Source organism: Perissodus microlepis, chromosome 6, assembly GCF_051167445.1.
Source record: "Perissodus microlepis isolate ML-2025 ecotype Zambia chromosome 6, ASM5116744v1, whole genome shotgun sequence".
In the NCBI taxonomy this organism is placed as follows: Eukaryota; Metazoa; Chordata; class Actinopteri; order Cichliformes; family Cichlidae; genus Perissodus; species Perissodus microlepis.
This window is the reverse complement of record NC_140466.1, coordinates 32,009,874-32,154,052: the sequence shown is the minus strand read 5'-3', so window position 1 is coordinate 32,154,052 and position 144,179 is coordinate 32,009,874. Positions and strand designations below refer to the sequence as shown.

General features: G+C 41.7%; 4 protein-coding genes across 12 annotated transcripts; 3 read left to right on the top strand and 1 right to left on the bottom strand.

Annotated features, from left to right (window-relative positions):
• Positions 1-3,862: 3,862 nt before the first annotated feature.
• ift27 (intraflagellar transport 27 homolog (Chlamydomonas)) lies at positions 3,863-14,339 on the bottom strand. 2 transcript variants are annotated; one of them, XM_084932037.1, is made up of 7 exons: positions 14,125-14,339; positions 13,622-13,701; positions 6,468-6,527; positions 5,907-5,966; positions 5,567-5,684; positions 4,359-4,468; positions 3,863-4,194 (listed from the first exon to the last, which is right to left on the bottom strand). In XM_084932037.1, exons 2-7 carry the CDS (start codon positions 13,664-13,666, stop codon positions 4,090-4,092), a joined length of 498 nt encoding a protein of 165 aa, XP_084788163.1. In that variant the 5' UTR covers positions 13,667-13,701; positions 14,125-14,339; the 3' UTR covers positions 3,863-4,089. The 2 variants fall into 2 exon arrangements, with proteins under 2 accessions (XP_084788163.1, XP_084788162.1); XM_084932036.1 differs by having other exon boundaries at positions 14,155-14,339.
• Positions 14,340-14,844: 505 nt separating this feature from the next.
• syngr1b (synaptogyrin 1b) lies at positions 14,845-44,122 on the top strand. 2 transcript variants are annotated; one of them, XM_084932035.1, is made up of 4 exons: positions 14,845-15,436; positions 36,949-37,186; positions 39,036-39,175; positions 39,379-41,281. In XM_084932035.1, exons 1-4 carry the CDS (start codon positions 15,335-15,337, stop codon positions 39,478-39,480), a joined length of 582 nt encoding a protein of 193 aa, XP_084788161.1. In that variant the 5' UTR covers positions 14,845-15,334; the 3' UTR covers positions 39,481-41,281. The 2 variants fall into 2 exon arrangements, with proteins under 2 accessions (XP_084788161.1, XP_084788160.1); XM_084932034.1 differs by lacking the exon at positions 39,379-41,281 and adding an exon at positions 41,288-44,122 and having other exon boundaries at positions 14,869-15,436.
• Positions 44,123-45,939: 1,817 nt separating this feature from the next.
• tab1 (TGF-beta activated kinase 1/MAP3K7 binding protein 1) lies at positions 45,940-75,307 on the top strand. 3 transcript variants are annotated; one of them, XM_084932032.1, is made up of 11 exons: positions 45,940-46,060; positions 48,561-48,694; positions 49,300-49,453; positions 51,740-51,835; positions 52,127-52,265; positions 58,125-58,241; positions 60,844-60,955; positions 66,889-67,033; positions 67,272-67,485; positions 68,499-68,652; positions 73,141-75,307. In XM_084932032.1, the coding sequence occupies exons 1-11, from the start codon at positions 46,028-46,030 to the stop codon at positions 73,361-73,363; spliced, it is 1,521 nt and encodes a 506-aa protein (XP_084788158.1). In that variant the 5' UTR covers positions 45,940-46,027; the 3' UTR covers positions 73,364-75,307. The 3 variants fall into 3 exon arrangements, with proteins under 3 accessions (XP_084788158.1, XP_084788157.1, XP_084788159.1); XM_084932031.1 differs by having other exon boundaries at positions 72,799-75,307; XM_084932033.1 differs by having other exon boundaries at positions 46,002-46,060; positions 73,138-75,307.
• A 10,716-nt stretch (positions 75,308-86,023) lies between these two features.
• Positions 86,024-135,691, top strand: mgat3b (beta-1,4-mannosyl-glycoprotein 4-beta-N-acetylglucosaminyltransferase b). Of its 5 annotated transcripts, XM_084932024.1 has the most exons (7): positions 86,024-86,815; positions 87,827-90,397; positions 122,605-122,821; positions 127,670-128,099; positions 131,287-131,924; positions 134,094-134,376; positions 134,557-135,691. In XM_084932024.1, the coding sequence occupies exons 3-7, from the start codon at positions 122,745-122,747 to the stop codon at positions 135,052-135,054; spliced, it is 1,926 nt and encodes a 641-aa protein (XP_084788150.1). In that variant the 5' UTR covers positions 86,024-86,815; positions 87,827-90,397; positions 122,605-122,744; the 3' UTR covers positions 135,055-135,691. The 5 variants fall into 5 exon arrangements, with proteins under 5 accessions (XP_084788150.1, XP_084788152.1, XP_084788153.1 ...); XM_084932026.1 differs by lacking the exon at positions 87,827-90,397; XM_084932029.1 differs by lacking the exon at positions 86,024-86,815 and having other exon boundaries at positions 86,921-90,397; positions 122,605-122,760.
• The last annotated feature ends 8,488 nt before the right edge of the window (positions 135,692-144,179 follow it).

Here is a 144,179-nt window from a genome sequence, read left to right as displayed (position 1 = left end):
CTCTGTTGCTCCCGTTACCTGCAGCTGGTTGTAGCAGATGGCTGCTCTGCTCTGAGGCTGGTTCTGTAGAGGTTTCTTCCTGTTACAAGGGAGTTTTTCTGTCCCACTACCATCAACTGCTGCTCACAGGCGGTGATCTCATTGTTGGGGTTTCCTTTGTATTATTGCAGGGGTCTTTATCTTACAACATAAGGCACCTTGAGGCAACTGCTGTTGTGATTTGGTGGTATATAAATAAAGTTTAATCAAATCAAAAATAATAATTGATTTTAGGAATGTGAGCTGTTTTTGCCATTCACTATTCACCGACTTGGAAAAACAGCAGCATTGCAATTTTATGCCCCATACGAGACACAATTAAAGTCAATGCTCTTGCTAAGTACTGCAAAAAACACCCAGAATTACTTACAGTATTAAATACTTCCTTATATTAGAGACTCATCAGTGCTTTAATTATGAAGGGTTAATGTAAAACTATTGCCAAACAAACTCCAGACACAGAAATGCTTGTGTTTTAAACCAGTAATAATTAAAGCCATAAAGAAATTGCATTAATGTTATAGTGACACAAAATTTGAGGACCCCCTGAAGAATTAACAGCTATAAACATCATAAAGCCGACCACTATTACCTGCTGCAAACATGTCTGCTTTGAACGGGAGTGTTAGTGCCACATTTACCTCACTTATACTTGGAAGGTGAAAAGCATCTGTCCTGCTGTGTTGCATTACAGGCCGAGCAAACCTGTTATGAATACTAATCATTGAGAGGAAATGATTGTGTTTAGTAGGGAAAGATGATTGAGCATGCTAGAGAAGCACAAAAGCAAAGAGAGCTCGACATTTCCCGTGATCTCTAAAAACCTGTTTCAATATCTGTGGAAATGAAGAAGTGTCTCCCGAAGCAATAAGAACCAGCCCACACTCCGTCTTATGATATTATTAAGTGATATTCCCGAGGCATGATGCCCCATTTAAATTGAATAGAGGACAGGAGGGATACTGTTTAAGTAATAATAATGGTTTTCTAGGATAGTCAAGAGCTTGTGTTATACTGTACCTTGGTGTGTGTGCGTGTGCATGTTTGTGTGAATAAATTCTGGCTCAAAACCACAGATTGAAAATTTGGATTGTCCTCTTGACAACTTCAAAGGGCTGTTTAGGGATTTTTTTTTTTCCGAGTGTCCTCATACAGACAGGAAGTTTTGTTATGGAAATTTTATGAGTTAAAGTTTTCTTCATGCACAAATGAAGTTTAAAATACAGATATATTTATATAAAAAAATTCACCTCAGCCCAAGACTAATTTAAACATGGGAACTGACCATAGACCATACATAAAAAATGAATCTAATGATGTCCCTTGGTTAGTCCCTTTGTGAATCCTCCAGTTTAGTGCTCTCAGAGTCGTCATCTTGGTATTTTCAAATGGGACCCGAGGAAACAGCAACTTGTTAATTATTAGGTAGGCTTGTGCTCATCAGGAAAATGTTTATTGTTGTCATAGAGCAAGAGAGCCAAGGGCCATTTTCACAGACTTCTATTGAGGTTTTGCAGACATCTGACCAATAACCACATGACATGAGCTTCTCTGCCATTTTGAATATGTGACATTTATTGCATGACAATGTATTTTCAAGTGAGTAAGGCTCCTGTCACACACGCCTGTCCATGACCATCAGGCTACCACCTGTCGTGAAGGAAAAATGGAGTATTCCCTAATCGTTTGTGAGTGGTTGCTGGAAGCTGGTACAGTGACAGGGGGGAAATGATTTGTGACGCTCCACCTGTGGCCTGTTTGTGTGGCAGGTCTCATCTGCGGCCACTGGAGAGGTGGTGGGGCTTGTTTTCAACACCTGGCTCAGTGTGCCAGCGCTGATCTGGTTTCTGTCATATTGGTCCCAGTCACACAGGCCTACAGACCAATCAGTGATCCCCTGGGAACAACCTTTCACTAGAGAAAAATGTGCATTTCTCAACCAGTTGATAAAAAAATCCTTGTGAAATTTTGCCTTCAAAGTAAAAGCTGTGACTCAGAGCTGTAGACAACAGACAACTTTTTTGTGGGCCATTTGTAGTTTTTGTTGCACTTTTTCAAGTTTCATTATCACTGGGCTACTACTTGCATAATATTTGCATGAAACATGAAAAACTCCAGCAATCACTGTGAAGCTTTTGGTGCAGCACCTTCTCTGCAACCTCCAAAAACCACTGGCAACCAGTCAGGCAATGCAAATTTTCCCTAGCAACCGGTGGTTGCATCACATCCAAATATGATGGACAGTTCTTGAGCAATATGATGCCATATGAGGAAAATAAATACAACTTCTTTTTGAAACAGAGGACCCCCCCCTCCCCCTCCCACCTGGCAGTCATCAAAAAGGATGCAGGTTTGAGGCTTTAATTTTCAGACCCTAAAGCTATGTCAATCTTTTTGGATCAAACCTCAAGTGGCCATCTGACAAATGCAGTTTTTGGCAGTCAGAACTAAGTCCAAAGATGAACACACCCGCTACTGCAGCTATGACCTACCTTCCACAGAGACTTTTTTTAGACCTCCTACTTCTACAGTATGTCTACCCTCCCCTGAATATAAAGGGAACACAGCGATTTTTCATTATCAACAATAAGCCAGGTTGTCCTTGAAGCTTCTGTAGATGAAGAACAGAAGACAGTCATGTAATTACGCTTCAAAAAGGCTCCACCGAGCCCAAGCCTTCCAGGTTTATGAGTTCACACTTCCAAAGATCCATCACACGCAAGTACTTACATTACAGGTTCCACATTGAAGAGCCAACTGCAGTTGCCAGTGCCACAATACATTTACGGAGATGCAAGCGCACATTGTTGGGCACAAAGAGAAAGAACACATGCAGACACCCTCACAAACACACATACCAATTACAGACACAAAACGATAAGGAGAGAAAGAATGAGAAGGATAGAGAGCCTAATTGCTATAATTATAATCACCCACTCAATGAGTACAAAAGCTGCAATAACAATTATAAGTTGTTTAATGCAGATTCTGGTAAGAACTTCACTACAAACCATTTTGAGGGGGATAAAGTTTCCAAATTAGTTCCTCTAGGTGTTATCCAGTTACTGCATATGTTTGGGGAATAAACACAGCTGCGATTTTCAAAAGACCACACAAAAAACAAAGTCTGCGACTGAGTTTGGACTCCAAAACAGGACAGAGTCGTCATGAGTAAATGCTGCAGTTATTATATGTGGTGCATAATGAGATAAAAACTATTGTGTCTGCCTCAAACCAGTGTGCCCTCATTTGAATGGTAGCAGCTGGTCTGAGAGGCAGAGAAAGAACAAGGACATGGCTTTGACCTGGTTTGAATGGGAGAGCGCTAATTAGAACGGTGATTACTGGTTGTTAGCGCCGCACAGGGGACATGACTGAAATGATGTGCGAGGGCTGCAGCCAGGGAGTTAACACAGCAAGGGAGAAAGCAGTAGATGAACAGCAGGAGAAAGAAACTGAACGGAAAAGAGAAGAAACAGAAAATAGCATTCAGTGAATGCAAAAAAAAAACCCAAACAAAAACAGCCAAGTGAGGCAAAGCTGACGCCAGGAAATAAAAAAAGAAAAGATAAGGAGGGCGAGCAGAAGAGGCAGAAAATAAGAAGAGGAGATCAAACATTTGCGTTGCCTAAAATCAGGAACAACCACTGCAACAGAAGAGGAGTTGTAAGAAGAAAAAAGGAGGTACAGACACCCCCCACCCCCACAATGAGCTGAAGTGCTATTGTGGTTTTGGTAATCACCCAACCATCGATGTGAAAGAAAACCTCCACTATCTGAGCACAGAGGAAACACACGGATAAGACAGAACACGGCTAATCACTTATTATCAGAGAAAAACAACTTTATTTGTGGTCATAGTAAAATATCTGTCTGAACAAGCTATTCCTTTGCTTGTGTGGTAGAAAACAGTGTTTTGCTGTGTATTATCTGAATTTGTAAGAGTTTCAAAGGCCCTCAGTCGATGAAATTCTCTCAGAAGAGATACTTTGTATCCTCCTAATGGTGAAAAATCAAGGTGTGTGGTAAGTGGGGTAGGGTGGTGGTGGTCTAGCCTGGATTAAGGTTTTGGATGGTCTCACGGTGCTCTTGGTACAGAGAGTGGAAGGCCCGAGCTAAACAGAGGAGAGGAGCATCACAGTTCTCCATCTCTTTCTGTAAAAGACAAACATGAACAGACAGAAATGCAGGCAGTAGTCACTGTATTATAAAAAGATATAAAGAATGGGATATTTTCCTGCATAGTTTATCCTTCAGATGTGGGAACTGTTAAAGTCTGCCATGAACGCTGTGTCGATGTGCGCGATAAGCTCACTCACAGCTGAGGTCTCGTAGTACTCCAGTCCCTGACTCTGGGCCCATTCCTTGGCCACAGATGCCTGTACCTCTCTTCTAGCAGACAGATCTGACTTGTTGCCCACCAGGACACCTGGAACACACGCAAACACAAAGATGCACTTAGAGATGCACATAAACACAGATTCAAGACTTATTCCAGAAGTGTTGTTGTTTGTTCAGTTAATGCTTGGTAACTTATTTTTAAAGATTTGTAGTTAAATGTGTCTTTTTTTTTTTGGTGGGTTGCAAAGTGGCAACAAAGGGGTGCAGCAACAGGAATGCTAAAGCTGCATAAATAGCTCACCTTACATGACACTAACAGGCTAGATGGGTATCAGCTGCGCTATCGTCTAATCTGAGCTGACATTGGGTCCACATACTCAGGAAATTCAAAAAGTTCAAAAAATTCAAAAATGTGAAATTTATTTGTAAAATAAGTATGAATTCTTCTTTTATAGCATCAGACTAAGTGATGCATTTGAGATGTTTGTAAAGATTTTGGGTCTTTATTTAACTATTGACAAGTTAAAGTAACGGAACAGTTTATCTGGTTCTTACCAATTCATTAATTATTGAAATAAATTCACATCAATGGCAACTGCTGACATATTCCACTGTCATTATTCCTTATTTATTCAAAAAAAATGCAGAAACAATATCTGAAAAGCTAAGTACACCTCATGATTCAATAGTAAAAACAGCAATAACTTATTCAACAAATTCAGAGTTCCATTTTTCTCCAAACACTGTGCACTATGAGCAAACACATCCCCTTTGGTTTCATCTGTCTAAAAGATTTTGTTACATAAGTCTTGTGGTTTGTGAGTTAATGTTTCAAAACTTTTTTCAGAGATGTTGGGAGATGGTGGGTTGCAAAGTGGGTTACATGTGTAAGTTGGCTCAGCTGATACCCTTCTACACATACAACTGGATATCTTATGTAACACATGCTGTTTATGCAGCTTTAGCCTTCCTGTTGCTGCACATCTGTAAGCCACTTTGGGAGCCACCTCAATTTGACATACTGATTTTATCTTGGAGCTGAGAGGGTCTCAGAGCAGAAACTTGTGACCATATTAAAATTACCGCAGCTGGTAATATCAGTCTTCTTCTGACCACAGTGGTCTTGATTGATTTCCCTCCCTTTTATTTTCCGTTTCCCAGTATTTCATGTTCTGTGAGGTGTTACCTGGAACATGGAGACCCTGGCAATGAGCACGGACTCGTTCCAGCCAGCGGCTGCAGTTAGCAAAAGACTGCTCACTAGTCAGGTCAAAAACCAGGCACAGCAACGAAGGTTCCCCCCACTACAGAAAGGAACGAGTGGTGATGAGGTGGGAAATGTTGGTTTTTATATACAAGGAATGAGGGAAGTGGGACAGACATATGATTGGTCCCACATCAGCTTACTTTTCGCTACTCGTGTAGCAAATCAAATAATACTTTACTATGACAGGAGGTGAAGCTCTAGATGATGAATTTATCTAGTATCATGCAGATTAAAAAAAAATCCAGGGAACGAGTCTCACCATCTTCTCACAGGAATCCACTAATGTCTCCTTCCCTGCAGAGTCTATGATGTAGAGCTCCTGGTGGGGAAAAGCAGAGAAAGGGGGAGACGGACGAGTGTTATTCACGGGAAGTTAATCAAATTACTTCACATTTTCTTTTATAAGGACATTAATCTTAGACCTACAATACTGCCAAATAGCATACTGAATTCAGATGAAGAAATAACAATATTATATGTCTGGGAAAGCTTCTTCCACACTGAGTGATGGATTCCAACTGTCAGCATTTTAAAAACAGACTGGCGGCTGCCAGTGCTTCCCCTCAGCCTCCTAGTCGACACAACTATCAATTTCAAAATCCTACATGGCCTTGTTCTCTAGTTACTGCATTCACAAACTTAAGTGTCCATGCAGCCCACTTGGCGGGGTGACGACAATACTCCATCAGCCTTTTACAACCATGGCTGAGAGATGAACTTTAAGCTGTGGTTGGGTGGCTAATATCTGTTGCTTCATTCAACAAAATGTAGCCTCCACCTAGAGTCCTGCAATGGATTCTAGGCACATGGTTGCACTCACCACGCTGTCATTGGTCGCTGGGATGTTGATACACTTCATCAGCAGCTCCACGCCTGTTGTCTGCCAAACAAAAAAAGGCTACAAATGTTAAATTAGTTATGTGACGTAAAGCTAAAATAAACCTCTTCATGATGGATCTGGCATGCCTTTGTCATAAACAATCACTCTTTCTGTCACATTATGGGCGTGCCTGTCAAAATGCATTTACAATCTGCAACAGCTGAAGAGAAGAGAAGAGAAGAGAAGAGAAGAGAAGAGAAGAGAAGAGAAGAGAAGAGAAGAGAAGAGAAGAGAAGAGAAGAAAAGAGAAGAGAAGAGAAGTTTGTTGTCAGGGAGTTACCACTGTCTAGTCTGCTGTATGGCAAATGTCAATACATGTTGACTGTTGTTCTGATTTGGCGCTATATTTAATTGAATTTAAAGTATTTTAAGCCTTTAAATAACCTAATGTTATGGTAGCATTTGTTTGTAGCCATACTGAGCTGATGTACATATGTGTCATGTTCAGTTTCCTTTTTTCTTATCTGACTATTTAGCTTCTGATGGTCCACTATGTCCTAAGTTCTTGCTCCCTACTTTGTGCTGTTATTTAGAGGTAAGCAAGTATTTTACAAAGGACTTTTAGAACAATTTCACTAAAAACAGCTGCCTACAGCAACCGAAACTGACATGACAGTAAACCAAAGCAAAAACAACTTGGCCATTAACTCAAAACAGGAGTCAACAGAGGCCATTAAAAAAAAAAAAAAAAAGAATAGGGATAACTGTAAATTTTTCTTTTTTAGAGTTATATCTACTGTGAAAGAGAGAAAAAATGTGTTTATGTGAAAAGAAACACAGAAACAGTCAGTGTGAGTTTTTATCTTTTGTCAAAACAAATAGATGGTATAGCTGTTTACTAAAATGAATGTTGAATGTTCGTCACACAAAAGCAGCTGCAAAAATATTTTGAAACAATAAGAATGACACAAAAAGAGCTGTAGTGGCTGTAAACCTTCGTCCTCCTTTGCAAGGTGGAGGCAGCTGTTTTTTGAATCTGCCCCAAACTACAGTTCAGGAAACATCAGCTATTTGAACTTTGGTCAAACTGTCTTAATGTTAAACAAACTGCTGAAGGTAGTTGGGATCTTTTAGTACAGAGCAAACAGAGGTAGCTGTTAAAGGAGATAATGTGCAGGCAGTAGAGAGGCAGGACGATATCACAAATTCACCTTCTTTACAGGCTACGAGATCTAAAGAAATCCTAAATGGACCAGATAGTTGCAGGCTGTCTTTCCCCCTCCAACTATTCACTGGTATGAGATCAGTGATGACCTTGAAGAAGTGAGTTGAGGTTTCTTCACATCAGCATCTAACTCTAAATTGATCTGATCACCTGAGCTCACACTTAACGAAGCATGTCAAATGCAAGAGACTAAAATCCTGCAAACACACACGCACACACAAACGCACCGTGGACACTCACTGCCTCTGTGAAATACACACACCAACATTTACCCAATTCATACACACGCAGAGTTCATAACAAGCATCCAGCAGTACACACACAGACCATGCTGCAGTCCCACTTCAGAGCAGTCTAATGAGCTGGTGTGATGCATAGGAAGCTTCTTGCTGGAATGTCAATGAGAGCCTATTAGTAGCAAATAAGCTTGGAATATTGCTAACAGGCTGTCTGACATTTTCAAAGGAGGACGTGAGCGGAATGGCTGACAGCCTCGGCTACCCTTCAAAATCAAAAGTTGAAGAACATGAGGGATGACTTGGGCGTCTGCAGAAGGATTAACCCTTCACAGCACCGGTTAAGCCCCATGAAAGAAACACATATGGTGTCCTGTTTCCATCAGCATTTAAATCTTAAACTGAAAGCTGTGGGACAGAGTTACTGGTATTAGATTAGAAAGGTCACCTGTGGAGTACCCCAGGGATTGGTGATTTACAATCATGATATCAGTTAACATTTTTAAAAATGACACTAATTTATATTGCTCTAAGGGAAAAATATTTTTTTTGCAGCAAACCTAGCTATTGGAAGAATCTGGAATAAAATAAGTAGAAGTAAAAGACCTTGTAAATACTTTGTTGTCCATTTACAGTTTTTAAAATATCCTATCCCTATCCCTGTAAAAACACGCTAATCAGCTCCAGGAATGTGCACCCCAGCAAATTCACTCCATTCATCCAAAGGTCAGATTGTGCAGACCTCAAAGAAACCACGAAAAAACCCAAGAGTTACATCTCAGATTATATATATATAATCTCATATATATGACAGAATAAAAACTGAACAAGTACGGCTTGTTTGCAAGGACTGCCAGGAGAAACCCTCTTTTCTCTAAAAACAACATGGCAATACAGCTTAGGTTTGCAAAGTTGCATCTCCACGAACCACAAGTTGTCTTGAACAATATCCTTTGGACAGTAGAGACCAAAGTGGAGATGACTGGCCATAATGTACAAACACCGAACAAAAATGAAACACAGGTCATACCCTCTGTCAAGCATGGCAGTAGAGGAGTGATGATTTGGACTTGTTTTGCATCTGGGCACCTGGCAAAGTATTGAGATGTATTCAGATCAGGACAAATTTAGGAAATCTAGAGCAGAACGACAGAAAAAATAAAGAATCAAGGGGTTGCACAATGGCCCAGTCCAAGCCCAGATCTCAACCCAATTGAAATACTGTGGCCAAAGTAAGAAAACAAGTGGTCACAAATCTCAATAAACTAAAGCAAACTCGTAAAGGAAAAATTCTTTTGAAGCTAATTCGTAAGTTCAATAAGGGAGATCTGTAGTCACACATCTGTATGCTTGCCAGGTATTGTCGGCTAATCTAAGCTTTACATCACTTCCACTTTTCCACACTGTCAAGCTGATTGTGACATCACTGGTCTAGTCCAATCATCTTTCTGCCGGCCTTCTTTAGGCCAATCAGCCTTCACTCTACATACTTTAAATCTCACTGTGTATCTGTCATTCTCCTTTGCAGACGCCTTCATCTACTCCACCTCCTCCCCATCACCGCCTCTCCTTAGTCACTCAGGCCCTATTCAAGCCTCCATCTTTATCTCCACCACCAGAGTCTAGACTCCAGGGGATCTTGTCCTAATCTAGCCGCCAAATGCCTCAAATTGAATTCTTTACATCGACAAATCATGTTCAGTTCCTTCTAATGATCTCTCCTTATTGAACTACAATGATGCAGGAAACTGATAAAGTCATACAGAGAATGATTACTTCAAGTTAGTGCTGCTAGAAGTGGTTCAACAAGCTACTGAATCAATGGGCGTACTTAGTTTTTTACAGGAGTGCAAAGAGTCCTGTTAAACAACCCAACTCAAAACACTGCTCAAAGTAACGAGAAGCAAAGAAAGGTCTATGGAGTCAGAACGAGAGGGAACATTAACGTGTTCAACAGTCCTGAGTAAGGGTTCTTCCTCTTGGGCGAAGCTCTGTAGATGTAAATATTCATACTTCTTGTGCAAATGTTGGAATTGAAGCCAAATTTGTACATTTCACTATTACTACCCTCTTGAAAATACAAAGTAACTTCTGGATGAATAATTCGTGGTTTAAGAGCTTCAATTTTTTTTTTTTCAAAAGTCAAGTTCCTTTTACATGAGGCACTTTACACCAAGTGAGTTAAGAAGTTAAAAATATTTCAACTAATATCAGGCAAGCGGTTGGCTACAAATAGGTGTTTTAACAGTTGCATAGCAACAGCAAAGACTGTGACCAGCAATTCCCCATGAGCATTTCTTTCAGAGTATTCAGCTAATAAAGTGGTGTCAACTGGACACAGAGCCTTGATTTACTGGCACAAATGCAGACCTGAATTTCTCTCCACTTACTTTCAAAGTTGCATCACTTCTTCTCTTCTTATTTTCCTGTTTGTTATGTATTTGAAGATTTTCACACAGCTCCACCTGTATCATTTCTTTAGATCTACTCATATTAGCTGCATTAGTTAAAAAGATGTCTAATAGTTTGACCTGGCATTCAGCAATCGTGCATGCTAGGCCATTACAAACTGTAAAGGCCTCCCAATTGCAGCCTCTTTCTACTTTGTCAATGACCCGCTAGTTCACTGTGAAGAGACACACACGGCATCACAAACAAGTGCCTACTGTATTAAGCCTATGCAGTATGAAGAAACTCATCCCTGTTGTTGTTTTGTGTGTATGCTGGTGTGTGTGTTTGCTAGTTAAGTACCTGTTCTGGTGGCTTTCCAGAATCCTGCTGTATTAATTATCGACGTTCCTGTCACCTCAGAAGCCCCAAAACTGCTGACACAGCAAGATCTGAGCAACCACACAGGCGCATGCATGCACACACACTCGCACACACACACTTGGCCTTTGTCCAGTAATTCATACACCAACCTGTTCTGTACCATAACCACTGCACGACTTTATGGTAAACTCACTAAATGTGAGTGGCTGTGTGTTGAGAAACCTGCATGAATATATATCCATACTCACGAGTTAATGCATGTACCGCACCTACACTTTCTTACTTTTGCAGTGCCCTAGCCCTTTAGAAAACTGAGCGAATCGCTGAACAGCCATGCCGCCATATATCACAGAGTCAGGTTAATGACATGGTTCCTTTTCTCGTGTAGATTAGCATAAATAATGCAGATTAGTCCTTCTCTGCGTCAGCATTAATTGCTACATTATGCTGTTGTGCACTTCAGTGAGTCCTGTAGTAAAGACCTCTGCAGGTCCTTGAAAAGCCTGCAAGAAGTTCCACTAAAGAAACTACATGCAATATAAACATAGTCCTCTATGACTAATATTAGACATGTTGATTTGCTATTGATGTATAATTACATCTTACTGTTTCATTAATTTGAAAATTCTACAGTTCTTGACTGATTGAGCAAATCTGAAGTAAACGACTACATGTGATTAACTGTGCACGGTTACTCACTGCTTAACTACTATGCCTATATCTATAAATACATGTAGAGTTCTAAGACCTTAATGGGTCTCAGGAAGGTTAATACTAGTTATCAGAACAAGTGTGCCTACTAAAGAAGCACATTTTGCCAATTACATGCTGATTAGCTGCTGCAGTGTCAGGCAGGACTGAACGCCTGGATTTCTGAGCACGTCACAGCACACAGATAACGCTATTCCCTACAAACTACTATCTATTCTGTGCTGGCAATGAGCCAGCATTGCACTTCATGAGTTGCTCCTTCAAACCCAATTCACCTTACTTACCCAGCCTGAATACAAAAACATAAGCCTGTGGCTAGTCACGGAGTACACCCCGATCTGTAAATCCCTGAACAACTTGTTTTACAGCTCCATTCCTCTGCTGATTGTGTGAATGGAGTACAACACATCCCTACTTACTGTTATAAGACATGTTATGCTGCCTACCCCACATACACTGCAGTATCTCTGGCATTGGGCTCGCTTTCTCTGTGTTATGTGACAGTGCTACACCAGGGGGCAGTTTCTCAGATGTGCACTGCTGCAGGTCACAGACAAGTAGTCATTCTATTATACTTTGTTCAAGTCTGCTTGAAGTCCACGTGAAGGACATATCCACAGCTGGTACATTGGTGCAAAAACTGAAAGGCATGCTGACATACGCTCTGAGCCTCACATTCATCCTTACACAACAAAATTAGTGAATCGGACCAAGTGTATACTTAAATACACAAAGTATAGCAGCTCCTCTATATGAACCAGGGATGCCAAACTCATTTTACATGGCCACATTCAACTAATTCTGATCTTCAGTGAGCCAAACCAGAAAAAAATCCTTTCTGTCTGTGTAAAGAATTCTAACTACACATTTAAGCCCGGAGAAATCTTAATATTAAAAAAAGAAGAGCAATTTCAACATTATGTCTCAGTTTTTCTATGAGATAAAGACCAAAAAAAAACAAAGTCAACAGTCAATAGTGAAAAACTGAAACTTTTCTGTAATTTAACCATTTATCTATTACTTATTCACTTATAGTAATTAAGTAAGTAATTAAATGGTATAGGTGTAGTATGAATGGCCACGGGGGAGGTCTTTACCAGCAGGAAAAGCTGTAAAACGTATTAAATTTATTCCTTATTTTAAATTTTTCAAAGCCCTCTAGTGGGCCAGTTTGGAATCTTTTCCAAGCTGATTTTGGCCCCTGAAGTCTTATGTTGACACCCCTAATATAAACTATCTAAAGATAAACCAAACTTCATATACACATGTCTATACACGTGTAAAGCACCAAGTGTTGATTGCCACTGGTCCAGACCGGTGTCACTGATTGCTACCATGGTAACATCAATAAAGCTCACCATTTGCCAGGTGACAAAAATGATGTCAAACTGACATCACATCCACTTGCCTACAATACCACCTGAGTGTCGCTCTGGCCGGTCAAGTACCTTTTGATTTTTGGAACCTGAGGCATTGCAGGCAATCCAACCAATGCAGGTTGAAGATATGAGTACCGTTTTTTTCTGCCATTTTAATGATATATCAGTACATGAGCTCGGAGATCCACAGATTATGCAGAGAAATATTGCAACAAAAAAAAGGGTGGAAAAAGGAATATGCTTTTATAACTTCTATGCTTCTGGTTTTGACTTCTCCTGTACCAGTGACAATATGGAGATTTTGTCTGAGTGGCAACATCTATCGTTCAGGAGAATACGGATACCCCCACTGTATAAACTGAATGAAATGACCAATGAGCCAAACAAAAGACTGTCCTAACCCTTACAGATTAGTCTAAAGCAATGATGTCAAACTCATATTATTACCACACGCTGATCTTACGTGGGCCTAACGAGTGAAACTTTCTGTCATTGTAAAGATGTTTAACTACAAATGATCACATAGAGAGCTGTGGTAGCTCACCAAACTGTCCTGTATTTACAAAACACATTTTTTGTTAATTCACAGTACCGTAAATGTTGATTTTGTTACATATTTCTATAGATGGTGGGGAAAAAAACAGGCACTTTTCTATCATTCAGTTGTTTATCTCCTAGTTAATTCCTTTTGTTTTGCATTAATAGGAAAAGCTGTAAAACTTATGAAAGGATGGCCTTATGTTGGACACATCTGATCTAAAGTATGAAGACTCACTTCACTTATGGGATCAAACCATGAGCCTTTCAGTGACTATGTGTTAATGCTCTCACCATGCTGTAATTCTTCTGGAAGAGAGTGCCATCGCTGTAGAACATATGAGAAAGAGCACTTTTGCCCACTGCAGCATCTCCTACAGACACACACACACACGGAAGAATACAAATATAATAACCTGTGGTTGTGTTTACGGTGTCGTTTTTGTGAATTAATAATTAATAATTTAATTTGTGTTTAAGGACTTCGTTCTCGACAGAATTCGTAATTAACCCCCCTCATTATCAGGGAGTTTTAGAGTTTAGTGTCTGGTTCACCATCATTTCTGTAAGTTGAAACATCATCACTCGGCAGTGATTGGTTTGTGTAAGCTAAATGACTGTAGCTACATGATAAAATAGACCCAACAAACATCATCTTTCACATTTAGAATAGTATCAGGCTTGTATTTTTCGTCAGTCCTATAACAAGTAGGTTGAATCTGAAACATAAGAAGGACACAACCTGTGGCTGGGGATGTTTCTGTAGTAAAAGGCTAGCTTTAGCCCCCGTTCCTTACATATCAGGTGGGCCGCTTTGAAAACCTTACCGACCAGCAGACATCTCGCCCTTAACTTGACCATTACATGGGATGACTTCCGGTCTCTATCAGGTAAAACTCTCTTGAAGCTAATCGAGCTATGTTTCTCTGTTTATCGGTCCATATGCGTTGGATTATCCTCCCTGCAGCCTGGGAACATGGACACAAAGCGTCTCTTAGCAACCAGCCACGGGGCTATTTCATTGGTCCAGCCGGCGCGGACGTAATCGCGTAATCGCGTTTTCATTGGCTTTCTGTGAGGACGTAAAGGAAGCAAAAGGCTACTTTTGCAGAGTGTGTTAGACAGAACTTACTGAAACAGTGGACAAACGTAAATACCAGTGTGCACAACCATTTATAACACCAATAAGCCGACTTGACAAAAGATTGATGGAGCGTGTTGAAGAACAGAGCAATATCACGTATAAAGCCTGAAGGAGAAAACAAGCGTGAGGTCCTTGCATATTCAGGTAATATACGGTAAGACCGCTAGAGGGCGGAATTTATTGCACCTACCAACGGCACCATCAATCATGGAGTTCAACGTTGTTGGGTGGTGGTACTGTTATACTGTCGTTTATTCGTGTAGAAGCATTCTAGTGTTTTAATAAGTGCTGTCACACAAAATAACCCTTTACCAATATTTATTTTCAGCTCACACACTTTATCATATAACGTTGATTAAGTTAATATCATGTTCTGGTTTAATGGTTTAATCACTGTTTTTCCGCCCACCATCGATAAACGAAGAGCGCGTGACTCTCTGTAGTGGTCCTGAGTACGTCGCTGTTTTTCTTTCTTTTTTCTTTTTTTTACTCGGGTGTTTTGACGAGGAGCGCTCCGTCCGAGGCGTGACAACGGAGGCGCGTTCACGGGGTCGCCACCGGCTTCTGCGCTGAACTAAAGGGAGAAAGCATCACTATCTAGCACCATCACAAAGCTTTCTTTACCCACACATAAAGGAGAAATATTAGAGGTTACATTTAAAACCAACAGCACGAGAGAACAGGTCGCCAAAGGAGACCGGGGGTGGGGGGAGACGCGCATCCCAGCCGTGCAGATTCAGCGGTAGTACAGTAGTGGTGATAGGGAGCAGTTTCGGGGATTTTCCGTTTCGGTTACCCGGTGCTCCACACACCCTGTGCCTTTGAGCCAGCAGCGGGGAGGGAGAGAGAGGAGGAGGAGGACCATGGAGGGGATGCAGGCATACGGAGCCGGGAAAGCCGGAGGAGCCTTCGACCCCGTCACCTTCCTCCAGCAGCCTCAGACCATTCTCCGCATAGTGTCTTGGGTGAGTTGGAGACGTAAAAACGAAAAATAACTTTGTTCTTGGATACACAGTTAGCTACAAAGGCCACCACTTTTTAAATCGTTCATATATGTTGTCAAATATGGGTTTGAATTAGCCGACTGAGGGCCCACACAGGCTTCATTTCAGAGAGGAGCTCCTATAGATACTGAAGGAAGCTGTAACATGCTTTGTGGTGTTTTGTTCTTTTAACTTTTGTTTTCACTTGTGTGTTTGGTGCTATTAACTGATCTCACTAATAATATTCTCCTCACGCAGTGGGTTGATGGGTTGATTGAGTCCCGATCGCTGTGTACAAAATCCACCTTCTACAGATGATACATTAGTGACCAGAGGATGTTTTCTCATGAGCACAGTGAGAACACAGTCACACAGTTGTTGGATTTCATAGCAAATAATTTAATAATAACTGTCCACCCTCCGGGCTCTGAGGAGGAGGAGGAGCACTAATGAAAGTAGCAACAGTAGGAGAACACTTTTGACAAGCATAGTAAACAGATGGCAACAGAAGTGCTCCCCAAAGTGTAGGCTCCACGTTGAGTTTTAAGGAAAATACAGCCGAAATGTATGAAACCAGAGGTTTATTTATTCATATAATTAATCATTAAGGAAAATGTGCTCGGTATAAACTGAATGTATAACAATCAAGTTCATTTCATTTGACCAGACCATTGTTTTACATTGTACTTATGTAATTACATGGAAAATGTACATGTATTTAAATTAGTTAAAGTCAGGATTTTGGGCAGACTTTCTTCTTTTTAGTGCACTGCCAGGTGGTATTTTATAGGATTTTTGTTTTGGGTGTCTAGTTTTTGCAGCTGTACCTTTTCTGTAGTTTATATTTTGAGAGGAGGAAAATGCAATTCTATGTGTTTTCATTAGAAAGCATCAAGAACGTTCTCTTAAATTGTTGTACTTTAAGAAAGACAGGAAGTAAATATACTGCATCCATTCATAAACCGCATCAAGTGATGAATATCCAACGGAGATTTATATATTACATTGTCACAGTTTATTTTTTTAGATGAACATTTGGTAATGTGCAGCAATTAGGAAGGCATTATTGCACTTTTTAAAACATTTTTTTCAACAAAATGCAGCAGTGCAAAGGTTAGGCCCAGCAGTCCTTGTTTATGTAAGTTTGTGTAAACTTTCAAAGAAGATTGCTGTATATCAGAGATGTTTCAAACTTTGCACAATGGGTATATTGTTCAGAACAACTCATATTTTTGTTATTTTTAACATATTTGGACAATAAGTTAACAGATAGTACTCCTCGACTCAGCAAGACGTTGTTGTTTTAGATTTTGAACTATACGATTGATTTTTGACAACAGTGCAAACTATTACAAAGAGCATATTATTATTTGTTTTAACAATAATTTTTTGATGTCTCCTTGTTTTATGCAAAAACAGGAAAGGATGTGGAAAGGTGTACTTCAACATTTTTTTAATAAGAAAAATGAGTTGTAGTTTTTTTAATCTAGCACTCATTCAAATGATCTTACACGTGACTAAAGGCACTTCCTGACCACAGTTGTTGGGATTACCTGAAGGTAACAACCTACTGGGAGAACATCTTACCTTTAGTTATTATTTCTCTTAGTTTACATCAGTAAGAATGTTTATGTGATGTATTAGCCAGCTAGAAGTTGTGTGCTGGCAACAGGTTGGTTACAGCCACAACAAAAGGTTGTAGGAAGACATGATTGGAGTTTTGGGATTTTGTTCGTTAATGAAAGTAACTGAATGCGTGGTGGTGGTGCTAAAATACTAGTTTATGTCTGTTAAGCTGTGTTATCCTTGGCATCATTTTTTTGTAGACTCAACTAAAGAAATGGGATCAAATTTTGTGTTTTTGCCAAAAAATACAATTTAAAATTGTTTTTTCCCTGAGTTATGTGTTATGTGTAGACACTGTGCTGATTCACAGGTCACTGATAATTGGCTTAACAAACACAAGAAACATTCCTCTGAAAATAAGTGAAAAAGCAGCCACTGTGCAATGAAAGACTCAGAAAGTCTGGAGCATCATTGTTCAAGAGCGTTTTAAAATATCGCAAGAAAGTGTAGCTGCTTGGAAACAAAATAAGAAGAAATGAGCGGTGCTTCAAGACTTTTGCACAGCAATGTAACATAAAATTACAAGGGACTAATTTCTCTAATGTGCCACTAAGCCTTGGCGCTCTGCAGCTCGGGATAGCCTCTAAAAGCCTGACTAACAGATTTTTTTGTTCCTGTATTACCTGCATACACCGGCCTCGGCTATACAGCAACACTTCAGGTCTGCATTGTTTGTTCTGATCTTTTACTTTCTTCTAACCCTTTTTCAGTGTCTTCATCTCTATATTTTCACTGTACTGATTTTGTCTGTGTTGAGGCACCAGTTGGTTAAGAGAAAACACTTGCAAAGATTTTATAGTGTTAAAAAGTTAAAATTTCATTGTGTTTCCTTTGTAGCGTAAAGTCTGAACTTTAGCGTCAGTCAGGTTCTCAAATTTTAGTTTCATCTTAAGAGCCACTGGTTGCTTTCAGAGCTAAAATGTAAGCAGTTATATAATGTCAGTTACCAGTGTTGCGTCAATACATTATGCTTATAACTATATAAACCTAAGGTAAGGTTTGTATTGTACTGTACAGTCCTGACACTAAAGTGGGAGCTAAGGTTTTCTTCTTTAAAAAATTATAAATGAAAAAGTTTCTGTGGCCTGAAAGTGCCATAAACTTTCTTTGTATAATTAGAAATACAAAGAAAATGCATAGTTTGTGGTGAAATAAACCGAGTTTATTAACCCGTTAGCCTTAAATAACAAGGCCAGTGGCTAGTGATGTGATGTGTCAGTAAATCGTGAATTTAATCATTGTAAAGCTTAGTTGTGAGGTCAGATTTTTGGCTGTATACGAGGTATACTAATATGATGACGCACTGTGTGTATCATTTATATTAGTAAACCTGGCAGTTACATTTCTTTCACTGAATTTTTCTAAACATATGACACATGTTGTGCTGTAAATTCATCTGTATGCAGGAATATTTTTTTTAGTCACGTAGGGAAAGCATATTTTAATATGGCACAATCTGATCACTGCTATTTCACCTTTTTTGAGAGTTTTAGGGTTTTATGTTGAAAGTATATGGCACAACTCAGTAGATATTTGTAGTTATAAAATCTCTATTTATTATCTAAGGTTGCAGTTTTTTCCTTTTTTATTTTCTATCTTAATTTCTTAATCTTTATATTATTATTACTATTTCAATTAACTAAATTACTGCGCTACAAAGGGGGTTAAATCGTATCTTTAAACAATACATTTTACTGTTATGTGACTGTTTATTAATGTTCAAGTTACATAGTTGAGGTTGAATGGTTGAAGTTGTTTCTTCAAGCATTCAGTACTCAAAATCTTAAAAGTAGAAACCAAAACAACACATGTTTAAATGTCTTAATAAAGAGTTTTATGGTCCTCAAAAATGTTTTCAAGATCATTTTTAGGTGACAGATCGCTTCAGCAGTGATTTTGTTACACATTTATAATTTTCTATTGATTTGACACTACCGCGACATCTTAAGTGACAACTAAGACAAGACTCTACAGGTATGGAGTGTCTTTATGACTCCTCACCACATCCCCTGTCCAGAGGTGTCATCAGAGCAGCAGCATGTCGCCATAGTAACAGGCATAGCCTAGCTTGTGATGTATCGTATCATATTGAGCCTGCAGCAGTCTGTGGGGGAGGAGACTATAACATTCACCACTTTAAAGGAGACTTCCTTAGTTCATATACTAGATGTCCCAATAGTGTAGCTGTTGTGGCTCTTATTGTGAAAAGGCAGTTGGCTTCAAGTCACACTTTCAATGGAAGTTAAAAACTGACACATGCAAACAAATAAAGGTTCAGCTTTTTCACTTCAGTGGGTCATATGCTTCCATATTTGTAAAACACACACAAACTGATGGATAATATGAAGCACGTAAGGCTTATCGGTGATAACCCTAACCAAAGGTGGGACGTAACAAACATGTAACAAACATGCATTTTTTTTTCACAAATATCTACTTTCTACTCCTGAGATTGTCAAAACAGCCTCGTTACTTTAGGTTTGACTCATTTAAGAGAAGATATTGTTTCACATCACTGCATGCCAAACATCCAGTGATGTGACAATCCTGTTAGTATATCCATCACTGTGGATTATTGCATAGAAAGATATTAAAGAACCAAAAATACATAATTTATGCATCTTATGTCTAACAGTGCAAATGTTGCACATCATGTAACAACACATTCCAATAACTCCAAAGTGCCAGGTCCTTCGCAAAAGAATAGCTGGTAGTAATGTCCTTCAAAGAGCTACTTTTTACTTTCTTGCTTTGAGTACATTTCAGAACTGTACTTTTTTATTTTACTTCAGTAAAGAAGTTGAATTGGTACTTCATCTTCTACCAGAGTATTTTTGATACTAGTATCTATATTGCTACTTAAATAAAGGATGTCTGTGCTTTTGTCACCTCTGACCCTATCCCTGTGCTACATATCATGTTCTTGTTAAACTTGTTCTCCTACGTTGTGGCAATCAGGAGACTAAGAACATCAATCAATTTAATGGACGTGTCAAAACTTTTTCTTCCAGAAAAGTGCTTTTTGCTTGCATCCGAAAGATAGAAGTTAACATCTTCAACCTCAGAGGGTTAAACAATATTTTGTTAGCAATTCATTGACAGTGTAGCAGGCTACGCTCAGCAATAATGAAACTTTGTCCCTTCCAATGTGAACATCGCTTAAAGGTCAAGCACTTCTTAGCACTTTCCTGCAAGTCCATTATAGTGATGAACAGTATTTAAGATCCCATTCTGTAAAATTTAATGTCTGTTTGTAATGTAGAAGTAAGAGCAAACCAGGTAAAATGATAATGCCAGACAGTTGATTCTGTTCATCTGGACATAGTGTTTTCAGTGGGAGAACGGTTTTGCCACTCATCCAAGAGAATTTTTCAGTCGCAGGTTTCCCCAACCTTATAAACGGTACATTTGCATAATGACTGAAACTAGCACTACTAACGAACTATGGGCTGTGAGGTCAGTTTCATGATCATTAATATGCAAATCGTCATGAAGATTGATCAACAACCACTGATCAATGGCCATGAGTACCACTCACAGAGAGTTGGGGAATGGCTGCAGTCACAGCATTGTAAGATGGCGAAAGATGTACCCTTAGGCCCCCTCCTCGATTCAGAGATGGTCTTGAGTGGCTACTGGCCTGTAGGTGTAAGTAGACTGCGGGGTCCTGGCCTGATGAGTTAGCTCTTATGTGTTGTGCCATCCGCTTCGCCAGAGGTTGTTTGTTTTTTCTGATGTATAAATCCTGGCAATCGTCCTGGCGATTAACAGCGTACACTATGTTACTCTGTTTGTGTCGAGGAACCCGATCCTTGGGGTGGACCAATTTTTGGCGCAGCGTGTTTTGGTGTTTGAAAGCCACACAGGCCGATTGTTTAGAAAAAATGTGTCTCAGTTCTTCTGATACTCCTGACATGGAAGAGATCATCACTAAGGGTTTTCAGCCGTTGTCCCTTTTCTTGTCTGGATCACCCGGAGCTTTCTTTAGGTGCCTTCCCAGCTGGGATAACCACACTTACTCAGGGCCGCTGTATCTGTGGCGATGGTGTTCGCTCTGTGTTGTAGCATACTGATGACACCCAGTTTGTGCTTCAGTGGATGATAAGAGTCAAACCTTAAATTCTGATCCGTGAACATTTGTTTATGGTACACATTAACTTTTAAATATCCTCCGTTACTGATGGAAATCTCACAGTCTAACAAGTCTAGCCTGTCATATCCTTCCAGGCAAACTTGATGTCTACTGAGTTACTGTGATCAGTCAATTGTGGTACATCCTGACATTTTTACCCAGGTGTCATCTACATACCTGAACCACTGAATTGGTGATGTTCGTTAAGCTCATGTGTACTAATTCATCCAGGTAAGGAAGTCATTATGCAAATGTACCATTTATGCCGTTGGGGAAACCTGCATTCAGCTGAGACTTAAGAAGTCACTTGGATGAGTGACGAAACATTTGTTCCAATGAAAAGTCTTCTTAGTCTTCTGGTTTATTTTGGTGAGGGGAAAAACAAAGACACAGATCTATTATTTCATGAAAGGGATTGCTCTGATTTATTCAGATACTGAGACTCTCAAAACATCAACGATATCTACTCTTTGGAGCATATTTTTTTCTTTTTAGTCAGCAACTGAGTAGTGACAACAGGAACACCCTGGATCCAGCATTACCTTTCAGGAAGGTTTTTTCAGTCTTCCTCTGTTTCTTATTTCCTTTTGTCTTTACTTTGAGGAGTCCTCAGCTGCGGATTTAAGTTCCATTACAACCAACCATTAAACTGAATTTACCTGTTATTGTCCTGGTAATGGTCTGTCATTACGTTTTACAGCTGAAAATCTTTGTTGAAACAAACTAGAATAGGTAAATTATTGTGCGATTAGGTCGCCTGAGATGGAGATATCCAATACAGTCACTAAAGTGACTTTTGCATGAAACACAAACATTAAAAACGATGAAGTTAGCATCACCCACAGAGCAAGGGTAGACACTTTACGTGATTGGATTTCTCCTTTAAACATTTGTTGATGGGCGACGTCACAGAAGAGCTTATGAGAGAGAGGAGACCAGAATGAATGAGTAAGAAAGAGAAAAGTTTATGAATGTTGGTCGAGGATTCTCTGCCCTCTCTTTTCCATCCATCTCCCACTTGTTCTGACTCATGAGGGCTGAATGTGGAGGTGATAATGACGTGTGTGTCCGCCTCAGAGAATCAGTGCCGCATTTTAGTTACGAGAGTATTGGATGGTGAAAAGAAGAACAGCGAACACAGTGACAGGTGCAGGGAGAGTAACGTGGACGTGATAATTTTCTAATTGAGGAAATGAAAATATTTGGATTTAAGTAAGCTGAACAGGGTCAACCTGACTCACAAAGTAAACATGACATTGTTTGCCTGTGGTTCTACTTTGATCTGTGCATAAAAGAGAATTACTTTCAAAACTTGGATCGATCCCTTGAGTGAAGTTCCTTGAATTCTGCTGCTGTTCAAGGATTCGGGTTATCGCAGGGGTAACATAAAGCATCAAATCACTATACACCTAAATATGCTGTTTAGTTCTGTGTTGTGCTCGACTGTGCTAAAGAAGCATTTTTATTTTCAGAAGTCAACATGCCCAAAGTAAAACTTCTGTCTGCCCTGTGGATGAAAACGCTGATTAAAGTTCACAATTTAACTCTCAAAAAAGACAAAAATACAGTAACATAGAGACATATATACTTATAGGCATGATTAATTTAAATATAAACCTGTCTTTAAAAGTCAAACTATTGGACACAGCTGGTTTGAAAACTGCTAATAATGTTACTTATCTCAGCCTGGCCTAAAGTATTTGCTTCCAAGAATCCAGTTTCTTGTCATTTTTTTAAAGGGGTCTCAAGAAATAGTTCTTAAGGCTTTCTGAAGGTTATAAAGTGTTTTTGTTTTTTGTTTTTTAACATTTTTACACATTCACAGTCCAGTCGGTTCATTTTTGTGACTGCATGTTAAACCACTTAACACTGACCTAGGAATCATTCAAGCACAAAAAAGGCCCCAAACTCAAGGGATAACCCAGCCTGCACATAACAAACATCCTAAGAACGAACCTATTTTAACCTCCTAGGACCTGGCATCCACATATGTGGACATCACATTTTGGGTTGTTTAGACCAAAATACTCAATTTTGCTGTACAAGGGCCTGATATCCACTTACGAGGACATTATACTGCTACTGTTCTATCAAAATTTTAAACAAATATCCTCATATGTGGCTCTTATTTTTCTTAAAAACAAAAATAAGGTAAAAAAAAAAATCTGGTAATTCTTTGTTTTTACATTCATCGGGCCCCAATATGTCCAGATATCAAAGAGAAATTAAAAATGCATGCCGTGGAAGAGTTCGTGTCTTAGGATGTTAAAGGGTATATTTAGACATTTTGTTACTAGCAGCCTCCCAAAGATACATATTTTCCCCTCCATGTCTTTAGTAGAATGTAAAAAAACGCTAAAGATAAGAGTCTCACTGACATAAAATAGCACGTCTGCACCAACAATGTGATTCCCAAAGAGCATTTAGCCAAAGACCTGACATTCCCAGCATGGTGAATCCTATCTAAAAGTGGACATAAATTATGAGCTGCTGTGGAAAATTCTTCTTTCCTGATATTTGCTCTGTAATTAAAACACTCTTACGTAAATAGCGTTGGATAATGTTTTAAATTTAGCCATGATGGTGATTAGCATTGCAGAGGTCAAGAGATTTTGTGCTTGATGAGTAACTATTTTATGTCACCAGCACAAACCCGTTGCAGTGCAGGGCATTCCGTCATCTCCTGGTTACTCACTCTCACACACCCACAGTGTGTCAGCACCTACATGTCAAAATTCAGATGTTGTTCGAAAGCTATTTTAAGAAGCAAGTTGCATTTTTATGTTGTTTGACTGCCTTAATGTGACTGTAGTAGAAATTGTGAACATAAAGTCTGCAGATGTTTGCATTAAATATTCATAAAACCTAAAGCCCTGTCAAATAATGTTTATTATACATCATTCAAATTACTCAGCTTTTTGGCCAGCCAAGCATCCTAAACTCCCCACTGATATAACTTCTTACTGTGGTTGATTTAGATCTTATTATTAAATTCAGTTCACTTATTTCTTATTTATATAATGCCAAATCACAACCATAGTTGCCTCAGTGTACTGTCAGGTTAAGACTCTAAAAAAACAGAACCATTAGCATGTACTTGGCAACAGTGGGAAGGAAAAACTCCAGTTTAACAGGAAGAAACCTCCAGCAGAACCAGGCTCAGGGAGGGACAGCCATCTGCTGTGACCGATTGTGGGTGATTCTTTTTCTGACTGCTATATATTTGAAATCGCAGTGTAGTGGAAAGTTTTGTCTGTTATAAATCTCTGTTTGGACCTAATTATTAGCATGCATCCAATGCTAAATCAGTTGGTGCCAAAATGTAACATCTGTAGTGTAAAATAAGAAGCTGAACGTGGGAACACATCTAATCTGAAGAAACATCTGGTCAAATACAAAGTATGTCTGAAAGCTGCAAAGTGTACCGTATTTGAAAGACCGGCAGGTAACATCAACGTGCCTGTTAAGAAGGTGAACCCAGGAATGGTAATGATGATGATGAAAAGCTGTTGTCAGAGAAACGGCTTTTTGACACTGTGCTGTTGACGTTTTAACTTTTAGCATTTGTTTCGCAGCGCTGAAATGTCATATTAGCATGGTATACTGTAAACCAGGGGTTGGCAACTCCAGGCCTCGAGTGCCAGTGTCCTGGATTTTAGATGTGTCTATGATCCATCACAGCTGATTTAAATGGCTAAATGACTCCTCAACATTTCTTGAAGTTCTCCAGAGGCCTGGTAATGAACTAATCATTTGATTCAGGTGTGTTAACCCAGGGTGGGATCTAAAACCTGCAGGACACCGACACTCGAGGCCTGGAGTTGCCTACCCCTGCTGTAAACACACACAAAACCTTAGTATGTAAACATAACCAGCAATTGTCTTACATTACCATTTAAATACTGCAGTATGCAACACTGTGACAGTGACGTCAACATCACAGACAGTGCCAGGCAGTAACCAGCAGCTGTTGTGGTGTGTAAAGTACTGAAAAGGGTACCGCTGGGTACCTGTACTGCTTGTGTTCACAGGTAAATAAAGCCTGAAAAAATGAATCATCTTCTAACTTTACCAACTGATCGTTTTCAGTTTGGTCGTTGGTTGAGATTCAATTCAGCATAAATAGCTCATGAGCAGGCTGAACCCTACTTTATTTGGGTATATCATCATAGTGCTCTACAGTACTTTGATCTAGTTAGTGTCATATAATGCAAGCTGGCTTCAAAAGCAAGTCACTTTCAATAGATTCCTGTGTTAAAATGTCCAACTTTACATCAGAAATAAATGTATTTACAGAATGGTACAAAACACTTTTGATCTCTATGGTTATTTTTCCCATTAGTGATAACCTTATAGAGGGTTGATGTATATATTGTTAATTATTCTTAAGATTTATAGTTCCTGTTGTTAAGGCGTGGCCCTTTGTAGCCACTGGGCCTCACACCCTTGCTATTTGTGTTGGTGACTTTTGGAGCATTTTGCTTCATGCAAATACCTGGTCACGGTTTCCCTTGCAACTCATATGAGAAAAGAGAGTAAACTCTCGTAACTTGAATCATTAAGATAAGACTCTCTTTGGCTACAGCCATCTTTGTTCCTTGTCTGTGGACTGGCTGAACACACTACAAAATTGCCCTTTCAGTTTCACTTGCTGTTGCCATTAAAAAAACGTAAAAAGCAGGCCTGTAACTGAATGAGCACCCGTACCAGATTGCAGTGCTACTCTCCCTTGATTCTGTTATGCTCGGCTTTACAAGATTGAGGGACCGTCTGTTTTCTTGCACTGATACATGCTTGTTTTCTGGGCTCGTCTGGTCATGTTCTCACTGACTGCCACCACATTTCGAATGGAAACGAGATAATAACGCAAAAAAAAAAAAAAAAAACGGCACAGAGGCGTATGGAGGAGAGCATTGTGTGTGTGACTGAGTGACTCGACAGAACAGACATCAGAGTGCCGTTGTGCTCTGAACTTGTGATTCTGTCTGTCTCATTGTGTACCCTTGGTACTGCAGTGGCTCTCCTTGAATTGTACTTTGACAAGGTCTCCTGTCTCTCTCACTCTCTCTCTCATTACATGAGCAGCTGCTGCCATGGTGACAGCAGCAATCAGGTATCCCCAGTCTGGGCCGACATTCTGCAGCAGACAATAAGCCCACACACACACACACACACACACACACACACACACACACACACACACACACACACACACACACACACAGGATGTAATATCCTCCAGCAGTGATCCTGTATTATGCAGCAGATAGCTCTGCTCACTTCCCCCTGTCATAACTTACTTTTACTGATCATTCACTGCATTCACTTTGGTTTGTTCTCACATAAAAAGCTCTGAAGCACATAAAAGGCAAGAATTCGCAGAAATGAACATGTTCTTTCTGGGACGATCTGATTGCATCAACAGTGCTGTCTTCTTTATCTGTAATTACATCATTATGGTGAGCAATAATGGAAATTTCCTCCGTTTTTGCAATTAGATAATATATTAATGTCACTGATAGCACAGCACACACGTCAGATACTGTTGATGTGCTGCTGAAATGTTTCTTTTTCATTAGTCCATATTTTAATTACTACTTATATGTCAAAAGAATGGCATAAATCCAAAGGCATTGATGTTAGAAAGCTTTACACTTACTGTCTCAGAATCAACATGTTCCCCACGCCTTTGCTTCTGACAGTTTCTCTAAACAACATGTAACATAAATGGCCATGAAACACAGTGATTGGTCGGGTGTGCCGAGGTTCAAAATAGGCCACATGTAAGCTTTTATCTCAAGTTCTTTTTTATTCTTTAGACAACTATTTGGACACTTGTGTCTAGTTCTGACCTCGATCTGTATCTACCTATTGATAAAATGCTGTCTCACTTCAGAGGACCTGCACATCCTAATAGTCTAGAAAGCATCATGAGAAACAAATTGTTCTACCCTTATTTCTTTTTCTATCTGTTTTGATGGGCTGGTGTTAGAGCTGGGCTATATCATACCGTTCACAGTAATACCAGTATAATGTTAGGCAACGATAAGAAAATGAAATATCGCCATAGAATATGGGTAAAACGCACATGCGCAGTGCCTTTGTTTTCATACGCACATGGTGGAAAAAGCATGGCGGCGACGGAGAATGAGAAGGGCGAAAGCGGATCGTTGAATGAAACGGATGAACCAGAATTGGTTTGTAAAAATGCTGCAACTTCAGCGGTGTGGAACTGGTTTAGCTTTTGTCCGTCAGATACACACCAAAGCACAATTTTTGGTAGAGCATGCAAGCAGGCCGTCGTTATTACCGTGTTTTTCGGTAAATTCGGCACACTTAAAATCAATCCTTTGATTTTCTGAAAAATCGACAGTGCCCCTTATAATCCGGTGCGCCTTATGTATGAATTCTGGTTGTGCTTACTGACCTTGAACCGATTTTATGTGGTACACGGCGCTCGAAAATCTGTCAAAAAATGTTTTAGTACGAAGCTACGAAGCCACTCTGCTTGATGGATTGTCGGAGCATTACAGCTATCGTAGGCAGGAGCCTCGCGGAGTGATACGTACTGTGCTTCAACATAATATTACCGTATTGTGTGTGTATAACCTCTTTTCAAGTTTTGTGGATATTATACATGGTTATGCTGAGGATATGTCGGCCAGTTTCCACTGGAAATGCCTTTTGGTTAAACTGTCAGCAAGGAATTTGCATTTTCACTGTTAAATTTTTATATAACTTTAATACACTTAAAAAACAGCTGATGGGGTTTTTGCACTAATAAAGTTGTGGAGTTGTAAAGTATTTTGTCTAGTGTCAATTATATCGTCAGTTATATCGTTATCACAAATTTTCAAATGTATATCGTGATAAATATTTTTGGTCATATCGCCCTGCCCTAGTTGGTGTGTTCTTGGATGGTGGGCTTACAGCACCAACTGTTTTGTTTGCGCAGCCTCAACCTTAAAATTGACTTTTCTCAACTTATTTTCAATGGCATTGGCCCTGTGACAGCTGGGAAAGGCTCCAGCCCATCATGCAACCCTGAACTGGATAAGTGGTTAATAAAAATCGATGGACGGATTTACTGCCTGCAGCATGCAGGGGGAAAAAATGGCTGCAGTGTGCACACGTATGCACATACTGTAGCAGAACAACAGTAACCATTAGCACCAGATTGCTCAGGCTTAGATGTTGGAGCTCCACCTGAGCTCTTAGGATTTATCTGCAGAACAACCTCTCAGACCTCCAAGACCCCAGCCAGGCCTCTCAGCCAGGTTTCTCATGGCTTCTGCATCATAACATAGCCATGTTTTTGTGCTGCCTCGCCTTCCTCTAATACAGTTTCCACAGAGAACACGTGCACATAGCCTGTGCTTATTTGCAACACAGTGTGCTCATAGCCATTCATCATTAATTAACATGAATTGTGTTCAGGCTGACTGAGAATCCCTTGTAAACAATTATCCTTAATATCCTTAATATTTTTCCTTTAAAAATGTAATTTTTACTACAGGCATAAATATTTGATCAAGGCTGGATCCTGAACAAAAGATAATATGTTCAGATATTATCATGACCTTCCCATTCACTCTTGAATTTTTCTATAAAAGTGTTATCTTTTACCAGATGGGCAACCACCACAAGGCTTCACATGGCTACTTAGCATAACCTCCACTGATACACTACATAGCTGATTAGCTTATTATTATTAGCTATTTCTGAACCTGTATTTTTAAAATATGTTTATAATCACAAAACACTTACTGAAGAAAATACATCTAATTTTTCCCCTTTAAGCCAACTTTGCTAAAATCCTCCTCTCTGTGACATCATACAGATCCAAACGTTTAAAAAAGGAGTATTTTACCCAAAACAGAACCAAGAGACTGAGATTCATGTTCTGTTGTTTTTGCTCTTACGTTTTGCTTTCATGTTTTACTCGTTTTTGGTGATTTGAAGGCATCTAAACTACTTGGTTATATTTAAAAATAGATAAAAATGTGGTAATTTACAACTTTACATGTGTGAATTGTAAAAATATTTCTAAAATAAGTTCAAATCAGCGAATGAGTGATTCAACAAAGGTGATAACTTTCACAGGATTTGTTCCTTAAATGTGGGCACGCTATTATTATGAAAAGGCTGCACGTTGCTAACTCACGGTCTGTGCATTTGTGTGTGCATGGCTACTTCTAGTACAGGATTTTGTGAGGTACAGTGAATAGCCGGGTGACATGAGGCCCGGCTCAATTGTCTGGTTCTCAACAATGGATGCAAAAGACCTTTCAGCCAGCACAACAGCAGCTTTAAATCATTCACAAGCAGACTGATTGAACCGATGTGATTTAGGCCTAGGTAGCAGCTGATATGGGTGCTGGTTTGTGTGTAAGTGTGTTTCATTGTTGCAATCACGTGCATTTCTCAAATATCAGAATTTCTACTTAAAGCTCTAAAGAAGGTCTGAATGGAGAGACACAGCAGCAATTTCAAAGGGAGATTCTCAGGAAGCACATGCTTTCACGCACAAATGCACAAAGTTTCAGAAGCACACACACACACACACACACACACATCTTGTAATCAGCATCGTTAAAGGGCAATTTGTGAGGGACCCTCTGATGGTCACAAGACCAGAGACAGCACGTGGGATTCTTCACAGTGCCTGCTTTCACCACATTCAGAAGCCTTGTGATCTCTCTACAGATTAAGCAGGGTGGGGTACCTTCACCTTACCCAGGCACACACACACACACACACACACACACACAAAGAAGTCAAGTCACATATGAAACCATGTCACACTATTCACTGGTTATGGTTTCGAAGCTCTCGGGAAATGTTTAGGTGCAGTTCACATTTTTTTGTGCATTTTTAAGGGTGTTTTTGTGGATCAAGCTCGAATCGTTACACAAGCCTCGTCGGACTTTCGCTGCAAGCAGGAGAGAAAAGCTTTGTAATTCAATCTGCCCCCTGCCATGTGATACCAAATATAATTGTGATCCTGAAGATGGTGCGTGTTTTCCTTCTTAGTGAACCGGGTCGCGCCGAGTCCAATCCGTATTTCAAGGAATAGCGTTTGTGCATTCAGTGTTTGTGTCTTTAAAGCTGTAGCTGGAAAAGAAAGAAGAAAAAAAGAGTTTGAAAGATGCAGGCGAGTCCCTGGTGATGAGTTTATTTCCCAGTGCAGATTCTCTGAGCATTTCAAATCCAAAGTGTGTCACATCACTAAAAACTTGTGGCCCTGCAGGTACTTTTGTCCCTGTTACAGATACTCAGACTCCCTTCTGTATTCAAATAAAAAAAGTTAGGGGCCACAGCTGTACATGCTTCATAGATTACTGTGGAATCCAGTCATGCTCGCAATGTGACAGAATTGAGTCAACAGAAGGTGAGGGGTGAACCAGAGACATTGTAATATTGCCTGTATGTTAATCAGAAGGAGGAGACGTGACAGTTAAAGATTCCTGAATGGGAGGCTGGAAGGCTTCTGTTATGGAAAAAATGGTGGTGGAAGTGTAAATTCCTTCATGTGGGACAAAATCATCAAATCTTATAAGCTGTTCTGGTGACTAGTGCTTTAAAAGCATCTTCAAATCAATGTATAAAAGTCAAGTAGATTGATTTAAAAGATTCAAAAGAATCGTTTCGGTTAACTTTAAAGTTTCCTTTACTATATAAAAGAAGCGATGACCCTGCAGGTAAGCGTGTTAGCGACACTGCGCTTATCTCTTTAAAAGATAAAAGAAGAAGAAGAGTGTGCACGTTTGTACTTCACAAATATCACCGAGGACCCAGAAGAGTAGAGTTTATGTGTCAGGCTGGGAGTTAGACCAGGCGGTGTGTCTGTGTATTTAGGGTGTAAATGATCCTCACCCTTCTCCAAACAGACACATTTTGAACAGTTACTGTGCTGGTTTTGGCGATGACACAAAGGTAAGAGAGAAACACAGAAGTGTTGTGAATCCTGCAGTTTTTGGCCTTTTTAGAAATCATCAGAAATCATTTTGGACACCACGCCTTGTATTTTTATTGCACGTGCAAATATGCCACTTTTTCTTTAGCTTTAAACCCAGCGCCACAAATCCATTGTGTCACATGGAGATTAAATAAATAAATAAATACATGCAGCGTGTTTTTATAAGAGGAAAGAGACTAAGTGAGCAAATAAAGTTATTATTGCTCTGACAATATCCCACATTATGGGATTGGCCTTATGCCTGTGCGTTTGTGTTGCAATGCTTGTGTGTGTGCATTTTCTGACCTGAATCGTTAAGCCAGCCCTGTGAAGCAGTGGACAAACTGTGCGTGCATTTGAGGTGTATATGCATGAGTATGTGTGTCGGAGCGTGCTCCTTTTTCCTGAAGAATGCTTGTGGGCATAGGCAGGGCCAGTAACGAGGGGAGATGGGAAAAGACGAGGGGGAGGGAGCAATGATGCAGCCGGTCTAAAAATAGCACCGCCTCCATGCCCCTTCTACCCCCGATGCTTCTCTTTGCTTATCCCCTTCACAATCCCACCATCTCCTCCTTTAGTTCTTCATCATGACAACAACAAAAACTGCAGGTAGATGAATGATGGGATTGAGGTGTTTGAGGTGCTACTGCCCTCCCCCATACATCCTTTAATCAGAAAGAGGAGTGCATGGCATGGGCCAGAATCCAGAGTGGCATAAAGTGGACCGAGGGAGGAGCGAGGAAACAGAAAGGTTGCGCATGCTTAGTAACAAACTGTTAGAGTTTGCCATCAAGACGCAGATTTAAATGCCAGCTTTCTCTCTGTGCTGGAGCTTTAAAATGGAAATAAGAGTTTGGCTTTTGTTGCTGTGTAGAACAAAATGAATGAGTGTTACTCTGTTTATCTTAACATATTCTGCTGAATCACTTTTATTAATGCTTATTAGTATAAGTAATACAGCCAGGGAAGGTCCGTTTTAAGTGCGTACTCTCCATTTATTCAGGTAGGTGATTGCTCATAAGCTCATCACCAGTCTGTCAAACTATAACACTGTAGGTAAAAGAGACGGTGGCCATTATTCTAGGGATTTGGGCTTTTTGTCAGAGGCAGGGAACATTTTTTTTGATACAAGCTGCTGTTGAACAAAAAATAGAAATATGTGATGAAACCATGACAGATATTTTTAATAAACCCAGGTCATTGTCCCAGACTCTGTGTCAGTCTGCTGTGCCGTCCACTTAAATGCTTATTAAACATCGAAATACAATCCTGCACGATCTGTGAAGGAATGAAACATTATTTAAAAACATAACTCATGAACATGTACATGGTCATATTCATGGACATGGATTCAATTGTCTTTTGTTATGACCTGAGTGAGACTGTTCACAGTGTTAACACCATCACAGTTCAGAGCCGCATCACTGACATGCAGAGGTGGCACAAGTATAGTCATTTTGTCCTTAAGTAGAAGTACAGGTATCTGTGTCAAAAAATATTCTGGTACAAGTTGAAGTACCGATTCAACTTTTTTACTCGAGTAAAAGTGAAAAATTACCAGCTCTGTACTCTGTGGCTGGGCGTGGTCTTCTGTGGTGGGGCGTGGTCTGTGGTGCCGCTGCAGGGGAGGTGGACGCACCATCCTCAATCCCGCCTCGCTGGCTTAAAGTCTGCACTGGGTCCTGCAGTATTGTTGTTGGTGATGTGTGTGGCGGCAGCTGTAGAGCTGCAACCGTGTGTTGGTGAAAGTGTGCAACCGTGAAAGTGTTAATAAAGTGATGCTGAAAAGCACAAGCCTGTGGTCGGGTCCGTCGTTAATGCCACATACTCAAAGCAAGACAGTAAAAAGTAGCTTTTTGGAGGACGTTTCTAGCAGCTATTTTTGTGCGAAGCTAACTGGACCTTGTGCTGTGTTATTGTTATAATAAAATAATATTAGTAGATAGGAATACAAGTTTAATTTCAGTCTAAATTTCATTTCTAATAAAAGGTACTCTTGAATCATAAGAAGAACATGAGCAGAGAAAAAGAAGCAAAATAAAAAAAATTGCTTTATTTTCTGTTGCCTGTCTTGTAGAGGGTGACTTTGCCTCTAAACAGGAAAACATGTAGGAATGGGTTAAAGTGGGATTCAGCAGGTGGGGGGACCCTAAAATCAGATGTAATGGCTCAACGTGAGGAAAAAAATCAAAATTTCTATTGAGAGCTCCGCTAGATTTTCTTGACGTGCACGCTGTGATCAGCTGATCTGCTGCTCTTTGCAAATTTACAAAACTGATTTCAGCGAGATGTCAGCAGATGTTTCACGAGTTGCCCTGGCAGATTTCCATCCTCTGACAGTATACTGCAGAGTCCTTTCACACAACCTTTAAATAACACAGTTATTCTGTCTCAGATTGTTTTGCAGCATGTTTCACAATATGAAGAAACATAATGCCACATTCAAAAACACGAGGACTTACATGTAAGCTTTAACTTTACAGTTTATCAAATACGACTGAGCATCCTTACCTCTAAATCTAACCTCCCTTCGTCCTCTCCTGTCCTGTCTTTGAGTGGAGTTAGCGCTCTCTCTCTTTTCTCTCGCTGTGAAATACGGCGGCTGGATCGTAAGCTAGCAACACAGTGTGTGTGTTTGCTGATGTTTGATGAGGTGATATAAATGTTACATTTGTAATTACCTGCCATTTATAAAAGTTACTCCCTTTATGCTCGCTGGGTAATGGCTCTCACTGTGGTTTGCTGGAGTCCCAAAGTCTTAGGAATGGCTTTGTAACCCTTTATAGACCGACAGATGTCACTGACTTTGTTTCACACCCTTTCCTTTAGAAAAAGCACGAGGCATGATGTGTTGCTTTTTGAGATCTTATAGCCTGCTTCTCATTGTCAGACAGATTTATCTTTGGGTTATCTTTGTCTAATATTAACATTTGTTTGATTATCTGAAACAAAGTAAGTAAAGTCTGACAAATATGCAAACGACTTAGAAGTGCAGTTCTTTTTATCAGTGGGACTCTGTGCGGTTTGTTGCTAAAACACATTTTGAAAATATATTTCATGCAATCGCTATAGGTTAAAGCTTCACCGCCCACAGATAAAAAATGAAGTCATTGTGACTTGATTTTAAACTTTTGTCCTTCACATAATCTAACTGATTGTATCTAAAGAGAAAAGAAATGCCAGACTGTCAAATTTAATAGAGTCAGATGGCACTTCAGAAAGCAAGAACTCAATGTCAAATGAAATCGGTGTTTCCCAAGCGTGGACCGGACAATAGAGAGAAGCTGAAGGGCTCAAAAGCAGATAAAGAAGGAAGGAGCTGAAGAAAAAACTGTGCTGTAATCCCACCGTGACTGGCATCCCTGTCTCCTCCTGGCCCGGTAGCTAGCCTTCATGATCAGGGCTGTCAGAGGAGGTACACTTTGCTTTGTATTCAGTCTTTGTATCGCTGTCATTTATCTCACACCCAGAGACACGACAGCTGGGTAAACTGTACACACCAACCCAAGGTTCAATTCTAGCTTTTTATCTCTCTTTTTACACTGGATCACATTTAGAGATACCCTCTGAATCCATCACTCACCACAGCAAAGACCACACACAGACAAACATAAACACACTCTGCCTCTTATCCAGACAGAAAAAGCTCCCGGGAGGTATGGTCTGAGGGTTTGTCAGCTGGATGGAGTTGTCTGATCTGCTGTTAGCAACTAAAAGTAGCATGCTACACAGTTTGTACTGCATTTGTTGCCATGAGAATATTGTTTCGTGATACTGCACTGAAGAGGAGCAAGGAGAAGAGGAGAGAGGGATTTGATGATATCTTATTAACCTGCTCCTGTTATTGACTCCATTTTGTATCCCTTTGTGTGTGCGCTCCTTGAGGCAAAGCGAGACAGACGCAGAGAGGAAAATAAGGGAAAAGACAAAGGAGAGAGGGCTCAGATGCTATCACAGTAACCTTGTCCTTTCATTGGCTCCATTTTACCACTGTCAGGGTCCCTGCCTCGACCTTAACAGACTACTGCAGGAAGGATAAATCCTCTCCAGCATGTTCAGCTTTACAGAAGATCAGTATTACAGTGCCAGTAGCAAATACCTCCAAAATGACATTGAAATGATGTTTTGTAGTAGATGCAGTGCAGGAGCAATGAATGCTATTGTTTTGGGTTAACATTATAAGCATGTGCAGGCATGCCGTACAAGATTATGTACAGGAAATAGTGGATGAAAGAAAATGGATGGATGGATCTCCCAAACTGCAGCTCTTGCGTGATGTTCCTGGTCTGCAGTGGTCAGTATTTATCAAAAATGGTGTAAGGAAGGAACAGTGGTGAACCAGCAACAAGGTCATGGGCGGCCAAGGCTCACTGATTCACGTGGAGAGCGAAGGTTGACCCGTGTGGTCCAATCCATCAATGAGCTACTATAGCTCAATAGTCTGTGTCCTCCTCTCCATTACATCTTCAAAACTGTCCAGTTTGCTGCCAATCACAAAATCCATCATTTTGCTGCACACAGTGAAGGATCTCAGCTTCCTCAGTGTTGGTCTTCCCATTTAGCCCATCACTTGTACCTCAGCATTTCTGTAGGTGACACACTCTGGTGATCTACTGAAAGTCTAAGCTCCACAGTCTCCTGTGGAGCTACTGTACTGTGCATCACCAAGCCAGACAGAACAGAGCCCATTCTCATATAATGTGCAGCCTCTCATGATTTACCGCAAGGGTTTTCTTTTATTTCCTGTCGTTTCATTCTCAATAGCAGCGGCTCAGTTGTGTTTAATGCGTTTTAGAAGTCAAAGAAGGTGATTCTCACCATGCAGCCATTATTACAAGCATAGCATCACCTGTATGTTCATTAAGTGGAACAACCAGAAAGTCTGCTTTTGTGTGTTGCTGTTGTGTTAAATTGCAGTAAAGAAATGCAGCAAAATGCCAACTTGTCAGAAAAAAGAGGCATGTGAGCAAAACTGTTTGAAGAAGACATGAGAAATGTTTAATAAATGACTACTGCAGGATTTTTGTGACAGTATGAGCTGAAAACACCAAGCTAAAGCTATTTTTTCATTACCCAGTCAGTCTAAATATATCACCCTACTGCAGCAAGTAGGAGGTTTATGGCCTGGAAATGGCTTTTATGAAACACTCAGAAGACATGCAAACATAGAAGACAGCACTGGAGCACAAATATAAACCCGAGCAGGAAAGTCAGATTGATGGTTCTCTTGCTATTTACACTCAGTCAGCAGCATGGAAATATTATAAGGATTGACACAATCTTGGTAAAGACAAATAATGACATACGAATGGTTGGTTGTCTCTGTAAAGAACTAGTGACACTACACGGGGTGTACTACACTTCTCGCCTAGTGCTATCTGGGATAGGCTCCAGCCTTTGGCAATGCTGTGTGGACAAGAGGTTAAGAAAAGCCATACATAATAGTGGCACCTGTTTGTGAAGTTCCCAGAAACGTTTGACGTGTACAAAGTGGGACAACATTTGAATACTCGACTTTCAACTTTTGAGCAACCAGGTGGAGGCAAATGTGACGACACTCATTCCAAATGCTCAAAATATGGAAAAATTGACTTCTGAATTCAGTAGCAAACCTCAAAGCTGCTTTACATATAGAAGCACTTTACAGAGCCACTACGGTACACACTCAGTTCAGATGTTCTAAAGGTGCTGACATTAAATTCTGTCTTGTAAACTCTACCACAGTCCTGAAAGTCATATCTGTTCGTGCATTTTCATCCCTTCTTCTCTCCTTTCCAGCTCTTCTCCATTGTGATCTTCGGCTGCATCGCCAATGAGGGCTACATCAACCAGGCCAAAGAAGAGGAGGAGTACTGCATCTTCAACCGCAACCAAAACGCCTGCAATTATGGGGTGTTTATGGGCTCCATGGCATTTCTTTGCTGTGTGGGCTTCCTGGCTCTGGACATCTATTTCCCTCAGATCAGCAGCGTCAAAGACCGCAAGAAAGCTGTGCTTGCTGATATCGGGTTGTCAGGTAAACACATTGTCTTTTCATACCGTATTTCTTTACAATACTTTATAGTTGTGAAGTATTTTGTTTGAGTTTGGATTTTTACCTTCAGATGTGCTAAAGCCTCAGTTACACAGACCTAGAGACCGGTTTGGGGACCGTGTGCAATCACATGCAAGTTGGTGAGTGGTTGCTGTCTGTCCCCGGGTGATACCGGCCGCAGAGACGGTGCTGCACCAAAAAACTTGATTGATTGGTCGGTAGCAGATTGCCAACTACTCATAAAAATCCCGCCTTACTTCTACGAGTCAAAAGGTGCAAGTTTTACTTTGAAGGTGAGCGTGCTACATTTCCAGTTTGCGCCACACTTTTTTCAGTTTCACAGTCTTGCTTGGGGAGTAGTTGGCAAGTGTTTGCAAACAAGACTTCATCTTCCATCTACAATACAGTGACTGTGGGAATCTGCTAGCAACCAAAGCAATCACAAGGGTATTTGCACCGTATACCTCTTTGCGACCAGTTTCGCATAGCAAGCGTCAGCAACCACTTGCTAACTGTTCATGGAGTTCACATTTCTTCCAAGCAACAGGTGATTGCCAATCAGTCTCTGGGTCTGTTTGTCTGGAGATCAACAAAGACTCCTACAAACAGCTTTCATAAATACCTAAATTCACTTCCCATGGATGCTCGAACCAAATAGGCCTTTTTCTGTGCAAATTATCCCAGCCGCTCAAAATATACTACCTAACGAAAACCTGTCAGCGATTTTTGTAATGTATAAAAATGCTGTGCAGTTAGGTTATTACAACAAAAGGAGAGATGTGTGACAGGGATAATAAGTAGACAAGTACTCATCTGACACTAACAAGTCTCTGAGATGTTGTGCGTTGGCGTCCCTGACAGTGGCTTCCACTACTTCTCCACTGCACTGCTACTGCAATGAACTCAAATATAATGACAGGACAGTGAAGTGTCGGATCGGTTAATGAGGTAGTTCCTGTCACAGACAGAATTCTCCCTCCCTGTTTTCGTCACCTACACTCTCTCTCTGATTTCTCTTGCCGTATCTCTTGTAATATGAGATGGTTTCCACACTGAAGAAATAAGGGAACCTGATAATCCCTGGGTATTTCTGATTAGGCTTTATACATTGCCTCCACACTCCAGCTCTTTTAATTTCTCTCTCCTCTTCCAGTTCCCCCCAGCCAGCAGGGAAGAATCATATCTGATTTTATGAGTAAATCCTGCTGTCTGACTGCTCATCTTGCATACCACAGGGCTCATTTTGGGGCCCATTGCTGTTCTCAGTTGATTGCCTCCACCTTTTCATTCTTATGCTGACTTAATTACCTGCTTTAGTCATCCAGCTGTGGTAACTGAACTTTGTTTTTCTGCACTATGTGTTCGACAATTTGAGAAATATCTCTTTTTTTATGAGAGTTTTCAGTAAAACTGTTCTTGTTTTGTTAAACAAATGGCAGCAGGAACTTAGCCTAGCTAAGCTAAAAGAGTTGAAACAGGTGGGAACGTTTAGTTTGGCTTAATTACAGTTATATAATATATTCATCAACCAGTACCTTATAGGTGAAGGTGGTGATTGGCTGAGTTTTTGTCACCTTTATAAGACGGCTACCTATTCTCGCCTGCTGTTAGTGCATATTGTAACTAAACAGCCATGCAGATGTAATCTAATCAAATAAGTACTGTAAAGCCAAGTCTTAAACTAGTCTTTTAACAGATGAATTCAGTTGTAAACATTGTAATTTGCTCATATTGAGTTGCAACATGAGTTCCATTCTGTTATTGTGGAGTTAAGCAAGAGGAATTTCTTAGTAATTTTACTCCGAATCTCTGTTTTTTTTTCTTATTCCAGCATTCTGGTCCTTCATGTGGTTTGTGGGTTTCTGTTTCTTGGCCAACCAGTGGCAGGTGTCTGAGGACAACCAATTTAAGGAGAGAGGGGACGCTGCCCGAGCAGCCATCACCTTCTCCTTCTTCTCCATCTTCACTTGGGTAAGGAGCTTAATGGCCTGATGCGGTGCTGTAACCAAAGACGGGACTGACAACCTCAAACTTTGAATCTTATTTGGCTTTTATCCTCAGCTTGCTTATATAGCCAGTGAGCTATATAAATGTGTCTCCCTTCATCTTTTTTTTAGTACTGCTTACTGTTTCTGACATGTGAACTCATGACTGTACAAATATTGTTCCAACAGGGGGGCCAGGCTCTCTTCTCTATGGAGAAGTTAAAGAATGTGTCATTTGAAGAGGAATACACCAAGCTGTTCCCTCCTCAGCCTCATCAGTCTTTTGTTTGACTTTATCTTCTCTCTTTGTCGCCTTAACCATCTGCAGCAGGCCCTACACGCTCCTCTTTCTTTACTGAGACTGCACTTGATTTGGGCGCCCTCTTACAGCAAATACTGCCGTTGCTGACACAGAGACATAAAAGCAGACTTACTAATCCAAACACCTCCAAACACCCACATTAACAAGCAGGCTGACCTTATCATTCATCAGTGCAAGACACTCAACAGCTAAATTTACACATGTGCAGCTCTAAATATCTCAGGTGTGAAATCAGAGCTTTTTCTGTTGGAATTTCATGAAAGACTCATTTTATTTATGAAGAAAAGCTTCACCAAAGTAATTTTTTACGTTTTTTGTTGAAACAGATGTTACAGTCAGAGTATCTGCAACACCAAACCTGGAGCCCTGAGCAATTGCTGTCTCAGTTTTTAGGACTGGATGCCGTTTTTTCACGTCCTTAATTGTAATGAGTTTTTATAAAATTATTAATTGCTTACACCCCTAACCCCTAATTTTCAGTTCCTCACTTAAATGAATAATTTGATATATACTTACTCACAATCTAGAGCACATTGCAGTGTTGAGATGGTTATTTTCAGATATATTATTACACAGATATGTTGCACTCAAAATCCTCGATTGAAATCAATGGGAGAATTCGACAGCACTCAGATGTTGGTGGAAGTGTAAATTATAGGGGATGTTTTAAGCCTTTTCTGTTGTGTAAGATCTGATTGCTGACTCTATACACACTGTTTTTATGTACTGCTGACAAGTGAAATGAAAGCTAATTTAGCTAATGCTTAGTAACACCAAACAAGTATCCAAACTTGTTTCAAGATGACCGACTTTGTTTTTGTGCTGGACAGTTTCTCCAGTAGAATGACTTCAGGCTCAATCAATCGCAGAGAAATGTTAAAGAGCTTTCTGTTGGAAGATGTTAAGTTCAGATGGAGCTAGATAACTGTTTCGCCTCGTTTACAGTGAGAACACAAGCTAAGCTGAGTCGTCTTGCTACAGACTCCAGCATATTTAACACATTTTATAGGGGTGTCAGTTGCCTCTGTGTTTGCACACACAGGCTCTCTCTTTCACTTTCATTTTATTAAATTTAGATGGTAGAGGTGTGTTAGAGCTTCAATTTTAGTCATTTAACATTTAATATTCATTGTCTTTTATGGCTACGTTTTATTATGCGAGTGCTAATAAAATGTTCTATATTCATATTTACAAAAAAGTCTGAAATATTCAGGGTTCAGTCCGTGTAACTCAGACTACAATGAGTGCAAATTTCCTCTAAGTATATGCTGTGGAATGTTTTCTTTTGGACAGTTAGCTGGCCTGATGCGCTGTCATGTATCGACTTATAAAATCAAAAAAGGTTCAAAAGTACTGCAGCTATTCAAGTGTCTGCAACATCTGAGCAGTCGATAATAAAGAAAATCTCCTCGTGTAACTTGAATCATTTTAACTTTGTCTGTGTTGCTCTGTTTTACCTCTGGCTTGTCCCATGATTTCCTTTCTGAATTATCAACACAAGGTGAACTCGTGCTCTTCTTCTAGAGCTACACAATGTACGAGCAGCGTTTTTCGTGCTGCTGCCCGAGGAAGTAACTCACTGTGACTGATTCGCTAAAGCTGTCTAATAATGTTGTCAAGCTTTCCAGCCAACTAACCACTGTGTCCTCCTGTCTTTTGTTGTCTGACCCCTCCCTTCCTCACACTAACATTGTCGCGTCTCTGTTTCATCATCTGTCTTCAATCACCTCCTATTCACCCCCTCGTCCTCTCCCACTTACGATCCTCATCGCCAAGGCGGGCCAGTCTTTCCTGGCCTTCCAGAGATACAAGCTAGGGGCCGACTCGGCCCTCTTCTCCCAGGACTACACAGACCCCAGCCAGGATGCAGCCGGAGCCCCCTACACCTCATTCGGTGGGGATGACCTGGAGAGCCCAGGAGGAGGAGGCCAGACCAACAATGACGGGGCCTTCGATGGATCCGGAGGCTACCAGCGTCAAGAATACTGAGATGTTAGGAGAGATTTATGTATGCTGATGAAGTTGTCCAAAGTTTCTACTTCAAAATAATATTTGTGCTGTTTTGTGTTACACAAGAAACACTGAATCCATTACTTAGTGTATTGGGCAGATCTTTTATCACATCCTAGATCCAACAACCTCAAGTTTTGAGTTGCAAATTTATTGCTACAATTTACTGTTTTTATTGTTATGTGCAGGGGTTAAAGTGGGATCTGGCAGGCGAGGAAACCTGAAGATCAGGTGTAGCGGTGCAGCATGGGGAGAAAAGATTTACTTTGAAATAATTCACATAAAATCCTTGTTTGGTTTTTGAGTTCCAGCAGATTTTTCTTTGTGTACATGCTGTGACTCGATATTCACTGTTATTCACAAGATGTAAGCAGCTGCATGTACGGCTGATTTCACCCAGACAGTAAAAAGTTAGTATAAAAAGATCGGATTCTATGAGTAAGTGTGTACAACACCTTAAATGTAAATTGATGTCTGCTACCCCTGATGTAAGCTAACACCACAACACCACAGCCTATAACAGTCTAACATAGTGCATCATTGTAAGCTCTATCACAGAACTGCAAACTAACTACACTAACATGCAGTCTTTGACTATCTAAAATGAGTATACTTCAATTAGTTTGACAACACGTGTAGATTTTAAAACTCTGAAACCAATTTTATTACAGCTTTAAATTTCATCTCTGAGATGAAATTCACTCTGGAAAGTTGCTCCATTTATTCTCCTCGTCTTTAGTGCGAGGAAGATGCTGAAGTACCACGACCACAACTTTACATCTGCACCAGGAACACATCACAGGGATGAGAAGGAAAAGGGGACGTGTTAATGTGTAAAAGCTCTGTGGTGTGTTGTTATTTTCTTATTACTGAGCAAGTGTCTCCAGGCCATCACTGGAAGTAACACCAGGCTGAAGCACAAGAAAAATGAACTCATTCCACAATCATTTATTATTTATTAACTCAAGGTACCAGAAAATTGTTAAGACCCACTTTAACCCCTGGTTATGTGCACAAAATAATGTGCCTGTGACAATAAATAATGTAAAGAAAACATTATTAAAGGTCAGTACAACAAAAACAGAGCGTACTTTTAAAAAGAACAGGGAGAGATTATGACATTTTACATTTAAGACTTACACCAACGATCAGCTCAGTTGACTTTGTGATCTTAATAACAGCTTCTGCATTTAGGTGGTGATTTTTATCCCATGTGACAAACACTGTAGTAATCAGAAGAAGTTAATGTCATCAATTCTGGCAAGTTTATATATCTTTTTGTCAAAAAAAAACCTTCATCCTTGGGAAGGAGCTACAGAGTGCAAACACGCCAGGTTTTACTGGAGGTGTTAATTCGGGGTATGGGGGCAGGGGGTGGATTAGAAACTATCGGCAGGTCACCCTGTAGCTGATCAATGCTTGTGACCACACTGCCTTCAACTTGTGAGGTCTTCAGTCAGTCAGCAAAATAAGTTCATAGCTAAAACGCTCCCAAACAGACACGCACGCACAGGTTCACAGCCTATCGATGCTGCGAACACAAGTTTTTGCTGACAGAACTCGTCGATGGGCCATTACAGGATATCAGCATAGATAAACAAGCAGCAGTGGCGTATCAGGCAACTAATCCCCTCCCCTGTATAATGAGACTGTGTTTGTATTGAAATTTGTCCTTTTTTTCTTATGTCCTTGAAATGTTTTTATGTTTCCCTGTGAAGCTTTTTCTTTCCTCAATTGTTGCCTTAGTGCTGACTGCCAAGCAGAATCCATCACGCAGGAACACAAGCCTCCACAACACACTGATGCTCTCTTTCAAAGTCTTAATGTACAGCAAAATGAATTTGGTCTTGTTTTGTCCTTGAGCACGTCAAACCACTTTACAAAAGCAAGCGTTTGTTATCAGTATAGAGCGTTCCTTATCAGCAGGTCTGTGGAAAACTTGTGTGTGTTTTCCGCTCGTTGTCAACAAATCTGCAGGCATCCTCAATATTTATGAACATGCATCGCTCCATTTTTTGTGCTCCATTTTTCTCCAGTGTATCTGTCTGTATAAACATATGTAAATCTATAATTGAGTATATAACAGTGTTCGAAAAAGATTCTGCTTTATTTTAGGGCATTAAGTTAGTTCTATATTTAAAAAAGACAAAAGAAAGGAAGCTCTGTGGTCTGTTGAGTGTTATTGTGATAAGATATATGGTGAGGTTATCCATGCCTCATCCTTTGTGTTGCTCTTGAGGTAAGGAGAAGTTTTTATTTTGGGGATAACAATATTAAATATTAAAATATGCATACATATATATGGCTACGGAAAATGTGACCAAATTATCAAAGTATATATACACATATATACTTTATGCTGTACATCTGTGTAGACGTAGAAATGTGTGATGTTCCTCTGTGAAATGAAGCAAATTAAGATTAAAGAAAAAACAATTGTGTACAAATGTATGTTTCTGATGTGGTTTTAACCAATAAAAATAAAGAAAATACTGAACAAAAATGCAAGATGAGATGAGAATCTCTGGTGTTGGATTTTTGGATTACAGTACTGTGCAAACTTTATGAGCCAACCCTCAGAATTAAAATACATTGGCAGTGTGTGTGTGGTTGTTTTTGTGCTGAAAAATGAATCCTTTCCCAATCAGACGCTTTCCCGATGCTATTGCATCTGGCTCAAGCACTAATAGTACTTCTCTGAGTTCCTAATTTTAGCAATTTTGACAAGATCCCCACAGCTCTGGTTGAAATGCTGCCCCCCCAAAAGGACAGAGCGTCCACTGGGTTTTACAGGTGGCTGTAGACACCCACTGTGATACTTGTTGGCACTGATTTACAGTCCAATCGTTTTTTCTTTTCTCTTCCCTTCCTTAAAAATGGCTTCTTGTCAGCCACCCGTTCACTGAAACAGTTTCTGATGAGGTTTCGTTGAACAGCAGATGGATCAACGAATTGACTTACAGATCGTATTCATCTCGTGTAGATATTTTTTAGGCCTGCCACTTCACATCTTGTCCTCCTCTTATCCAGTGTCCTCACATTTTCTAAGGACACACTAAACATATTGCTGGGATATGCCAGCAACAGGTCTTTGCAAATTATTTTACATGTTTTATTTCTATCATTCATGGGCTAAGTGGCTTAACAATGACACGAAACAAAAACATTCCTGTGAAAATAGTCGTGCACAAAGACTGGACTGAAAATGAGTTGTTGTTTTTTTTTAAAAATCACTCAATGGCAAAAGAAATACTTTGAAAGACTGTCAGAAAGCATGGAGAACTATTGCTGAAGACCACTTGATGTGGGGGTGGCTCATGATTTAACTTCTAAATGTTCTATCTCTCTTAGACCTTTATAGAGAATGCTGAAAAACATCAACTTTTCACCTGGGGTGAGCTTACTTATGCAGGAAACGTTTATCCATTTATTTTTCAAAGCTGTAAATGGTCACAAGCAGGCTGGTTAGTCCACTATTTATAAGACACAGCTCCCCCTGCTGGCAGGAGTTTTACCCGCGAGTTCAACTGCAAGACAGCTTTTAATTTAGTGCAGTTATTCAGCTTTTTTTTTTTAAACTTGCTCTTTCTTTTGTTTTAGTTCACACTGTTAACGTACTTTTAAAATAGTTTATTCGAGAAGAGTAAAGCTGCTAAGCGCATGTGTGGCTAATTTTATAATATAGAAAAATAGATAGTCTAAGCACAAAATACTAAATTAAGAATGTGTGCTACTTTTTGGAAGGGCGTTTGAATATATAGAAGTTTAGTATGGTAGTTTAAGAAATTACAATCACAATAAACATAAAAAGTGTAAAGCAAAAAGTGTAGAAGAGGTAGTTTATGGTAAACACATGGTGGCGGTGTTGTCAAAGAAATCCGGTTCAGCAACAAAGCAGAAGTCGGGAGTTTTTCTTCCTTTCTTTTTGTCGTTTTATTATTTATTTAAACAGTTTTTTTTCAGTTTATTATTATTTACTTATCTTTTCCACTTTATAAATGAGGCAAATCAAAAATGTATTATGGAAATACAAAACACGCTTAGAAAGAGATTTAAAAAAAAAAAAAAAAAAAAAAAAAAAAGCCCAAACAAACAAACAAACAAACGAGCTTGACGTTATATGCTGCCTTCAAATACCATCAGAATTGCTGAAGCAATTTAGCATACAAGTGTAAATCTTACCGTCTCCGATATCCTTCAAAGGACGCAGCCCCTGAATTTGGATCATGGCTCACAGACTTGCATGTGGAAGAATTAGGAAAGACGGGTATAAGAAAGCAAGACGTGTATGCAGTTCCTGTTGTTAAAACGCGATAACAATAATTTTAATATGTGAATACGTTTTATATCCGTATACTACCTGGTAATGGTGAATTTAGCTGTCGGTTTAGATATATATTTTTAGTTCAATTTCACTCTCGCATAGCTTGCCTTCCAACTTCAGACTTTGAAGCTGAGATTTTCTACCTCTGTGCTGAATCGTGAACGTAACGAGTTCCGTTCAACATGGCGGCCCAGCGTAGGAATTTGATGCAGAGCGTAAGTGAAAAGCCTGCTGTTTGTTACTCTCAGTAACTCAATATGTGCAAAGTTCCTCTGCTTTTGAAGACTGGCGTCTTACAGTCTTTTTCTCGGTGTTCATCGCTGGTTGTTTGGTCCAATGCTTCCTGTGTAGCTAATTTAGTTGAGCTCATGGAGTGTTTGGCTAACAGTTAGCTAGGCACCTTAATTGAAAAAAAAAAATTGGACTAATACGATTTATTAGCGTCTGTATTCAGCACCGAGAAACGCTATCACTTGAAGCAGGAGGAGACAATAACACGACCGATGCTGCTGTTGCAGTTGCAGTGCCTGAGATATGGTCCATATAACCTGTGTGAATTAGCTAAACTTGAGAGTCACAAACTGGTAATTAGCCATATTGTGAACAACACAAACGACTTTTTCCGAGCGACTAACTTTTCTCAGTCGTTTTGTGAGTATGTAGATATCTTATGACACTTTTAATTTTACATAGACTGCTTCCCATTTGCCCTACGCGGAGATGCTATCGGTCTCTCCTGGGCGTCAATGATTCACATTAAAACTTTAGGCTAGGCAAGGTAAGGCAGATACAGGTGTGGTAAAACGGAAGTACACCGTTTATCCTTCTGAGCAGGTAAATACAACCTCAGATGAACAACAACACATGAGACACACTGTTATTAGTTCTTGTTAAATAAGTTCAAATGTAGGAGCAGTCTGAAAGCGACCACGATTCAGCTTGTTGAACCACCTTAAGCAGCAGTTGTTGAAGTTTTGTGTACGACTTTATCACTACCTCACATCATTGTGATGAACTTTGGCCGATTTTTCTTTGTTTGACTTCATTGTTCGGTTTATTAGTATCTCTTTATGCACATCCCCCACCACAGCATTTCAGTCAGGTTGAAGACTGGACTATTGCAACAAATAAATGGACTGGCTCTTAGCGCATTTCTGCTGTATTTGAGCACTGAAAGTGCTTCTGTTATAAGTGTCAGCCACTCCATCTCTCTTTCTCTCACACACACACACACATTTATAAAGTTCTTTTGTCTACACCTAAGTGTTAACACACACTCATCGAAGTCGAGGATTGATCCACCAACCTTCCTATTGGCAGGCGGCCCACTAAAGCAGGGGTGGGCAACTCCAGGCCTCAAGGGCCGGTGTGCTGCAGGTTTTAGATGTGTCCTTGATCCAACACAGCTGATTTAAATGGCTAAATTATGTCCTCAGCATGTCTTGAAGTTCTCCACAGGCCTGGTAATGAACTGGTCATTTGATTCAGGTGTGTTGACCCAGGGTGAGATCTAAAACCTGCAAGACACCGGCCTTGATGCCTGGAGTTGCCCACCCCTGCACTAAACCAACTGAGCCACAGCCCCCACACCTTTTCCACCATTCTCCCGTAGACTTGTTACTTGGATCATTGTCCTCTTGAGTTGCATTTGTGCTGATATGGTGTGTTTGGTTTTGTCCAAACGTGTCACTGTGCACTGTGGCAAAACCTCAGAGTATTAACCTGCCCATGTAGATTATAATCTGCTGTATCGATATCACTATAAAGACATTGGCTTATCTGTAATAGAAAGTGTCGTTCACAGTCACAGTGAAAAGTAAACACACCCTCTTTCAGTCCTAAAGTTGCATGTATCACGGGCGTTAAATGGCATATTATACCACAGTATAATATAATATTGTACCCAGTTTCAAATTGTTTAGAAAAGAACTTCTAACCTTTCCAACCATCCCCAGACTGATTGAGACAGCACTTACTTCTCTAAGATCATCGCTAGCGTCTTTCCTTATGCGTGTAACACACATCTCAACATCCAAAATGTCTGATGTTATAGAGGTGTTCACTTGGAAGCAGTGTAAGTAACGGTGTGCTTAGTTTATTCACACACAGTTTCTCCATTTTGGCTTAATTTGTGTAAATAATAAAAACTTAACTTTATAATAATAAAACTTTAGAATTGAAAGAGGATGTGCTTTGTTTTCACCACGACTGTGTACGACACTTTCCATTACAAGTATACTGAATGTGTTTATAGTGACTGACACCAGGAACGTCATCTACAATGTTAACAGTGAAATGTGCTTAAAAGTAATTTGCACCATAATGCAAAATAAATCGTATCGTATAGTATAATAGGAGCACCTAATGATGAATGACCTATTTTTCTGGCTCAGGGAGGCTACAGTACAAACAAAAGCACCATCGGTGCTGAGTGTGTTGCTGCATCTGACAGAATTGTTTGTAATTTCCTGTTGGACCATTTAATAAATTCAAATGTCAATGAAACCTCATCTTATCAAAGCTGGTTTGATGCTGGGGTGTCTTCATTATGGCAACTTTATAGGATAAAGGTGTAGGGAAAATATCTGTGACGACCGTTTAATTAATTTCTGTGTCGGTTTAAATCTTTTATTTTAAACAAATACTGCTTTCAAACATGAGTTTAGCACGTAGGCCAAGTATTTGTTTGAGTTTTCTTTTTTTCTTTTTTTTTAGCAGCATCAAAGCTGGACAGATGACCTGCCTCTGTGTCAGATGTGTGGGGTCGGAACAGCACCCAACTGTGTGTACGGCCCTGATGGCAAAGGAACTCAGAGCCACCCCAACGAGGATGGACACCTCAGGTTCAGGTACACGATTCGTCCAGTGTGAGACAAATAAGGGTCATCGTTTTGAACTGTGACTTGTTCAGAGCTGCTTTAGTAAAGTGCAAGAATTAACATGCATAATGCATCCACTTTGAGTTTGTTTACTTGGGCCAGTCCTTGCTAATGTTGTAAGGAAACTTGCTGACTCATTCACTTAAAACTGTACTGAGATTTATGATCAAACTTTTCGGTAGCAGTGTTTCTTACCAGTAAAATCTCACAGAAAAACAAAGATCTTGGACTTAGCAGGAAAACACAGCAATGCCTGGGCAGAGCACATAAACATGTAGCTTTAAATGTGCACTGGTAATGTCTGAGTCACTGAAGCGGTAAAGAAATAGGTAGTTGGTATTTGTCCCTTTTTATAGAGGCTCAAGCTCTGCCAGAGAAATGTGTTTCATCGTTGTAGACTTTGCTCGTCTAATTATTTGTAAATGAATCATTTTTATACAAGTGTTCTTACATCTACAGTTGTTACTGCAACAAACACAGCGAGAACGTGAAAAGATAGCACGGCTCTGTGAGTCATTCATCGTTTTTTCAAACATAGGTGCCATGTTTGTTGAGCTTTTCTTTTTTTCCCACAGAGGTGACGATGGCTGTTTCCTGTACGGGGTTTTTAATGGTTACGATGGTAGCAGAGTGGCCAACTTTGCTTCCCAGTGTCTGACAGCGGAACTGCTCCTGGGGCAGCTAAACTCCGGTCACACAGACAACGACGTCCGCAGGATCCTCACACAGGTCTGTTAAGTTAACTGCTGTAACTGTTGAGGAAAGAAACTAGAAACATTTTCTTACTTTTGCAGTCTGTTAAGGCAGAGCCTGTGACAAAACACTGCACACACAAAATGAATCTTTAACCCTCTTTTGCTTCTGGTTCCAAGCTCTTACTGCGTTTAATAACCAAATATATGAGCGATCCATGAAAGAATCATTCTGAGGCTTTCAGTTGGAACATGCAGCTTAAGATCAGGAATTTTTTCACAGCGAGTCATCAAAACCATGCACAATGACTAACCTTGTGTTGGTGGCAGGTGGATCAAAGTAGAGCTGGTAGAGCAGCCACACTGATCATTTTATTGACGATGACAGAATTTGGGTCATTTTTATTTTTATTTTTGTACATTTCATCATCTCTTTGTCATCCTCCTCTTCTTCATCTGCCTCCTCCAGCTCCATGCTCACTTGAAGCCCCATGTCCTGAACTGAATACAGGGATCTTACACGCAAAAATGTTTATGAACGTGCTTATTTATTCCTAGTATTGTTGTAGTTGCTGATTTTCAGCAGATCAGACATGTGACCCCTCATGTCTCCCGACAGCAGACAAGAGCCAGCTGTGACGGCAGTAGCTAATTATAAGCTAACGTTATGCCAGAAAACATTAGGCTAGAGTGTCCTAAAAAAGCACGCTTTCCCTCTGCTAAACACTTTGATTACATTCTCAGGTTGTATGGGAGTTTATTCACTAAAAGTCCAAGTCCAGCCTTGTTACTTCCACTTTGAAGGAGGTTTCAGTAACACAGGCTAACAGCAGCTAACAGTGCCAAAAACAGCAGCACACACTTACGGAAAGGTTCTGGAAATCCTCAACAACTCAGTTCAGTATTGCTGTGTTCAGGAAGAAGTGAGGTTCACAGACTCAGCGACTTGTATCGCTTTCCTTTCACAAGCAGCCTCCTCCAGAGTAAATAGTTGTGGACGCTCCACACCTGGTATTACAAGGTAATCGGTGATCTGAGAGCCTTTAGAAGAAACACTGACCGCAGTGTTTGAGGTGCCTCAGGGGTAAAACTGTGAAAGATCACAAAATATTTCATCTTCACGTTTTTATTTTTAGTACTGATCCTTTGCTAAGTGTTGATATTATTCAAAAATGTTAAAATACAGGGTGTTTTATACAAAATCATAGAAACGCACTGGCCCACCGTGGTTGCTATGTGAGGGTTAAATATTCAAACTACCCTCAGATATGTTTAAAATAAAGCTACATTGAAGTTATTACCTTTTAGTATATAAATAATACTAATACATTATAAACAAGGCTTTATTTTCATATGGGAAAAAAAATATACTCAGACATGCTGTATAAAACTTTTCTGAAACATGTCATTAATAAGCTAATCTGGAGAAACGCCAGCCGTATCGTTTATTAAAATAATCAGCGCGGTTCCTTGAGGCAGAAACTGCGCTGATTATTTTAATAAATGAATAAAAGTGTAAAATCTCATTCTTGCCTCAAAGACATTGCTTGCATTTGCTGCCACTACATATTTTGATTTAATACTTAAGCCAGCGGTTTTATTTTCCCCCACATAACAAAAACATTTATGGATATTAATTAAACCATAGTTAATGTGAAATGCCTGTTTCACTTTTTAACGATCGTTTAATGCGACTTAAAGCTTTTTGCGTTAAACAAAAAACGAAACATAACCGTGCAGTGCATTTAAGGGCTAGTCAGATTATAGAAAGATGCTCTGTGTGGGTCATTATGCACTACTGTGGCATAAATGAACCGTATTCATACACTGTGCTTCCCTCACATAGCAGGTCTCCCAGGTGTTTTTCACTTTTCACTACTCAGTCAGTAAAAATTCTCTGTTGTAGTTTATAGATTTTCTGTGCACATATGTAATAAGTATTTTTTTGTGTGAACGCGGGCTTGCATGTGTGTTCTTATCTTATGTTTGTCATGTCTTCAGTGCCATCTGCAATTCATTCAGTAGCAGACAATCCCCTCGTTGCTGTTCTGAAACTTCATTCTCTACTTCCTCTACCTGCTGGTCTGGTGGTCCTTGTTTTCATTCATTGAATCTCCAACTGTAGCTTCTTGGCCTGCAGCTGGCAGTGATGGTCCTTGTTCTGTTCTGGTCACGAGCAAAACAAGGACCATCACTGCCAGCTGCAGTCCAGGCCCATTAAGCCTGAGTTGACATTTCAGTAGCATTAAGTGTTCAGTAGTGACGCTCGCTCTCACGCGTGTTGACACTTGACATTATACACGCTGTTGTTGCTGCGCTGCAGGCCTTTGATGTGGTGGAGAAGAGCTACTTTGAAACCATAGATGATGCTCTGGCTGAGAAGGCTAACCTGAGCAACTACCTCCTACCGCACAATGAGGTAGGAACACTTTTCTTTTCTCTTTTGGTTTCCATAACAACCACAGATTTAGGCTTTGATGTGAGCTAGTATTTAGCCACGGGAGAATGAGCTTGTTATTCTTTTATTTGGGCTCATCACTCTCTTTCATCAGATAAGATACTCAGGTCTTATTCTTTTCTTGCTTTTTTATCATTTGTCTAATTCTCTCTTTTTTCCCTTCATTTCCTATCATCTGTCCTGCTCCTACTTGCTTCATTTTCCTCTTCCTTTCCATCTTTTACTCTGTGCCTTCACCTCTCGGCCAATCAGAATGTTCCGTTCCACCAGCTTTCTCCTCAGAGTCAAAAGGTGATGGAGCGGCTGAAGGAGCTAGAGCAGGAGGTGTCAGGAGGCGCCACGGTTGCGGTGGCGCTCATTCTCAATAACAAGCTCTACATTGCAAACGTTGGTAAGTTGATTCTGGTTATGTCAGCGATGACGCTTTGATTTCCTGTTTAATGTGTGATCGCACTCGATCATTTGCAACAGAAACAGTTGGCAGCAAAACCACCAAAAGGCCAGCCAGTAACAGACAGCCATGACACAGTCTGCTTTGCACCAGCAGATGTCAGGCTTCACACAGATTTGTGTTTGGTTACTGGCCACTCTGTGAAAATGACCGAGGCCGCTTTCAGCATGAAAATCCATGTTAGCTCCACAGTGTCAAAACTGGCTCAGTGGGCAGCTGCTGCAACAAGAGACTTTAATGTTCATGACTGTTCATGTTTTATCTCATTAAATAGTAAAGTCTCTATATATACTTATGGAATGCACTTGTTCACTGATGGAGAATAATGCTTTCCTTATTAAAGGTTGGAGAAATGGCTGTATTGCATCCTGATGCAGTTGAGAGCCAATATAGTGTTACATTAGGGAATAATAGTTTGTGTCAAAGGATGAAGCAGTGCAGTGTCTACACATAACTTGATAAAGAACTCATTTTAAATTGTATCTTTAGGCACTTTGTTACTAGAAGCTTGGCACTAAAAGACAGAATTTGTTCCCATTTCCTAAACTGAACTTGCAAAGAAATGGTGAAGCCTCGTCAGAGATGGTCTCAGTGGAAGGCTGGCTGTCAAGAAGGCATTTTTGAGGAAGGGAAACAGGAAGAAAAGGCTGAGGCATGCCAAATTACACAATAACAAACCGTGGCAACACAAAATATGCAGTGATTAATCCATTTGAAATGTAATATCTTTGGTTCAAGTCATCATCAGTATGTACAGAGAAGGTCAGGGGAGAGGTACAACAGTGAGTGTCTGCAGCCATCTATAAAATAAGGTGCCGGCTCTGTTATAATGTGACACTTCAAATCAGCCAGTGGTGTTGGGGATCTGCTAGATCTGACGTTTGGAAAACTGATCACAGAGGCCTTTCCCACCTGTTGTTCAGACTTTTTTTCGAGTGAAGCTGATGAGAAGAAAGCTGTCTGAAAGGGTGGCGCTAGAAAAGAGCATAATAGTCCCACTTTAAAGTATTCTTATTTAAACAAAGCAAATGAACACAAGCAGGGAACATTTTTGTGTCATTTCATTGCCTATCAACTAGGTAAAGGAGGGGAAAAATGAGTTGTTAATCCACACGCAGAAAGGTTTAGTGAAGACAAAACATACATATAAATCTATGCCAGCTGCCATGGAACTTGATAGCTACCTGACAGCACTGAGAAAAAATCGTAACACTCATAAATAGTAGATTTAAACTTGTGTGGCAGATTCTGCAAACTCCTATGTGACTTCTCTTTCTAAAGAGTGCTGCCAGACTCTCTTTTAAAGCCATGAAACCTCCATCTCTTCATAGAGGGTACTTGGGGTTTTCTTGTTTTTAACCAACTATGTGAGCTAATGCTGAATGCTCAGCATCAGCTGTAGGTACTAGGAGTAGTCCAGCTGAAATGTTCCTAACTTGTGCAGTGCAGATGTGTTCTCTGGAGTAACGAATCACACTTCTCCGTCTAACAGTTCTGATGGACAAGCATGGGTTTGGTGGTTGTCGGGAGAACGTTACTTGTCTGACTGCTTTGTGCCAAGTGTAAAGTTTAGTGGAGGGAGTATTATGGTGTGGGGTTATTCATCAGGAGTTGGGCTTAGTTCCTGTAAAAGGATCTCTTAATGCTCCAGCGTACCAGGACATTTTGGACAATTTCATGTTCCCAACTTCATGGGAACAGTTTGGAGATGGCCCCTTCCTGTTCTAATATGACTGCAGATCAGTGCACAAAGCAAGGTCCACGAATAAGCAAATTTTAGTGGGAGAACTTGACTGGCTTCCACAGTTTCCTGACATCAACCCAACAGAACACCTTTGGGATGAATTAGAGCTTAGACTGTGAGCTCGGACTTCTCGTCCAACATCAGTGTCTGACCTCACAAATTTGCATCTGAAGAATGGTCAAAAATTCCCATAAGCACTCCGAAACCTTGAGGAAAGCCTTTGCAGAAGAGTTGAAGCTGATATAGTTGCAAAGGCGGTGTCAACATCACGTTAAACGGGAATGGGATGTTACTCGAGTTAGATGCATGTAAAAGCAGTCAAACATAGTTTTGGCAATATAATATATGCTATATATCAATGCTGAAGCCTCGTCAGAGATGGTGATTTGGTTAGTATATAACCAAATGCCATCACTGAACGTTTATTTCCACGGGAAACGAGGAATGCATTTCCACATGCTGTGTTTCCAGCAGCCCACAGACAGATGGAGTTATGGAATGATATTTACTCTTTTAATTCAAACCATACCAACAGTGTCCATCAATATTTTTAAATCCCTGCTTGCCGACTCGGCTCCTGCGGACAACAGCTGCAGTACTAGCATCATAACAGCTAGTTGTGCCTGCATGATTTATTGTGTGTGTTTATGTGTTCTTTAAGCTTCAGAGTGGAAAACGAGCATCTACTGTTAATATCTGAATACACAAACCCGCAGGCCATTTTAAATCCTTAACTGTAAGAAAGTTCAAACAAGGCAGCAGGGCGCAGTTCTTCCCACACAGACGCACCAACTTTGAAGAGCGACAGAAGGATTTCAGTTTAATAATCATCAAAGCTGCTGCCAAAGGCTGCTGCATATTGAGCTTTGTTTCAGATAAATGTGAACACTGGATATTCCTATTTTTGGTGGATTTATTCACTAATCCAGGGGATGAATCTTACCTATTGGAAATACCTCAGTTTTGCAAAACCCTTTAAAAGCACTGCTTCACGTTTCTTTCTTTTAGCTTCCTGATTTGATGCTGGGGCACACACAGGAAAAGAGCCCCTCACTCTCCCTCTCAGTTGGATTTTTCTTTTGTCCTTGAGGACGTGGAACAGGGCACAATATGGGGAGGTGGGTAGTAATTAGTAGATGGTAGAAAGGAGGGACCGTTGTCCCCTCTGGTGCTTTGTGTGTCGGGGGGGGCAAGAGTTCAAAGTTGACAGAACATGAGGCCCAGGGACGTTTAAACATAGGAGTAAGTGTGCTTGAAAATCACTCCCAGCTGTGTGTTGATGTGAAACGCAGTTTGACAGTTAAGGTCATGTGAGTCACAGTTTGAGCTGCAAGTTGGAGTGTTTGGAGAAAGGGGGAAGGGCGCCGATATGTAAACGCTCAATATCAGAAATGGTTGGCTGCTCTTTACAGATTAACAGACGTGCGTTTTCCTGACTATCACATCAGATTTAAACCCAACACTACCTGATTAACACAGAAGGTGACACGCACCCCTCACTGTGTATTGTGGCTGATCCGGATGCCCTTATGTGCGGATTATATGAATAACGCACACATACACACACAGCCGAACATAAGATTTGGCCGGAGGCGGGGGCAGCGTGGAACTGCACCGTGCTTCGGCTCAGCGGCCCCAAACTATTAATATAAAAGTGAATTAATCATTGATCTCTCCCTGCTCAGCTTTTGTGTGGCTGCAGAGGCAAATAATTAATATTTAGCTTTTTAAAAGTACCACAGCGTCTTAGCTCGTTAATTGGTGGAGAGTCGGACCTGTGAGTAACCTCAGAGCAACATCAAAGCCTCTGCATGATTAATGCGTGCAAAAATTAGAAACCCAAATGTCTCATGAATATGGATAGGGGCTGAGAAAGATGAGACAGTATTTTTTTTTTAATTAACATTTTTTGTCTTGTTTTTATTTCATAAAACTTTTTTATATAAACTTTTATATGGAAGTTGCACCTTATGGCACCTGTTTATTGACATGTATATAATATTTTAAAAGCAATCCTTTGTGTTTGATGCTAAAAGAGACATGTTAGCTCATGTTAGACATGGTCTTTTTTTTTAAAAAAGGCTACACCAAAGAGCAACCAGCAGGGCTAAAGAATAAAGAAAATACAGATGTGCCAAAAACTGTGCAGCTCCTTTGACTTGTACCGTATTTTTGGACCATAAGACGCACCGGATTATAAGTCGCATTAAGCAAAACAAAACAGTCAGATAAGTCAAACTACTCAACTCATTCTTCTCGCTTCCTTCATTTCCGTAACATTGATTCATTAATGTTGAATTCTCTTGCAGCTGCTCTATTCCCATGTTGTTGCAGTATATTAATGACTAACCTCGTATTGTGGATGGATTATCTCATTTGTTCTCCTGACTGAAGTTTGGTCCGTTTACAGCATCCTGCCATGTGATTGCATTTGTCCCTAACCATCGGGAACCCTCGTGTCAACTTTTATCGAGTGGAAAAAAGTTAGCGTTCATCCTCCAGCTTCACTGTTTATGTTATGCTAACATAGCTGTGTCGCTAGCGATCACGTAGCACATCATTATATACCAGGTAGTCCAACTTCAGTAACCCTGCAAACGCCACTGCTGTTTAGTTTTGTCTTCATTTATGTTGGAAGTGATAGCAGAGCTGTACATTTTAATTTTTTCAGAAATCTCTCAGTCAGAACATGCTATATCATGCTTAGGTGGAAACTAGCGAGCTAACTTCCTTCTGACGTCTAACTCTGTTAAATTTAATATATTCTGTTTTCATGGATGTTAAACTTAATTTTTACACCTGGTAAAGCAGCAACGCTGATCATTTTATTAAAGATGAAAGAATTTAGACAGTTTTTAACTCACAGTGATGCCGCAGTGTTCGTTTGACTTTGAGACCTGAAGCAGACAGAGTTTTGGACCCAGATTACTCCGCGAGCCTCCTGACTACAGTAGCCGTAATGCTCCGACAATCCATCAAGCGGTGCAGCTTCTTGCTTACCAAAGTCATACTAAAACATTTTTTGACAGATTTTTGAGTGCCGTGTACCACATAAAATCGGTTTGAGGTCAGTAAGTACAACCAGAATTCATACATAAGGCGCACCGGATTATAAGGCGCACTGTCGATTTTTGAGAAAATTAAAGGACTTTAAGTGCGCCTTATAGTGCAGAAAAAACAGTATGCTAAAAGGCCCAATTTTACCTCAATATGCTTACAAAGATGCTTTTGGTCATTACAGCTTATTTTACCATTTGATGACTTACCTCTACAACCTTTAAAAAAAAAAAACTAGTTTGTCGACCAGATGTTCATTAGTTTGGAGCCAACGCTGAGTAAAATTAATAAAAATTTAACAGGAATTAAGTCAGCATTAGCTTTGGTGAGTAATGAAAACACATAAGTGCTTTTTACAGATAGTAAAAAAAATAATAAAGTATTGTTCGTGTGTGTGGTGCTGTTCTCCTTGTAAAAGTAACACATACAAGCATTCAAAGTTTGGTTTGACAAGAAACACTGAAATTAGTTTTCAATATGATTCAGCCCAGTAACCACAACAACTAAAGTCTAAAAAGGCCTGGAGGTGAATCAGCTCTTAGCTGAGAGCTTCAGTGAAAACGTCGGAGGCACAATGGGGCCTTGTTAATAGCAGATATTTAGACTTGTTGAACACAGGGTAAAGTATAACAATAATGGCTGCTTTCAATTTCATGATCCAGTAGAGCCTTAATATTTGCATAACATTTAAATGTCTTTAAGCAAAACAACAACAACATAGGAGCAACTAATACTGCTAATGTTTGCTGTGTTCCAGTTCACTGTTAGCTGATCCACTGATCAAACATACTTTATACCTCGACACATCAGAGTGAAATACAGTCACTTGTATTACTAACTGCACCTGTGATTGAAAGACCTCGGAAAATTTGTCTTCTTCTGCTTGGGAAAGCAGATCATCTATACAGTTTAGTGTATCTACTTCAACCGACTCAACTAACAGTTTTACCTCTTGTTGATTTCAAGTTACCTTCAAACATGTTTTCCTTTGGTTCCAGGGACGAACCGAGTCCTGCTGTGCAAGTCCAGCAGTGACGGCCAGAACCAGGTGCTTCAGATCGGCCGACCGCACAGTACTGACAACGAGGATGAGCTGCAGAGACTGGCTGCACTGGGTGAGACACATTATCTGTGGCATAGTGGAGAAAAATCATTATTTGATCCCGAATTTGATGCTGAACATGTACGTTTACTCACTTACAAAGAAATAAACAGTCTATTTATTTTTTTAATTTGAGTTTTATTTAGAGAGACAGATTATCAGCCAAAGATCCAGAAAATTAATCATTATATTAAAGTTATAAAGCACATGTCATTAAAGTGAAACCAAGCAATACATGACTTAGTGCTTGATGGAAAAAACCTTGTTGCTAAGCACAGCAATAAAAATAAATTTGTAGTTGGTCACCAGGTTTTCACACATCTTAGGAGGGATTTTGAACCACTCGTCTTTACAGAGAATCTCTAAATCTTTTAGGTTTCTTGGCTGCTGCTTCACAACTGGAAGCTTCATTTCCCTCCACAGATTTATTATAGGACTGAGGAGACTGGCTAACCACTACATAACCTTAATGTTTTCTTTATCTACTCCTTATCTACCCTCTGGGTCATTGTCATGCTGGAAGACACATCTTCACTTTTGTTCTGGTTAAGAGAAGGAGGTTCTCGTCAAGATTTTTCTTTGTTTGACCCCTCAGTGCACTGAAGTCTTCCTGTAAATCATACCATAATGTTTCCACCTCTGTGCTTGACTGTATGGATGTTCTTTGGGTCTTCCTCTAAACACAGCACTCTGAGTTTATGCCAAATAGCATTATTTTGGTTTCATCTGACCACAGAACCTTCCCTGCACCCAAGCCTTTTGAGTCCATTAGGTGTGTAAACCTTGTAACCAGTGTGTTACTGAATTTGTTCTTGGTGACTGTGGTCCCAGCTGCCATCAGATCATTAAAAAGCTCCTCACGTGTAGTTTTGAGCTAATCAACCACCTTTCACGTGATTATCCTCCATCTTCGGGCAAGATCTTGCATAAGCTCAGACAGAGTGTGCTTGATGTTGAAAATATTTCTATTTTCAGATAATCACACCAGTAGTTTGAAGCTTCTCACTAAGCTTCTTGCTGATGGTCTTGTAGTCCATTCCAGCCTGGTGCTGGTTTACAGTTTGGTCCCTGACGTCCTTTGACAGCTCTTGGGTCTTGCACATGTTGGTGATGAGGTGGGAAGAAGCTGCATCTGTGGACAGATGTGCTTTACACACACACACAAGTTGAGACCAGGAGTATTTGTAAGTGACTGATCGTAATAGTGGCACACAGCCAGGCTGTGGGAGCCAGAAACCTGGCTGCATTGTTATACTCATCATCCATGTTATAACTTTTATGTGATATGTGTTTTTCTAGATTTTTGATTGATATTCTGTCTCTCCATTATGACACTACCATAAAAATGATAGACTGTTCATTTCTTTGTGAGTGAGCAAACTACAAATAACAACAAATTCCTCACTGTATACATACTTAGATATCCCTAAAACTAAACTGGAAATAAAAGTAAAAAAATATATTTTGTATTAAAACAAACACTAGAATTAAAAAAAAAGAAGCTACACAATAAATAAAAAGAGTGAAATGCTGATGCTCAGTATGTGAGGTTGAGGGCTTTAAACTGGACCCTGAATACAACTGGGAGCCAGTGAAGGGACGCAAGTAATGAGACCATCTGTAGGACCGAGTTAGCAATGTAGCAGCAGCATCCTGAAGAGCCCGCAAGCGACCTGGGGCTCGCTTACTAAGTGAGAAGAAAAATGCACAGCAGTAGCCAATAGGAAAAGAGAGACGAGCATCTCTAGCTGTTCTCATGAAAACTATAGCTCTCAGTTTACTGGTGTTTATTAGATGGGGGAAAATAAATCTGGAGCGCTGCTCGGTGTGGGTGTATAAACGATGAACTTATCACTCAGAGTTTAAGTACTTTTCAGATACACTCAGGGAATCTTGACATTTCTTTTTAACTCTTCTTGGTTCTGACTGATGGACAGAAATAGATTTTTGGCACATTACTATTGGAGGGTTTTGCATTGACAGTGTCAGACACACCTCGTCTTACATTCCCTGCATGTTGTGCTTGATATAACGCTCAGCACAGACACAGCCATTAGAGAAAGCACACAGTTGCTCATCCATGGTGGACAGAGCAGGCTAATGGTCCAGTAATGAGGGTTGTGTATATAACAGAAAATGCATACATCGTAATTAGCTTTGCCAATAGAGCAGTAGGTGCAGCCTGGCCTGTAATGGATGAAATGGGGAAACGGACGCATTTTTGTGTGTTTTTGTTGTGTGTGGGGGTGTTTTCGCCGTTTCACAGCACACCATTAGAGGAGACCGAGCTCTCTGCCTTGCTTTGTTCTCTTGTCTCTTGCTGGGATTCACATTATTATTCCATTGTTCAGGTCCTTCTCTTAATGATTGAAAAAAATGACAGTCGTTCCATTTACCCAGACCAAGGTGACCTCTCCCCCCTCGCATTTTCATCCAGGCTCAAACACACAGATGCACCCCTCTCCCTTCCCGTCCCCACCTCTGCTTCTGCTTATCGGTTGTGTGCTTTTGCTCCATCCTCCCCTTCACCTCTTCTGCTAAATTTTCCTCTCTCTTAAAATCATCTCCTATAAGCATTCACCGTCCATGTGTCCGTTTTCCCTCATCTCCTGCAGGACTGGATTCAGCTCGGATAAGACAAGCGGGCCAGATAGCGGGACAGAGCAGCAGCAGAAGGCTTGGAGACTACCGAGTCAAATTTAACTACAACGAGATTGACCTGCTCAGGTGAAGCCGAAAAAACACAAAATATGCGTTTTCTTTCTTTCAATTTGTCAAATGCAAAAACTTGAAAAGGATACACTAAAACACCAGGCTGTCTAGAAATATTCAACTATCTGTGTCACTTGTTTTCTTCTCTTTGTCTTCCTCCATTCTCATTCCTCACCTGCTTAGCTTGTGTTCCTGTGTTTTGAGGTTATGATGAAAGATTAGAAGAAATATCCAGTATCACAAGATAAGACGTGGTACACAATCAACAAAAACAGTGAAGTTTAACCTGTCACCATGTGACCAGTTCTAACCTTTTCAGCTGGCACTGCAGTCCTGAACAAAGTGTATAAAAAAGTAATCCCTCAGACTGCTCTAGATGCTCCGGTTTCACCAGTTTTTCAACTCTTGGCTCTGCATGAGGTCACTGAGAGACAGTAACTTGGGTTTACTAAGCGTGGTGCGTCTATTTTAACCTGCTTGCTGTCGTTTCCAAAGTCTGTGTTTTGTTCGATTGTGCCCACATGAGATTATTCAGTGACTAATGGACCATTTCCTGTTCTATGTTGCATGTGAAAAAGGGGCAACACTATACAAATTCGAACATTTAGAGGTTTTAGCATTCAGATTTTTTTTTAAGCTTTCAAGAAATGTGCGAGTCATTTCCTACTGCTGCCAGTCTTTGTGTTAAGCTTAGCTTTTGGATATAGTTTGAATTTGTGCAGCGGGACAGTAGTATCGATCTTCTCAAACCCCCTAGGCAGTGAAAAAAAAAGACTTTGTGCTTCAAAAGGAAGTCGGCCAGATACTGGAACTTTTTAATGTATCGTACCTTCTTTGTGTGCCGTGATAGCAACAGCTCCGTCTGTCTGACTGTGGAAGTTCCTGTTAAATTTGCTACATTCATTCACTGTGACTCATGATTAACTGATTTAGATTTTAGTGTTTAAAAGATCAAAGCCACAACATCCGCCCAGTTTTTGTGCACACAATATCTGAAGAACGCCTGGAGGGAATTTCATTAAATGTGTCATAAGCGTCGGCTTGGATTCACAGTTTTCCGGTAAAAGACCGAGGTCAGCATGACCTCCAAAAATCCACTTTTGGATATATTTAAGGACATATTTCCAGTGGTATAATAGTGAAGCAGTGAGGCTGATCTTGGGTGTCCGTCTTGAAATCTGTGAGCTGAGCTGTGTGTGCGCGCGTGTGTTTGCGTGTGTGTGGCATCCTGATTTTAGAGCTGTTTATTGGTGGTTCTTTTGATATTTTTTTAAAATGGGAATTTGCACTCATTGGCCACTTCATTAGTTACATCTGTTCATCTGCTCGGTAATGCAAATCTCTAATGAGCCAATCAACTTGATGTGTTTATGCATGTAGACATGGTCAAGTCTACCTGCTGAAGTCCAAACAGATCATCAGAATGGGGAAGAAAAGTGATTTAAGTGACTTTGAATGTGATTTGGTTGTTGGTCTGACTATTTCAGAAACTGTTGATCTACTGGGATTTTCCCCACATGGCCATCTGTAGGGTTTACAGAGAATGGTCTGAAAACCAGAAGATGTGCAGTGAGTGACAGTGAAAATGATTTGTTGATGCAGAGGTCAGAGAAGAAGGACCAGTCTGCTTCGAGCTAACTGAAAGGCTCAATTGTTATAGCAGAGTTAGGCTAAAGAGCGTCTCTGAACGCACAACACTCCTCTCATCTGTGAACAGAAAGAGGCTACAATTCACACAGACTCAAGAAAAATGCACAACAGAGGACTGGAAGAAAAGTATGCCTCGATTTCTGCTGTGACATTCAGATGTAGGGTCAAAGTTTGGTATACATTAAAGCATGGATCCATCCTGTAACGGTCCTCCTCTCTACCTCCTCTCTACCAGTGGAGGATTGTTTAAAAGCCACAGTCGTTGTCAAGTTCAGGTCATCTTAAACTGGTTTCTTTACATCAACGATAAGTGTCCTGTACTCGAATGGCCTCCACGGTCTCCAGATCTCAATGCTGAATAGCATCTTTGGGATGTTTAAATGAGGGATTTACATCAAGGACGCGCTGCAAAACCTGTGAGGAATGTTTACAACCATGAAGAATTAAGGCGCTTCTGAAGGAAAAAAGGGAGTTCCAGCTCAGTAATAGCAAGGTGTAACTAATGAAGGGGCTGGTATCTACGTTTGTTTGTTTTGTTTTTGTTTTTTCTTGAGTCCCTTGTTGACATCTCACATGGTGTCAGTTTCCCGTTATGTACAGCAGTGATCATTATGCTTTAGATCACCTTATTTTTGCAAACTTAACAACTTAGAGCTGTTGCTTCACCTTTCAAGGCAGACAGTCAATATTCATTACACGTCCACCAGCTTGAGAACTGAAACACCAGAGATATTTTAATAGCTTTATTCACCCCTACAAAAAATACCTGTCAGGCGCTCTGTGTCAGCACTGCTTTACAAACAGAGGCTTCGTTTGTGTCCAGAACTCAGCTCAGATACTGAGATGGTCAGAAAGCTGTGTGCAGGCTCTGCGTAGGACCAACACACCATTTCATTTTAGTTTTATAATTTTATGTGAGAAATCACATTTATCTCAGGCAGACTGCATCCTCTATCCTGTGACCTGTGGTTTGGAGGTGGACTACATTGAATAAATCTCGTGAGATTGTAGATGTAAAGCGCAGCTTCACCAGCTGGTGGAGGCATATAACTGCACGGTGGTACTTCTGTATAACTATTATCAGATCAGCCTCTTCCTTACCTTCAGTTCACCGAGACCCTCAGGAAAAGGTGGAGGCGTGGCCTCTGTTTTTAAAAACAAACTTAAAGTTTGGCAACTGCCCTCTCCTACTTATTCTAGTTTTGAGGTTCAACTATTGGAGCTTGCTGGACCCCCAACGATTTTATGTGCTGTGATTTATCGACCACCTAAATATAATAGGTCTTTTATTTGTGAATTTGCTGACTTCTTAGGTTCATTTTTATTAAGTTATGACTAAGCTCTTATTACTGGAGATTTTAACATACATATTTGTTGTGCTGATGACCCCCTAGCCAAGGATTTCCTTGCCCTAATTGACTCTTTTAACCTTACACAGTGGGTCAGGAAACCAACTCATCTTAAAGGCCATACCTTGGATTTGGTCCTTGGATATTTGTACTATGGACATTGATAATGCTGGTATTTCTGACCATTTTTTGGTCATGTTTGATGTTGAGCTATGTGCAATTGATTTAAATTCTAAAGGCTGTCATCGCCCTGTACGTATCATTAACTCTGAGACTGTGGCTAACTTCATTACGGCCTTTTTAAACTTTGCCTTTTTTGATACTGATACAAATTGTTACACGCCTCCCTTGGTTGATGATTTTGCCAACGCTATGTTATCCACCTGTTGTTCCATCTTATACTGTGGCCCCTATAAAGATGAAACGTCCCAGAACTTCTCATCAACCATGGCTAAATGACACTATACGAGCCTTACGTCATGTCTGCCGTCAATCTGAAAGGAGGTGGAAAAAAGACAGGCTTCAGATATCCTATGACATTCTTTGTAGGAGCCGCTTTCTATACCAGAACTCCGCAAAGGCAGCTAAAGCAGCTTTCCTATCAGATATTATTGAGACTAACAGCCACAACCCCCGAATGTTATTCAAAATTTTTAATTCAGTGATAAATCCCTGTCCGGACTCTTCGAGCTTGGCCTCTCAGGCTCTCTGTGAGCAATTTCTTATTCATTTTAGTGGAAAAGTTTTATTACTGAAGGCTTCACACTCTCACTCTCCTGTGTTGAACCCTGTTCCGGTTTTAGGATGCATGTCCACCTTTTCTCACTTTGAGCTGTTATCACTCCCCACTCTTAAGGGAATAATTGAACAATTGAGAAACTCAAATTCTGTGCATGATATCCTTCCATCCCGAATTATCAAGGAAGGTTTTGAGGAAACTTGCATCTTATTTTTAATGAATTTATCATTGTTAGTGGGCTGTGTCCCGACTGCTTTTAAACATGCGGTAGTGCACCCTGTTCTGAAAAAAAGTAATTTCGATCAGAAAGACCCTGCCAATTATAGGCCAATCTCGAAACTTCGGTTTTTATCAAAAGTTCTAGAGAAAGCCGTCTTTCTCCAAATGCAGGCTTACTTAGTTGCAAATAATATCACTGACAAATACCAGTCTGGCTTTAAGCCACACCATAGCACTGAAACGGCCCTGCTAAGAGTCTATAATGATCTTCTTGTATTTGCTGACTCTGGTCGCCCTGCCGTTTTAGTTTTATTGGATCTGTCTTCAGCCTTTGACATGGTTGATCATAATATTCTCTTGAGGAGGCTAGAGAGCATGTTGTAGGCATCAAGGGTTCTGCCCTTAACTGGTTTAATTCTTACCTCACAGATAGATCCTTCTCTGTTGTGATGGGAGGATACTCTTCCTCTGTTGCCCCTCTCTGTTGTGGTGTGCCCCAGGGGTCTGTATTGGGCCCTTTATTATTCTCTTTGTATATGCTATCCTTGGGCTTCATATTTGAAAAATATAATATTTCTTATCACTTTTACGCTGATGACATTCAAATCTATTGTCAACTGACTGATGATTTGTCAGCATCACTGAACTCCCTGTACGATTGCCTGAGAGAGGTCAAAGATTGGCTGTCAGATAATTCTCTCGATTTAAATGAGAAAAAAACTGAAGTTATGGTGTTCGACAGCCATATTCCTCGAGACCAGCTTGTTGCCCTGCTGGGGCCCCTTGCTAACTCTCTCACTGATTCTACACCACACAGGGACCTGGAAAAACTTATCCACGCTTTTGTGACCTCCAGGTTAGATTATTGTAATTCTCTCTACTGCGGTCTCCAAGCCTTCTCTCTTCGAAGGCTGCAACTCGTTCAGAATGCTGCGGCTCGCCTTCTTACTGGAACTAGAAAATTTGACCCTATTGCTCCGGCTCTTGTTGATCTACACTGGTTACCAATCAAATATCGCATTGAGTTTAAAATCTTGCTACTCACTTTTAAAATCCTGAATAACATTGCGCCCAGTTACCTCACTGACCTCCTCAATCTGTACACTCCTTGTCGCCCATTAAGATCATCAGGTCAATCACTCCTGGCCCAACCTAAGTTTAGACTGAAGACCAGAGGCGATCGTGCCTTTGCTTCAGCTGCACCCAACCTTTGGAATAGCCTCCCTGCTTCTATCCGAGCCTTGGACTCTATCCAATCCTTTAAATCAAGATTGAAAGCATATCTATTTGACTTGGCTTTCATGACCAGTTAATACCCTTTTAAATCTTTTAAACTTTAAACTTTTAAATTGTTTAAATTTTTTATTAAATTTTATTACATTTATTATTTTATTATTAATTTTACTGCTGTTTTTGTCTTCTTAGCGGATTTTGTATTTATCTAACTCTTCTGGTCTGTTAGTGCCTCTATCCTGTCTGTGCTAGTGCCTGATCTGTACCCTGTTATTGACTTATGTTGATTTTCCATATTACTGTGAAGCACTTTGGTGTGCCTTCAGGTTTTAAATGTGCTATATAAATAAAACTGTATTGTATTGTATTGTATGAAATTCTGTTATCCGGGGGCCCCGTGCTCTCTTCTATCTCACACCTCTCTCTTCCTATTGTTGTCGAGGCCAACTGAATAAAAAAAAAAACCCTTGAGTCATTCCAATTATGATCCTCAATAAAACACATAATAGAGTCTGTATAGAATTTCCTCCTTTGTAGCATCAAAGGGAGTGCAGGAAATGTGATATGAACAATGTAAGCGCTTCTTTGGATCTATAAGATTAGTTTATTATATGGAGGTCAGGGGCTCTTATGTCTGCTTTTCATCCTGGGTTCTCCCTCTGTCGCCTTCCCCCAGCATATCTTGCAGACTTGACCCGTACCGTCTTTCCTTTTATGTGTCTAATATTAATTTAAGTGCTGTCCGTCTCCTACGACAGCGCGGCCAAGTCAAAGCCAGTTGTTGCGGAGCCAGAGATTCACGGCGGCCAGTCTTTGGAAGGCGTCACAGGCTTCTTGTTGCTGATGTCAGAGGGACTGATAAATGCCCTCGAGTCCGCCCATGGTCCCGAACAGGCTAATCAGGTTAGCAGATTCATTCTGATAAGCTACTTTCACCTCATTTATCGTCATTCCTTCCTCTTCTTCCTTACTTTCACTAATATTTTTTTCTTTCGAGTTTTGTTTTCTTGCCTAGTTTGAGTCTATTTCTGTTTCCTTTATTCTCCTAGGCTCCTTTTCTGTCCTTAGGTCTAATCCTTTTCCTTACTTCTTCCACTCTTACATTAACCTTTTCTTTCTCTGACCCCGCTGTCTATTGTAGGAAATTGTTGCCATGGTAGCAGCAGAGCTAGCCCAGCAGACCAGTCTGGAGGCGGTGGCTCAGTCTGTGGTTGATCGGGTCAAGCGGCTTCACCACGATGTGTTCGTGTCCGGCCGTCAGAGGGCAACTTACTGCTCTCGACACGAAGACATGACCCTGCTCATCCGCACGCTCAACTACCCACTGGCTGATGCAGCGCTCACGCCCACGCAGGGTAGGATCTGGCATTTAGGCATTGATTCATATCTCAAGGAAAGCACGTCTAAGAAGCGGCCTTCTGCTGTAGCTACACCAACACAGTTTCCTCATTTAAAACTTTAGCGAGTTAGTCACATTAGAATGCATTATTCATACTGAACCGTTAAAAAAGACTCGTGACTTCAGGCACAAGTGTCAGGCGAAGGATTTTGCATGTTGTTGAGCAAACAGTTGTTTTAATTGTCGTCACAATATAGCTGAAGAAGATTCCCCATACGAGGAACAATAATGGATGCATCGTGATGTCGGTGCATGTGTTTGCAAACATTATTATTCCATTTTAATGTTTCAGTTCAAATATCTCCGGTTTACTTCCCTGGTTGTCTGCCGCTTTCCCGTGCGGGTGTCTGTCTTTGTTGCTATAAACATATTAACTTCTGTTTACTTTACCCTCATGTGTTTGAAAAGCAACATCATGGGGTGGTATGAAGTGGCTCATGCCCCCCCAGTCTCTTTGAAGCAAGACTATCTAGGGTCCTTGTTTGTGTTTGTGCACTTGGTTTGTCCTTCCTCTGCTTCTGCAGGCGTTCCTTGGTAGGATCTGGTTTCAGCCGCCGTGCAAGGTTGATGCCGGACATCTTGTTCTTGTCCTTAGGAGGTTCATTGAATGTTAAATAAAGTTTTTAACCGAAGATCAGATAAAATTTTTATATTTGACGATTGTGCATTGGCATTTGTATCAGAAGAGGGAGCAGTGTATCAGTGTGATCCCAAAGCATCGGATCACAGTTATCTGTTACCCAGTTTAAACTCAGACCGGTTTCCTGGAAAATAATCAGAAAATAACATCTGATCCTTGAGTAGAGCTGTTAAAAAGAATACCAAATAGAGCCTAAACAATCAGGCTTTTGAGAAGAATATCGGGTTTACTCCCAGAGCCAGGACCTTTGCTTTTCTAAAGTCCTTGTTGAAATTATTTAGCGGCTCACAAATATACAGGACTCAGCTTTCTTTTACTTCTTCTTTCAGGCGGCCGTATCTGTCCCGTGTCTGTGCCCTACTCAAACAGCCAGAGCACCAGTAAAACCAGTGTCACCCTCTCGCTGGTCATGCCCTCACAAAGCACCCTGACCAATGGAACCAACACGGCCTCCACCCTGGAGGAAGGCACCCCGACACCTGGGTAAGCCTGCATTGTGTTGAGTCCCTGCCTGCTCTGGGTCCTCACTCCTTCTCCCCTGCTGGGCATACTTTGAATTAGCCTCTTTTTCACTTTGACGCACCTCTGCCCCGTTTTTGTTTCATAAGCTCAATTTTAACTCCCTTGTTTGCACTGCTGTGGGGCGGATCCTCTGTGCGAGCTTTGTTCTGCCTTCACCCTTCACTCCCTGCTGTTAGGTTTATTTTTGCTGTCTTTTAAATAAGCAGAAAGTCCTCCCTCACATGCTATACTTATTTTGAGTCTTTAGGTCTTATTTTCACACACCCTTGTGTTCCTGCACTGCTATGCTTATTTATGTGTTAGCATGGCTTTCGCTCTGCTGCTCTGCTGTTGGGATGGCACGCCATGATTCATTTCACTTGAAATTCAGAAGATAACAAGTGCAGATAAAATGTATTTTAAAACTCCACTTCCTCATTCCACAGCTTGTTAGGGCCCGAGCACTGACAGTGCGAAGGCCCTATTGTATCTGCTCTGTTTATTATTATTAGGGCCCGAGCACTGAGAGTGCGAAGGCCCTATTGTATCTGCTCCGTTTCTTATTATTATTATTATTCAGGCAAAACAAGGGCCTTTTTGAGGGCCTAAACATGCTCAAAAACTCATGAAATTTTGCACACATGCCAGGTCTGGTGAAAAATTTTGTATTTTAATGGTTTTACATATGAGCACTGGGAAATGGCTCTAGAGCGCCACCTATGCCTTGTTAAATGCAGCCCTACGACTACATCGTTTGAGCTACATGTATGAAATTTTGCACACATGTGTATCATGCCAAGACGAACAAAAAAGTCAGTGGGCCCATTGACGCAAACCCAACAGGAAGTCCGCCATTTGGACGTGAAGGTGACATTTTGGCTCTAATTTTGCCATTTCCATGCCTCAAACTTTTTCGAACTCCTCCTTGGGATTTGATCATACAAGCTTCATCTTTGGTCAGTGTCAACTACACACCTGGGCCATGTTAAATTGCGGAGCTTTTGAGTTTTCACAATACCGTGAGGCCGTGGCGCCACGGCAAATTTCGATGACTCGCCATGAAAATCTTATTGCCTCTCATTCTGTCATACATTGTCTGACCTGGACCAAAGAGCACACATATGATAAGGCTTCACCCCTGAACATATTTCACCTGCCATATTTGACATCAGGGACAGCGCCACCTAGTGGGAACAGGAAATGTCATGTTTTACACTTTGGGGTACAGTATTGTGATGGGTGACATCTGCAGCCTCAAATTTCTCCAGGAAAGCCTTAAGGAGTTGGTCTTGGGTTACAGTGAAAACTGTGACTTTTCGCGAAAGGGTGTGACCCCAGCAGCATGGCGAACTTTGATGTCTCGCCATGGAGAAACAAATAAGTATAACTCAATGAAATCCAAGCTGATCAGAACCAGACTTTACAGGTATGATGTCAGACCCGCCCTGAACAGATTGATGTGCCCATTGTCGGGAATACGCAGAGCGCCACCTAGTGGCAACAGGAAATGTCATGGCTTTCACTTTGTTGTACTGATTTTCACAGGTTCATCGTGGACACCTCAAAAGCGGTGAATATTAACATGGGTCCCTCGTGATGCTTCAGTGCGAAAATTGTGACTTTAAACTGAACGGCGCACCCTGGTGGCAGCGCAGTTCACCATGAAAGATGAAGTGGCTTTTGAGGGGCTTGGAAAGTTTATATAGGCTTTAAATTTGGCCCACACCTCCAATGTGATGAACGCTTTGTTGTTATGTAACCATTTTCCTTGAATAGCGCAAAATGGCTCCACAGCGCCCCCTACAAAATTTCAAAACCACAGCCCCTGCTCTGTGTTTTATCTATGAGTCTGAAACCTGGTACGCTTACAGGAGATATCAAGATGTACAAAAAAGTCTCTTGGAGCAATATCCCAAATCCAACAGGAAGTCAGCCATTTTAAAATTAATGTGTAATTTTGGCGACATTTTACCCTCTTTTCAGGCACCATACTTTGACGAACTCCTCCAAGGGATTTCATCAGATTGATGCAATCTCCAGTGTGTGGAATCTAAAGACCTTTGTGATGTTAAATTGCGAAGCTTTTTACATTCAGGGAAACGGGGTGGTCATGGCGGCACGTAGAGTTTCAATCACTCGCCAAAAAGCAGTAATCTGCTGTCACTCAAAAACACAATGTTCAATCTCTCCCAAAGGTCATAGGCGTGATGAGACTTGAGCTCGGAAATGTTTGTTATGCTATTTGTCATTAATGGTTAGAGCGCCACCTAGTGGGATGACTAACTAATCATGATTGAACGAGATGAAATGTTAGCTGGTGGTTAAATGCATGAATTCCATCAATGTGACATCAGATCGGACGTGCTGGTTTCAGGTGTTGGGCGTGGCTCGACGCGCCGGGGGTGCGAGGGCCCTCATAACGCTGCTTGCAGCTTTAATTTCTTTTGTTTTGCTTTTCTTTCTTTTTAGATGTCAGTGTAGAGATAGAGATAAAGCGGGCGCCTGTTAATACTTTTTCCAAGAAATTGAGTGTTGCAGAACAAAAGCTGCTTAAATGTCTTCAGTCCTGCTGCCACTGCTGGCTGACGGGGACAAGCAGTCCCGCACAAGCTGTGCAGCAGAGATGAATGAGATGCAGACGGAAAAGAGTTGTGTTGCACCAGCGCAGAGGGGTTGCACTGCTGAGAGACTGAATACGGGTACAGACTATAGGAATATAGATCTGGATCATGTCAGGTGGAACAGCTGGAACTGCATACCAATTTGGGAATACTGACAGACAGAATTTATAATAATGCTTATATTTATTTTCCAGAGCAATCTATGTGGACTTGATCAGCCAACAAAATACCTGTAACCTGTACCTGCACTTCACTGTAACGTAGCGTGATGAAGCAGTTTCCTTCTTCTTCTTGGGCCTCATGCGTTAGTACATGTGCTGTACATGCAACAGAGTGCTGAACAGTCTGAATAAGAATTATAGTGTTGTCATTTCAAATTAGGTTTATTTTGTTTGGACTTTTTGCTGTTTTTGGTTTTCTTTCAGTTGTTTTCCTGAGGGAGTTTGATAATTTAATGTAGTTTTTACAACTTTTATATAGCGCTTTTTTATTCTAATTAAGCAAAAATAAAATAAAATTTTATATACATATATATATATATATATATATATATATATATATGTATGTATGTGTATGTGTGTGTGTATATGTATGTATATGTGTATATGTGTGTGTGTGTGTGTGTGTGTGTGCGTGTGTACATGTTAGTGAACTAAAATGTTTTTCCCCACATGTAGTTTTATTTTGTAGTTTAGTTAACTCCAATAACTTTGGTCTGAACGCGGCCTTTGTCAGGTTGTAAATTTAAAGGATTTGCTCAGCTTCTTTTGGTGGCTGACTTATTTTTAAAAACCTAGTTAGAACCAAAAACACTTGGGGTGGAAAAATCACTCTAGAAGAGCAGAGTTTGATGCCCAACGCTGTCTTGGATGTGCAACTTCAACAAAAACGCAGAAGAAAGCAAGCAGCTCTCCTACAGTGTGCGCCGTGAGCACAGGCAGAGACTGCTCCTCCTCCTTTTGTGGTACAACTTGACAAATCTTGGTTTCAGTTGTATTTAACTTTAATTTTAACTGCAATTATTTTCCAATTTTTGTCCAAATCTTTTTCTTTCTCTTTTTTAAAGTTGCATATTTAGATGTGCTTACACATATTTACTTGGATGTTGTGCTTTGTTAATTATATATGTGCTTACTGGAATGCACAGATGATTGACAGCCTCTCCTAGCATACCTGAAGTGTGCACTTGCCTTGTCAGACTACTTGCTCAAAACCGCCTGCTTTATAAAGTTAGTGAGCATGAAGAGCTCTCTGTGTGCGAGTGCATTTCCTAAACGTTCCCGCTGCTTTGATTGATGCAAGTGCACGTTTTGATTCTTCCCTTTGCATCGTCGTCCTCCAAGATTGTTTCTTCAGCTCTTCTTCCTCTATGATTTCCACTCTGCTCCCGTCTGTCACTCGCTGTCTGACTCACAGCCATATTTCTCTTCCTCTTGGTTCCCAACTTGCCAATATCCATCCTGCGCCCTTCACTGTGTCCTTGCCTCTCCGTTTTCCGCTCCTGCAGCACGTTTCACCCCACTACCAGCCAAGCTTCCGTCAACATCCTACAGCCCATAATTGAACTCCCTCTTTCCCCTCTTTTTCCCCTCTCGCCCCTTCCCCCCCTTCCCTCCTCCACCTCCCTCCTTTCTCTTTCCACCATGCCTCGTCCTGCTCGGCCTCTCCCTTCATCCACCTCTCTCCTTTGTCTCTCCACTCGTGACATGGACCTCTTCCCCTCCTCTTGGTGCTTCTCATCCTCTTCCTCCTCTATTCCAACCCTCATACCTGTGTCTTCCTCTTCCCTCATCCTCTCCAACCACCCACCTTTCTCCTCCTCCTTCTGCTCCTCCACGCTCCCCAGCAGTCAGAGCCCCACAGCCACTCTGCAGTCCACCAACACCCAGACGCAGAGCTCCAGCTCCAGCTCAGGAGATGGAAGCCTTTTCCGCCAGAGAGGGAGTCAAGCGGCGCAGCCTGACGAGACGGGCAGGGTCCCACCCTACGTGGACTTCAGTCAGTTTTACCGACTGTGGGGGAGCGACCATGGCGATGGCCAGAGCATGCAGGGAGGCCTGGGACCGCAGTGAGACCCACTGGAGTTTCCAGCAAAGCTGACACATGGATTTTTAAAGGGACAAAGATTTAGGGACGTGATGGGACGTCTTATAATATGCTGTTAATGTAATGTTACTACATATAAGTGACCTAAAGGTGCATGGGGATGAACTTCTCAACAGAAGTTGAAGACAATGAAATGCTGGGAAAACATTGTCACTTCACTCCAAATTGATGTTTGGTCATTTATAAAAGACAAAGGTGTGTGAGTGAATCCATGTAATCCAAATTGACAAAATTATTTTCAGATGTAAAGGCACCAAAAGGGGAATCTCATGGACTGGGGACCTTGTGGAGCTGTGAGTTATTATATACTGTAAGGCCTTAAAACTGAATAAATGAATGCTTTATAAAGTACTGTTTAAGTTGTAATGACAGTATATCTCCAGATTAATTCCCATCAGCTTTCATTTTGCCAAAGAGTTCTTCAATAATTCGTTGCTTTGACGTCCTGACCTTCGTTAAAGACCTCAACGGTCTGCTTATATGGTTGTTATGACAGCAACTAATGTAACTAGCGGTCACACTGCATCATTGTGTTGTCATTTCCACACAGCCCAGAGGTTTATTCAGGGATTGACAGTTTAGAATATAAACACAACATGTACAGCAGGGCTTATTAGGGATTTCATTAGGATATTACAACCAGCTACCAGCTGGAACTGAAGCTGGTAATAAATAACTTGCTTTAAAGTGAACCTATGATGCTTTTTATCTACCACGAGTACTTAAAGTTGTGACGCTGTGTAAGATGTAAATAAAGATGAATGAATTTGGAAATGTCATAGACCCATATTTTATCACAATAGAACACAGTAAAAAATATCAACTGTTTCAACTGAAAAAAGATAATTACCATTTTAGAAAATCTTAGCTCAATTTGGATTTGATGGCAGGGCCATGTTCACCACTGTGTAGCATCTGTTCTTTTGACAGCAGACCCTAAATTTTGGAAAACTGAGGAGAGCAGCTGGACTTCTGGCAGACGAATATTGTCCCATTCTTGTCTGATGGAGGATTCCAGCTCGGGTCTGCTTTGTTCTGTTTTGTTTGATCATGTGCCACTTGATTGCTGATGAAAGGTCAGCACCCAAACTCGTCTACTACAAAGCCATACCGTTCCAATGGCTGCAGTTTTGCATTGTCTTTCTGAACCACACAGTCCTTCCCTGAAAAAGGGGGTCTGGATGGGACCATATGGTGCTCTAGAACTGAGCACTGGTAACAAGCTAGATATTGTATCTGACCTCAGAACAGTTGTCTGCTTGGCCTGAGTCCATTTTAAATGAGCTTTGGCCCAGAGAAGACAGCAGTGTTTCTGGATCACATTCACATATGGCTTCTCTGCCTGACAGAGCTTTAACCTGCATTTGTGGATGGCACAGTGAACTGTGTCCACAGGCAGTGACTTCTGGAAGTGTTCCTGAGCTCGTGCCAGTTTTAATGCAGTGCCGTCTGATGGCCCAAAGATCAGACATTTGGTATCGTTTTTGGCCTTGTCCCTTACACACAGAGATTTCTCAAGGTGTTCTGATTCTTGTGATGATATTATGTACTATAAATCATGAGATACTAAAAATCCTCACAGGTTGACGATCATCTGAAATTATTTAACAATTTGTTTAATTTTTTTCTCAAGATGATGCAAATGCAGGTGAACCTCTGCCTCTCTAAGACTCTTTGTACCAAACCATGTTTCTGACAGATAACCAAATTAGCTGTAAAATATTCCTCCAAGCTTTTTACTCTCACTTTGACAACGTTTGTTGCCCAACCTTTTTAACCTTTTTGCTGCAATCAAATTTAAACTAAGCTAATAGAGTTTTTTTAGATATATATAAAAGGTTGTTTTTCCTCAGTTCAAACATTTAATTTGTTTTCTGTGTTCTGTGGTTAATAAAAATACTGGTTTATGAGATTTGCTAAACATTGCTTTCTGTTATTGTTTACATTACAGACAGTATCCCAACTTTTTGGGTTTGTGTGTGTATATACACACATTTTTAAAATGCAGGATACACAAGTTAATAATAATGAGGACTCTGTATGTGTAAGTTACTGACAACTGTTGCTAACTACCAAAGCTCTTTAGCATCAGCCATGAGCACATTTAGTGGTGATGTATTTTAAGACATGCTTTATGTATGAGAAATAGGTAAGCTGGACTATAATTACAGTTTTGAGTCTCGGATACGAAGTGTGGGCCGCTCCATCAACATGACAAGGAACTGGAACAGGAAGATCCCTGACTTTCCAGCAGCTTCGTGGGACATTGATAGATGGTGGGCATAGTGACTGTAGAAGCAGCACACTGTGCTCCCAGTGCATTGAAGTAAACACTGATGTGCAGCGGTGTGATAGGTAAGGCTGGGGAGGATCTAGAAGAAGAGCTTAGTGAGATTAGTGGAGTAAATGGAGCCATCCATAAAAGTCAAACTGAGCCATTGCTCTTTGCGTGTCGCCATGATGTCAGACTAAACAATGAGACGTTGCTTGCAAACCTGAAAGTTTAAAATTAAAATCTTCATCTTAATCCAACACTGTTGGAAATCTTTTTTTTCTCCATCTGCTTTGTATTTCAGGATATGCAGACACTTGGCTGACTGCAACTCTGCGTGCCTCTGATTTCCTGTTTTACAAAATTACTTTCAGAGAGCGGGAGGGGCTCTTCAAGCTGAGAAAAGCTTCACATTCTTTCACATATTCTGTCAGTGTCAGATGTACAAATATGCAAACTGTAACTGCGCGGCACTCTGGGGTACCGAGGCCGTGAACCCTTTCCCAGAGAGTCTTACCTAATAACTGAAAATTCTCCAGCTAGGAGACTTGAAATGTCTTAACGTTGTGTCGTTGTGCGAGTCTGATAGAATTAAAAACGTTAGTACATTTATCATCATGCAGCTTATTTTGCACAGCCCCCCTTCTTGGAAGTCAGGATGTTATCTCTGCCTAAATTAACTTCACACTGTTATGAAGCTCTAATTGGTTTAATCAGAGAAGTGATTAGAACACGAAGAAGCAATAAATGGAAGAAGAATCGTGTCGCATTAAACCCTCAAGTCACAAGTTCAAACTGTACCGCAGCAGAGTGCTCGGTATCAAAGCCAACGCAGGAATGTTGCTAATTGCTCGTTTAAAAGCTCATTTTCATGGAAATGTAAAAACTTCAAGCTGGCAATGAGACTTCTAAATGATCTTCACTGCACTCTGCTTGAAGCCTCTGTTTGTTCTTATGGATGCACTTTGAAAGCTTTGCTCACATAGCAGTCAACAAATATCTGCTCAGCTTTCCATTCACATCGATCAAAGCCCCAAAAGTCCTGTAGGAGGGTCCGGTTTTATGTGTATAAAGCCAAATCACATCAACAGTCGCCTCAAGGGCTCAGAGAGGGGCAGCCATGTGCCACGACTGGTTTGGGTCCTTGGTCAGAGAGGTGATTCGGACGCTAACGTTAAATGAAATCCTGACTGGAGGGGCCATATCAGTGCAAAACTAAGCAGGTGTACACGCCTTGCTAATGAAGTGCTGACTGACTTTAGGAACTCTTTAACAAATATTATTTTCTTCCATGTTAAATCTAGTTATACAGCTGCCATACCTATTGTATGAAAAGTGTTTTGGCTTTGACTAGTGAGTAGTTAAATATAAACTCACTGGCCAATGTTGGATCAGACCAAGCATCAGAAAAAAAGTGATTTTGCATCTGACATGGTTGTTGGTGCCAGAGTAGCTGGTCTGAGTATTTCAGGAACTGGGATTTCCAATCACAGCTGTATCTAGGGTTTACAGAGAATAGTAAATAATTCTGGAAATATGCAGCAAGGGGCATTTCTCTTAGTAAGAATGTTTTGTTGATGGCAGAGGTCAGAGGAGAATAGCTAGAGAGGAAGGAACAGTAACTCAAATGACCACTCTTTACAACAGCTGAAGACCACAACCCGGTGGCAATTACATAGCATCAACTCAGTGCATTTATACATGCAGAGCAGCAGAAAACTGTTGCTACGATTCACACAGCCTCACCAAAATTGTACAACAGATCAGAAAAATGTCGTCTGGTCTTATGAGTCTCCTGAGCTGCTGCAACACTCAGATATCTGGAGCAGAATTAGGTGTAAATAACATAAAGGCTTTAATCCAGCCTGTTTTGTATCAGTAATTCAGGCTGTAATGGTCTGGGAGACATTTTTGTGGTACACTATGGGCCTCTTAATGCTACATCATTTGAACACCACAGCCTATCTGAGTGTTGCTACTGACACTGTTCTGATGGCTGCTTTCAGCAGGATAACACACCGTTGTCACAAAGCTCAAATCATCTCTGAGTGGTTTCTTAAACATGACGCTGAGTTCACTGTGCTCAAATGACCTCGACAATCACCATATCCCAGTACAACAGAGCACCAATGGGATGGAACAGGAGATTCACATCTGCAGCAACTGTCTCTAAGAGATGTTTCCAGGACTGTTTCCAAGAACCGAGGCAGTTCTGAAGGCACTAGTGAGGTGCACCTAATGAAGTGGCCATTTCTTCTTCCTATCATATATCTCTGAAAAAAATGGTTTTCTAAATTTATGTATAAGGTTACAACAAAGACCCACTTCATGAATTCATATCTGACTAATGGTCAAATGTCAAATTCCTGTAACACAACCTTCTGGTCCGCAGATTTTTACACGCCGTTATAGATTAGAAAACAAGCTTAAAATTATGAATCAAACCGCAGACATATATTGATTATGTACATTGATTACTTTGCAGCCAACCTTTAAAACTCTGGCTTTGTCTTCCAGATGATTCTTACACTCCCTGTACTTGCACATTTTAATTTGTTAATGCTAATAAAGTTATTGATTTTCTTCGCCGGAGGAGTGCATGCTGATATCTTTGGTGGAAAAAAAAACTTGCATGCTTTTTCTGAATAATTTTCCTCTTCTTGGCTCTTGTTTTTCTTCCATCTTCAATCACAATTAGCTCAGCGAATGTAATCCAAACAAATTTCAGTTTCTTTGTGGCCAGGGTCTCAATAGATTCCTCGTGTGGACTTTCGGACTCTGGACGAGCTTCATTCTTCATTTCATGCCATGAGTGTTATTGGCATTTTGCTACTTTACTATACAATCAACCATTTTTATTTATTTATTTATTTTTTTTTGAATGTCAGACCCACATCACAGTGCATACTGTGTCCCTTTTGCTGCCGCTGCTTTGCTGAAGAAGCAACGTACTGTGTCGTGTAAAATATGACCGACTGTGTTGTTTGATGCGGTTGCAGGATGAGCCAGATGTAGGCATGTGTGGCCTTGGAGGATGATAGCTGTTCCTTTCTGAAATAATTCATCCACTTTTTTCTCAGCATATATAAGCAATATTTGTCTGCTTTAGTGACCCAAGGTTAGCTCCTTGTTATCGAGTTTCTAATGTCTAGGTCTTAGCCCAGCTGTACCTGTGAGTCTTGGGGTGACAGTAGCAGGGTCTCATACACCCATGTTTTATTAATTGTCAACTATAATAGAACAAATTTGCCAAATTTTTCATTTGATGGTGGGCCAAATTGTTGAAAGTTAACCCCAGGACTCTTCTACTCCAAAGCCATGCTTTTATATGAGATGCAGCATGTGGTTTTGTTATTGTCTTGCTTAAGACTTCACAAGGCCTACCCTGTAAGAGACATTATCTGGATGGGAGCAAATGTTGCTCTAAAACCTGTTTATGCCTTTCAGCAATGATGGTGCCTTTCCAGATATACAAGCTGTGAATTCTAGAAGAACTGATGGAATCGTTTCAGAAATGACCTCGGATAACAAGCCCAATTTCCATGTTCCCAGGAAATAATTTCACAATTTATTCATCTAACTAGAGTTTTCCCCTTTGCTTCAGTCCATTTTAGATGAGCTTTGGCCCAGAGGAGACAGCGGGGTTACTGGATCGTATTAACATAGGGCTTCTTCTTTGCATCACAGAGCTTTAACCTGCATTTCTGGGTGGCACCACAAACTTTGTCACAGAATAATGCCCGTTTTTACAAAGATCACAGGCAGAGATCGTATTTTGGCACTATTTGTCCCTTTCACAGCGATTTCTCCACATTCTGTGAATCTTTTGATGATATTATGTATTGCAGATGATATTCAGTGTCTTCACTTGCAGAAGAAATATGTTCCAAAAAAATTCTAGTAGAATTTAAAAAAAAATTGCTTTGAAACATAAATTTCTCTTCTCTTCACTTAAGCTTCTTCACATGCTGCTGCTGCTTCTCTGGCTTTAATTTTGCTGTTCCTATCAAAAAGTCCATCAGATGGCAATGTGGAACCAGTTTCCCCAAATCTCACAAAGCTATCGTCGAGTATCTTCAACTTTATACACAATTTCCGTTCAGCAGGATCCATAGTGTGACCTGAAGCTTCTGACAGCCAGTATTAATAGAATAGAATAGAATAATCCTTTAATTGTCCCACAAGGGGAAATTTGGTTGTAACAGCAGCAAGAAAGACACATATACAAACAAACAGGACACAAGACACAGAACAGAAACATGCACAATTTTTACATATTTACATCAAGGTTACCAAAAACAGAGTACTGTACCGTTATTAAATTAAATAAAATTAAATGAAGTTAAGAGGCAAACCCTGGTTATAGTGTGAATCGGTTGATAACCATTAACCATTGTGCAGTAGATCAAATATGTTTTCAACCTTCTTCTTTCTGTAATTTAGCATTTAAAAAAAAAAAATAGAGCAGTAACTGTCATCACAGCTCATTATACTGTGTCCTCAGGTTTTGTTAACATTCTCAGGCATGGTGTTAAACAGTGACTTGATAGACCATCACCACGTGGGTGTGTTTAGGGCGTAAGCAAAACCACTGGAGTGTAATATTTGCTGTACTTTGTGACCAAGGAGATTGCAGAATGCGGTGTTTGTTCAGCCCACGCTCACCTGATACTTCTCACCTTTAATGGAAGAGCTCATTACCTGCCTGGAAAAAAAAAAAAAAAAAAAAAAAAGAGCACAACAGACAGGACGCTGTCTACCTGATCCTGGACCGCTGACTGTGGCTGCGAGAGGCAGGAGAAAACTGGGAAAGGTAAACATGCACCACTTTAATATTTAAAAACGCCGCAAACTGAAATGCCTATGTGGAGGAAAAGCGGAGAGCTGTTAGCCCGTGTGTGTAAAAAAAATGCAGCCGTGACAGCACGTCTGCCACTATTTTGATAGCGTGAGAAAGTCCTGTGGTTTTTATTCTGTCAAACGTTTTGAAATGCTTCCTGTGTGCTGTAATGAAGTCTGACACTTTTGTCTCTCAGAGTAAATGACACAGCAAAACCTGCTCGTTCAAAGCAGAGTGTGCTGATGAACACAAAGGGGGAAAAAGTCACTGGAAGTATGGAAGAGCAGAAATTAGTCCTCAGTTTCTCTTTACGCCCTTTTGTCTCCCCACTCGTAATGTTTCCCTCGTAATCAAACACCCCTGAGCAATAGTGATAAGCAAGCGCAGGAAGCGTTTCCCAGTCAGCAGTAATCTCCTACACATTGAACACATTACAAATCCACCTACAGATGACTGACTTCCAGGTTTTACAGGACCCTAACCACACCCCGGCTCCATGAAAAAAACAGAAGCAATTAAATGCTTCTCTTCCTGTCTCATAAAGCATTGATCTTTCCCTAGTATTTGGTTTACACACTATATCCGTCTGGAAAGTCCAGTGCTCGCACTCTGTCTCCATATCCAGATTCCTGTCGCCCTAAAATTGTATCCAAGGAAAACTTGGAACAAAGGTGTCATCTGAGAAGACTCTTTTGCTGAATATTTTATCCTGCGTGTGTTGCCTTGGGTGCAGACATTCTAGGAAACTTCTATGAAAATGAGATGCGTGTTGAGAACTCGATCTTTGTTTGTCCCGTTTCTTTTAAACTGAGGCTTTTCTATATTTACAGAGACTGTTTTGTTCCAGTTTCATGAACCGTTTAAATCTGCTGGTATAAAGGTGTGATTGTGTTCTGGATGTGAGATGGAGATTAAATGACTATCTGGTTCACCCGGTAGATTTTCCTCTGGAAAGGCACGCTGGTGTTTCTCCTGTTCTGTGCTCATGTTAGAGCCCTGAACGCGTTCCGCTACATGCAGAACTTCCTAACATCGACCAGGATAGCAGTGACCTGGTTTGGTTCACACTTCTCACTTATTTTCGGAAAGCTGAAAGGAATTATTAACAACTATAAGGCCAAAAGATAACATCTCATAGTTCCTGAAAACACTTGTTTCATTCATGGCTTAAAACAGAACCTAACCCTAACCATACCAGCTTTTCCAGCGACTTGCAGAAAGTAACCAGGTTAACACAGTTTTGCTGATGTTACAAGATAAGGCACAAGGGTCAAGACATATATATGTTTTTCCAGAGACAGTTTTAGTGCAGTGAGCATAAAATAATCGCTGAAACCAGCCAACGTACCCATGATTGACCCAGATGAATCAGAGGGTGTAACTTTGGGTTCTTTAACAGAAGCTATGAGCCCGACACCAGAGTGACAGTATGTGTCAGGTCTGATTTGGCTCTAGCTATCATTAAAAGCATCTTCATAATCCTGCTTCGTGAGACAGGACAGACTTCTGGTGTCAGCCATTAAAAAAAATAAAAAATAAAAAAAAACCGTGTCGCACTCAGACTGCTGACAGGCTGATATCAATATTTAAAGTGCAGACACAGGCTGTATCCCAATTCAGGGTCTGCAGCCTTAAAGTACGCGGCCTCAACGATCCTCAAGGGCCGCGTACTTAAAGACCGCTAAGGCCGGAAGTGCGAGGCTTGTGAAATGGGACGGTCTAGCCTCCGTTGCGCTGCCCAGGTTGCCTAGCAACCGTGATACTAACAGCTGGAAACGTTTCATACAGCTTTGTTTGACAGAAATGAAGGAGAAAATCTTTTGTTCATTTGTTTGTTTGTTTCTACATGAGCTTTAATCATTCTCTGTAAGATTAAGCTCAGCTATTGAACGGCGTATATTTTAAAGTAAAGGCTTTAAAACCAAGTTAGTACAAACGTCACTAATGTCACATAACTTTGCCGACATGTGGCCAACAGTAATGTTCTAATGTTCTTCGTTATTAAACATTTGCACATAAATAAGTGACATAATATTCAGTACTTACTTAAAGTTTACTCTTCGGGCGCCCCTCATCATTTTTTCGGCAAAATTATCCACACCCACCGCCGCGCTATGCATTCTGGGATATGTTGGGCCACGAAGTCTACACCGCCACGTCCTTGAAATTCAGGGAAATGACGGACGCATTTGAGGGCCGCATTTCGAGCAGCCTTCGAATTGGGACAGCCTTCGTCGCGTCGCTGTGACGTAATCGGCCTTAAAATGCGGCCTTTAAGGCTGCAGACCCTGAATTGGGATACAGCCACAGTGTAGGTCTCTAACCCCCCTCCCCCCACCCCACCGTGGCTGCTGATTGCTCAGAGGGTGAACAAAGTGAGGCTTTGAGGTTGAAGATCTCAGGCTGTTATGAGGGATGTTGCGCTCTAGGGGGCTTAGCATCCAGCTGTATTTACTGTATCACTAATAAGCAGAGATGTTGCCAACTTCACTGGCTTACTGATGCAGACACTTGTTAAAAAGCAATGGATCACAGGCCATTTAAAATCTGAACCATATCACAGCTGCCAAATAATGAGCATCTAGACTCCTTGAGCTCCCTCAAGACCCGAGTCTCAGAAAAAGGGACTCAAGTGTAACCTGAAACTAAAATGGAAATGGGTGAAGTCACACAAAGTTGGGGAGATATGTAAATCCTTTGTTACACCTGCTAGCTCCAGGCAGATGTACAAAGGATGAAATACTAGCTGACTTTAGATCTCTCAGGTGTTCCTTTCAAAAACCCCTGGACTAAATTTGTGAAGGACAGCGGGCTCTGTTTATCCACATGAAGTAGAAACCAGAGGGCAGCTTCTGATGCTTGACAGCATCGGTTTGTATAAAAACGTTTGCGTGATCAACTCATTGAGCCTCTTATATTATTGTAACTCACAGCTTCGATTGCTTTAAGGCATCTACACACCGGACGTGTCAGATTCATGAGAAAATTCATGGGTTCAAAATATTTTTCTGACTCACCTGTTGTTAATGCAGCTGTTTACACCCACTGAGTAAACGTTTCCAATTTTTCACATGCAAATAAACAGATCTGACCAATCAAATCACTGCAATCTGGCAGTGACTGGCAACAAGTGGACTCGTAGATCAAAGTGCGCACTGCTACTTATATAGACGTCAAATAATACTGTTTTACCTGTGACGCACAGCCAGGCGCTGCTCTCTGGTCAATCGGCTCTCTACCTGCTCTGGTGCTAACGCTGATAACAACAGCTCAAACTACCTCACTGACATTCTGATTTACGTCTCTTTCTAAACGCGCTCGGCGTGTAAAGGTCTTTAGGCTACAGATCTACATTGAAGCGATGGCGGCAAACTTGTGCAACGTGAGCTTGTAATGTGCACATTAGGAATCACTTTCCCCGTTTCTGTCAGTCTTGAAAAGAACAACCAGAGATGTTCTTTCTTCTTTAAGCAAGAGGCTTTCGGGCCTGGTCTCATTGCATGACTTCAGTGAAACCCTGAGTTAAGTTAAGCAATGTGACAAAGAGGAACATTCACCCCTCGGAGGAGGTTTCCTTTTAAGGGTCGGTGCAGTTTATTGTTCCAATTTATTCAAGCATGCATAGCCACAAATAGCATGAATAGTCCTCCACCCTTTGCCACAGGCACTAGGAGGACACAAGTTGGTAGACATGTTAGAACAATAACCAGCTTATTACAGATAACCATTCATTTTTGCTAGATTAACTCTTAATGATACACACCTGTGTTTGCACACTCCAGCTCTCTGCAGATGCTAGACATTGCATTTGTTCGTCTGCTGATAGTCATGGTAGCAGACACTCTCTCCTCCTACCTACGCTCATATCCTGAGTGTAATTCATTTGCCATAAAGGGATAAAGAAACATAATCAGCACACTTACATTAAATCTGACCTGAAGCATTATTAAAGGGATTTTCAGAAAAAGAAATACATCGTCCCACGCCTTCAGCTCTTCCTCGTTTACTACAGTTAAAATGGTGGAAACATATTTAACATACATCAAATTTGAAGTCTGCATATGTGCAAGCTGTGGCATATAGAGGACCCAGATACAGGACGCAGAACACTAAATCAGAAGTGAGCCTTTGTTGTAGCTGATAGATATACCCAAAAAAATACACAAAGTCTACATAATATCTAAACATCGCCAAAACAAAGAAAAAAAACAAGAAGACCAACAGAAATGTGCAATCTAAACAGGCAGAATGAGCAGAGGCGACGATCAGCCAGCACACAAAGGAAGAGCACGACAAACACATGGGGAAGGGAATTCAGGATGCGCACACGTGCTAAACACACGAAACACAGGTGCATGCAATGAGCAACGGGTGGAAGCAATCAGGGAATCAGGGGCCAGACAGAAAGTACCAGTAACAGTAACCTCCAAAATAAAACAGGAAGCCAACAAAAGAGACTGATAGAATAACTTTGGAGACAAAGAGGGACAATTGGAAGCAATGGGGAGATTGCTGCTACTCCTTCTACTACTACTAATAGTAAACATTACAATAATAAAAGGCAGTAGAAATAGAAATTAAAAGAAAACAAGCCGGGGCGAAGGCAGGAATTCAAAAAACAGAGTAGAAATAGTTACGGGTGAAAATAGCCTCTACGGATTAAAAATAGGATATGTGTGAAGGCAGGTGACACTGGGCAGTGTAGTGTATATGTGTTGGATTTGTTTGGGAAAGGTGCAGGTTTACATCCAGCTCTGCACTTAATGGTGCCTAAAGAGCCAAATATGGATTTGTCATAGCAGCAAAGCGGCCTTTCAGCTATCTAAACACATGTGTAATGGATAGTATTATACTGAACTGGGCCAGCATTTTAACCCGCTCATGACTGAAAATCACATGTTATTACTTTAAAAAAATACTGAAACTGAGAGAAAAATTCCCTGTTTTCCACTTTTTCCACTATTTATACATAACCAGCTCCTAGTTCAATAACACTGAACGAATATAAGAGCTGCACCGTTTGCGTTTAACTGAAGGGCAGCATTGCCCGAGGTGAGCTCCGAGTTACAACCTGCTGTTTCTCTGGCGCCCCCTTCAGGCCATACATCACATTGCCTGAGCAGCAGTCGGTGTGTGTGTCTCCTCACACTGTATCCGTGCAACAGGGTCTGGTGTGCCTCACGGGGTCCCTGCTATATGGACATACAGTTTTCTTGCAGTTCTGCAGAAAAAAAAAGGGGGGGGGGGGGTCTTAAATACAGGCAGCGTTTACAGGCGAGCTCTGCGTGGATCACAGGTGAGGTCACAGCAATAACAGTCTTATATGTTCCAGCCGCTGCACGGTCATATCTCATTTTTCATATCTCATGATGGGCGCCCCCTCCGTCCCGCTGATAAGCAGCATAACGGGGGGAGGAGCTCTCTCCTCACGGGGCTCCTCCTTCCGCTCCCTTAGTTTTCTTCCACTTGCTCCCCCCAACGCCACCCCCCCCCCCCCCCCCCCCCCTACACACACACACACACACACGCACGCACGCACTCATCTGCACCTCCTCCTGCTCTTCGCAGCTCCGATCGAGAGGAATAGAGGGCAGATTATGAGAATATACGTGAACGCCGAGGAGTAGCGGGGGTTCTTCTCCTCCTGTGAGCGGAAAAGGCGTCACGGCGGGCGCGGAGGACGGGAGAGAGAGGGACGCATCGTGGACAGAGACCGAGGAGACGGAGGGAGGAGGCGACAGCGGCTCGTAAACACGACGGAAAACGGCGATCAGCGCGGCAGAAAGCAGCTATCACCCCCTCTATCTCCCGCCTGGCACCACCAGCACCATCGACACTGGTGACACCCCCGAGTCCCTTCGCATCATTCCGTCTCCATCCTATTTTTGTACGTTATTGCTGTTTGGCTTTTGCTTTCCGTGCCTCTGCTGTGAGTATCTGTGGGGCGAACCGCTGCTCGTGTCTGTCGGAGGAGCAGCATCAGGGGCTGAGCTAGGAGAGGAGGCTGTGAGCCATCACCCATAGATCCCCCCGCCCACCCCCAGTCGGGTCCAGCTTGGGACGATTATCTGCACATCCGATCCGGCGGATAAAGGAAAAAAACAAAAACAGCGAAGGCGAGATGACCGCACAGTAACCCGCCTTCAGCAGAGTGAGAGACCCCGGCCCCGGTTATCAGCCAGTCTCCAGCATCACCGATGCGATGGCATAGTGGCTTCTGCAGTGCAACCGACAGGCTCGACTCCGATCAGCAGGGCTCTCATCCACCATGACCCTCTGAAAGACATCCGGCACAGGCACAGATGGGTAAGAGATGCTCCACTCTTTTTTTTTTCCTGTTGTCTTTTCCCTTTATGTTGATTCCGGGATGTGGAGGTTGGGCGGGGAGTGTGCAGGGGTGGGGTGGGCAGGGGCGGTTTGTGACGTGTAGAAGACCCCTGCCATTGCACTGAGCCCAGGGTATAAGACTGCAATGTAAGAAGGTGTGTGTGTGCCCAAGTGAGGTTGTGGAAGTTGCTGAAAACAGAAGAAGACAGGAGCAGATGTGTAGACATGATTGTTCCTTACTGGGTTCATTGGAAATGTTTTTGCCCTGTGTATGTTAGACTTGATGTTCAAGCACCATGACAGGCTAGTCTGTTGGCCATTCTGGGCACTGGAAGGAGATGCGAAATATGTGCAGAGATGTATCAGCTTCAAAGAAGGAGCGATACAAGATGTTAAAGACTAAAGCTGAGGCTAATCGTGCTCATGTTTCACGTCACTCGTGGTTCTAAGGGGTTCAGTGGGTTGACGGTGCACTGGAACTTTAAGGTTTTGGCATTTTATTCTCATTGAGACACCTCCATTAGGTTCCCAACAGTACTCTTCTTCAGGCTGTCTAAATTGTGAGGTAAAGATCGGGCAGCATTACGGAAGGAACCAATTGGCAATCAGCTGGCAACAGCTGGGAGGAAGAACTCCTCTTAACAGGAAGAATGAGAGCAGAGGTAGGCTGCAAACTACAGGAAGGAATAGTCTAGTTCACAGCATGCAGTGGTAGGACATAAATGCATGCTAAGTGGGTAGACGCGCCTGTGTTTCAAACACCTGAAACGATGGAAGCCGTGAGTCTTGTCACTGCTGCTCACAGCTCAGCGTAAAGTTCTCCCAGCACATGACCTTAGAGGTCTGAATCATCCTTTTCCAAGCAGCTACACTTCTGTTTGCGACAGCTGAGGCCTTCACTGAATAACTCTACTTTCCATGTCTTGTCAAAGTGAAACCAAAACCAGAACACAACCTCTGCTAGCTGAATTCTTTTCTAATTTCCCACAGGAGTGAGTCTGCTGCTCCCTGACTGGTGCTTTGGGATATCCAACCCTGCTGCGGTGGGGGTGCGAGTACTACGGGGTTGAATAAGCCGATCCACCATTGAGCAGGCTTTGCGTGAGCTTGATCGAAGGTTTTGACTATTAGAGTTCTGTGGAAAGAAAACAGTAAACCTCTTCCTGTTTCAATACGTCACCCGTTACTCTGGAGCATAACAATTAATCGGCTGTAGCTCCGTTAGAGAGGCTCTGTGGTGCAACAATAGCAGACTGCACTACCTGGCAGATCCCAGGTGTGACTACACGAAGCGGTGCGTCAGTGATGAGCACGCTCAGTCTGTTCCCCGAGGATAAAGATGCTTCTTTTGGGCTTTTTTTTTTTTTTTACGATGTCTGTTTAGTAACGACACAAATTTGAGAAGTTCTAAGTTGGTCTAAGCAGGTCTAAGTTGAATCCACAGTGAGATAGTGGGCTAACACTTCGACTTTTCCTGGTGGCTGTTTGGTACCAGATCAGTACCTGGCAGGGTGTAAAGAGAGCAGGCAGGAAATGAATTTGAGCTAGAGGGCAGCAGGAAGTTTCTCACCATGCTTACAGCTTACAGAAGGATTTCTGCTGCTGCGGTTGTCTGCAGTTATCACGACGTGCGTTCAAATGGTCCACCGATGTCCTAACAAACATCCCCCAGCCCCACGTTTCAAACAGCAGCATCAACAAAGACCGTCTGGAGTGCTGGCCTTTTAACTTCACAGTTGATGCTTATGCTGAGAGACAGGGCCTCGTGCAAGAGTCTGTGAGGTGTGTGTGTGTGGTAACGGTGGCAGTGTTTGCAGGAGGAGGAGCAGAAACTGAAAGGGTTTGAAACACACTGCAGTCAGAATGAAGACGTGCAGCGAGCAAGACAGGGAGTGAACGGATGCACTGGATGACTAGTGAGGATGAGAGAATAGTACTCGGTAGGCCTGGGTGGAGAGAGGGGGGCCCTTAAAAACTGCCTGGACTCGGCAGATCCACCTGAGCCCCACAGCTGAAGCTCGCATCATTTGCCAGATTTGATTAAGAGCACACTCAAGAGATTTCTCCTGCTGTCGCTCATACTCTATCAGTTTCTCTTCAGGTCTGCTTTACTGGCACGTATAAGAGAGAGAAAACCTCGGATAAGGGAGTCGAAAACGTGAAGCGTGCCGCGACCGTTACGGGAAAATCCTAATCTGCCAAATCTCACGTTTTGTTTTTTTTACCCTGCAAATGCAGGAACCCCTGACTTCTGTCTAACTCCTGACAAAGAGGCGAATAAGCGTTGAACCTGTCGTTTAAGGCCGCGAAACGCAGACCGACAGATGATTTGTCCTCTGTCTGTTTTTCCCAGCGGCAGCAGAAAACAAACTTCGCTGCTGGTCCCATCATCCGCCCGGAATGCTGAAGCTTTTTCAAAACGTGATCAAATTTTAGGTTACAGTACACACAAAACCTCTTCTCTGTAGTTCAATCAGCATGCATCCTTTCATCCTTTTCTCCTCTCATACAGTTTTTTCATTAATGCGTGCCCTCTATTTTCCCCCACCACCCCCCCACAGCCTGCGACTCAGGTTGCAAGGCCGAAACAAATGGCTTTGCTGGCACACAGAGAGGCTGTCAGTTAAAATTGCCAGGGGTGATCTGGGTTTACGCGCCCAGATCAGCAGCCTTTTTCCTGTTGCACTACATCCTGTTTTCTTTTCTTCTTTGTTCTTCCTTTTTTTGTTAGGAAATCGGCTGTTAGTGCCAACTCGCCCAAGAGTCAAATGTCTTGTAATGATAATATTGCATTGACTGCAGATCAAGTTCGAGAAGGATTTTGACGCTCTTGAATCTCAGAAGGAAACAGCAGCCTCTCCGTTGCTTCTTGAGTCGAATGCGCTGAAATTTGTAATAAGAATTTTTTTTAAAAAGCGAGAATGTGTGCAGGAAACGGCCACAAAACAGTCTTGTTGTTATAAGCAGATGGAGGCGGACATCTGATATCCTGCAGTGTGCGAACGCCACTGAAGGACAGCAAAAGGGCAGCGAAGACAGATTTGCATGAACGAAGGAAAATCCCAAACAAAGCAAGAGCTGGCTGACTTTTGTTCACTAGGATTGGCTTTCTAGTATTGCAGTAGAGTGGATGTAAACACGGGTAGTGCAACAACCCACAAAACACACACAAAGAAATACTATTTTCAGAATTAGGGTGGAGCCACCTGCATGTGTTGCTTTAGCTCCTGCCAGTGGGTGTGCCCAACAGGTGTGATCATGTTAGTGGCAATCAGTCGCTCACCAAGCCAAGCTAACAGAGCTTTGATTAGCACTCAGCATGAACCAGGCCAGCTGCCTGCTGCCAGCTCTGTTCATGCGTTAACTCGCCGCCACCATCATCACTTCCTGATGCCCAACAGCTGGCTGCACATGCAGCTGCTTCGACCTCTTGTTTTGTTTTTTTTCACAGATTGCTTGAAAAGTTCCGCTTTTCTTGGGTTTCAGCCTAAGAAGTGAAAGCAAAAAGTGACAAATTCACAGTTCAGCGTGACTGTGTGTGAGGGCACAGAGCGGGTTGAGGTAAGAAGCCTGAAAAATGTTTGTGTGAATCCCTCCTCAGGGCCCCTTTTTAAAGTGGCCTGCAAGGTGGACCGGGGTCCAGAATGTTGCGCCGTTTAAGCAGAGCTGTTTTCAAAGTGATCTGAAACGGGTCTTGAAGGGATCTTTGAGAAACGCGTGCATGTGCAGCGAGGGATGAAGTGAGAAGTGTCAAAAGTGGTAACCAAAAAGTGTTGCAACTGAAACTAGTTCTGCTTCTGGAGCATGCAGTTTTAGCCCGTGCCACATTTTCTGCACGCTCCTGAAGTGGAACAGTTGTAGCCCGATTCAGCAGCTGCTGGATGAATGTAAATGGATCCCGGTCGCCATCACTCGTTTGGGGGAAGCAAGTTTCCTGAGCGGGTTTAAAATGGAGAACGATGTTGAAGGGAATGTAAAGGATGACTGGCTCCTGCTTAGAGTAACTCTAGCTCACCTCCACACTGAGGAGTGCTGCTGATGAAACTGGAGCTGAGGGAAGCCGAATTATGCTGGAGGCCACGTTGGTCCCAGCAGTTACTGCTAACATGATCTTTATTCCGTTTGTTGTGAGTGCGTAGTTTTCAGTGCTGAGGCACAGGGCGAGCACTAAAGCAGTTAGAAGCCATTGTCTCCTCCAGCCGGGGGGTAAACGACTCAGCAACATGGCAGGAAAAGCTTCAAAATAATCAGTGTAAATGTACCTGGATCATACAATATCTATGTTGCATCATTACTGCCATGGCTGTAATCTGTGCTGTGCACAAGCTGGGGTCGTCCCAGCTTCCAGGATGTGAAGATCGTACTGAGCTCACCCCACTAGCAGGTTACGTGCACAGCTTGCCTCTGCTGCTGCTGGGGAAATTGAGCTGTGTTCCACCTCTGATCTGGCATCTGTAGACAAACGCACACAGTCGCTCACTGGGCTGGGCCTGCTGGCTGTGCTCCCACTATTCCTGGAGAGAGTCGGTCTGACAAACACATACATCTCTTTCCTTGTTTGACATCTTATTTCAAGCTGTGTGCATACAGACCCTGCCCTAGAAAAGACTGAGCGTTGCGTGAAACGTGGATAAAAAAGGAGAGCGCTGATTTGGAATCCCTCTCATGTGTTTATCCAGTGTAATCTAATCCAGATCTCCTGCACATACCTGCATCATGATCAGCCCCTTCTGCCCACATGTGCTGCAGGATCAAGTGTTTAAAGACAGCACTCGGGAAGGGGTAGTCGGGGGAAGTGGGAAGGTGCACCCCCCCCCACCTCGCCTTAGGCTTGAGTGTTCCCAGTCCTCATTAGACGGTCGGGGAGTGTTTGATGCCTGGATGAACGAACAGCTACAGAGTTTTCCCGCCACTTACCCGCTGTCACGCGACGAGCTGCGCTGATAAAAATAACATCTCGCAGCTCAGCAGGTGAAAGGTGGCGCCCTGGTGTTCTATGCTGAGAGCTGAGAAGCTATCATGTCAGCTGCACCAGCGTGTGTGTGTGTTTTTTCTTTGGGAGGTGTGCCCTCGAGCAAGCTTTTAACAAGTGTAACTTGTAGGAAGAACTTGTAATTGCATGAAGCAAATTTTCAGTTTTACTTTTGAGTGACAGCAGGCTGAGCTGATGAAAGAGATCCTGATGTGTGGCGACACAGTCGGCCTCTGCAGCTGCGTTCGCATCAGGCGATGCTTTGTTATTTATAAGCTGCAGTTTATTGTTGTAGTTTTGCATATACAGTGTGTGTGTGTGTGTGTGTGTGTGTGTGTGTGTGTGTGTGTGTGTGTGTGTGTGTGTGTGTGATCTAGGCCAGGTCTATCAAATAAAAACACAGGCAGTTTTAAATTTGTGGAGTTTTTGCTGCATTTGAATACGTTTTACAGCGTTTCCTGTTGATAAAGAGCTGCACCGTGGCCGTTAATGCACACTGACAGGAAATAAATAATGGGCAATAAGCAGCAACGTGACATTTAAATGACGCAGAGGATCCTGTTTTTTCACCGTCTGTTGATGAATCACTAAAAACTTTGTTTCATAAATGCAGGACAATCTGGGCGCTGAGCTGCCAGAACTACTGCTGTAATTTTCTGCATTTGTCATGTAGAAAAAGTGAGATGCGCTGCTGAAATCGCGCCTCCTTTTTTTCTTCTTTAATGTTATCTTAGGGACTCATTGAGTAGCTAAACATCTTTACAATAACAGAAGGAAGCGTTTTCAATCATCTGACCCACTTAAGATCAAAGTGGGCTGTGTGTGGCCCACGATGTCAAATGAGTTTGCCGTCCCTGATGTAGGCCTGTCACGCGGCCTTCTTTCAGTGGTCACTTTTATATTAGTAATTCTTACAGGTTCATTCACAGAAACTCTCCACAGTGACAGAGACGGTCATAATACAAGAGGCGATTTGTTCTTCTCTCTTTGTTTTTTTGTGTGTTTGCACACCATATTTGCGCTCATGGCAACAAGTATTGTCAGTATCTAATGACGGATCATGAATGTTCGGTTCTCTGGATCCCCCCCAGTGTGTCTGTTTTAATCTCATTGCAAACTAGAAAAAGAGCTCACTCGCCACGAAAGACACGTGGTGGTTGTTTTGCGTGCCACTGTTAATTTACACGTGCAGTAAATTTGCTGTGCTGAAAGTGACGAGCAAGTGTTAATGTGGTAACTTTCACACCTCGTACAGAGAAGGCAGGGTTTCCTGATGCCGATAGGTTCATGAAAACGAGTGCAGGATGGGGACGTTCACACACCTCTGATCGCTTTAGTTGTCATTTTGCGAAAAGTTTTTTTTAATGTATTGTCAGATGATTTTTGATCACTTGGTTTATTTAGAGTTCATCAAATGCTTTGCAGGCTCTGCAAGTCTTTCTTTTCCAGTTCATTAGATTAGACACCCCACAATTGTTACGTACTTCACGATATTATTGCAGTTTTTAATAATCTGTGATTATGCTGTGTAGTGCAAAACATATATTACAATTCATCAGCTTTTTTTCCAACTACAGATTGTCCACAAAGTTAAACTTAACTTTGTCAACGCGTTAGCATGGGTAGCTCGTTGGCGCCATGCAGCCCCACGCACGGGGCAATCCGCGCTAACTCGCTAACTGAGATTTGCCGCGTTAATGCGGTTATGGTGTTAACGTGACTTTAACGAGATTAACGCTGACAGCACTAATAGAAATATAACCAGAATACAACCAGCATGCAGACAGTTAAGTAGAGTCCAAGTTGTGCTCATTGACAGACTCATTCACACTGATGGCAACATGTTGGCAAACACTGGACCATCTCTCTGAGAGTGATTGCAATCAGTCCAAATAAGAATGCAACTGTTTGCAGACAGGTTGCTTCCTAGCAGGTAAAACGAGCCCTCTTGTTATCATTAATAGTGATATTTGGTGTCCCTGTATCGATACAATGTTACCACACAAAATATCATAATAATATGTTGTATGTATGTACAAAGGTCTCTCTAGCATATGATTCTTGCTCACCGGTTATGAAAATTTGAAGGCTTGACTTATCAGCCTTCTGAGCTTTGTGTTTACCGAGACCCGACTATTGCTCGCTGTCGTATGTGCGCTTACTCTGCCTTTGTTTGCTTTGGCTTACAGCAGCGTTCAGCAGTCTTTGTCTTGTGACATCTGCTAGCCTATAAAGATTGCTGTCGGACTCATTTCCGATGCAAATAGTTTTACGAGAAGCTGAAGGTGCTTTCGTCCTGAACAAATCTTCGGATTAATTAAAAAAAACTTGTTCTTCTCAAGTGTGTTAATCAATATTGTACCAACGGGCATCTCTCACAGAGTCTGAGATATTATTCATGCTGTATTTTAAAGCTCAGACTTATAATACAGTGCTGGTTCTAGTTAATAAATCCTCCTTTAAACACGCGCGCGCACACACACACACACACACTCTGTGTCCTAGGCAGGGTCTTTAGGGTGCTTGTTGTGATGATTAAATAGGGATTTCTGCTCTGGCAGGTCAAACTTGAGTGCGGCTGGGCTGTATGTGTGGGTGTATGAAGAGCACTCCTCGTACCGCTGCTCCTTGTCACGGATGGTACTGACCATCAAAGGAGCAACATTTCCCTTCTCTTGCTTGCTCTCCCTCTCTCCCCTGTGCTGTTCCTTCCCTCACACTGTTTGGTTGGTACTCCCCCGTTCTAAAAAAAGGCACTTTCTCCCCTCATGTCCTCACCCCTCCTCTTGCACACAGACACACACGGCAGGCCAAAATAGAAGTTGTCTGTCCCTGAGCATGTATCGCTTCCTTTTTCTTTCATCGCCCCATTTTCTCTCTCACCTACTTCTCGCTCTCTCAGTTTTTCTTGTTTTTGTTTTTTTTGTTTTTTCCCCCCTACCCTCTTCCATGCTCGGTCACCTTAGTGTCACCTTACAGCCACGTCTACGCTGTGGAGACAGGAGACCCACCTAGGTGAGGAAATGGTCCTGACCTGCCCTCAGCCTGGCATGTGTGTTTATTAAGGCTGCAGTGCCGGAATGTACCACTGCCACTGGTTTTATGGGGATGGGTGTCAGTTGTATGCCAGCTGGAAATGACGCACAGTTCATGCCTGGGTCAGAAATGAATATGCAGATATGTCTCTGTGTGTTTTGCCTGTGCTGTGGACCCAGATGGTTTGCATTTGGCTATGCAGAACAAAAAAGAGGAAGTTGAGATAATGAAGTATCGAGTTCTCTGCTGGGTAAGCACAGTTTTGGTGGTTTTGCAGATTAAACGACATCCGTGTATTTAGGTGAAAAACTCACTTTGTGTGCAAACACTGTTTCATCATTTCAGTGACTTTATTTTGACCCTTGGGGTCACTTTTGTTCCCTAATGTCATGCAGGTCAAATATGCATATGTGCACATTTGCATTACAGAGAAAACCACACATAATAATTATGTGTCAAAATTCTTCGAGTGGGTTTCCAATCTTTACGTGTGTTGTTGCGCTGCAGTGTATGCATTCCTACTAGTCCGCAAAATAAGCTGTTTACGGCAATATTTTTTCATCGTTTTGATGGTCACTGTAGTGGCTATATTAATTTCTTAAAGTTCTCTCTTTCTCTTATATTTAAAATAACCACACTACAGACGGACAAGCGCCTGTTTTTATGCGTTGTTGTTAGCAACAACGAAGGTAAAACCACTGCGTTATCAGCTTGTTTATTAAAATAAACTGAATCACATGAAAGAGGATGCAGAGTGTTTACGGATGAGAAGTAAAAAGGACCCGCCAGGTGCTAAAAAATAAACCTTAGACTCAAACGTTAGAACAGGCTTTTCCCCGCAGCACGCCGTGTAATAAATACTCACAAAGAAAACGGCGGCCGTTACAACTTATGTCTAAAAATGTATAATTTCATGCATCGGTTAAAACACTCGACTCCAGGTACATGACACACAGCTGGAAACACTTCACGCAAGTCGAGCTGCCAGAATTTACAGAATTTACAGAATTTACAGAAAATGTTACATTTTTGTGACTTATATCGTTGTCGGAACGTCTTATATCGGGATATGAGATTTTGGTCATATCGCACAGCCCTAGCTGGACTGGAAACAAACAAGAAAAAAGGCTATTAGAGCCACAGATATGAGATGGAGGAGGGGATTATGATTCATATTCACCAACAAATAAAGCAGTCTGGTGATTCAATGAGATTTGTAAGGATGGCGGTGACGCATGGCTATCACATCACATCATTTTGACTGTTGAGAGATGCGTACGTCAATGAGGAGGCTGTCACCGGTAATGTGAGGGAGGTGAGACGTGAACACGAGGGTGGGAGAGGAAGATGAAGGCCAACTCTTTGTCTGCGGATGGACGGCCGGCTGAATGGATGGAGAGAATGAGAGGGAGAGGACAAGCAAAGACATTTTCATTAGGATTATCCTCCAGCCCAGAATCTCATCTGGGAAAGTGGCCCAGTGCTTACCAATCACACAAACGCACAGACACACACAGACACACACAGACACAATGCCGCAGGAGGCTGCAAAAACTGGAAAAGCTGTACTTCACCTCAGTTTGCCCAGGAAAGCCCCTCTTTAAAGCTGCTTGCTACACGCCCCTCAAGAAATGTTGCTGGTTGTTGTGACTGTGTGTGTCTGTGTGTGTGCACAGGTCATTTGTTTGTTATCCTCACTGAATCTCAGTGGATTTCCTCCTACCTGATTTTACTGTTTATTCATTGTGTATCTCCAAACTCCTGCCCACCCTCGGTGCACTGCAGCCAGGAGGAAAGCCTTGATAGCAGCTTGCTGCTTTGTATTCTGTAGCTACACGTGGAAGCTCGAGGCCAGGGGCCTCATTAAAAAAGTTCTTAGATCCTGTACTTAAACTTAGTCTTTGGTTAAATCCTGGCAGTATTCTTACATCCAGTACTGAGCATAAAAAAAACCCTCTCATGCATGTCTGAAGAATCATGATTCTGTGATGTGATGTATAGACCTAATGGCCAAATGTATCTTGTACCATTTAGCAGCACAGTCATTATTGCTGATGTAAGTGGTAGTGACAATACTAGGGTTTGGTACTGTTCACAATTGAACTGATGCCGTTACCTGGAATTTGGTATCGATACCCAGCGGTACCTTTTCTTTTTTGGTACTCTAAACGTTTTTAATGACTACATTCAAAAATTTGTCTTACAAAGTAAATAATTCTCAATTAAAACACGAATTTATGTATTTATAACATTTTCCACATCATAGCACATAGATCAGTGTCTGACAATCTTTGAGACAACAACTTATCCAGTCACCTAATTAATTACCTGAAAAAGAGAAGCGGTCTATGTTTTAATAAAGTTTCATCTGTGGCTTTAACCATAGTATTCACCGCTGACCACTGGTAGTGATAGCAGCAGGGGTACACAAGGGTTTACAGCATTTAGTGGTACCACCCAGTTGAATGTGGCTTATACGTGTGGTCATTTTTGTTGTAACTCTGGTCATTTATGTTACTGCTACTAACAAAATATTGGAACTCACTGGTGAGTCTACTTTGGTAGCGTTGATGAAGTCGTACAACTGAAACGTGCTTGTTTTGTTTTTTGATAAACTTAAACAAAACTCCTTATCACTGAGTTTCTTTTTGTTTTATCAATACTTTCCACCCTGTAAAGATCTTAACATTCAGAATTGAAAGCCCATTTCACCCTTTACTGTTAAATTTCCCTGTGTTGCTCACAGTTGATGTAATTTAGCCGCTGAGCTAGCTAGCTAATGTTAGCTAGCTATGCAGTCTGAACTTCACTGACATTAGCAGTTCACCATAAACTCTAGCTTCATTTTTTTTATTCATTTATCATTAATTTCAGCATAAACATACTCTGAAAGTTTTATTATAACCTTGTGTAGCGATTTTTTTTTTCTTCTTTTATTTATTTTTCTGAAGGTAGTTGGCTGTATAGTAGTCGGTATGAGTTTCACTACTGTTAGCTAAAGGTTTCTGTGGTTTTACTGGGAACAATCTTTTCTGTTAATATTTTTAATCCACTTCTAGGAAATGTATTTTCTCCCCCCTGTACACCCAGGCAGCCTCTCAAGCTGCTCTTGGTTTGTGTATTTCACTTTTTGGGTTTTTCTTATAAATATTGTTGCTGCTCTACACCTGCTGAGAGTTTTCTTGACACTATTTTTAAAAGTAGCATTACGTAGAAATGAAAAGCCTTGTATTCAAATGCACACACGTTACGGAGACTGAGGTTGGTTAACTAAAATTAAAAAGTAATTTGACAAAATTTGCCTTAAGATATTGCATTACCCTTTTAGACCATGTTCTAGCGAGACACTTAAATGAATTCAAAAAGGTGTATTAAGAAACTGTTCTTCTTAGCAGATCCCCAAATTGCATTTAATTTTGGAGTAATTTATAAAACCATAAACTCTGCTGTTTGCTTCCCATTTAGCCAGCAGTTTGCTTCCTCCCTAAAGAAAAGTAAAGCTAAAAACTGGAAACTAAGTATTCACAGTTGACTCCTGCCCTTCTGAAACAGTCACTTCGGTAAATTATCAGCCAATATTTGAGCTGCACTATAAAGGCTGCTCCAGATGTTTATATTCATACATTTAATTTGAAATGTAATATTTTTTTAAACTAAGCTTTGGTCTTGACCAGGACTGTTTTTTGTATTTTGGACCAAAATTAAAACACTTTGATATAAAACTGATCTGGCGTCCATATGTTCAAAATTGGGAAATTTGACAGCGCAGACAATCTCAGTGTGACATAATCTTCTGGGAATCCCAACACAGAGGATACGAGAGAAAACCTTATTATGGTGCATAAATAGAGCTTAAATACATTGTTTTATGACCTTATTTTTTGGCTTATGTCAGCTATGACCTTTGCAGAAGAGCTTTGTCCTGCGATTGTGACATTCTTAACTTAATTTCCTAAGAAATGCAAAAAGAGGAAATGCAGCAAAGTCAGATTAAGTGACATGTACAGCATCAGTCTTACAGTTATGCTAAAAAGTGTACTGATTAAACTTGAAACTTTTTTTGTCCCCTTGGATTTTATACAGTGCGATGCACATTTCCAGCAAAACAGCAACCCCCGCGCAACAATCCTGCGCTTCCTGTTTCCTTTTTTAAGTTATTATTTTTTTATAATGTTTCTTAATGCTTACCACACAAAGTGCAGTAAAGGTTGCGTAAACTGACACCACTCCCATTTGCACTGCGTTTCACATACCTACAAAGCTGAACTGGGTGTCACAGGACCACAACTATTATCTATCAGCAGCTAAGGGAGGACAGATTGTGCAGAAAGGTTGTGCAAGAGACCCAGTGTGTTCGGGGGTTTGCGTGTCCAGGTCGCACACCATGCCTTATGATAAAATATCTATTTTTATGTTAGGCAAATTTTTAAGCAAATGCTTGTTCTGATTTCTATCAGTCAAACTAAGTTTCAGCCTCTGTGTGACATGCCTGAATGCACGTCAACCTATTGTTACGTGATTGTATGTGCAATAGTTTTGTTGTGGAACATATATTCATATACCATGTTGCATGCTGCATGTCGTCAGTGGATATTCACTTTTATATTTTTCAGTTATTTTAGGATCGTTAAGCTGCACAGAGATTATGTTACAAAAATCTTACATGTACTGATGCAGTCACATTACTTTTTTTATTGGAGCTGGTTACATTGATGTAATTTAAATTCAAAGATGGCTTTTTAAGTATTCTGTGTATGTGTTTGTGGCTGTTCGGACACACACAGTCCCTCCCCACCAGCAGCTGTGACACAGCACTATTTCAGAGACAGGAGGTGGTTCCAGAGTTGAATGGGCTTTATTGTCTTGGAGTCAAGACACACACACACACACACACACACACACACACACACACACACACACACACACACACACAAAGCGTCTGCCTATGTCTAAGATTCTTCATATGACATTTGACACATAAGCACAACGTGGAATGCAGTCAGTTTTCTTGGTGTCCTGGTGGAAGTCTGTTGTTTTGACAGTAGTTTAGCATCAAGAGCTCGTTTAGAGTTGGAGACAAGGACTCGTTTTTACTTGTGTTGCTATTTCTGGAGGAAAAATAAATCATGCACAGGAAAAATGTGCTTTGGTTTCTTAGAGCCATTTAGCTAAACTTGATCTATCTGTGAGTCTACTGAGGAAATCTGACCGAGATTTCACCTCCTTCTCAATGCTCTCCTTTTATTTTCTTCCTTTCTTCGTCACCTCACATACACGGTAGACATCTAACCTTCCCTGAGCCTCGTTCTGCTGGAGGCGTCTTCCTGGTTAAAGGGAATTCTTCCTTCTTGCTTTACCCAGGTGTTCAATCATAGAGAATCATCTGATTGTCGGGGTTTCTCTCCAGTATTGGAGGGTCTTTATAGCACCTCGTGTATCTATGGTCCTTATCTCCTCCTAGATTATTGGACCAATCTGCATGAAGCTTTGCATGAAGCTTTCATGGTAACATCTATATGACAGGGTCACAGTTACGTTACCTGTATTGCCTTTCAGTTTGTCTCAGGCTTGTTAGCATGTATGTCTATTTGGAAAAACGTTAAAAAAATATAACTAAGATAAAGATTTTACCAGCGACTGATTGGCTTCAGGTGTAGCTGGTAATGTAAACTGCCACTGTTTCTGTCCAGATGAGACCTGAGCTTCTAACTTTAAGAGAACTGTAACACTTTTTAGTTACAAAAAAATAGTTTTATCCCAATAAATTAAGACTGTCTGTTATAACATGTACAATTCTATGCTGGCAGCTCCACATAAGTGGCTAACCTGATAGTAAAGTGTCCCAGGCTTATCAGTGCTGATATTAGAATTTAACTTGAAGCTAAAGGGCTGATTGTATTACCCAATAATGATTGTATTACCTACTAATGATCTCTCAGCTTGTTGACCTCCTACCTTGTTAAACAGAGGCGTAACTAATAGCAGTTGCAATATTTGACAAAGGACACTTGTTTTATTGCAGGTATAAAAAGCCTGAATCTTGTTTGAAGTACAGTCAATGTTCTACACACATGATAATGTTCAACCGACAAAGTTTGCTTATCATAAATGAAAGCAAGAAGTCAGCACTCGTCTCATTTGGAAGTGACGAATTCTGATGAGGAAGTTGAGCATCTGGAAGTTTTTAAGGTTAAAAATAGTATAAATGTGTTCCAGGGAACTGATTCCTTCCTAGTTTTTGTTTTCATTTCAAACTAGTAAAATAAAATCATGCATATCAACTCATTTGTCACAATCTCCTTTACATATGATTTGTCAAACAAATGTAGTCAAACTAATGCAGCGCCTCACTGCTTACTTAGATGGCACAAAGGAAAACCGCATGACCTCTGATCGCTATAGATATGCTGTACTTGACGTAGATGTGACGTACTTTAAATGAAACTAATTAATCCACTGCATGTCTATGTCTTTGTAGCGCTGTTTGAGCATTCTCCTTTAGAAAAGTACGTGAATAAAGATTATATCAGTAATAAAAACGACTGATTGGCTTCACGTGTAGCTGGTAATATAAACGTCCATCCTTTCTGAAAAGAATCGTCCGATTTAATATTGGCTGTTCCAAATAAGTGTCTAATCTGATGGTAAAATTGATATTTATTAGTATCTGAGAATCTTTTTTTTTTTTTTTTTTTTTTTTAAACAACCTTAATTTTGAATGTGTTATTGAACTGCTGATGGCTGTGAGCAGGAGACATGGAGATATTATGGATCTACGCTGATGGCAAAAAGAGTTAATAGAGGTGTGATGGAAAAAGTACACTGAGGTTGGGGGCACCAGCACACACACACATGCTTTTAGATGTGTCGTTGTTCACACTCACATATGCTCTGACACGTCTATATTCGTGTCATGCAGAAATGTGACCTCTTTTTGCTGTCGTTCTTTTCTGATACTGCGAAGCACAATCTGTGGGTTTGTGACCCACACGGAAACAACAATATAAATTAGCTTGCAAAACGTAAAGCTGCACACAGGTGGTAGAAGTGGTCGTAAATAACTGCATGTATGCAATCATGCTGTGCACAGTTCGCTTAAGAAAATATCTGCTTTTTCTGGTGTTGTACACATGCAACCTGCACGAGATGGATCTGAGCCGGGGTGAAACGGGTGGAAGCTTCCTCTTCAACAAAGGACCCACTACCTGTTTCCCAGTAACACTCACTTTCATGATGACTTTGCTCTTTATCTGAATATCTAAAAAGAGGCTTCCCAGTACGGAATACCTGAAACACAAAAAGCAGGAATAACAGCAGCCGTTCACATCTCTGACATCAACCATAACATCTCAACGAAGCTCACTGAACTTCTTGCAGAGGCTTTTGCTAACATGCAAAGCATTGATTCTTAGTTTCAAGATTACCGCAGTCATTAGCAGATGCTTACTGAGCTGTTTATTCCACTGAGACTCTGCTATGAAGGATCTTGCTCTGTGGTCGCCTGGTTCAAGCCAACCCGCTCGACTTAATCACACCAGAAACATACAAGCTTGTTTCTTTTTTGATAAGGATTGCTCGTGACCTGTGAGGACGTTTGGCATATTAAATTGAGAAGCGTGTTTGTTCTCCGATCACAGGGCCGCGCGTCTGATCAGAAACTTGTTGTGACACATATAGTCAAAATTTCCTTTCTCATCTTATTTCCTGTCACAAGCTGCTTCCCCTTTTTTGTTTGTCCTTTTCTCTGACTGAGGTACAGCTTGTGCTGACTCTGCAGGTCGTCATTATCAAGCTGCCATCACTGTTTTTTTTTTTTTTGTGGGGGGGGGTTTGTTTGTTTGTTTGTTTGTTTGTTTGTTTGTTTGTTTTATGTCAGTGTAGGATTGTATTTTTCATTAATCAGCAAATGTTTTTCTTGCATCTGCACTTGGCTGTTGAGCTCTTTAATACGCACTCATGCTTTCAGATTACCTCCGAATGTGTTCTAGCATTGTCTTGCTGAAGTAAGCAAGCACTTCCCTGACGGACATTTCCCAATAATAGGATATGTTGGATTAAAAGCTGGAGTGATCATCGCACAACTTTCGCTGCCCAACTCCTGTTCCACAGTAACACATCTCTTGCATTAAAACGTGCATGTACTCTTCTGTTTGAATAATGGTCCTTTTTGACTGATATATTTGGAAGCCAACATTGACTGATATTAGCTATTTGCTATCAGCATTGGCAAAAAATATCACGTGGGAGAAACGCCTTTCAGCCTGGTCGTGGTGTTGATGATGTTTGCCTACCAGAGGAAACTCTACTCTCCTTGTTGGCAACACATTTAGAAAGCTGAATGTCGACCTCAGTCTGAAGCTTTAGGTTAATCGGACTCGAGTTTTAAGCATAAAATAAAAGATTGTACTGAGATGCCTTATGACAGAGGATGTATTGAAAACATACTTTTAAACCGTTCTTGCTATTGCTGCTTATCTATGAGCAATTTGATGAAAAACAGGAACTGTGTGTGTTTGTGTATTCAAAGTGATGTGTGTTACATTTGAATGTCCATAATTTGCTCTTAAAGACTCATTGACTGGGCATGAAGTTGGAGAAAAGCCCCCTGACTGTTATGTACCCCTCACTGTTTCAGGCACATAATGCTGCATTTATCCGAAAAGAGAGAGGCTGGCTGTGTGTATAAACGATCCAATTTATCTATCGGAGCATACAGCTGTGTGTGTGTGTGTGTGTGTGTGTGTGTTCAGACAGAATTGCAATTCAACCAGATGGACTGTCTCGCCATTGTCAGCTTAATTCAAGAATTTGTTGTCGCGTTGTCAGTTCAAAACTTTCTTTGTGCCTTAACAGGAAACTTCATTTGCAGCGAATCAATGAACACAATGCACACTCACTCAATAACATATACATGAATGCGACACATTAAAATGAACAATGGAGGTGGGTTGACCTTCGTCAAAGCGAGAGTTGCCATATGCAGAAAACTCATCATGTTAAGAATGCACTCATTTCACCCCACTGAATCACGTTTTGTCTCCTACATTGTTCCCCTCCTACTCGCACTAATTAATCTCATTAAAGAAGTCCACCCACCCCTCTTACTTCACTCTTCACATATGAGTCCTTTCTGCCACGAACCTTTTTAAGGTTAAAGGAATGTTGTTTTCCTTCTTGGTTGCTGGGGAGCAGAAGCTTTTCCTTCTGCATTTAATACAGCTGGTTGATTGAAACAGAAGTGATCCAGGAAATGAACCTTATTCTTCTCCTCGTGCCAGAAAATGTAAAATGTAAGCAATGCAAAGGAGCAGGAAATTGAATGAGCAGTGAAGTGGAGGGCTGCTGGTGTGTTTCAGAGGTGAAACTTTGCAGCACTCTGTTGTCAGCAAGCATAAGTCACAGGCTTTGGTTTGTGAACTGTTGTCAGCGTATAGAGTTCAGTGGGCTGCGAGTACGTCGACTAAAGAAGGTAATTCAACTTCTCTGATGGTTTTATTTGAATGATTTATCATACAGTGGGTTTCCAACTGGGGTAGCTGTAGAGGTTCTCCTATCAGCGAGGCTATAGACTGGCTTTAACTCTAAGTGAGGCTCAGTTCATGAAACCTCCAGGCATAAATAGTCAGTTGGGACGCAGATGGCAAACAAAAAAGAACGGGGAGCAACAAATGTTATTATTAAACTAAGAATAGAGTCAGAAGCAGGTGTTTGGTTTTGGGAACAGGTAGCTCGAGCTGATGGATGGGTTAGAAATTGCAAATCCCAGAGGACTGTCATCCAGGATTTAATCAGATTTGGCTGCTTATCCCAGCCCAGCAAATGTACTGAAAAATGATATCTGGTGATGTCACTATAGAAACATCCAGTCAATCCACGGAGAGAGCTGAGAGAAAAAATCTATTTTGTTCATGGTCACCCGTCGGAGAATGTTTCTTTTAAAGGTAAAGTTGGATATTGTACTTGTAGATATACGCAGAATAGTGTTTAATTACATAATTATATATGTTCCAACAAGCTGATACAATGTAATAAAATTAGAAGTGGGTTTGGGGATTTTCGGAAGCCACTATGTTCACCCACTGTGTTTGTATACAGTTGCTGGGAATGGCATCTCCCTTCTCACTAACTGCATTTTACATATGTGGCTAGAGACCACCCACACATGTAGTACGTCAAAGTGGAGGAGAAAAGGAGTCATGGGTGTTCACGTGCTGTGGAGAGACATCGAAATTCATGCCTGAACCTCCAGTTTCAAGATATGAAAGATCAAGTTGAGGTTTTATCGTCCAATCGGCAAAGGGACGCTACTGGCTAACTGTATGCCAGCTATCGTTAGGCTCGAGCGTTCTAAAAATCAAACTTTCTGCTGAGCAAAACTACTAATTCTCATTTTTCAGTTTCAGTGGCTTTTATGTATGCAAAACGGCACGCATGCAATTATACAACAGCTCAATTTGCAGGAACTTGGACTTCATTTGTTTATCAGACGTGCGCAGTGCATCTGTGCCTAAATATACTTCAGGTGAGTTTTCTGCCGGTCAGTCGAGTATCTCTAATTTATGCTCTCAGCGCTGCCTGCAGCATCCGTCCCAAAGCAGCTACGCCTTCACAGCAACTAGTCTGATGGTTACTTAAGAAAATGACCAAATTTCCAGTGTTATTTTTGTCTGCTTTAGTTGCCTGTGTGTGCGTGCGTGCGTGCGTGATTACATGTTCTCCCATCTTAGTAGGGGTAAGGCGCTAGCTGAGTGTCACATTCACCCACTGCCTGTATCATTAACAGGTTGTCTTGCAGAGTATAATGAGCTGCCAGTCACCTCTCCCTCCTTTCACTTTTCTCTCCAGAGGCAGGTGGAGAAGCCTGATGGAGCGTTTGCTTATTTGCTAATTTTATTTTATTTTTTTTATTTGTCTCCCGTCACTCAGGGTTGTACCCAAGTGACATTCTGCGTCTATCAACGAGGGGCTATACTTACCTCAACAGAAAGGGCTTTCAGATCTTATTAGTGGCAGGTCATCACTTCTGGATTGTGGTGGCTTGTGGGCACAAATTGCACATGCTTGTTTTATTCTCTCTCAGTAATTTGTCATTAAAAATATAGCACCCAACGTGTGTTGCCAGGATTGGCTGGATATATCATTTGCCTATGTTCTTGCTTCTGCATGCAATCTATGCAAAGCTGATGTTTCACAGTGGAGTTAGGAACCCAAAAACCCCCCACACAAAACATTTTTATGTTGCTCCAGTGAACACACGCACACTTACAATTCATGTCACAGTTTCACGAGATTAAAGCTTTCAATGTACAGTCACGAATAGCAAAATCTATTTTGTAGTTATTAATTAGCCTGTGCTCAAAAAACAACCACAAAACAACAAAAACATTAAAGTTCTTGCGAGACCAGACTTACATGGGTTTGTGAAACTGTCGGTGCTCCTGCACAGGGAATGCTTGAGAGAAGTGAGTTTCATCTTCCCTCTTCTAATGCAATCACTCCATTAAAGCAGGAAAAAAGCAGAGAGAGAGTGAGATCATTTGCATTTCAAAATAAAATGTTCCACTTGCCTTCAATCAAGCAAAGCAAGGCAGAAGCCTTAAGTGGTTCATCAAACCCCTGACAGCCATCTGCTCCAGTTTGATTTTGTAGAATGAGCCAAAAAAGAAGCAGCAGCCAAGTAGATGTAGAGCTAGTGTTTGTTTTTAATATGTGTATGTCCTTATATATGACAGGGCTTAGCTTTTTGTTAAGTATATATGTGCTTGTGGGAATGTTGCCATCTCTGCAATGATTCCCCCCTCTCGAGTTCCTTACTAGTCAGCTTTTGGCTACATCGCTGTTGTGACGTTATCCCAGAAGGATCTCATCCTCTGGTCAGACATGTTCCAAACTCCACCTTCCTGGACTGCAGCAAACCTACAGCAGGTGGAGAAGTCATTCATGGGCCGGAGAGCAGAACAAAGAGTTGGGGACCGTCCGCAGGGTAAGGGACTCGCTTGAGAGGCGCTGGTAGGATCTAAATGTGTGGGAAACACTGAGAGTAGATGCTCATTCAACACTGTGATGTTTGAAGAATTTAGTTTCTCCAAATGAAGATGTCACAAACTGTGAAAGGGCGGAGACAAACTAGGGGAATTTTAAAAGGTCAGCACCGGTCTTTATGTGGACAAAGCACCGTTTAAAGAAGGAAAGCTGTGCCACCTCCATCTGCCGACAGAATAAAACTCTCTAGATAAACTCGATTTCGTCGCCTAGGTGTGATGAGGCCCGAGTCACATGCCGAAATGTTAGTTGACATATTTCGATAAAGATGTGTAAAACAAAGTTATTTCCCTTCGTCATGGCGCTCCGGAGTGCAAACTCGAACCAGGTGACCTGGCTGTTTCCACTGAGCTCATGCACAACAGCTGTATTCATACCTTCATGTTGTGACTTGACCAGGTTTTTCAGTCTTAAATAAAAGTCATTTCCAGGTTCATGTAGAGGTCTAGAGTGAAAATGAAAATGTAGCAGAAACTCTTTATGAGTTTGGAGCTAATCTGACACATCATCATGATCTGCTGCTACTTGGTTTCAAGCTGATGACTGAACCAGTCATAATTTCCTTCCTTGCACTATATTATTATCATTTGATTTTGTTTGCACATTACCTATTAATAAAATGTGTTCCAGGAGCACTCGCACCTTGGAGTTCATTGTTGTGTTGTCTGGTGATTTGTCAGGGTAACGATAATGAAAAATGTGCCATGTTGAGTTGATGTGCTGAATGGCTTCGCAGGGAGCTCTGAGGATTTAGCTGCTGATGTGTTAAGCTTCGCAAATCTTTTTTTTTCCTCTCTCTTTCGCCCCGGCCGCCATGGGAAGCAGAAACTAGTGGAGTCAGACTTTATGTTTAAAGGCCTGAAGCAGAGCTGAAAGAGGAAGACTGAGAGGTGGTAGAGGATGGAAGGAAGGAGAATGACAATGAGGTATCAGCTGGGGGGACTTTAAAAATGTTCATAGTAGTTGGTATTTGTGTGTGTGCGCTCATCTCTGTGAAGATTAGCATCAGCGCTAGCAGGCGAAGGAGCACGGCACGAACACACATCCAGCTGACAAGCTCAGGTTGCCTGACATTTTCCTCCCCCCCCCACCCCACACACACACACACACACACACACACACACACACACACACACACACACACACACACACACACACACACCGTTTTCTTTTTCCTCTACATTCCTGACCTTTCCAGTTGGTGCTTTTGGGCTGACGAAAGGGAAGAAGGGGTCGGCAGAGATAAGAGCACTTGAGATGCAAGTTGGTTTGTTCCTCTCTCCAGATGGTCAAGGTGGACACTGGCAGGGAAACGTGAGCCAGATGTAGAGCTAAAAGGATTGAATGGATGCTTGTCCTTACGTTTGCTGCTACAAGAAAATTGGGGGGGAAAGAGGCATCAAGAAAGAACATGCTTTTTTTTTTTCTTTTTTTTTTTTTTAAATATGACAGCACGACATGAGAAATATCAGTGGGTAAATAATGAAGAGCTCATATTCTAATCGAAGCCACTGGTTTCACTGGCTGATAAAACCACATTTGTTTTTTTTCTTCTGCTCTCAGTGCCATTGCAGCGAGATATCTGCCCTTACAATAATATTCCAGTGAACCATTTCTGATTGTGGTTCTAGCATTTCCATGTGGCTGTTATCTCTACACTTGTCTGCGTACATAAATATTGTAAAAAACTTTGCTCTAGTCAGTCTGTCATTTGGTCGATCTATATAACAGCACAGAGGTTGGGGGGGCTGATGGGGTATTATCGTTGCAACACCTAAGTTTGCAAAAATGATAACGTGAAAACAAGGTGACGTAGGAGCTTCATATTGATACCAGAGGCTCAACTATTAAAAGGTCCAATCTCGGTGACCTTGACCTCGAGGTCAGAGTACGTTTTCTGAAAATCTTGTGAAAGTGATAACTAGAGAACCAGGTGCTGTGGGATTTTGAAATTGATACCATAGGTATGCCTACTTAGCAGGCTGAGGGGTAGCACTAGCAGTCCACCAGTAATTTTCAGGGCAGGTGACCAGCTCCTTACACACAGAGGTGCCATCCAGCAGAAGTATGTGCAAAACACTTAACCTTTGCTCTGGAGGATTAGAGCCTGCGCACTTCTTATTCAGGTGAAATCAAATCACCAAAATCCGCTCAAAGAAGAAACTGATGCACCTCAGAGGCCTCGTCGAATGTGACGCTTCTATGGCAACACCGCTGGAGGCGGATCTGAGGTGTCATCATAAGTGTGGCTCTTGAGTTGCACCAGTGTCTTGCAAGGTCTTTTCTCTTGTTTCACAAGCTTTTCTCGTGGTTAGCTTTCTTTTCTTTTCTTTTTCCCCTCTTTCCGTTTCCCAGCTCACAGAATGGCAACATGTCAGCAGTATTTTGCAAATGTAAGTACAGTGGCAATAGGTGGGATGTCATTGTCACTATTCACGAATCAGGAAGTTTCTGGAAGTGGAAATAGATCAGAGGTCAGTGCATTTTTTCAGAAATCTGCCCAACCTTTTAGAGCCACTGTTGAATCGGCATAATTAGGAACAGAGCACAGCGCTCGTGGTGCTGTTGGAAGTATCACAAAAGCCTCGAGCTAGTTCCCTGGCTGTTTTCTTTAAAATGATCCTTTTCATTCTTGGATGGTTCACAGAGAGGTTAAAGCAGGACTTTAATCCACAGGGCGGTCATGGATCAGGGAAAAGGCAGTGGAACTCGGTTTTAAGAACTCATATATGTTGGCTGACATTTTTACTGTGGCGTAGTGCTTCTTCCAGACTCTGCTTCCCTGTGCGGTTCCTAAAATTAACTGCCTAAATGTCAAGCCTGAATATGAAAGAGGGTGTGGCGTTAAGAACGGTGTGTTGGCGAGATAACTGCAACGGACAAAGAGCCGAAGTCTCTTTTAACCAACTCGTGCTCGCTAGTGCAGGAAAACGGTGTGTGGGTTTTCCTCCTGCTGCGATGATACGCGGTCAACTTTCCAAATACACACACGGAACCCAGAAGCTTTGAATTCCCACCGTGCACGGCACACTTCCTGAACTGTGCCTGTAACAGATAAGTGAGCTGCGGAGTGCACACACAGGCCTTGTGATTGCAGTTGGCACTGGTCTTTCTACAAGTCTGCACAATGCTACGGTCGCCCAAATTGTGCCAAACTCAATCGGACACTTGCTCTCTCACATGTGCGACAGCAACTGCTGATCAATCTGTCACTCTGCTTGAAAACTGTGCCTCAGACTGGAAAAAGAACCGTGGTACGGGTGAGAGACAGGAAACAAAGTTTTTTTTCTTATTTTTACCCCAGGGTTGCGCAAGGTGAGGCGTCTGGTTATGGTATGAGTCAACAAATGGGTTAAGCTGGCAGGCTTACACTCTCATATGTATCGACAGCTTCATATAAATATGGGGGGATGACTGCGCTTTAAAGCAATTTAAAGCTCGTATCAACTTTTACAAGCAACTTTTTCAAAGCTACGTATGACAAATGAAAAGCTTTCAAAGAAATCTGGGGCTTTTAATTACAGGTGCCCAGCCGAAGAAGAGAGGGACATTTATTATTATTATTATTATTATTATTATTATGAGAAAAGTCTCAAATGACCAACTGAGTCGAATCTGGGAAAAAAAAATCCTGATGAGGATTTCATTTGGTTTTAAAATGTTGCCAGCTGTTCACCACTGTGACAGAGCTGTGTCTGTGCAGCACTCTGACAACCATTAGCTGGAAAATTGCTCTGAATGTAAACAAGTCCAGATTTGCAGCTTTGTATTTGCTCCAGCAACAGTTTAGTCACTGTGTGCAGAATTGTGCTTCATCCAGCAGTGAAGATGAGCCCGTATACGTCCAGTGTACTGTGTTTAAAGTGACATTTAGACTTAAACTACAGTCCTTTCCTACAAACTGCTAATATCAGAATCTATTTTGCACTCGTCTTAGTTGACTCATTTTTTTCCGCTATTTGTTTCTCTCTCTGTATTTGACCATTCATTGTTGTGCTTATATCACCGTGGAGATGGATGAGTTTATATTTTCAAAGCATCAACCTCCCACCCTTCATGTGCTCAGGCCCACGTTATAGATGTGGACAGTGCTAATAGCTAAAATACGCTTTCACTATGCCGATGCTTAGGTTGGTCAGCCAAGTCGAGCAACATATTAATCACCTTTGAAACCACCTTTGATTATCTGCAGGATTTATGTTGCCAGCAAGGAATTTACTGGCAACATAGAAACAGTTTGGCATACAGACTTTACAGTAAAGTATTGCCAACTGTTGGTTTGCAGTATTACTCATTTCTTACTGTAAAGTGTGTATGTGTGGCTATCACAGCACTTGTATATACATTAACTTGCTTTTTTCCTGGGGAGTGACAGTATTCTACTTAACTTATTAGCAACTAGCTGATCTATGGGTACTGGTATATATAATGGCTAATAAATGGAAATTTAAGGAAAAAAACCACCCTTGAGCCATGTTAGGCATACCGGCAAGAGTGTTTGGATCCCCACAAACACAAAAACAGCTGATTACAGAGCAATCAGAAAGAGGATAAACAAGGAAGCCTAACAAATGATGGCAAATCTGTTTGTTTTCCTTGTCCCCAATTTTAAATAATCAGAGATTGCCACTGTATCAGTTTTTAAAGTCCTATATTTGTCATGCTCTTATATTCAGAAATAACAGTGCGTTAAAACCGTAAAATCATCCATTTGTTTCCGTGCACTTTAACTTTAAGCCCTACTTACTTGACACGTTCCAGTTTCAGCCAAAGTTCAGATATTTTGAAATGGTTTCATTTGTTGTTCTTTAATCTTTGAGCCACTTTGCAAAATGTGTTGCATTTTTTTTGTTTTTCTGTAACATTTCTCCCTGTGTGCTAATCACTCACTCGTTGGCTTTTTAGTTGAAGGTTAGGAGGAGGCTGTGGGAGCAGATGCTCCTCCTGTTTATCCCAGACAAACTAAATCTCTTATATATGTACTTTATAACACAAGACAGACATCCACCAAAGCCCTTAAATGAAGAATTTGTGAGTCTGACAGGAAGTCACATCTCATCTATAACCCCTGTCACGCTGCACATCTCACCTTTTTTTACACCCTCCTGCGTCCCCCCTTTTTAGGAAATGCTCACAAAGGTTTTAAGTACGTCTGAAGGCACGCGAGGGACCGGTACAGATGCCAAGTGCTTTTCTTTTTTTCTTTTTTTTTTAAAGACTTTTTCACTGCTTGTGCTTTTGAACTGAGCCTGATAGAGCGTAAGGACTGATAGCAGCTTTCTACTTTTTCGTTTTCACACAGCTGACAGTGATCACCTGATCCTCTTTCATCTTTGTGGGCATCTCACTTCCTTTTTTCCCCCCATCTCTTTCTTGCTCCATTTTTCTCATGCACCAGTCTACCTCCTTCCTTCCCTCACCGTCTGCTCCTCCGTCGCTCGCTGTGTTTACACATATTATAATAATTTGATTAGAACCAGCGGGGTAATGTTGCAACTGTCAGATAAACCCCTTAAGAGTTATCTTACTCGCATTAAGGTTGTAATCGCAGAAGCAGAACTCGATTAACCCAGCTGGATTACTCAAATTCCTCTTGGCACCTATACAGCTTAGCGAGTTCCTTCTGTGGGGGAAAAAAAACTGTCATTGCTAACAGCGATGGGAAAGAAAAACAGTATTTTGCGCAGTGGCAGAAAAACAGGCCTATTTTTAAGGCTGCGAGTGACTGCAGTTGTGTTAACATCTGGTGAGAGAAGCAGCAAAGAAATTACACCATGTTGGACTTTTTTGGTTTAGCTGTTTTATCATCCAACTGCTGTGATATTATTTTTAAAAAATGCCTCCTCAGCCGGGCTGCTATTTTGAACGTGTGTATCCACTTTAGCTAATGTATGTGCATGCAAACGTGCCCACTGTTTCAACTGTGTCCCTCTCAAAACGACTTCCTCGACCTGGCCCCCCTCCTCCCTGTGATCTAAATCACACATGGCCTCTGGCTTTATTTTGTTCAGCTCTGCCGTTGCTTTCCTCCCCCACATCTCTGTCTCTGCTTCTCTCTCTTCCTTCCCTCGCTCACATCTGAAGCCGCATAGCGTCCTGCTGCACCACTTCTAGCGCTAATCTTCCTCTTTCTTCACCCTCATGCTTTCGCTTCAAACTGCCTCAGTTTCTTCCTCTAGGTGCTTCTTTTTTTTCTTTATCTCATTCCTGTTCCTGATCAGGCTTTGTCAAACGAGTGCTCGGTGATTAAAAGCAGTTGAACGAGCTGCTTTCGTTAGCCTCTGTCATGCAAGACAGGGGGGAAAGTTTAATTGAGCAACGCCTGCCCCCCCCCCCCCCAAAAAAAAAAATTGGTTGTTGATTTGGCTGCTTTTTAAACCGATATGGCCTTTTTCAGTTATGCATAACACAGCAGAACGCTCTCTGGGTCCATCAGGCCTGATTCTTTGCGTTCAGCTATTACCACCTGCCCCGTGGACTAATGCAAAGACCCATCAGGCTTAACTGGAGCTGAAATGGAGGCTCCATCTTCCTGTTTCCATAATAACAATGTTAGCTGTGCAGACAATAGCAGTATGTCAGTGAATTCTCCAGCCTTGTTGTTGTTGGGCTTTTTTTTTTTTTCTTTTCCTTTCTTTGGGTGTTGACCTACTTCAGTTAATCCCAGCTCTGTGCACACGCCTGCAATGTTAGGCTCAATTTACAAGTAAGCAATTTTAAAGGCTGCTGTCTTGACGCTTCGCTTTAAGATGGCGGGAAAAAGCTGAAGGCGTGTGGCGAGTAGGAGAGCGAGATGGTGATCGAGGAAAACCCGCTGGTTTTCTCCCACGATGGGACCTGTTGTGTTCTCCAAGTCGAGCCCGTGCACACACAGATCCACTTGCTCTCCAGCATCCGCCCCCCAAACAATAATAATCACGTCGGTATTTCAGGCAGAAAGCCGAGCGACAGGCAATGGGTCTCAGACCAGGCTGCGTGGGGACGAGAGGGAGGAGGGAAGGTGGGAAAAACCTGACAGGAGATTTGGTGTTTTAATTCTGTCTCGCCTATAATCACACGCCTTGGGGATAAGCCTTGCTGCAAGCCAGACATCTTTGTTTGTTGTCAAGCTGATTTGTGGAGCCCTGTCGTTATCGCACCGATATTATACAAAAACATTAGCGTGAGTCAGCTTAGCCCACCCTGCAATCATGACGCGCGGCGGTAACGGGCCGGCAGTAGCCTAGATCTCGCAGTTGGCCTTTTAACCTCTAATAGAATGGAAGCGAGTGGGCGCAGATAACAAAAGACGGGGTGGATGCTGCAAGTGACTAAAGGGGTGAATCACTGCAGCGAGAACTGCTTTTTAAGAGAGCGGCGGTCGTTGGTGACGCCGCACAGTGAAGCACGGCGATGTGGGAGGTTAGAGGAAACTGAGAAGAAGCAACAGATTTAGCAAGTCGGAACTGGTGGGAACTAAGGTGATGGTAATGCCTAGAAATACAAAGTTTTTATAGTAAACCTTCTTCTCTGTGCGCCAAGCTGCTCAGACGCTTCAGTGACCTCTTCAGCCCGAGGTTCACACTCTCAATATTCCCCTCACTCCTTCAGCAGGTCATTGTTTTCCTGGGAGAAACCAAACTATTTATCTCCTTTTTAGTGCTTTGAAGCCAGCACTAGCTGTGACATTGTGTTTGTAGGATTTTGCTTTTATCACAAAGAAAGGTCTAACCTGAAGGTCACAGTGACTTCTGATCTGCCTCCTCGTAAATGTGATATGTCGTCAGTACCTGAAGGGTACATGTAGCTGTCTGTTCTATTCTAATTCTGGATAGACGAACTGTAGAGCAAAATAAAAATAGATTTGATCTTCGAAAAAGTTTTGAAGAGGAAATTCTTTTGATGGACGATTTGTAAACTGCAGTTTTCAGATAACAGGACTTCACAGACATAGTCTGCCTGGCTAAAGACCGCCGACACAGTAACACGTGTCCTTGATCCAACACAGCTGATTTAAATGGCTAAATGACCTCCTCAACATGTCTTGAAGTTCTCCAGAGGCTGGTAATGAACTAATCATTTGATTCAGGTGTGTTGACCCAGGGTGACATCTACAACCTGCAGGACGCCGGTCTTTGAGGCCTGGAGTTCGACACCCCTGCTCTAGGTCACCAATAGGCAGACTGCAGTCCGGATCTGAACCCAGATGCTGTTTGTTACATACTCAGATCTGTTAGTGGGCATTGGTGGCCTGTTTGTGTTTTACTCGAAGCAACTTTTCTCATATTTACGGTAAGGTGAGGTTAATCTGCGCAGCCTTTTCCTGTCTTTACAATAGTCAGTGTATGTACACGGGAGTCGCACAGATCCGTCGTCTGTGTGATTCTGATGTTAAATTGTACTTGACAGCCATTAAACTTAACTTGAACACTGCTGATCTAAGCTGTATGAAGTACAGTTGTTACCACGGTCACGTCTGTTACTGAAAATAAATGGCCCCGTATTAAATCAGCGTCTCGCACAGCTTGACAGATTTTCTGACAGCATCTGAATCATTCCAGGCTACAGGAACATGTGACCTTTACAAGTGTGACCGGAGGAAGTGCGAGGAGGACAGAACGCCATTACAGTCAGAGCCACATCCTCGACAGGAATGAGACGTTTGTAGAAACGGAGCGAAAGAACCTTAAAAACCGAGGAAAATGTTTCAGCATGGCTGAGGGGCTCTACGAGATCACAACCTGTCTCTGTAAACCGCCGGGGTCGGATGGTCCTAGCTGAGAAATCCGTTAAGAGAAAGCTGAAATGAATAGAAGGAAAGACGTGCGTGAGAAGAGACTGGCTGAATCAGCTGCGAGGGGGGAAAGGGAGAGTTCAGCCGAGCGATGCTTTATTGTCCCTGAGGTGGATTCACTGTGCACTTATTCCAGTTACAAACAGAAAAGAGATCTAGAAGTATACAGAAGTACAACACACATTAATAACACTGAAACAATATACAGTGCCATGTACTTCCTTAGATTAATAATAACAACTTTCTAGTGTAAACGTCCTCCAGTGGTTCAAAACAAAGGAAAGAGCGGTGCAGCTTGGGCTGTGGGGGGCGGGGGAAACACGGCTCTTCTGTTTCTGATGAGCTTTTACTGATGCTATCAACTGAAACCTTAGTTTTGTTTTTTTTTCAGTCTCCCACATGACAGATCTTTGTTACACATGACTGTATTTGAAGGATGGATGCAACTACCAGGTCCTAAAAGGACCTTAACACTGAGTTCTTTTTAATGGCCAGCAGGGGGCAAACATCTGGTTTCCAAAAGACAGCTGGTTGTATGGGAAACGTCAACTTTGGCTGTGCTTTTCCTGATGACTTTGTGATCTTGGTTGTCATGTTCAGGTTTGATTTAACAGACTTTGATGTTTATCACGTTCTGCCAAGGGGGTCGTGTTTCTGGTGGCGTTATTCTGTCTGTAAACATCATAGTTTTGAATGAATGCCTTCAAATTTAGCTTAGGTCTTCCATCAAGGTCTTCAAGGATCACTTGATGGTTTATTAGTCAGAAATTGACAAATGGCCTTAAAAATAAAGACTTGTATATCATGTCACATTTGACCTCTGACGTCTTCACGTTTCTTACTGTTGTTTGTATTGACAACATATAGGAATATAAATAACTATGATTTTGTTACAACCATTTAAATATGTACAGCATAATATGTAAAAATGTTCCTTTTTTATACAAAATGAAAAAAATAACTTTCTTTATTCCTACAAATTTGAATAACTTTTAGTAAACAATGAAATGAAAGCTACACTTTTTGTTGTGTAACTTATGGTCCCCGTAAAGTCTAAAGGGATTACCTAACGTGACAAGTAGTTGCCCTGTCCGTAGTATTTCTTGTTTTTTGGGGGGGTTTTCCACCCATTTCTTCATCATATCTGCTCCTGCTTAAGCAAGCGTGGTTTCAAAATCCTAAAATAGCGAAATAGGTTTCATCACCAGTGGGTGACGGCTATGTGTGGTCCCCCCCCTTTTTTTTTTTTTTTTTTTTGGAGGAGCAAGTATTTGGGCAGAGAACGTCTCTGAAGGGAACCAATGAGTTATGTTGTAGGAAATGTGGGATCCAGCGTTTTCAGATCTTGAACCATACAGTGGAGCCAAAATCGACTTGATTCCTTGTTTCAACTTTAAAGGTAAGGAAGGGACTCAGTTGCTGCATGAAAGGAGTGGAAATGTATCTATAACTTAATCGCGATTCATTCAGATTTAGCAGCCGCTTCCTTTTTTAAACAAATTGCGTTTCTTTGTTTTTTACACGTGTAGTTGAAAAGCAGGAGGCGGTTTTGTGCTGATTCTCCTTAAGTAAAAACTTCTACTGTGGGGATGGCCACTGCAAAGATGCACAATCGACTGAGCTACCATAACCTCAGGGACACATGCTTTGTTATGATGAACTCAGATTATCCATAAATGTTAAGTCAAGAGCATTTTAGAAATACTGTAGATAAAAGAAGTCATTTTACTTTGTGGGCAAAGTAATGCTCACTTTGATCTTAAGTGGTCCGGACCAGCCCTGAGATATCTTCATATAAGAAAAAGACATGCACTTTCAACAGTATGTCTCAGATTTTTCCCATCTGTTAAAGAAATGCTGCTGTATTAAAGGAAATAAATGTTTTGCATGACTGTTTGGGCTTAAATTGTAAGAAATAAATGTGTAAAATTACAGAAAAAATAGTTCTGTTAGCTCCTTGCCGAGACAGCGCTGTAATTATAAAACAAAGTTTCTGTTAATTTGCAGAAAATGGTCTTTTTCATGTGTGGACACATTTGTTTAAAAAAGGTGAATAGATAAACAATTAAACAACAGAAAAGTTCCTGTTTTTTTTGTTTGTTTGTTTTCCACTAACTAAGATATAACTGTGGTGTAATATGAATGACTCTGGGTTAACGCTTTATTGCCAGGAAAAACTGCAAAACCTGTTTTAAATACATTAAAAACAAAATCCCAAAATTGATGCCCTCCTTCACATTTTTCAAATCTGTCCAGTGGGCCGGATTAGAGTCTTTGCGGGGCCGATTCTGGACCCCGAACCTTATGTTTGACACCCCTGCTCTAGGTGGCTTTAAGGCTGAAGCAGGCAGGCCTTACCCAGTTCAACACATTCTCTGGATTCAGAATGACTTCATTCAGTGAAACGCGCTGAGCTGCTGCTCACAGCTGTATGGCCTCCAGAGAGTTGGCGGTAGATGGGGAGAAATGGTGAGATGTACCATAGAACACTCGTCTCCACCTTCATTACTGAAGGCAAACAGCATAGGATCGCGAAAAAGACCTCACAGACCGCTACAGCGCTGAATTATAGATGAGATCGGAGGAATGGAGGCACTCCGCAGGCTTTTCCCATCCTCTCACCTCAATCCGTGCTCCGTCACGCATGCATGCACGTTCACGTCTGCTGCACCTGAAGCGGTAATTCTTATCACTCACCTATCGGGTCCCCTCAGAGGCAGCACACATTCACACCGTTTCGCTTCCCAATATTCATGTCCAGCTAAACCCCAGCTCCATCATAACATGCAGTCGGCACATGCACACAACCTTTCTGAGGCTCTCACTGGGCTTGCATTATTGAAATCCATTTAGCACTCTGGCTTTCTCCTGAAGTCTCGCTCACCAAAGCAGTGACCCGTGAGCCGAGAGGAGACGAGTGGGATTTCCTGATTCTGCTGCCAAACAGACGAGCGAAGAGGGGCTGCATTTAGCTACCTGCCAGCGTGTGCCTATGTAGGAAGTTTGAACGAGGAACGAACTATAATTTATGGCAATATGGGCGAAGCGGTTTCCAAATATTAACCATTTTTAACCACAAGTGTACAAAAGTGGCAAAATCAAGTATGCTGAAAGTCATTTGTGGTGATCGAAACCTGTGTTAAGCCAACCAATGGGAGCTAGCTAGAGCTTCTAAAATCAATTGGCTTATTAAAAATAGTTTTTGGTTTCCATGACGCACATGGATGTTTTCAATACCACCGTCAACCTCAAAACTGATATGGACTCACATAGTGTGATGGTGACAAACTTCAGGTTTTACGACCTTGTGATAATCTCATGATTCAGTTTTATGATCCCACCTACCCTGAAATGACACTCCAGATGGTTGTTAAGCCAGATGGTTTGTTACGCAGAACTATGATTCTGGGAAAATGGCAGGCAATTCCACAAAATGATGATCCATAAGTAACATCTTTGTCCATCGACCGTTAGCTCGGAGCAATTGAATCATGCAAGAAATCGGGGTAGAGCGCTCTGCGTTTTGGTCGAGGATTCGTGTTTTATTTGTAAATGTACGAGGAACTGGCAGGAAGCCGCTTTGTCGGAGAGGTGACTCTACTGGCCAGCAGTCCCTCACTGGTCTAGACAACACTTGTTAAGCACAATCTGGAGCTGCAGGTGAGCTGTGTTCCAGAAGGGCTTCAGAGCTCATTTTTTGGAGTCGCTGTGCAGAAAGTGCAAAAACTGGCGTTTACAGCACGAGTACAACACGTACTGTTATGCTTCATGTGTAGACTGCTATGGATCGAGTTAAGACAAGGGCGTATCTGCACCATCAGATTAACTGCAGCGTGCATTTGAAACAACTTGTGCGAAGAGAAGTACTTTTCTCAGATTCTGCTCTTGCACATGAAAACTGTGCCTTTCATCTAAAATTAGAGACTCAAAGCAACGAAATGACTGAGCAACAGCTTCAGTCATTCCCCGTGCATCAAGTGAGTAAAGAAATGCAAAAGTATTGACTTAAACCTTGGACTTGCTCAGAATCCCTCTATTGCAGGACACTTGTTTGCTAATGGAGGAGCTACCTGTACGATAGGCGCCTCAGCAGGCATTAAAAGCAGGATCAAGAGGAGAAGCTGTGATCAGCGGTGCGCGGCGACAGATTTACTGCGATACTCTGGGAGTAAGAGTGGGGCCAATAAAACTTTATGGGTGCTGTTTCATTTTAAAACTCTTCCATTTAGGAAGAAGTCGCTGCCTGATGCTTGAAAATCCACATCATTACAATTATTTTTACTATTCTGTTTCAGTTTTCTGCCATTACTCCGACTGATAATGTGGTCACAAGACTTAAAACAGGACTGTCTTGATAGCTCGAGTATTCCTTGTGTGAATCTGCTTGGTGTCATTTTCAGCATCTTGATAATCCCCCGTCCACCCACATGATACTGATGCACTATTTTGATACTGACAGCTCTTCAGCCAATAACTTTGTATTGCAAATATTGCCCAAGGACACAATTAAGAAGTTTGGCAATTTCAGTTCGGCGCAATTAGGTGTTTGTTTTTTGTGAGAAACACGTCTGCGGCTGACAGTTGAGACCCTTAACTAAGGACGCTCTGATTGGGCTGTGCTTCTGATTGTTTGGTTGGGAGCTGGTCTCACTAACTGCTGCACCCAAGGTGCTTTGTTTTGTTTTGATGTCTCCCCAGAGAGCTTGTTAGGTGAGGCCAGCAGACTGCTCAGAGACTTAGTGTGGTGCTGAATAAGCTGAGAAATTCTTTGTAGTCCAGATGAGACAATGCGAGAGACTTTCCCATGTGGAAAAATATTTGTGTGCCTGTGTGTGTGCGTGTGTTCAAAGATAAGAAAAGTGGATTTTGAGGCTGCACACGCACACAACAGAAAGCCTGTGAGCCTTTTGGAGGAACTTTATCTCATTTATCATTCGACCTATGAAATATTTTGCTGATGTGGTAACATTTTCATAGCCACTTGTCTATGTTTGTTCAGGATTCACACAAGTCCAGCTCTTGATCTGTTTGAGTACGGAAACAATCGTGTGTGTGTAAAACGGTCTTTATAGTGTGTGAGTCATGCAATTTTGTCATTGTTTTTAAGTGGCGATGGGAAGTGTAATGAGCAAGTCTAATGCAAGAATGAGGCGTCTAAACACTGTTTGGACGGGCGAGAATGTTAACAGTTGTTTGAATGGCTTCATTGATGTGCAGAAGTCTTGAGCCAGCTCACATTTTTTTATAATTTGCTTCTAAGGAGTCAGACTTTGGGTTTTTGAAGGTCTTTCAAAGTGATTCCTAAAGAGCTGTTAGCTTAAAAACTTGGCACAGTGTGCAGCATGTCCTTAAAAAAGTAGAGGAAACTGGACGATGCACGAAGAAGCACAGTGGAGGCTCTGTCATGGTTTTTGGCTGCGTTTCAGTCAGTGGTGTTGGGCATCTTTTCAAATTGATGGAATACAGATGCACCGTGCAATTCCATCGGGAAAGCATCTGTTTGGAAACGGCTTTTCAGTATGACGCTGCCAGTAGTGAAACACTCGGTGTCCCATTGCGTGTTTTTTTCTATCAGTCATAGATTGGCCTCCCATGAGCTCAGCAGTTTAATTTCATGTTGACAAGAACAGAAGAAAGCTTTGAATGTCCTTCGAACAGAGTGCAGAACTATCCTGTTCTTGAAGAACACAAAGCTGCCTAAGAGAGTTCAGACTGTGTTGAAGAATGAAGATGGTCATAACAAATATTTTCTCAGAGTATAAAGAAATGAGAGGTAGCTCTAGACTTGTGCACAATACTGCATTTTGAGAGGTATTTCAAATATTGACAAAGCCAGAATGCTCAGACAAAAGCGTCTACGGTAATGTCCAAACACAAACAGCACAAAGCGCCTCACTGATCCTCGCTTCGCGTACTACACAAAGGGTGCGTTTGTCATCAGGCAAAATAATTTTGTATACTTGAATTCTCATAAATCAGACTGAGTAACACTGTTGATCTTTAGTTACACTATTACACTGATGAAGTCTGTCCTCAGACATCCAGACGGGACTGTGTAAACGCAGTTCTCCACAGAGCACTTCTGTGGGTCAGTGGGTGTCACAGGACTTTTTTTTTTAAACTTTTTTGCCATGGTGACACGCATACTACGTATAATTAAGATTAGTTTACAGGGGGAATTCCTCCTCCTCCCAGCACACAGACCTCATATCTGCAACTGTTTATCTCTTGGCTTGGCTTTCAAGCAGCACAAACATTTGGTTTGTGCTGCTTTCATCAGCCGGCAGTTTGGGTTTTTCTAAACCTTTTTAGGTTTTACTCTTAAAAAAAATCCCACAGAGCTCCATTAAAGAGAGAAAATCAGAGATTCCAAGAGTTAAATTTTACAAAGTGTGAAATTTACTCAGGCGGTGTTAGAGGGAGGAGCTACGTTCTCTCCACCTTCACTGTTATCAGATTGTCGTCTGATAAGTTTTGGCTGAAGTTTCCCTTTTCCTTCACTTCAGCACGTTCTGGTTGCACTGAATTCTCCCCAGTTTTCCCAGTGAGCAGTGTTTTCCCACTCACGTCTTAAAGACATTCAGACAGGTTTACCATGTGACTTGTTTTTGTTGGCTTTGTTTTTATGCTTTTTTTTTTTTTTTTTTCTTTGTCTTAACTTCAGCATTTTTTCTGTTGCTAGAAGCGTCTTACATTGACAGATATAACCTCTTTAACTAGTCACGAGTGTTATGGTGACCCGCAATAAGATATTTTAATAATATAAGAAATTTACATATATATTAATGAATTGCTTTTATAATATTTAAACCCTCTTATCTTGAGACACCACTGACTATTTAAAAAAAATAAATAAAATAAAATCTTTGGTCTACTTGTAATGGTAAACACAAACCAGAAAGATTATTTTTCAGGTCATTAAAAGTAGAATTACATGTGTTACAGGTGGACAGACTCTGTGCCCTGTAAGCTTCAACCTTTTGCATTGCACCATCTGACAGGCGGCACCTCCGGGGCAAGGAAGGTTGCAACAGCAGACTGACAGCGAGCGCTGGCATGAGCACACTGGAATAAGTTCTGCACTGATGTCTTGGCTTACAGGTACCAGGGCATCCACGAATCTGCACAAAATCCCGGCACGATGCGGGCGGTTGCTGTGTTTGTAAGTGCTTTTGTATATGGATTGGTGGTGGGCTGTGCAAGCTGGTGGTGGGCTAAATCAGTACAAACCTTCTTTCTGTGATTTCTCTGTGAAATGAAATGTAAAATAAAATATCCCTAAAAGCAGAGATGTGATCTCTTAAATGAAGGTAGTTGTTAGTCTCTTAGTGAATTAACCTCTCTTCATAGCTCGGATCCAGTGATGCTGCTAGAATTGTACGTGGTTGTGCTCGCTTTGTTTGTTAAAATGAAACCTCGTCAGATTAGTGGAAAGGAGTGCCTGTTGATGTCAGCTCTGTATTATACGTCTTGTCCTGTTGCAGCACCTTCTTCTCAGACAATGAAAGCCACAGCAGCAGGATTGCTGTTATTTTGAAATCCTCACACTCACACTGAAAAGCTCAGGTAATGGTGCAAAACCATTTTTCTTGTTTTCACTAATACTGCCTGAAGCTCTGGCTTCAGTGCTCTAAACACTTCAGACAGCTTGTGTTTTTCTCTAATGTTTGGGCTCGGTCTGCACACCTCACCCACCGACCTGCCCTTTATATCTTTTGTCTGCGAAGAGCAGCCGGGCTTGCAAAGCGGCCTAAAAGGAAGGTAAAATGGCTTGTGTCAGAAAAGTAAGAGGAGTAACAGCACGACGTTTATATAGTCTTCATTTCAATTTCTTTTATTTGCAAGTTGAAGCTATGCAAAGGTTGTCATTGTAGGCAAAACTGAAGTCTAGACTCGTGCTGGGACACAAGGTCAACAAGTGCCGGTGCAGGAAAGATTCAAGAGATGCCTTCTTGCCCCTAAAGTCTTAAGGCAGGCCAAAGTCAAACGTTATTGGGATGCTAATTGAATCAGTTCCAAGAGGCCAGAGTGTCTAGGCAAAAAAAACACAAAACAAAAACTTTAATGTTTGCTTCTAGCCTGCACCACAGTCCTCTTGAGTCTTGACTCTGCTGATGCCACCCAGGACGATTAGTGTGCGTTAAGCCGACTCTTTATCTGGTCATCTGCGAATCTTCAAGTGGAATCTGTGCTCATGTGAAACCAAAGTGCTCAAAAAAGGAGGAAAGAAATCATGTTTACTTCCCTCTCTGTAACTGCTTCTTTCAATTTCTCTGCGTGTGTGTGTGTGTGTGTGTGTGTGTGTTTGGTGGGGGGGCTTTCAGTCCTCACTTCCTCCTTTCTTGCATTTTGTTTCATGTCAAGTTGTGTGGGAAACGGATACGAGCGGAACGGGGAGAGGGAGTGAATGTGAAGGGGAATTAGAGATGATAAATAAAGTCGGGAATTGAAAGGGTTTGGAGGGAGGATGTGGAGCGGCGGCGCTTCAGTAATAAACCAAGCAGCACCAGCTTCGACCTCATCCTTTGCCTGCTTTACCTTTGACTTCTCCCCTTTCTCCACCCATAGGCCCAATTCACTGAGATCTTGTGCTGTCATCTAAAATGGGAAAAGACAGTATTCAGTAGTTGCGTATTTCTCCGAGTTTCTGCAGTATCGGGGCTCGTTAACTAACGGCGCGATGTGCCGGAGGATGCTTTCTCACAGCATTCCCCCAAAACGGCACCGACGTCTTATTTGAGGATCGCTTTTATCGTCTTGTTGTTGGGCTGGAAGTTGCTCGTTACAGTCTCATGTGACCTTTTAGTTAGCAGCGTATTTCATTAACCTGGTGTCGCTGCGATTAAGTTTGAGGAGAATTGTGTTCATTAGCATGCAAATTGAAAAGGTGCAGCACTTGTTATCTGTTATTTACTATTAAATTGTGAATTTTTTTTTAAACTTTTGGGGCTCTGCATTCAGTTACTTGAATTAAATAATCCTTTTTTGTGATCTCTCATGTACACTTAAACTGGTATGTGGCAGGTGGAAAGGCTGTTTGCCTGTAAATGTGCTCTGTTTGTACCTGGTATTAACCCGCGATCCGTACCTAGATGCTTATCTGCACTCTAATATCCAATTCGTCAGTGTAAACGCTAACATGCCAAACTTCCCCCTCTGATGGGACTAGGCATGGGTATCGTTTAGGTTTTATCCGATACCGGTGCCAAACCGGTACTTTTGAAACGGTGCCGGTGCTTAAACGGTGCTCAAACCGGTGCTTAAAGAATGGAGAACACAAAATTGGTCCAAAAACCTCATGTTCAGCTGGTTTTTTGTAAAAAGATAACAATGTTAGCCTTTTCTGCAGCTATGGGGCATATATGGTATCACTCTTGGCTGGAAGAAGTGCTTAAACAATGGAAAAAACACAAACTTTGTCCAAAAACCTCTCATGTTTAGCTGTTTTCCACTTTTTCTTTGGTCATTTTAGCCTTTTTGGCCAGGGTGAAGGGAGTACCTGCCATCAAACAAGAGGACAGCCGCATGTAACTACGACGGTGTTTGTTAGTTCACCTTACATGCATTAATGTAATAACGTGGTTAGCCTACTCAACGTAAATTACACACGAACAACATTAAGCTACTCACGCAGAGAAGAACGGCTGCTGCTGCTGCCATCATCATCCGTCATCATTTCTGCTACACTGGCAGGGCTAGGGGCCAGGACTCTACTCTTCGGGTTCTTAGGGGATGTTGCTAACTCCGGGTCCGATAACAGGCACCACACCCGCAGTAGATGTGCCCGGTGTGAGGTCTCGCAGCAAGCTATCAAATACGGTGCATTTCTCGGCTTTTAAAAAAACGCTATGCGTCGCCAGGTGTTTCATCGGATTTGAGGAGTTACCTCCTTTGCACAGTATCACCTTTAAGCACTTGTTGCAGGCTGCTGAGTTTACATCTTTTGCTGTGAAGTACAGCCAGACTTTTGACTGCTTCGCCTTGGGCGTTTTTAATCTGTAGCTCTGCTCTAAAAGAACGTACGTACCTGGGCCCGCCTACTATCCTCGGAAACGTAAAATGATTGGCTAGAATCTAAAGTGTATCACAGCTCAGGAAAAAAAAGCACCGAAATGTGCGCTGCTTTTCGGTCTGGTTACTACCGGTACCCATCCCTAGATGGGACATTTCAAGATTTTGACCTTCTCAGTATTTTTGTGGATGGTGCTGAATGTAAGGCTCTGTAGTATCATGTTTTTCCCTTCATATGAGCCTCTGTTACAAGATATACTCGTATGTGCAAGCTGGAGATCAGATTGTGTCATGCGACTGCAGCGGGGAGATAACTTGTTGCTATAATTGTGTGCTTCTTGTTGTGAAACAGTGGTGCAGACTGCAGTTGAGCTCTATTGTTGTTTGAGCCCTTTGCAAACCTCACAATGACGAGCTCTTTGTTTGTGTTGCTTGCTTTATTTCATATTTAATGCTTATTCCAGTCATTTATAATCTCACCCACTTAAGATCGAAGTGGGCTGTGTGTGGCCTGCGGTGTCACACCCAGAGGTTTAAGAAACCTTCTAGAAATGCAGAAGCTCCGTTTGTGCCGTAGACAGCGACAACATAACCTGCTCTGCAACAGGTTAGAGCTGCAGCATGGGTTACTATGGTGATGCACCCTGGTAACAAACTCGGGTTAATGCAGAAGTTACCTGGATATTTTTTTTTATTTAATGCTAAGCTGCTTGCGAACACCTTAGCAGCTTTTTGAAACACAAAGTTTCCAACTTTAACCTGACTGTTGGGGAAAAAAGTTCTTCAATCATTGTCCTCCTCATTTGAGTAAAACAAATCCGCATCCCACGACATCACATCCTGTCGTCCGCTCAGCTGGACCTCACTTCTTCCTGCTCCTCTTCACATTCGTTTCACATCCAGTGGAAGAGCTGTGCTGAGCAAGCTACTTCAAGTTCATTTCATGCACTGCTGGGAAATGTCTTTCTTTTCCTTCCTCAGTACTTTATCCCTTATTCATCTGAGCTTAACATTTTCTGGCCAACACTTTTTTTTTTTTTTTTTTTTTTTTTTTTTAAAGACGGGCTTAAATGTAAGAATAAATTTTGCCGTGTAAGCACGGGCCGCCACCGTTACTCGACCGAGAAATCCTGCTTCAGAGCTGCTTTTTTGGCTCAAACATGAAAATCTGGGTGAAATGCTCAATATCAAGTGGACGCGGACATAAAGGAGTGCGTTTGAACTTGAATGCAACTTTTCTGTTATGCTTTGTAGTTTTGGACGTCATTATCATCCATTAGTAGGGACACTTTCTTATTTTTGTTCTCATCTCATCCATATTAAGAAAATCGTCCATTAGCAGCTACGTCAGGATTATTAATGATGCACACTGGATGCATGGTTGTTTGTGTGTGTTACTTAAAAAAGAAGAAAAAAAAAAAGCTACAGGATTGAAATTAATTCACGTTAAGTCTGCACGATTATCAGCATGAATTATCCACAGTTCACTGGACTGAGTGAGGCCAAAGCGCTGCCGTGAAGAAGCCTGTTGGGGTTTGTTTTTTGTTTTGTTTTTTTAAATTTGAGCTCCACTTTGGTCTTTGTTGACATTTATGGCTCTTTAGCTGTTAAATAAGCAGTTTTTATTTCCACTATTTTCTGTTGTGTTTGAAAAAAGTGTTTGTTTTTTCTCTCTCATATATTTTACTCTTTGGAAACACATCTCGTCAAATCATGCACAATCCTTTTAAGCAATGTACAAAGACCACAGATCCCCAAGATTGTTTGGGTTTTTTTCTATATCTTTATACTACAAGCATTCAGCTAAGGGAAGAAAGGGCTCTAAGAAGTAAGACTCCACAAAGTGAACATTGGCAAGTGTGTGTAATATTAGAGGGAGAAAAGGCAGGTTTGTGGCTCTGTTTTTATCTTCTTGAAAGGCTGTTGCTTCTCATGACTTGTGCCTCACTGGTGGAGGTAAATGGTGCACTGATGTCTCTTCCTTTTCCATTTGTTCCAGGATGAAAATGCGGCGGCACAGGGTGTTCTTGCTGTGCACGGTGGGTCTGTGTGTCATCTCCTTCCTCCACTACTACAAGGCCCTCCATTACGTCTCCCTGCTGCGGGAGCTCTCAGCTCCATACCCCAACATCAAGTCCTTCATCATGGTGACCGGCTTCTTCTGGAGGGAGAAGGGTATGGCCACCACCCCGCTCAGCCCAGCTTCTCCTGAAGAGGCCCCCCCTCTACCCGGTCTCCGGCAGTCAGATGCCAAAGCTAGAGGCGTGCCGGGTCTCGGGGGAGGAGGCGGAGGGGAAGGATTTGGTCCAGGGATCCCGGAGGCCATAGCTGGAGGTGGAGATGAGGAGATGAGGCAACGAGAGGAGCCAGCACCACCACATCCCTGGGAGAAACCAAAGGAAAACCAGCTGGGAGACGCAGCAAATGAGGTAAGATGGGTAAACCCGAACGCAACAGCGCGGTGTCGAACGCCTCACAATTTACACCTTCAGACAAATTTGTGTTTATGTATTTCAAGCTTTCAGCTCAAAGTCCCACACAGATCCCTGGATCTGAGCCCTGTTTCTCATCCATTCCCAGGACTGTTGTTTTGCTTTCTCTCTAAAGCCACCAAACGTGTGTTATTAAAAATGCAAATTTTACCTCACAGCGCACCTGGGTTTGTTTTTCTAGACCCGGGTGACTCTGTTTCTTTTAAGATGTTAGTTTGCATCACAACTGTTGTGTTAAAACGTCAGTCGCAGGGCAAGCAAGCAACCAGCCAAGGCAGCAGTATTTGACTTTTCTCCAAGACTGATGTGATGCATTGTGAAACCAGATGAGATTTCCCCAGACCTCCAGTATATTAAAATGTGTTGGTGTAATCCTGTGCTTCTTTACCTGGGGATCTTAACCCTTTAAAGCCGGTCGGAGCGGGCACGCTCCGTTTTGGGTAACTATTTTTAAATCCCGGTAGCACTGCAACCACGTAAGCTAGCGCAATAATTTTTTTTGCATATGAAACCGGAGGAGTTGTACTTACATCTTATGCCATCAGCTTGTCTTAGGTCACGGTTTCCTTCCACATATAGCTTTGCAAAAACTGCATAAAAAGCACTTGCAGCAATAAATATATAATTATATATATAAAAACATAATATTCCAGAAACACGCTTTGCCGATCCGATCAGCTGTTTGTAACACTTCCTACGTCCTTCAGTGCGAACTATCGCATGTCTGCCATGACCTGCCCGAAACAGGAAGTGACGTCATTTTGCGGAAATGTCGTGTTTTTTACCATCGTGGCCTTATGAGCCTATATTTGTGTTTTTTAAAAATTATGTTTGACTTTATGACTTTGTGTTGTTTCTGGGATGCTTAGGACTCAAATTGCACTGCTGGAAATAGTTTATTTTGATGCATATGCTGTTTTTTTTTTTTTTTTTTGCAAATTTGCATTATAATATTTATTTTCGTTTTTCCTGCAGTATATAAAAATTGGTGTATTTCAAAAATAAAACTATGAAGACACTTAAAATAAATTTCCTGTGGTGGGAAACTATTTTGTGCAACTTTTTTGTGTTTACAGTTTTGAGGGATAAGCCTCTTAAATTTCTCTAACTAGAAATATGTTAAAAAAACAAAAATGATTTTCAATTTTTTTGTAGTTTATTGCACTTTTTTTGCAAGTTATGTAATTTCTATGCACTTATGCATATATATTATTAAAATTTGGGCTATAATGGTTGTATTGATGTATATCAACTTGAAATGCTCCCAAAAATGGCACCACAGCATGGAAAAATATAATATAAGCTCTGGCGGACTTGGTTCTATGGTAGGTCTTAAAGGGTTAAAGGGGGGTTGCACTTAGGTACCTAAAATTTAATGTGAAATGAAATCTTGCAGAGCATGCTGTGAGCTAATAACATCACTTAAATCCAGACTCAGAGTGGTGATTCACTACACACACACGCACGCACACAGAGCTGACTCAAATCAACAAAATCTATTTAAAGCCATACATGCAACATGTTTCTCCAGCAGCTGCTGAACAAGTTGAAGCATAAGCATCTCTAAATGTTTCTGCTCATGTTTACCTTGCTTGCCTACTGCACCAGCATGTCTTACAGCATTACAGTATCACTTGTGCCATAAACAAATTGCAGCATGTCTGGCGCTTCACTGAATGTGTGCTCATGCAGTTTATCCTCATAAAATGTAATGTGAGGTTAGTACTTTCAAAGCTGCTTGTCTCAACACTGTCTTTATAGTGTTACCTCTATATACCCCCACGGTGGGTTTTAAACCAAACAATCAAGATGTAAATGAAGTGCGGACTTTTAGCTTTGATTCAGGCAGACTGCCTGAAGTCTAGAGCTCGTGGAGAGCAGCAAATGTTGCGTTTCCTTCCTTGAGATGCTCTTCCAGGCCTTTACTGCTGCCACCTACAGTTGCTGCCTGTTTTTCTGACTCTCTGCTTCAGTTTTTCGTTCAATTACTGAATAACATGCTCTATTGCACTAATGTAACTGACTTGGCCACCCAAGAATATCTTATTTCTTTGCCTTGAGAAACTCTTGGGTTGCTTTTGCAGTATGCTGCGGGTCATTATCTGTTTCCACTGTGCAGTGTCATCTGATCATTGCAGCATTTGGCTGAATCTGAGCAGGAGGTATAGCACTTCACAGTTCATCTGACCGTCTCGCCCTTGAGTGTACCCAGGGGTGTGCACCTCGTTGGAAACTCTCTGTACGTGACTCTGATTACATGTTGTGAAGGGTTTTTTCTTAACCATGTTTTTTGCTGTCACTCAGCGCATTCTTCATAACGAGAGTTCAGGTGAACAGCTACCAAATGCATGCTCAACATCCCCAAATCCATTTGTCGTGTAATAACGAGGAAATATTTAGTGTTTATGCAGTGATTTACTGCAAGAAGCAGTAAAAAGAATTCAGTGCTAAACATTAATATTAATTTGCCGTAATTTATATTGGCTAACCGTTGTGCTTAGACTTTAAGACATGGGTCTCTAAAGTTTAAATTGTACCTGCTGTTCCCAGGCACCTGGACACAAATGGTGCCTTTGTGCAAAAATATGTTTTAAAAAAAGAATGACTCATATTAGTCTTTGAGTTTTCCTAGATGCTATGGAGAGCATGTAATTCGGACTCACTATCACTGTGGATCTTTTTTGGTTGCCAAAATGGACGGAATGGCTGTAAATCAGGCAGAAAAATCTGAAATACACCGCACTCTCATCAACCTCTCTGTTACAAGACAGGAAATATGTACTTTGTAACCCTTATGTTACTTTTTAGGGTAGTTATTCAGTTTCTCCAATGTTTAACTGTAACCTGTTTTACAGTTTAAAATTATTCTTATTTATCTTAAACTACAATTCACACACTAACAGTCATTGTTGATGCCCTTCACAATTTGCGTAACCACCAAAATTAGAAGAAACAAATTAGTCTCCTGCTTGTACCTGACAGGACGAGGGTTTGTCGCAAGTGTGTGTTAAATACAATTTCGCTTTAATGTGAATCTTACAGTGAAGAGTATAATGAGTAAAGCTGGTGTTTTTATTTCAAGGCAGAGTTGTGTAACTGTTTCCCGTTACTCTCTTTTATCCAGATTAGAGCTGAGGACCGCTTAAAGCGGTGGAATCCCGCCCACCCTGCACAGCCCGAGAGGCTAGACCCTCCACAGGAACCAGCAAGAAAAGAGCATCATTTCAGGGATCCCATAGAATCCATGGGAGACCTCCATACTCGCACTTTCCAGCTTCAAGATGACAAAACCCCTTACTTTGTGCGCACCAAAGCTGGAGCCCTTTGCTTCAGGCAGGGGACAGAGGTAGCTACTCCTAAAGAGTACTATGGAAAATCAGGGGGGTCTGCGGCTAACGGAGCAGTTGGTCGGGCTGTTGCTGCCGGGCAACGGAAACCTCTGGATCTCCAGCAGCAGCCCACCATAGTGCCAAAGGTCAAAGCTCGGGCCAAGGGCAACGGGAAGCGGCTGGTCAAGTGCGTTTGTCGGCCTGGGTGGCACGGACCTTACTGCGGGGTTCCCACAATGGTGTACCACTCCAATCTGCCAACTAAGGAGCGGCTGACGCCCAGAGAAACCCCGCGGAGGGTGATCAACGCCATCAACGTCAACCACGAGTTTGATCTGCTGCACGCACGCTTTCATGAGCTCTCAGAGGCCGTGGATTTGTTCCTCGTGTGCGAATCGAACTTCACTGCCTACGGAGAGAAACGGCCTCTCAGGTATGATTCAAAGTTGTTTTTTGGACATGTGCATGTGAAGGGATTATAAAAACCGCCCAACCCCCCGCGGTCAAGGTGTATTTGTGTGAGATGTGTAATCCTCTGTGGCCTTCAGTTTATGACTCTGTAGTGCCCGACAGTACGCATTGTAAAATAAAGTGCAAACTCGGCAAACTTTAAACTGGATTAAGTCACAAGAACAGTGTGTATATATTATAAAGGCCATGTTATGTCATCTTTGTGTCTTTATATGGATAAATGAGCTCACATGAGGACACACTGTTAAACAATAAAAGCTCCATTTGTGCTCTTTTTTTTTTTTTTTTTTTTTTTTTTTATCCAGCTGCTTGGTTACAAACACACACACATGCTCCCCTTTATTTCTCCTTTATCCAAGTTGTGACGGCGCCGTTTCAATGAGTCGTTATTGTTTGCAGCTTACCCTCTTTGTTTACAGCCAGCCCTACTCGTGCTCCTCGAGTATCCGCGTGCGGAATAACAATTACAGTTAGCTTCCTGTGGCGACAACATGAAACGCCTCGAGGGCAAATTTTACAGCAGATTATGACAAGAGCAGCATGATTGACTCTGCGTGTAGCCTTGAAGGGAGAGATCGGTGTGTTCAATCATCGGATGTGACACTGCATGAAAGCGGCTATGTTCTGCGATCGCCGTCTTTCGCTATGCATATCAACAGGTTAATTGAGTTGTTCTTCTGGACAGTTTGGCGTGAGGAGAACGTCTTTTCTCTGCTGAAAGGTGCCATTTGTCAAACAAGTGCCTTTCTGAACTGTTTCTTTATCTCTTCTGCCACATTTTGACAACCTTTTATAAATGGGCTACAGCTGGAATGTATTTTGTTGACCGTTTAATGCAATATTGGTTTGCAATTTTTTTTTATTTTTTATTTTTTTCTTCAGAGGGGCAAAAAATTATAATTATAAGCCTTTTAAATTTGTGAAATCCATTACAGGGAACGTCACATTATGGATGCATGATACTGTAGTTCTGTTGGTGTGTTTCCCACCAGAAGGCATCGTGTAATAAATGCAGTGAATCAGTTTCCTTCATTAATTTTGTTTCTTGGCACAGTCACCTAATGCCACTCAGAGATGGGGAAACTCGGCACAACTGTAGACTGTGTCAGCAACATGCTAATACACAAATGATTAGTCCCCCTATGAAATTTAAAGTTTTTGTCCAAATCTTCCCAAGAACTTCTTTTTTTTTTTTAACAGAGCAACACAGCATTTCTAAGCATACTAAGTTTCTGTAGAGATCATAAATTATTTCAGAAAAAAGACCAGAGTCATTATTAGAAACTGAAAAACTAAATGTTCATAGCTTGTAAAATCTAAAACTGAGGACAACCTTACAATTTACAAACCGTGAAAACTCTTTAGCTGTCACTGGAGAAAGCATCACACTAAAAAAAACATCTGTTTAGAGTAGAGAATAATAACTGTTTTCAATCACAAAAACAGGAGATGGATATACAAATTTAAAATAGTGTTTCAAGTGTCAAGAACTGGAGTAAGAAGTATCATCAAGAAGTTTAAAACTGCTATCCACTTCTCAGTTCAATAATAGTTTTAAAAGGGAAATTTTCACAGGGGGGACTTATTGTTGAATAATTATTAATAATTCTAAATAATAAGCATTTGTGTTACCCTTTAAATTAACACAATCCTAACGTCACAGACGGACATGTCTTGTAACTTTTGCTGCTCTTGTTAATAACATTACCGACATTGTTAGCCTTATTAATATTAGCCATAGCTAATAATAGCTACCCTTATAATAGCAGATTGGCTAATGTGGCTAACGGGTAACTGCTAATAGTCAAGCTAACTTTGGTGTGCACTTGCTAGCTCAAAATGTAGAAAGTGTAAGTAGGTGTTATTGAAACTGAAAATTCTCAGTGTTCGAAGTTTAGGAAAACTAAAATTGCAAATGGCAGCCTTACTTTGACAAGAAGAATCTACGCTCTTGCTAACTTATGACTGCTACGTGTCAGTAAAGGAAAGCAATGGCTGCCTGGAACAGTAGGTAAAATTCATCTAAATGCAACTGTGTTACTTAAAATGTTGAGCTTAAAAAAAAAATCATGTTAATTTTCGTTTGGATCAAAGAATCCACATAATTACATTTTTGTAATCCCTCCCTCAGTTTCCTGCGGCTCCTTCTAAACGGTACCTATGACTACATACGTCACAAGATCCTGTACGTGTTCCTCAACCACTTTCCGGATGGGGGTCGGCAGGACGGCTGGATCGCCGATGACTACCTGCGTACCTTCCTGACGCGCAATGGCATGTCCAGGGTGGTCGGTGCGCGATCAGACGATGTTTTCGTCATCAACGATGCCGACGAAATCCCAGCACACGAAGGACTACTTTTCCTCAAGCTGTTCGACGGGTGGACAGAGCCTTTCGCCATCCACATGCGCAAGGTAACAAAAGTATCTCAGCTTTTGTGTGTTTTCTACAAGCAGCCAGTTTGTTACGTGAAATTAAGATCTTTTTTTTTTTTTTTTTTCACCATGTAAGATTAAGGGAAGAATAAATGTGGTAATTGAACAGTATCTCATTCTTTTTGCAATTCTCCTGTACTCTTTTCTCTGTGTGTGCAGTCGTTGTATGGCTTTTTCTGGAAGCAGTTCGGGTCTCTGGAGGTGGTGTCGGGCTGCACGTTGAGGATGCTGCAGGACGTGTATGATGGCGACGGCATCAAACTGCGTCGTCGCGAATATTACACTATGCCGGGTTTCCGCAAATACGAGAATGACACCGGCCACATCCTGGTGCAGTGGTCGGTGGGAAGCCCGTTCCACTTCGCAGGGTGGCACTGCTCCTGGTGCTTCACACCCGAGGGGATCTACTTTAAGCTGGTGTCGGCGCAGAACGGAGACTTCCCGCGGTGGGGCGACTACGAGGACAAACGCGACCTCAACTACATCCGCGATCTCATCCGGACTGGCGGCTGGTTTGACGGCTCGCTGCAGGAGTATCCCCCAGTGGACCCCAAAGAGCACATGTACGCCCCCAAGTACATGCTGGAGAACTACGACAGGTATCGCTACCTCTTGGAGAACCCTTACAGAAAAGAGTCCAGAGCGAATGAAGGCTAGGTGTCAGGTGGCCAAAAAAATTAAAATAAAAAACATGTGAAAAAAAAAAAACCGCTCGTAGGGCCCAAGTGATTTTGGGGGTGGAACGATACTGATGAACTGCTTCTCTCACTGGAGTGAAACTAAATGTATCTCCACCAGGCAGCACTGATGCTGCTCTTTAAAGTCATTACATTGGGGTCAGAAAAAAGGGAACACTGAATCACATCCATGTATTTTGAGAGAGCGCTTTGAGATGAGAGGATAATAACCACTGGATAAACAGAATCTTAGATTTCCTCATTCCTCCCCTTTTCCGGGAGGCCCCGAGCTATCTCTCTATTTGTCACCCGTCCTTCCTTCTGTCACCCACCGATTCGACGCGCCTGTTCTCTAAGAGAAAATGGCAGCAAGAAAAAGCCAGGGGTCTATCGCTGGCAGGTGAAACCCCTCCATAGATCTGACAAACTCTGAAGGGAAGGACCGTTTTGGTTTTGTCTGTGTTTACTGAAGTTTACAGATTGACTGATGTTCCCACTTCACTCTCCACCTCCAGATGTCTTCCTGTCATATTTGGTGACCTCCTTCCAGACATAAACTCCTGCTCAGATACTTTCATTGCTCCCGAGTGTCGGTAGGACATTACAGGAACCCCCCCCCCCCCCCCCCCCCCCCGGAGCACCGACAGCCAAATGAAAGGGAATGACTCAGTAGAGATGTTTCAGCTCATACATATGCTCACGTTCATCTACATGCGCCTTAGAGTTGTCTGTGTGTGCTTGTAAAAGGAAAAGGAAGCGCGGGATTGGGGGTGGGTTGTATGTGGTTTTTATTTGTATCATGGAAAGGAAGAAAGAAACTGATGGGAACAGGAAAAGAGGATGAAACTGGGATGAGAAAACCTGAGAGAGAAGGCAGGAGAGAGTGTGAGGGGAGTATAGTGTGTGTGTGTGTGTGTGTGTGTGTGTGTGTGTGTGTGTGTGTGTGTGAGCAAGAGAGTCCGTTTCCCAGAGCTTACAGGCAGCTCTGAATAAATCATGCCCCGTCTATGGCATCTACGGCAGTTACTGCCATTATTGTTCGTCCAGTCCGATAGCAGCTGGAAGAATATCACCCTTCAGTTTTTCATCTCTCTCTCTCCCTCTCTTTCTCTCTCCATCTAGCGCCTCAGATAACTTTGTTTCCTTGGAAACTATGTGGAAAAGAGGAAATGGGATGGGTGTTGTTAAGACGAGTGGGTGGGTTCATATCAGGCAAGGAGCTGCAGCATTCGGATGAGGTCGACCCCGACGTTGAGTCCCTTCGGTTAGATATTCAGCTTTCTGCTCAGCTGCCAATCACAGATCGTCTTTTTCTTTCACTTATCATCCTGATTTTTTTTTCCTCCCCCTCCTCAAGTCTGTGTTTTCAGCTTTCTCTATTTTGCAAAATCTCCCAAGTCATCCTCCAACACACACACACACACACACACACACACACACACACACACACACACACACACTCTGTGGATCCTATCTATTCTGTGTGTTTTCTGTTATCCTCACAGGAACGCACCATTTCAATAACAGTGGTCTGTTTATCTTCTCTCTGCCTCGTTTCTTTCCCTTTGTTTTGGGGCAGCAGTTGCCATGGCGACGCCTTTTCTGATGCCCTACAGACGATTATCATCATAAACATTTAGGCAGGAGCGCTCATGCCTCTTGCCTTCTTTCTGTCGTAAACAGCTGTCGATGTGGAATGGATGCCTAGATCACACCCCCACCCCAACACACACAGACACCCACCCATCCGCCCAAGTTGTCTGGCAGAAGTTGATGATGATGTAGAGCCTTGGTATGAGTACATGGGTAGCCCAGTGGGACAAGGATTAGTTCTTGTTGAGGGCATGGAAGTCGTAGCTGGAATATTTACCGTGCTGCGGAGCAGTTAAGAAAGATGTGCGCCGAGCAGACGAGCAGCGATCAAGAAATTATGAGCACATTGATTTGTGTTTTAACTGCAGATTGACCATATCCGCCATCTACTCTTCAATGCCTGTCTGGGCTTTGCTTTAGCTTCTGGCTTCTTTCGAGGTTAAGACCTCCTCTATAGGTATAAAAACCACTTTTCTTGTAGTAAACACGGCCTGTTGCTGACGCCGCCTGAGAATATATCAAACCTTATTTTGTAGCTTTAATTTCATCAGACGCTGACACAGCCATGCATCGAATGCCTCAAATGCTTTTTTTCCCCCCATTATTTTCACCTCCAAACTCCTTGATCATTAAAACGCTGCTCTTTCCTTACAGTTCCAATGCCATTAATATGTTTTTGGGGTTTTTTTGTAAGTCAGGACTTGTATCCGTCAATTGGTTCCCTTCTCAGAGCTGGGAGACCACTTGTTGGGGAAAATTAGATTAGCCAGCAGGCCGCCGACAGTTGTGTCAGGGCCCGTGTCGCTGCCTCGATGGCAGCGCGGTCTGTGCCGGCATCTGTTAGGATTTTGGTTTTGATGCTGGGAGCCAAATCCTGATCCAAACCCAGAGGGGCTGCGGCGAAAAAAAGAGCTTTAAGCAGGATTTGATGGGAGAGGAAGCGACGATAATGCGAGATACAACGCCCTTTGTCTCAAAATGAGATTTATTTATTTTTATTTATTTTTTAAATAGAACGTGGGTAACATACTCATGGTCCGACTCTAGGTCAAGTAATGAATGAGGTGTCACATTTTTGTACTAAAGCTCTCATTTTCTTCAGTCTTCTTGCAAAAAGCACTGACTGATGTTTTCACTCGAGACTAGATCTGACTAAAGTTTCTAATGTGACTCGCATTAAACAAACAAAACCTGCCAGCCTCTGATTTCAGGGCCTCAGACTGCACTCATAGGAAGACTCACTGCTGCAATCACTTTGCACATCTTGCATATCTGCGTGTCGGCTGACAGATAAGGATGTGTGGACTGCTGAAAGACGAGTCAGGTTTACCTCGCTTGGCCCGTTGCCCCGTTATCACTTAGGTCGCCACGACACGTTTCTGAGATCTACAACAGTCTGAGGTCACTGACCAAGATGGCTGGCCAGTGTAATATGTGGTGAGGGAATACGCATGCAGTTTTCCTCTTAATTCCTCATGCAGAACCAGACGTGAGTAAGAAAGAAAAATGCAGAGCCTCTCATCACTCAATCCTTATCACTAAAGGTCACAGCGCTGCAGAGCCGGGCACAGTGTCACACACACACCATTACCCAGCACACACCCGTGGGTTTTCTTTTATATCTTTTGTGTTTTCCCTGGTTCATCAAAGTATGCCAGTTTGCATGAGAGGCAGAAATGTCCCTAAATTAATCAGTTTGTGTTTTTTTTTTTTTTTTTAAGTACAAGCCAGAGAAAAACCAAGATGGGAAACATATTTCAGACTGAGCAGAAACAGGGAAATATAAAAAAGACAAAGAAACGAAGAAGCAGCAGCAGTGGTTTTTTTTTTTTTTTTTTGGTTTTTTTTTCCAGTATACAAAGTCGCAGCTTGATGAATGGAGACTGGAATCCAGAAAGAGACATTTTGGAAATAATCCTTCCGCTGCTGTTCCCAGTGACGGACTCATTGGATGAGTGCGGAGGAGGGAGGTAATACGCTTGATGGAACGGCTTCGGTTTTTCCACTTTGATGAGGGAGAGGGAGTCATCATGGCGATGAAATAAAAACCATTCCAAATGAAGGGAGCGCCTCATCCTCCCTGTAAAAAGACAAATCTATAAAGCAGTGACAGTTTAAGTGAAGATGAGGCTGACTGGCTCGTGTGTTGTCCACGCTGCCTCCCGGGACTTGCGGTGATTTTTAAAGAGGCTGGCAGGAGTGCCAAATAGGGGTGTCTTTCTTGCTCAAGGACACTTGATTGTGACCACTCAGCAGGCATTAAAGCACTGAGGCACTTATGTTTTTGGACAGCTCTGGCCTGTTGCTTTCTCTTGGTTTTTTTAGACACCGTCAAACGTAAAGCCTTTAAAGCAGTAACAGGGGCTGTAGTTGAAGTGCAGACTCGTATAAAAGAACGGGCACAGCCATTGTGGCCTCAACCTTTGACGTAGCGTGCTTTTGAAGCCATCTTTTTAGACATATTTAACTAACCAAGTAACAACTAACTGCACAGCAAGCTTATTTCTCTGCAAATGACATTTAAAAATGTTCCCACAGAAACCTCCAATATAAATACAGTGGAGGTCCAGTTCATTGGCTTGGATTAGATGAGATGAAGCCCAGTCAGCACTCACCTTTCCACTCAAAGCAGCCACACTTAAAAGCCTTAATGATAAATTTATGTGTCAAACTTGTTTATTTCGGCTCTAAAGTTTTTAACCCTCAACCCCTCCCTCAGTTTTTCTTTTTTTCTTTTCTATAAATGAGAGAAAACTGGATCCTTGCCATTTGTTTTGTTTTCTCTTTTCCATTGTTGTTAGCTTGTTTTTGGCCCACAGGCTGCCCTTTTCCTGCCTTGGATGTTGTGCGCTTACGTTATTATTTTTTGAATAGCCGATCTATAACTCCCAATCTCGCCTGACCTTAAGAATGTGAACATTTTCAATATCTGTGACGGGCGTTTTACCAAAGATAAAAAGTTTGAATTTCACTCTGATCAGGTTTTTGTTTTTTGGCAGTCTGACAACAAATAACCTGCAGTAACACAGCAGCACTGTCCAGTCTGCTTTGGAGTTATTAGTAGGAAAGAGCTCGGTGTCATCTCTTTTTTTTTTGCTTTCAGTTATTGATATTAATGACAGGAAATAACCACTGAGAAAAATTCTGTTTTGAACTGGAGAAGTCTGAACATTGGCTGTAAGTGCTGTCAGGGCTGTTTGCTGAGGGGGTGTGTGTGCTGTGCTCTGCACTTCCACCGCTTCCTTTCCCGTACACACGAGTGCTGTTGGAGGTGTTGGGATAGCCTCCAAGCTTACAGATCCTACATTTCCCATAACGCACCTCTGTGACTTCTTTTTGCTTCCATGTTAAATATTCATGTCTTTCACATTCAGTGCTGCCAGTTTACACCACAGCCTTGTTAAAAGACATCTCCAAGGCCCGGGTTAAGAGAGGTGATGATCCTGTTACCGTGACATCAGCAGAGTCAACATGTGTCGGCTCCGCCCTCTTTTCAGTGCATGTATGCTAATCATCCACATATGTTTTGTAGCATTTGGCTTTTGTGTGTATCGTGCACAGATGTGTTTCTGCACCACCCACACCCATCTGCTGTTGTGCTCACAGAGTAGCTGACCGACTGCCCGACTGGGCTAACATGCCATCATGGCTCTGGCCCCCCGCCAGGCCCGTGGCCCCCACCGATTGATGTTTTCCGAGAAACATTAGCAGGAAGTAGGCCAGAAAGAGAGAAGGGGTAAGTGGGGAAAGTAGTGCTTCTTTTAGAGAGGTCTTTTTTTTTAAGTCAAACTTTATTCATGTCTCATTAATACCTCCTACACAAATCTGGGAAGCGTGGATGGAATGTATGGAAACACGTGTGCTCTGTAGAGAGAGGAACATGCCTGCCATCGAGCTGCTGTTGTCTCGGCCGTAAACACATAATTATTCTCCCCATGTAATAGACGGGAAGCGTTCACATTCCACAAACTGAGCAATCGGATTCACTCTGGCAGCTGCACTTCGATGTGTCGCTAATTGGAAAGAACTCTGTGTTAAACCACAAGCGCTACAGGGAAACCAGTCTCTACCCCAGTGTTTCTGCAGTTAGCTTTGATTTGTCAGTGATGCACCAATTTGTAATCCAAACCAATAAATGGTCGGCTCACTCAAACAAGAAAAAAAGGAGCTTTTTCCACTTCTATGTGATGAAGCTGTGTTTTAAATATGGTTTTATTTGCCCACATTTCGTGACGTGAGATTTCTGCCGCCCCCTTAATGCGGGATTAGCTGTGAATGGGATTCCATGTATCGTTTTTGGTGCTTACAGCATTTAAAGATTAGTGTCACTTCAGTTTTGCTTGGAAATACCAAAGAACCGGTCCTTACGACAACTATTGACAGTGAGTCCTGTGGATTAGCTGGAGTAAGCACTGATTTCTGATGGAGAATCAACAGCAATCTCTATTTTTACGATATCCCACACACGCAACGACAACGAAAACTAGTTGCAAGCAAGAATATTTCAGTGAACAAGTCCTTTAAAGCATTCAAATGTTGCATTCACTGTCAAGTAAAAGCTCCCTTTTTTGTTTACAGTTCATCAAGTGGACGCAGTCGCTGCAGTTAAGCAGAGCAGCCGACTGGTGTAAAAGAAAATAAATTGCTCTGTCACACAATGTCACATCAACAAAGAAGCACATTAACATATTAACCAGCAGTTTAGAAGCTCTGTTGAATGTGAAATAGTGGAATTGGCTGGCAAATTCAACCTCTGTAAACATAACGGGCTTTATCAAAGGAATGTTCCTGGGATTTATAGGACAGGTGCGCGTGTTTTGGTGTGTGTATGTGCGGGTGTACATGCTTGTAAGTCAGGAGTCATAACACTTGTGAATGTGTTCCAGGACAGATTGTTGGCAAGTCCAGGCGTCCATATGTTGTGACACTGCAGATCAAAAAGATGAAAGTCAGCGGAGCACCGCGGAGACAGATGGACGCGGTGACACATACTGTACGTGCGAGAAAAGTCGGGCAAGCAGACCGGCCGACACCTGGCTGCAGATCAAACGCCGTCAGAAACTGAGGCGGAGGTTGGCGTGTACGCGTTTGTGTGCCATTGACGACACTCTGTGGCCAAAAGTATGACGACATCCCCCGTCAGTGCGTTTATGCTTGCTGCTCGCAGGGAGGTTTTTCTTGCAGCCTGGTCTGGGAAATAAATAAATTAAATACCTGGGACTAGAATACTAAAATTAAAAGCACTATTTATTCAGAGTTTACAACAAAAATAACTCTGGGTTTGGTTTAACCGGAGTCCGTCTTAAAAGAGCCTCTTTGCTTTTCAGCAATGCTGCCACACTGAAAATGGCTGCAGTTCACCTCGAGGGCGCTCATGGGAGCTTTGATGGAGTAGCGGTGTATGCTGCTAAAACAAGAACGAGGGAAAGAGAGAGCGATCCTTACAATCAGACACATCATTTCCACATTAACACCCCCCCACCCCCCTCATGTGAAGTCAATCAGTGTGTCTGTCCTTGTGGAGTTTTTGCTTTTTAAGTTCTTATATTGTTTTCGGGGATTTGTGAACATCTGAGAAATGCAGAGATGACGAGTGTCTCTGTTTTTCTATTTGACTTTGTTTTTGTACTTTTTTTTTTTTTTGTAATTTCATCCTCTTGGCAGCTTGATATTTAATGTCTTTTAAAGGCTGTGTGTGTGTGTGTGTGTGTGTGTGTGTGTGTGTGTGTGTGTGTGTCTGCTCAATAGCACTGTCTCAGTCTACTGCTAGATTAACTTCCCTCTCAACCTCACAGATCTTTTACCTCTTTTGATGCCGTAAAGGGGACGTCGCACTGTGGCGGCCATCTTTTTTTTTTTTTTTTTTTTTTTTTTTTTGTTGTTGTTGTTGTTGTTGTTCTCTCTGGGATTGTTTATTTTTTGGGCTTTTTTAAATTTTATGACATCATCCTTTCCTTGTGACAGCACAACATAACCACCTGATTCATGTATGTGTGTTTAAATCTTTTTTTTTTTTTCCTTACTATGTTGATTTATGTTCCCATAGTAGGACCGACAGACAGACACACACACACACACACACACACACACACACACACACACACACACACACAGTCTACGTACATGCTCACAGAGACGCACACAGTCCAGCCTCTGTTTTTTGTTGTATTCTTACTGTGCTCTGATTGTGTCCGAGTCCTCTGCTGGTCGAACAGTCAGACTACTGTAGGCGCTCTGTTTGTGCCCTCGCTTTTATGCGATCGCTATGAAGGCTCGCCATTGTGTGACCAAAAAACATTTTTGTTGTTGCTCAGCCACTCAGAACCGGTTTGGGCCAGAGTCTTGACCCAAGAGCAACCCAAATGCCATTTATCTCATGTTTGGTGTTCCTGTGTCTGTCACACAGCAGTGTGGTGCTGATTTGATGCTTTCCTTCCTGCTTTGTGTGTGGTGTTTGCTTTTTTTTCCTTCAAACAGACAAAGATGTCAAAAATGATCAAAACATATTTGGAAAAATAGCTTTTTTTTATTTTGAATTGCATGCTGAAACACAGACTACTTCTGCCTACAAAACTATGAATTGCACCTTAACTGGAGGGATGTTTTTCTTTTAGGTGTTTTTTGGTTTGTTTTGGGGTTTTTTGTTTTTTTTTTTGTTTGTTTTTTGCATACACACAAATAAATGCATGGGGGGGAGCGTGAACTGCTTGTTTACTTCTGAGATAAAACACGTAATTGTCAGCGTGTCAGGAAATCTGTATATCGTAAACCAGGGTTGTGTTTTGTTGTGCTTATCAATGCCAGATTTCACTGTAATTGATTCAGTCACCGGTGTTTGGGGCACGATGGCTTCAATAAGCAGCTTCAGAACATGCTTTTTTCCAAACAAAACGATAATCAGCGTTTACGGGTTTTTATAAAAATTTATTTTATTCAAAAAAACAGACTGTATTTAAAAGATGATTCTTTTTGCTGCCAGATGGTTCGCCCCCTGCTGGCCATCAGAAGAAATGTGGCTATCCATCTTCTATATACAGTCAGTGGCCTAAAAACTTAACACAGCATTAATCCAACAAGTTATCAACAAAGCAACATCTGCATCTGCTTTCATTGGCCTGGCCTCACACGGTGACCGCTAAGAGGTTTTCTGCTCATCCCTGTCATAAAGCACATCTACCTGCCGTCAATCTTGTCCTTGTGAAAACTTACAAATGACGCTAGCATACACAACACACACGTGCACATATCTACAGTGGAGCCTCAGCAGATGATTGGCACTCACCACGGCGTTGCCACCCGGCCTCGTGTCCCCAGGGGCAGAGTCATGTCTGCAGCCAATTAATCAACAGGGCAGTCAGCCACATCCATACCCATCTGATGCTCACCAACCTCCTGCCAGTGTGCCAGATTTAGCTTTCCCCTGTTTACACAGACTGCGTTTGGTTAATAAGAAAGGAATTTAAAACGCTACATGACAGGGATACTGAAAATGTTTTCGAGGGGTGTTTTTTG

Excerpts from the sequence above, each read along its gene's own strand:
- ift27 (XM_084932036.1), bottom strand. The coding sequence starts at position 14,188 with ATGGTCAAGTTAAGGGCGAGATGTCTGCTGGTCG. Across the intron at positions 5,967-6,467 it reads CAGCGACCAATGACAGCGTG|GAGCTCTACATCATAGACTC; the intron begins GTGAGTGCAACC and ends TTTCCCCACCAG. Across the intron at positions 4,195-4,358 it reads AGTACTACGAGACCTCAGCT|AAAGAGATGGAGAACTGTGA; the intron begins GTGAGTGAGCTT and ends TGTCTTTTACAG.
- syngr1b (XM_084932034.1), top strand. The coding sequence starts at position 15,335 with ATGGAGGGGATGCAGGCATACGGAGCCGGGAAAGCCGGAGGAGCCTTC. Across the intron at positions 37,187-39,035 it reads TGCTGATATCGGGTTGTCAG|CATTCTGGTCCTTCATGTGG; the intron begins GTAAACACATTG and ends TTCTTATTCCAG. Across the intron at positions 39,176-41,287 it reads TCTTCTCCATCTTCACTTGG|GCGGGCCAGTCTTTCCTGGC; the intron begins GTAAGGAGCTTA and ends CTCATCGCCAAG.
- tab1 (XM_084932031.1), top strand. The coding sequence starts at position 46,028 with ATGGCGGCCCAGCGTAGGAATTTGATGCAGAGC. Across the intron at positions 46,061-48,560 it reads GTAGGAATTTGATGCAGAGC|CAGCATCAAAGCTGGACAGA; the intron begins GTAAGTGAAAAG and ends CTTTTTTTTTAG. Across the intron at positions 68,653-72,798 it reads GAAGGCACCCCGACACCTGG|CACGTTTCACCCCACTACCA; the intron begins GTAAGCCTGCAT and ends CCGCTCCTGCAG.
- mgat3b (XM_084932026.1), top strand. The coding sequence starts at position 122,745 with ATGTCTTGGCTTACAGGTACCAGGGCATCCACGAATCTGCACAAAATC. Across the intron at positions 131,925-134,093 it reads GGAGAGAAACGGCCTCTCAG|TTTCCTGCGGCTCCTTCTAA; the intron begins GTATGATTCAAA and ends TCCCTCCCTCAG. Across the intron at positions 134,377-134,556 it reads TCGCCATCCACATGCGCAAG|TCGTTGTATGGCTTTTTCTG; the intron begins GTAACAAAAGTA and ends CTGTGTGTGCAG.